Source organism: Camellia sinensis, chromosome 7 (assembly GCF_055761805.1).
Source record: "Camellia sinensis isolate YWXY chromosome 7, ASM5576180v1, whole genome shotgun sequence".
NCBI lineage: Eukaryota > Viridiplantae > Streptophyta > Magnoliopsida > Ericales > Theaceae > Camellia > Camellia sinensis.
In genome coordinates, this window is record NC_138967.1 from 89,674,507 (window position 1) to 89,818,685 (window position 144,179).

The following is a 144,179-nucleotide window of genomic DNA, read 5'->3' on the forward strand; positions in this document are numbered from 1 at the left end:
TTTTCTTCCTCCTCTGGCTGCTGGTACCTTTGCCAGAGGACTTACCACTCATCTGATGAGCTACTTGGTGAGTAGTAGCTTTTTGTATCTCCTTTGCCAACTTGACTTCAGCAATCACTGACTCCATGTGCTCAGCTGTCTGAGGAATAACCAGCTTCGTGATTTCCAGAACATTTTCTGTAAACTTGTCCATTTCTTTAGCCGGGTCCATCACTGCATTAATCTCCTCCGAACCTTCTGAGAGATCCACCACTGCTTGGTAAGGTTGAGGAGCCTCCTCTACCACAGGGTTAGGAGCCAACTCCACTATCATGTTGATAGGATTTGTTTCCTCCTCCAAGATGGGGCTGAGAACTGGTTCTGGTTCTCCCACCTTTCTTTTACCTTTAGCTGTAACAGTTGTCCACTCATCTACCAACTCCGTAGTTTGCTCCTCAGTGTTTTTTTGTAAGGAGATCAAGTGGGCAACCTGGGTTGAAACACACTTAGCAGTCTCATGCCCAAAAATCTGACAGTGTTGGCATATATAGCAGGAAGACCTTGGTATTCTACACGGATTAAGACAGCTTCATCATCACACCAGATCTGGAAATATGTAGGCAATTTGGATGTTGCCTCGATTTCAATACAAACTCTAGCGAAAGCCAATCTGCTACCCCTAGCCGTGAGTTGATCTAGAAAGAGGGGATTACCAATTGCACTTGCTATTCTACTAAACCCATCCGCATAGTCCCAAAAGCATTATAATTGAAGGCCCATCTAGAATTGGGAAAACATGTTGGGCCCGGTCTTTGGGACCACATAATTATTATTCTGGCCACATCGACCTGATGGACCACAAGAACGACGCTTTCTACAACATAATTGATGATGTAGCCCCACAATATTTGAAACATTGGCGCGAGTTTATTGGAGCGCAACGGGACTTTTTTTCAAATTGTAAATATGCCCGCCCAAAGAAAATAACGGGCGGGATTCCAAGTATTATATTATGCAACCCCGGAGAAGACTCCAGCTACAAAGAGTATTTGGAAAAACATGAACACGCCGGGCTCAAAGCGTGGACATACCGGAACGCAGAACTCTATACAGTCAACGAACCCTTGTTCGCCAGAACCAGTCAAGAAGAGGCATCGTAATGCCAAGAAGAAGGCCCAACGCAGGAAGATATTCCACTTCCAATGCGGCTGCTCGATATTCCATACAAACGGATGCGTCGAACCACATACATTGGAGAGAGAGGATGCTGTCAGGGGTCTTTTACGATACTTTGAAGAACCCGATGTGGTTCAAAGCAATAGACCTCTCCAGACCGGGCAGTCAGGGGGTCTACAAGATACAATGCCTATTCAACTACAACCTCCGGAAAGCATTGGGAATCCGGACGTTTACAACAACAATGTATACGTGGCTGACTTTCAGTGGTCGTAGAAGCCTGTCGGAGACTGTATTTACCCAGCTTATTGCACGCAGGATGACGATCAAATTATCCAGCTTTGGGATTATTAGCCCTGTAAACTATTGTCTCGCACTGACCATTGTACTCGACGAGCTTTCATATTATGTAAAATATTGGCGATGGGACAATATTTATGTAAATTTTTATGATTAAATAAAAATGCAGTTTTATATAAATTCGATTTCTGAGCAGGTTTAAGCTGGATAAATGGGCTGTAATTGGTAAACAAACTAACGGCCCAATTACAACAATGAGGCCCATTTAATGTTTATTAGTTATATTAAAATCAACCGCCGAAATTGGCCTATATCTCCGCGATCCATTCGCAAAATAATTCAAACTCCCCCAATTATTTTGGCTTATATAATTTCCCGCCTGCGCTTGCCTTTTTTGATTTTTAATCCTGGCCGCAGATCTGGGCGTGGAGCGGAGACACTAGCTGACAACACGCCACAAAATGCGGAAGGGATGACGATCAAATGGATGACGATCAAATTATCCAGCTTATTGCACGCAGGATTAGGAAACCGGTCCAACAGAACGACAAATTCACATTGGCCATTGTCAAGCATACTAGATGGATCAATGTCCGCCGTTTGTTCCACAGCCTGAGTAGGGGCATCACGCATGTCACTTTCCAGTCCAGGCGTATCAGCAGCAAGTTCGGACAGACCACCAGTCTGACGTAAAACTACACCCTGGATATAGAGTCCTAACAACTTCAATTTTCGGGATTGTCGTTCATCCCTTTCAGTACCCACTTCCGGCAAATCAAAATGGAAAAAATGAGGCTCATCATACGGGAGAAAATCGTCAATCCTCCAGATGGAATCACACAACGATTTAGACGTGAATCGTTTTTTTTTTGTACAAACCATGTTTCCGAAATTTAAAATAACTTCGTCCGGAAACACCAGATCTGCTGGATGTTGTCCAACGGCGACTAAAATTTAATTTAGTTCGCGCAGTATATGGACGCCGTTGTGAAAACCGGAAAGTAGTCGCCATAATCGACGTTCAGGAAACTGACTATTAAAACTTCACGTCGATGTTATTTTATAGACGTAATGTGTTGACCGTGACATGGGTCAACATAAACAGTTAATAGTTGTTAAAAACGGATACTGTATAACGTATGGCACAGACTAACAGCAAACCACAAACGATACAAACAAATAAGGCGTGGGCCATACGTAAGTTAACTGTTTACAACTTCAGCTTGCGCTTCCCTTTAATTTAAATTTCCCGCTTGCGCTTGCCTTTTTAGATTTTTAATCCTGACCGCAGATCTGGGCGCGGAGCGGAGACACTAGCCGACAACACGCCTCAAAATGCGGAAGGGAGCACCAATCGGGGGACGACACGTGGCGCGGGGGGGGAGCGTCCCAGGTAATATTAGTGGGACGCTCCTGGGCACCTATATAACTCATGTGACTCAGCCAGGATCTTTCATGGGATAGATATTTTCCTTCGTCATGGCTTTAGTTGAGTGGCTAGGATGTCACGGCTATGAGAAGCGAGATGCTTATTGGATTCCATGCTTTCATCTGAGGTAGAGACTGGGAGCAAGCGGGGGCAGTTATCATTTTTCGATTGGTCTTGTTGGGTGTTTAGTTAGTTACATCTCTATTGTGTGTTTTCTGTTATGTTTTAAGTATCTGTGGTGTTTTTGTTTATTTGCCCATATATCCATCCCAAGTTTCCATCTATTATCTCTGATGATAGGTTACTTGGGGACAAAAAGGATATATGGGCAAAGTGGGGTTTTGTTTTCTGTTGTTCTTTCGCTTCTGCAAGTGTGGCTTTATGTTGTAGGTTGTCCAGTGGTAGTTTGTGGTGTATTGTTCGTATATTATTTGTTGTTTGGGTGTACCTGGGGTATGCCCCTTGTAAACTTGTACATTTTACTGTCTTTATTTTATGACTTACTTACCCAAAAAAAAAAAAAACTCACTCCCTAACTCTCTTCCACCAGTAAAGTTTTCAGAGAGTGACTTGCGTCATCCGAGAGAGTAAGTGACGTCATCGAGAGTGAGTTATGGCATCAATGCGACGTCGTTTTAGAGACGTCGTGTTACAGCAATTATTCTCCCAACTCTATGAAATTGGATATATAACAACATGTATTAGCCATTGATGCCCATATGAGAATTGTGTGCCTGACAATTCTAACAGATCGCTGCGCTATCATAATGTCTGAAGAAATACAACAACCTGATCTTACAGATAATCTCCACGAAAATGAAGAGGGCGATTTGGAAACCCAAATCATTGACGCGACATCAAACGTACCGGTATCCAATATACCAATCTACAACCCAAAGATAGGCGATACAATGTGGCAGAAACTCACGTTTAAGTCTATGATGATTGACAAATGCAAGCTAAGCTACAGGCCACAGTGTCCGTTTAATTCCACCGGCCGTGTCGAAGTCGAAATATGAGACACACGGCTACGAGCGGATGAACAATTACAGGCTCGCTTTACGTTTCCAGTTACATGCCCAGTAGACATAACATATTTTGAAAACGCCTATGCGGCCGCAGATAAAAAAGGATGTCCATGGACAGGGTCCTACAAATTGCTTCAAACAAACATCAACGATGATGTGAAATATTGCAAAATGAAAGCCACATTGGCTTTCCAAACATCATCGCTCCCAGAGGAAATAACTTATCGGCCGCCATTAATAACTGTTTTGTCCAAGGTATTCAACAACAGCCACGTGGATATTTGGCACGTGTCCGCAAAGTGACGAAGGCAAGACTAACACGCAGCAATTCCGAATCACATTTTCGATCCACAAAGACATTGTCAGCACCGCGGTTCGTCGGCCCAAAGATGGGGAGAATTCCGTAAGAGTAGCCGCTGCGCTAACCAGAATAACAAAGAAAATATATATCGGGATGCACTTGCAGCCGGCACCAAGGACGAAGCACTAGCACTGGTACGAAATGGCGACCCAAAATGTTTCTGGTTAAATTATGACAAATTGTCATCAAATTATGACCGGATTTCATTTAATCCACCATTGCCGTATGTTCATCCATTTACAGACACAGTATGGGTCGTTCCAATAGCAATACAACAATGGGTTGCAGACAATATAAGAGACGAAGCCTAAAGACCGCGTAGGCCCAGAAGCATTATAATTGAAGGCCCATCTAGAATTGGGAAAACATGTTGGGCCCGGTCTTTGGGACCACATAATTATTATTCTGGCCACATTGACCTGAGGGACCACAAGAACGACGCTTTCTACAACATAATTGATGATGTGGCCCCACAATATCGTGGCTACTCATTTGTACCTATCGTGTTGTCAACCTTTAAACTCTTTTGTTTGAGTTTTAGAATGTGTTGGGCTCGGTTGTTTCAGGTTGGTAGAGCTTTAGCTCCCCTTGTTGTTGCCCAGTTTCTGAACGGTCCGCTCAAGCGACCCTGCGCTCGAGCGGGGTTTTCACAGTTTCAGTATTTCGTGCCACTGCAAAACTTCTGCAGATGTGTTTTCTACGCTCGAGCGTGTCTCTTGTGCTCGAGCGGGTCGCGCTCGAGCGGACTTGTTAGCGCTCGAGTGGGTGGTACTTTTTGGTGTAAGTTCTGGGAGGGAGAAATCTACGCTCGAGCGGACTGTTTTTCGTGCTCGAGCGGATGTACTTTACTCTTGTGTCTTGGCGCTCGAGCGGGACTTCTTGCACTCGAGCGTACCTAGCTTTTTGTCCTTGACGCTCGAGCGTTGTGTTCTCCGCTCGAGCGGGAGAGTCGTATATCAGTTGACAGCTAGGCTATTTTAAATCACTTTTTACATCCACACTCTCTCTCTTACTTTTCTAAAACCCATTTTTGAGAGCTCCTCTCTCTAGAATCTCCCTTCTCTCTAGGGTTTGATAGCTAGGGTGTTCTCCTTACCTTTGGTCTTTTTAAAAGTTGGGTTGATTGTCGAGGGCTATCTTTTGATCCAAAAATATTGAGCTTTGGAGCACGTTGAGTTTCTTCGCCTTCTCCGTTGAGTGCCATATTTTGAGGTAGGGATATCCTACTTCTCCTTATGGATTTTGTCTTTAAATTTTAGCATTTTGACATGTTGGGTGTTGTTGGGTAGATTTGGCCTAGTTTTAGTTATATTAAAATCAACCGCCGAAATTGGCCTAGATCTCCGCGATCCATTTGCAAAATAATTCAAACTCCCCCAATTATTTTGGCTTATATAATTTCCCGCCTGCGCTTGCCTTTTTCGATTTTTAATCCTGGCCGCAGATCGGGGAGCGGCGCTTGCCTTTTTTGATTTTTAATCCTGGCCGCAGATCTGGGCGCGGAGCGGAGACACTAGCCGACAACACGCCACAAAATGCGGAAGGGAGCACCAATCGGGGGACGACACGTGGCGCGGGGGGGAGCGTCCCAGGTAATATTAGTGGGACGCTCCTGCGCACCTATATAACTCACTCCCTAACTCTCTTCCACCAGTAAAGTTTTCAGAGAGTGACTTGCATCATCCGAGAGAGTAAGTGACATCATAAAAAAGGGGATTAGGTTGAGAGCTTCTCACTCTAGAATGTAGAGAGAGAAAGCTCCCTCCGTTGTTACCCATGGTGTTTTGAGGGTTCCTTATCAGGTTTTTTTTTGTCTGGTTTGGGTGGTCCTGTGTTGTTCTGAATCTGGTCTTTTTTTGTCCAGTTTAGAAGGGTTTTAAGTGTTGTGGGTCGTTGCCGTTTTGGGTGGTGCACTGTGTGCTGCCCACCGGAATTATTTGGTCCTCTGTTTCGGCTGGGGCTAGTCTTGATCTCGGTTTGGGTGTTCAAGTGTTGCCTGCTAGACTGCTTACGAAGATGGTGCTGGTCTCGGTTTGCTCCGGCGCCGGTTTCAAGCTTTATTCTTCCCCTGGCGGTGTGTGCATGGTTCAAGGAGTATGATGTTCTTTGGTACTGCAGTTGTTGCCTTTTTTGGTAGCCCGTTGTAGGCGATGCTGGTTGTGTGGTCTCATGACAGTTGTGTTCGTGCCCAGGTTATTTTTGATCGGGGTATGTGGTGTTTCTTCCATGTGTCTATACCATGGAGCGATTTATCAAGGTTGCGGAATAGCTGCAGTTTGGTCAGCGAGCTTGACGGTCTGGTTGTTACGATCTGGAGATGATTACAGATTATTAAGGTGGTGGTCTCTCAGAGGTCGCCGGTGATTTCTTCGGAGGTTGCTGTGCAAGTTTCTCTGCTTGGTTTATTTCGTGCTGGGTACTGTCGACGGTGGTTGGTGAATGATAGCAAGCCCCACATCGGAATTACAGTGGGGTGAGGTTTGAAGGAGACGATGTATGCCTCACGTGAGTCATAGCGCGTGGAGGTTTTTGTGGATATTGTGTAACGTGTTATGGCCTGTCTGCTCTTTACAGGCTGTACATGATGTGTGTTGGGGAATGGTAAAAGCTATATCACCTTTACATATATTTATATATATTTTGGTTGATTTGTGCCTTTTGCCGCCCAGTTTTGGATCTGATGGTGTGGTAGGTGGGGCCACTTGTGATTTCAAGTGGGTTGTTTCGCCCACGGTTTTGGAATACCAGGTAATGGTTAGTATTATTTTCAGCTTATTTTATAATGGAGCTATATGTGGTGTATATGGAGTTTGATGGGCCATTATTTCGGTTCAAAGATTTACGGTTTGGCCCACTTTTTGGATATGGAGTCAGCTTGTTTTGGGCCGGCTGTTATTAGTGGGCGGTGGACCCCTTATTTGACCCACGGGTTCACTATTTTGGTTATGAGTGATTTTGTGCTGTTGGTTGCCGCAATTTTGGGCACACTTTTTCAGTCCATATTTTTGTTTAGCCACAATGCAGCGGACCTTGTGTAGTCGGTTATTTCATGATGATTGATCATGTGATCCTCATGTGACTCGATATGAGGGTGGTTTTGAGCCATCTCTGCCAAGAGTGATTGGGGAGTCACTGCTATGGGGAATTGTGGTTCGATAACTAGCCGAGTTAGAGACTGGGAGATGAGCGGGAGGATAGCTACCGGGTTTCTGGTCACTTCTTGTCTTCATGTGACCCATCCTAATTGATTGTATTGCCACGCCTGACATGGAGTGAAGGGGACACTGCCGTGGGGTTTGACCCCAGGTACGCCCAACAACAAATAAAGACGAACAGAAAACACCACAAATTACCACTGGACATCCTACAACATGTAATCACACTCGCAAGAAGCGAAAGAACAACAGAAAAAATAGAACCCCACTTTGCCCATATATCCTAAATTTCCCCAAGTAACCCCTACTATCAGAGATAATAGATGGGAACTTGGGGTGGATATATGGGCAAGTAAACAAAAACACACCACAGACTCAAGAACATAACAGACAAACACACAATACAAATGTAACAAACTAAACACCCAACAAGACCAATCGAGAATGATAACTGTCCCCGCTTGCTCCCAGTCTCTACCTCGGATGAAAGCATGGAATCCAATAAGCATCTCGCTTCTTAGAGCCGTGACATCCTAGCCACTCAACCAAAGCTATGACGAAGGAAAATATCTATCCCATGAAAGATCCTAGCTGAGTCACATGAAGCCTACATAGTCAATCACCATAATCGACTAATTTAATATATTCGTTTTTAGCAAATTTTCCTGATTGGGCATCTATGTAAGCTGTAGCTAATAAAGGTTGGCGGGTAGTCTCACCATTAGGAGCTAACTCAAGTGCTTGAGGAGGCGGATGAATAGCATTGATAGCTTGTCCTTCGGTTGTGGTCCAGGTCTTGTACTGGTCCTCTATAGCATTTAGTTGATGTTGACTAATTGTTTGGTACCATTCTACGAAAGGTAGTAATTTCTGGTGGAACTCAAGGTGTTGGTAATATTGAGTTTTATATTCTTCTAACTGGTCAGGAGTATGGTTGGCAAAATACCAATCTCTAAAATCTTTATATTTTTCTTGATTAAATTCCTGGTTTAATATTTTTCTATTTTCACTTCCTGGTGTAAAATCCATTAAATTTCAAAATTCATATCACTGGCCGTTGGGCTATCTGGTTGAGGTGTTGTATAGACACCATGGGGAATTCTTTTTTTGGGTGAATAAGAGATAAAATAAAACAAGAAAATTTACACAGCTACAAGGGGCATACCCCAGGACCTAACACAGCTATACAGAGGACAGAACAAAAGCCAACAACCTGTTCACCATTCCTATAATCTAGCAATAGGAAGAGTGAACAAGAAATATAAACAATTATAACAACCTAGGCGAAGAGAGCAAACTGAAGTATAGATCCAGGAGGCTATGATCTTGAAGAGAACCTCCTGCTACTGTAGCACCAAGCAAAAGAATCTGGACACTGTATCCACAAAAGGCACAAGCCAAAACAAAAACAACATTCCCTACACATCCCGTAGGGCTAGGGATGAGAAACAAAAACAAAACTAAACTGTTAAAATGTGTGCAAGCCGAAACATGGTTACTAGGACAGTTATTAGGAATACAAAGAAGTACAAAAATACTCCTACACAGCCCGTAGGAATAAGCTAAACACACTACTAAATTACGCAAAAAAAGCAATGAAGAACAACTGATTTTCTCCCTCCTGTAGCACAGCAAGGCGCTGGCAGCAGCCATCACCATGGTACAGACACACCCTTCATACTGCCACCCGAATCTGTGTAGCATGTATCCAGCACCCTTCCACGCCAAAAACCAAGGATGCCAGCAGCACTTCCTTGCAACTGCACTGTACGCAGCACCACACCTCCTCACCAACAAGTGAACCTGTCGTAAATCATAAAGGAGAAGAAATAACAGACACACAATATAGGAGCTCTCCTCACTCGACCCACAACACAGAATGTCTCTCCACTCCATATATGATCTCACAACACTAGGCCCACAACTCACATGATACCTCGAAAGGATCAGAAGGGCATTATACTTGAAAGCTCCAAGAACCTGCACAAACCATATATAAGATATAATAAGAGTTAGCATAAAGTATGTGTATTGTCTCTCATCACTCAACCCACAATGTCTGGAAATATATAGGTAGCTCACAGCACTCAACCCTCCATACGGACCCATCAATGTAGGAGAAGATTTAGGATTCATGATAACCTGCAAAGGAGCACCCAGTTAGTAAACCCCACAGTAGTTGCTCACCATCACTCAACCCTCAATGTATGTAACCTCACATCACTCATTCTCCGGCCAGCTGCAATAGTATGGTGCTGCTGCAAGAGTTTGAGAGGAAGACTCCATTCCTCCAAAAGCCAATTATCACCTGCAGAAATATTAACATTTTCCAAAGAAAGAAGCCTACCCCTAACCATTTGGATAATAGAGTTAGTAACAACCTCTTCAGGCTTTTGGACCTTATTGAAGATCCTACTATTCCTCTCTATCCAGATGTGGTAGACAGTGCACAGAAATGATAGCTTAAGAATCACCATTTTCAAGGAGGTGCCACTGATAGATCTAACAGCAAAATCAACAGTTTCCAACCAAGGCAAAGAAGGCCAGTTAGATTTACTCTTGGCAAGAATACCACCCCAAATCCTAGAAGAAAATATGCATCTAAAGAAAAGATGAGAATGTGTCTCCTCAGGATCTTGACAGAAAGGGCAGCAAGGATTAGTAACAAGACCACAGGTTTTGAGTCTATCACCAGTATTAAGTCTCTCATTGATGGCTAACCAAACAATAAAACTAACCCTAGGGATTGAAGGGGGGCCCCAGATAAGTTTGGACCAAGTGACTTTGGGGCCCTTATCCCTCCAACAATCCCAAGCTGACTGGATAGAGAAGTCACCATCAGCAGCCAAATTCCAAAACGGAGTATCAGAAGAGCCAAGGGAAGGAAGGAAGGATAAAGGGGTAGAAGAGATCCACTCCTTTATCTCCCAAGAATTAGAGATAGGCCACTTCCAAGAACCATTAGAGACTATAGAGCTAACCTTGGTGCTGTCAGGAAGATTAGTGTCATAAAGAATTCTAGGACCAAACCTATGCCACAACGAACCAAGCGGATGCCAATTGTCATACCACAGGAACACATTTTCCCCATTACCAATTTTAAACTTGATGTGAGGATAGATTAGATGCCTAAGAGACAGGATTTTCCTCCAAACCCATGAGGGATCACTAGGAGTTCTAACAGCCCAAAAGCTCCTCCCTTTAAGCAAGTAAGCCTTGACCCATTGGCACCACATGGAACAATCACCCCCAGAAAACAAGTACCAAACATGTTTGGCTATAGCAGCCTTGTTCCAGGTAGCTAAGTCTTTGAAACCAAGGCCACCCTCATTTTTTTCCCTGCAGATATATCTCCAAGCAATCTTAGCACTATGTTTCTTCAACTCAACCCCAGACCAAAGAAAAGATCTAAGGAGGCTCTCAATGTCACCAATGATTTTCTTCGGGAGGATAAAAAGAGAGGACCAGTACACTTGCATAGAAAATAGAATAGACTGGATGAGTTGAGCTCTACCAGCATAAGAAAGCAGTTTATTGGTCCAACTTTTAATCCTCTTAGTAATTCTCTCAACCAGAGTATGACAATCAGATGCTTTAAGCTTGGTAGTGATAAGAGGCACACCAAGGTATTTCACTGGGAGGGAGCCCTCAGTAAAATTGGCTATCCGAAGAATATTCTCTTTAAGCTCACTACTACACCCCGAGAAAAAAATGTTACTCTTACTAGAATTAGGGGTAAGACCAGACAGATTCCTAAATTCATCCAATCCCTGCATGATAAGAGAAACAGTACCAGGGTCCCCTTTACTGAAAATCATCAAATCATCAGCAAAGCAAAGGTTGACAATTTTAGTTTTCTCACACCTCCAGTGGAATTTGAACAAAGGGCTCCTAGATTTCTCAGCAAGAATTCTGGCAAGAATTTCCATGGCCAACACAAAGAGATACGGGGACATAGGATCCCCTTGTCTTAAACCCCTCGCCCCTTTAAAATACCCCTGAAGGCTCCCATTAATACAAATCGAGAAAGAAGGACTCGTAATGCAAGCCTTTATCCAGGTAATCATACAAGGAGGGAAAGCCATAGCTTTGAGGATATCGATGATAAAGTCCCATCTCACAGTATCATAAGCTTTCATGATATCAACTTTCATGGCACACTTAGGGGAGTGGGAACTCCTATGGTAACCTCTCATAATCTCTTGGGACAAGAAAATGTTGTCCGAGATCCTTCTACCTTGAACAAACGCAGACTGCACAGGATCAATCAAATCAGGAAGGGCCAATTTAATTCTATTAGCTATGATCTTGGCAATGCACTTGTAGATGGTATTACAACAAGAGATGGGCCTATAGTCACCAACATGAGTAGGATTAGGAACCTTAGGAATAAGAGCTATAATGGTACTGTTAACCTCAGAAAGAAGTTTACCAGAGTCAAAGAAAGACTTAATAGCTAGAATGACATCCTTACCAACTATATCCCAAGAGCTCTTAAAAAAACCAGCGGAATACCCATCCGGGCCAGGGGCTTTATTGGACTTTAAAGACCAAAAAACCTCTTTGATTTCATTTTCAGACACAGGCTTGGACATTGAAACAGATTGAGAGAGAGAGACTTTCTTATCCACCAAAGATTGAATCCTCTCAAGGCCCTGGTACTGATCCACAGAAGGGGTACCAAACAAGTTGGTATAAAAATTAATAAAGGAGGTGTGAACATCAGTACTATGAGTAGACCTAGAACCATCACTCATGACAACACTCAAAATCTTCCCTCTATTGATATTACTTTTCACAGACCTAAAGAAGAATTTGCTATTTCTATCCCCAAGACCAAGCCACTGCACTCTGGATTTTTGAAGAGCAAGGCTCTCTTCAACTTTGCTAAGCTCAATATACTTATTCAGATCCTCTCTCTCTTGGGCTTGCAAAACACTATTCAAAGGGTCTTTGTCAAGTTTATATTGAATAAGATCCAGATTAGTTTTTGCAATTTGGACACGAGTAGATATGTCACTAAAGTCTAATTCTGTTTTGGGATAGCCTGATTCCTTGGATTTCGGAATTCATTGGATCTTCCTGTGGATCACTAGGTGGTCTACTAGGAGCTCTAGAAGGAATCTATTGTAAAATAGAGTCGACTGACTGTCTACTGGATTCTGGAAGATCGACTCTATACTGAGGCATAGATCGGAAACTATTATTAGAAAAGCTTCTAGGTGCTGTCCTAAAACTAGCATTAGAAGAACTACTACGGGTAAGCAAAGGTTTCTGGAATTGAAGGTAAACATTACCTCCTTGTGTTTGGATAACATCATCGATGTTATGTTGAATAATCGGTTTGGGTGGAACAGCATTTGGAATATGCCATCTTTCGGGAAACGTTATATCCTTCCAGGGGATTAACTTTGGTACAGCTACCTGGCTACTGTAAAGATTGGTTTCAATTAATACTGTTTGTCCTGTTTCAGTTTTCTTCTTCACATAAGGATTTAACGTTGTTAAAGCCTTAATATAAATTCTGGAATGTACGGAAAACGGAGGGGTTCCGGGTTTATACTCATATCCGTGAGTAAGAACTCTTAGTTCTAAGACATCAGAAAGATTAGCATCACACAGAGCTATGCTAAGGTTCGGATAAATATCAAAATATACTGATCCATGAGACAAACTGGTCTCAATAGCTCCCATAAGTGAAGCTCTCCAGTTCAGACATCTACCATCTCGAAGGGTGCATTGAATACTGGTATTTTGATCAAGAAGGGTCAAAGGTTTGAATACAATTTGTACCAATCCTATATGGATGTACTTATATGTTTTTAAAAATGGAATAAAGTCATTTATATGAATTAATTGGATTATTTCATCATTATTCTGTATACAAGATGCAAGTTCAAATGTCTTGATTATAGTTTTACTGAACCTAATCACCTAATCACCTCATTTAGTTGAACCTAATCACCTCATTTAAGGATTTCTAAATCATCTGAGGGTTCAATTCTCAAGCAGAAAACAGACAACTCACAATACAAATGTAACTAACTAAACACCCAACAAGACCAATAAAAAATAATAACTGCCCCCGCTTGCTCCCAGTCTCTACCTCGGATGAAATCATGGAATCCAATAAGCATGTCGCTTCTCATAGCCGCGACATCCTAGCCACTAAACCAAAGCTATGACGAAGGAAAATATCTATCCCATGAAAGACCCTGGCTGAGTCACATGAAACCTGCAAAGTCAATCACCATAATCAACGGACTTGAGAAGTTTAGTGAAAAAACAATTGTCCCGCTGCAACAAACCAATACATAGCCAACAAAAACATGTGAGCAATCATCACATCCCCCAGTCCCTTCCTTGGTAGATCACAAGCCTCAAACCCCACGGCAGTGTCCCCTTCACTCCATGTCAGGCGTGGCAATACAATCAATTAGGATGGGTCACATGAAGACAAGAAGCGACCAGAAAACCGGTAGCAATCCTCCCGCTCATCTCCCAGTCTCTAACTCGGCTAGTTATCGAACCACTATTCCCCATAGCAGTGACTCCCCAATCACTCTTGGTGGAGATGGCTCAAAACCACCCTCGTATCGAGTCACATGAGGATCACACGATCAATCATCATGAAATAACTGACTACAAAAGGTCCGCTGCATTGTGACTAATCAAAATATATGGCTCACCAATAAAATTGAGACCCAGCACAGAAATAAAAACCAATATACGATGAGCCCAAGAGGAAGCCCATAACCCGTGGATAGTAAACCCATAAAATAATATAACCTTAAAGTGCAAAAGGGCCCCACCAATGTCTTCATAACATCCAATTGCCGTGGGCCAAAACTTTCCCACTGCTACAATCCACTTTACGCCCCAAACTTGGAATAAAATAACCACGTGGACCCCAAACAAGCAAGGGGCCCACCGCCCACTAAGAGCAACCAAAATAATGGCCCATCAAACTCCATATACAGCACATATAGCTCCAGTATAAAATAATCTGAATATAATACAAACCATAACTACCAAAACCGTGGGCAAAACCACCCACATGATGCACTTCCCAAAACGACAACGTCAAGCACGTGGGCCACCATGAATTTTCTGAAAGATTTTCAATACAACTTTGAACTCACAAGTGGCCCCACTTACCACACCACCAAATCCAAAACTGGGCGGCTAAAAGCACAAATCAACTAAAATATATATAAATATATGTAAAGGTTATATAGCTTTTACCATTCCCAACACGCATCGTGCACAGCCTGTAAAGACTAGTCAGACCATAACACGCTACACAACACCCATAACAACCTCCACGCGCTATGACTTACGTGAGGCATACACCGTCTCCTTCAAACCTCACCCCACAAAAACCAGTCACGACTACCATGAATGCTAGGGAAGGAGAGCTTGAAAACACCCACCTCCACAGTAAACTAGTTGGCCGCAACAATCCACAAGACTAGGCAGAAACGACACCCGTGGATGACACAGCTACGATCACGATGCTAGTCCCAAAACCTCAGCGATGAACTACATCCACCTTAACACAGACGCAACGACGCCGGAAAGCACCCCAGATCCCGGTAACACAAAACCAGTTATCACCGGTGATATAAATACCACCACCGACAAGCTAGTAAACCACCAAGTCATCTGAACAACAGACAACCGGAAAACAGGGGCAGTGACCACTACCCTTCAAACCGTCCTGGAACAGCAACCACAAAGGTGATGCCAGACCAACTCCTGCGCAGCACCCAAACAAACCGTCGTCACGTAGTCTCTCTGACAGCGTCGGAAATAGAGCACACCATGAACTGTGCGCACGAGACCAAATCCGGAGTAGACTAAACCAGCAAACGTGCCGGAAGCGTGCATGCACCAGAAGCCTACGGCGACCCAACCACCTTATCAACACTGAAACTCCACATCCTTGGGCCCAAGATAGAACTCCAACCGAGAAAAGTGGAGCTTTTGATTACAATCTGAACAATAGTCTCAAGTCAACAACGCAAGATCCCAACAGACTCGGTTTCCCCCATACATCACTCACTAAACACTCACACACTCATACTCAAAGATGAGCCAACAGATTCACCATTGTTACACCCGGGGGGAGCTTTCTACTTTCTTCCCCTCTACTGAAATGTAGGTTAACGGTATTAGTTTAGTACAAGCACCTCATTTAATCTTTTCTAAAGTCCAAATGGTTGAATTTGAATTCCCTTTTACATTCTTCCGATTTCTCTTCCAAAAGCAAACCAAAACAAGCCGAATGTTACTCTCTAACTTTATCCGTGCTTCACCTTCCTTCTCCATTTTGTTGTGGGAACTAATTAGCTCGGACCACTAATTGTTTCATTAGCTTAAGTGGCCAAGTTTAACTAACACTAACCTAGCTTAGCCTCCAAGAAAGAGAATTTCCAGACTGATTGTAGCTTAATATTTTAGTTTAACTTAATCACCTTATTTAAGGTTCTCTAAATCATCTAAGTGTTGAATTCTCAAGTCCAAAACGATGTATTTGAATTTCTTTTGATTTTTTTCCTATTTCTTTTTCTTTTCGCTAACTTTCTATTCTTGCTCTCACGCATAATGTTTCTCTGTAACTTTCTCCATCCTTCTCTATTTTGTCCTGGGAACTATGTGGATTAGGCCACTAATTGTTTCATTCGTTTGAGTGGGCAAGTTTAACTCAAACTAAGCTTACTTAGCCTCCAAGAAAAAGAATTTCCTGATAAATTGTAGCTTAACGATATTATTTGAACATAATCAACTCATTTAATGTTTTCTAAATCATCTAAGTGTTGAATTCTCAAGTCCAAAACGATGAAATTGAATTCCCTTTGATTTTCATCCTATTTCTTCTTCTTCTTTTTTTTCCTAACACTCAAGAATAAGGTTTCCCCGTAACTTTCTCCGTCCCTCTACATCCTTCTCTATTTTCTTTAACGAACTAATTTGCTTAGGCCACTAATTGTGTCATTAGCTTAAGTGGCCAAGTTTAACTCAAATTAACCTTGCTTATTAGCCACCAAGAAAGAGAATTTTATGAGTAATTGTTGCGTAACGATATTAGTTTAACTTATGCACCACGTTTAAGGTTTTCTTAGTCACTTCAGTGTTCAATTGTCGAGTCGAACAGGATGAATATAAGAGTTCCCTTTGATTTTTTTCTTAGTTCTCTTTCTTCTCTCTAACTTTCTCTTCTACCTCTGAAGACGAATGTTTCTATCCAACTTTCTCCGTCCTTCTCCATCCTTCCCTATTTCATTAGCTTAAGTAGCCAAGTTTAACTCAAACTGACCTTGCTTAGCTTTCATGAAAGCGAACTTTCTATGTAAATGTAGGTTAACGGTATTTGTTTAATACAAGCACCTAATTTAATCTTTTCAAAATAACATAAATGCTCAATTAAGTAGCCAAGCTTAACTCAAGATGACCTTGCTTATCCTCCAAAAAAGCAAATTTTCTAAGTAAATATGGAATAGCGGTATTAGCATGACGCAAGCACCACATTTATGCTTTTCTAAACGATGTAAGTGTTCAATTCTAAAGTCCAAATGGTTGAATTTGAATTCCCTTGTACATTCTTCCAATTTCCCCTTCCGTTCTCTAACTTTCTCTTCCAAAAGCAATCCAAACAAGCCCAATGTTTATCCCTAAGTTTCTTCGTTCTTCACCTGCCACCCTTCTCCATTTTGTTGTAGGAACTAATTAGCTTAGGCCACTAGTTGTTTCATTAGCTTAAGTGGCCAAGTTTAACATAGGCTAAGCTTTTTTTGTCTCCAAGAACGATAATTTTATGAGTAATTGTAACTTAACGATATTAGTTTAGCTTAAGGACCTCATTTAAGGTATTCTAAATCATCTAAGTGTTCAATTCTCAAGTCCAAAACGATGAATTTGTATTCCCTTTGATTTTCTTTCGATTTCTTCATCTTTTCTCTAACTTTCTCTTCTAGCTCTCAAGAATAATGTTTCTCTGTAACTTTCTCCGTCCTTCTCTATTTTGTTCTAGGAACTAACTGGATTAGGCCACTAATTGTTTCATTAGTTTAAGTGGCCGACTTTAACCCAAACTAAGTTTGCTCAGTCTCCGAGAAAGAGAATTTTTTGATTAATGGTAACTTAACGATATTAGTTGAACCTAATCACCTCATTTAAGGATTTCTAAATCATCTGAGGGTTCAATTCTCAAGCAGAAAACGATGAATTTAAATTCCCTTTGACTTTAATCATATTTCTCTTCTTCTTTTTTTTTCTTCTTTTTTTTCCTCAAACGTTCTCTTCTGGCACTCACGAATAATGTTTCCCTGCAACTTTCTTCGTCCTTCTACATCCTTCTCTATTTTCATCAACGAACTAATTATATTAGGCCACTAATTGTTTCATTAGCTTAAGTGGCCAAGTTTAACTCAAACCAACCTTGCTTAGCCACCAAGAAAGAGAATTTCCTGAGTAATTGTTGCTTAACGATATTAGGCTAACCGAAGCACCTCGCTTAAGGTTTTCTTAGTCACTTAAGTGTTCAATTCTCGAGACCAAAAGGACGAATATGAATAACCTTCGATTTTTTTTCTTATTTTTCTTTCTTTTCTCTAACTTTCTTTTCTACCTTTGAAGAAGAATGTTTCTATCCAACTTTCTCCGTCCTTCTCCATCCTTCTCTATTTCTTCTACGAACTAATTAGCTGAGGCCAGTAATTGTTTCATTAGCTTAAGTGGCCAAGTTTAACTGAAACTGACCTTGCTTAGCCTCCAAGAGAGCGAACTTTCTAAGTAAATGTAGGTTAACGGTATTAGTTTAGTACAAGCACCTCATTTAATCTTTTCTAAAGTTCAAATGGTTGAATTTGAATTCCTTTTTACATTCTTCCGATTTCTCCTTCTGCTCTCTAACTTTCTCTTCCAAAAGCAAACCAAAACAAGCCGAATGTTACTCTCTAACTTTATCCGTGCTTCACCTTCCTTCTCCATTTTGTTGTGGGAACTAATTAGCTCGGACCACTAATTGTTTCATTAGCTTAAGTGGCCAAGTTTAACTAACACTAACCTAGCTTAGTCTCCAAGAAAGAGAATTTCCGGACTGATTGTAGCTTAATATTTTAGTTTAACTTAATCACCTCATTTAAGGTTCTCTAAATCATCTAAGTGTCGAATTCTCAAGTCCAAAACGATGTATTTGAATTTCTTTTGATTTTCTTCCTATTTCTTTTTCTTTTCGCTAACTTTCTATTCTTGCTCTCACGCATAATGTTTCTCTGTAACTTTCTCCATCTTTCTCTATTTTGTCCTGGGAACTATGTGGATTAGGCCACTAATTGTTTCATTCGTTTGAGTGGGCAAGTTTAACTCAAACTAAGCTTACTTCTTGAACACATTTTGTCATGGTCTTGTCTTTTCACTCAGTCACCTTTTTTAGTAGAGCCAACCAACCATTGCCACGTTTCCGAGCTGAGTGTTAAATTAGCCGGCAGGGAGAGAACTGCATCATTTTTTTGTATCATATCTTGTTCTTGAGGAGAGAGAAGTTCTCAAAGGAGGAATAGATTCCCAAGCTTGAATCTTAGAGTTCAAATCGTTTGATCCGTGTTTTAAGGTTAGAATCTTAATCTACTCTTGTTGTTCTTATTGATCATCTAGCTGCATTGATTTACAAGCCACGCATCGATTTAAAGTTGGGTTTAGAAAGAGAAAGTGGTATTCATGTGTTCTTGAAGAAAAAGCCTTGTTTGATCCGAAAGTTTGCACTAAGATTCATGCTCTTGTGTTTGTTTTCATAAAATCTTCGAGTTTGGGTGCCCAGGTCCATGTTTTGAATTCATAGCATGAAATCTCCGATTTTGTAATAACAGGTTATGCTCTTTGCATTCATGTTTTTCATGATCATGTTCTTCATGTTCTTCAAAGAAAGGGAAACCCAGATTTTCCCGACTTCGTTTCCTTGAATGTGACCATCGGGACCACACCTCAGCAAGGGGGTGTGGGACCTCGGCCAAGACCTGGTTGGTGCCCAGCAAGTTTTTCCTGAGATGTGAAACAGTGTTTTGTTTTGGTCCGACTTAGTTTTGAAGGAATGCCGAGATCATTTGCATTCATGTAAAGTTTGTTTGAAAGTGCATTCAATAGACCTTGCCATGTGTTTGTAGTAGGACTTGGACTCTCGCTTGACCCTGACGTTTGAAGAACTATGTGAGTGGTATTTTTAATAAAGCTATGTTATAACGTTTTGATAAAGCTTTGCCTTGCCTTGTTTTGTAAAAGTATTTGCTAAGCATGAATGAGGGGGGCTTGGGTTTCAAAGATATGGGTATTTGGAATAAGGCTACTGTAGCTAAACATGTTTGGTTCCTCTTCTCTGGTGGAGAGGGCTCTATGTGGTGCCAATGGGTCAAGTCCTACTTACTCAAAGGTAGGAGTTTCTGGTATGTTAAAGTCCCTAGTGACCCCTCTTGGGTCTGGAGGAAAATCCTGAAGCTTAGACATCTCCTTCTCCCCCTTATTAAGCTTAAAATTGGTAATGGGGAGCAAGCTTTTCTATGGTTTGATAACTGGCATCCCCTTGGACCGTTGTGGAGCAGGTTTGGGCCCAGAATTGCCTATGATTCAGGTCTTGACTGTAACTCTAAAGTTAGCTCCATCATCTCTAGTGGTGCTTGGAAGTGGCCTTTCCCTAATTCTTGGGAGATCTGGGAGTGGATTGCATCTACTCCCTCCACTTTTAAACCCTCTGTGAACACTCATGATTGTCCTTGGTGGAGTCTAACTGGTGATGGTCTTTTCACTATTCAGTCTTCTTGGGACTGCTGGGGGGATAAGGGTCCTAAAGTCTCTTGGAGTAAATTGCTCTGGGGGCATCCCTATATTCCTAGGGTTAGCTTCATTGTTTGGTTGGCTATTCATGAGAGATTGAACACTAGGGATAGATTGCAAGTTTTTGGGCTTGTTACTCACCCTAGTTGTCCCCTCTGCAATGATCCTACGGAGAGTCATTCTCATCTTTTCTTTAGGTGTGCCTATTCATCACAGATTTAGGCTGCTATTCAGGGTAAATGTAATGTGAGTTGGCCTAACCTCAACTGGGCTGACAATGTTGAGCTGGCTGTGACTTCTACTAAAGGTAGATCTCTGAAGTCTGCTATTACTAAGTTGTCCTTTATGTGTACGGTGTATCACATCTGGAGGGAGAGGAATAGTAGAGTTTTTAGTCAAACTAGTATTCCTGCTGAGATTGTCACCAAACAAATTATCCAAATGGTGAGGGGTAGGATTATTTCTTTGAGTAATGTGATGTTGTCTACAGGTGATAGCTGGTACTTGTCACAATGGAATCTGCCAACAACAATCATGAGTTTGCCTATTGCTGGAAGAGGCACGAGGGATGTGAGTTCACCTATATTTTGAGGGTTGAGTGAAAGTAGCATATAGTGAGTGTTTCTTAAATGGTTATTATTTTGCAGGTACAGTTGACAATCAGATTCTTTATGTTGTTTAATCTAAGGAATGGACAGGTCAAGACTCACTGTGGGTTGAGTGAAGTGAGCCAGTACATTATACACTCTAAATGTGGGTTGAGAGATGTGAGTAGTACCAAAGCTGGCTTTCTAATGAGTTTGTATATATGTTGTATATTTTCTATTTTGCAGGACAGGGATGCTCTTTCAACTCAGCTACTATTCCAGATGGAGTCTATATCTGCGAGTGGTGGGTTGAGTGATGTGAGACACTATATGGAGAGGAGAGACATATTTTATTGTGGGCCGAGTGTAGTGAGAATTTATATAATTTATGTTCTTTTTCTGCTCCTATTTGATCATAAAAACAGTTTCAACTTCTTTATGTGGCTGTTTTTGGTTCATGATTACAGTTCCATGTACAGAGGGAGTTTCTGTGACATCAAGCTGTGCAAATCTAGAAGATGCAGTTTTGTTCCCAAAATGTTTTACTGGTGGTGGAGAGGTGGCAGCATTTTGCGCCCTTCTTGGTGGCTTCGTGATGATTGGAATTCCTTTTCGGCGATGGCAGCTAAATGCGCCTTGTCTAGAGTCCTCAAAAAGTCAAAGAATTGGTCTACTTATGGCTGTATAAATTATTTTGTGTCCTCTTGGTGTATTGCTTTTGGTTGTAATTTGTACACTTCCTAGTTGTTTGTAGTCCATTTAGCTAGTGTGTGGGCCCCATATTGGGCTGTTTTATTTTATTTTTTTTATGTTGTTTGGACTTGCTCGTTGCCTTTCATGGTGGCCTTGTGCAGGCCCCCTGTTTATCATGGACATGGCGCCTGAGCAGGTTTTATGCGGTCTGTTTATTTGTTTAGGCTGTTCGATTGGGTTCTTGTGAGGTGTTTCTTTGGCCCGTCAAGTGGCTGTTGATGTAGCTTGGTTGCTGCTCCTTTTGGTGTTTTTGTTGTAGTAGTGGTAGGGCCTGGGGGTATGCCCCTTGTAATCGTGTAATTTTTGTTTTGTTTTATTTATTCTTATTCACCCAAAAAAAGTATTAGCCTTGGTTTTGACACAACCTTTTAAAGTCTGTGCGTGGTAGGGAACTATAAGCATTTGTAGCACAACCTTTGAAAGTCCGTACATGTTAGGGGACTATAAGCATTTGTAGCACAACCTTTGAAAGTCCGTACGTGCTAGGGGACTATAAGCATTTGTAGCACAACCTTTGAAAGTCCGTACGTGCTAGGGGACTATAAGCATTTGTAGTACAACCTTTGTTAATGTCATCCCTTGAAACTTGAAAGCCTTGAAGGACTTGTTAGATGAACTTGTTTTGTCCTTGATTTTGTACAAGATATAATGTGTATCGCTTGATAAAGATCTCGGATATTATTCATGCAAACCCTTTATTACTTGTACCATTCACTGAGTATCCAAGCTCACCCTTTCTATATATATGTAGGTGATGAGCAGGATGGCAGCGACGCCTAGATGTGCTTTGCAACTTGTTTTGGATTCGCATTTTGTAGCATCTTGAAGATCATGCTTCTTAGCTTGTAATTCATTGTGTTTTGTATATGATGGCTTGAGAAGCCTTTTGGTCAAGATGTATTTTGTATTTCATTTTATTGTAATCAAGTTGTAAAGCTTTGTAAAGATGTATGCCATTTCATTTGACTTGTGCACAGCTCTTATGGACTAATTAGACTTGTATACATTGCTTCCGCACATGTTAGCCCCATATGTAATACTCTGATTGTGTGTGAATCCTAGTAAGTTGGCCTTCGGTAATCTCGGATTACTGGCCATCACGGCACCATTCTACTAGGGGCGGAATGGGGTTGTGACAGATTGGTATCAGAGCACAAGTTTCTTATAGTACGTTTATTCACACACCTTGGGTCCTAAAGAGCATAGGATGTCCCTTAGAATGATGTTAGGATTGCATCATAATGCTTGCCACTTAACAATGTGTGCATCATCTCGGCGTGACTATTTGTTATTTGCATGCATATTATTCGATCGTTTTGTTTTAAAGTCACATTTTGCATACTCTTAGCATCATGAGAAGGAGTAGACCACTAGTTGGCCGAGATCATCCCGAAGATAGATTGGACAGATTAGAGAGATTGGTCGAAGGGTTGGTTCGTAAGTTGAGACAACCTAGGCCACAAGACACTAGTACTACTTCTACCCAGGGCGAGCAGACAAATGGCCGACATGCTGTTCCACCTCTACCTCCTCCAACGCCGCAAGTGCCTCCATAGCAAGCTTTATATGGAGATGGCACCATAGCCCTGATTCAGGAGTTTAAGAAAATGAAACCGCCGAGATTCTCTGGGGGTATAGAGCCAATGAAAGCCGAAGCATGGGTCTTGGAAATGGAGAAACTGTTTGAGATTTTCCCCAGCACCAACGCCCAGAAGGTGTCATTGGCCACGTTCACATTAGACGACGATGCACGACGATGGTGGATGATGACCCGAGAAAGCAACCGAGGTCTGACTTGGGCCAGATTTTTGGAGTTGTTTTACAACAAACACTTTCCCCTTAGCGTTCGAGACCGCAAGACTATGGAGTTCCAGACTCTAACACAAGGCAGCAGGACCGTGGCAGAATATGACCGTGCTTTTACCGAGTTGGCGAGATATGCGCCTTGCATGGTTGATGGTGAGTATAGAAAAGCCAGGAAGTTTGAAAGTGGGCTTCGTGAGCCGATACAAGATCGAGTTAACATGCTCAACATGCCGACTTATGCCGGAGTATTGGACAAGGCCATCCTTGCAGAAGCTAACTTGAACCGATATCAGAATTCAGGAGAGAGCTAGAGGAAGAGGCAGAACTATGATAATCGTCGAGTTCCGTTTAACGCCAAGAAGAAAGCGAATGTGGGCAGCTCCAGCAACTCGAACCAGGAAGGTAATGCTAAGCCGACGTGTGCAAATTGTGGGAAACCGCATTCCGAAGTTTGCCGTTGGGCATCAGGAGCCTGTTTTGAATGTGGTGAAATGGGTCATCGCGTAAAAGACTGTCCGAAGGCAAGGACTGATGATGGTAAGAAGAATGGGAGTACCTCGGGCTCTACACCGAGAAATAACATCGGGAGGGCCCAGACAAGACAAGACAGAGTTTTTGCATTGGTACCAGGGGACACTCAGAATGCTGGGACTATCGTGTCAGGTATACTCCCAATCTGCTCTCAAGATGCATACATATTGATTGATTCAGGTTCTACACATTCATTTGTATCTGCTAACTTTGCCGAGAAGTTAAATAGAGAGCAAGAACCCCTTGACTATGTGTTACATGTGTCTACTCCATCTGGGAGAACTATGATTGTTTCATCCATTTATAGGGCGTGTGTCATCGTGATTGGGGGTGTAGAATTATTAGTTGATTTAATGCCGTTAAGCATGACTCACTTTGATGTCATACTGGGAATGGACTGGTTAGTAACGAATCATGCATCTATTAATTGTGTTTCAAAGAATGTCACACTGAAACCCCCAAACCAAGCCGAGGTTATTTTTCAGGGTAAAGGAGTAGTACCCCCACCTTACTTAATCTCATCCATGAAAGCCTATAAGTTGATCTAAAAGGGGTGTCAAGGTTATCTATGTAGTATACTAAGTGATTTAAATGGAAATGTTGAGTTAGTCAACATCCCAATGGTTAGAGAATTCCCTGACGTCTTTCCAAATGAATTGCCTGGCCAGTTAGTGGATAGGGAAGTAGAATTTACGGTTGATGTTATGTCAGGAACCCAACCTATCTCCAAAACACCCTATAGAATGGCCCCAGCCGAACTCAAGGAACTAAAACTACAATTACAAGAATTGTTGGACAAGGGATTTATTAGGCCGAGCACTTTACCTTGGGGAGCACTAGTTCTATTTGTCAAGAAAAAGGATGGTACACTTCGCCTTTGTATCGACTACCGAGAACTAAATAAGGTGACCATTAAGAATAAATATCCATTGCCGAGGATTGATGATTTACTCGATCAACTACAAGGGGCACGGGTCTTTTCTAAGATTGATCTGAGGTCGGGCTACCACCAGCTGAAAGTTAAGGCCGAGGATGTCAAGAAGACTGCCTTTCGGACAAGGTATGGCCACTAGACGAGTGACCAACGCTCCTGCAGCATTCATAGATTTTTGGTAATGCCTTTCGGAATGACCAACGCTCCTGCAGCATTCATGGATTTGATGAGTAGAGTTTTTAAGCCGTACTTAGACGAGTTCGTGGTTGTTTTCATCGACGACATACTGATCTATTCCAAGAGTGGCGATGAGCATGAGAAGCACTTGGGACTAGCCTTACAAATCCTAAGAGACAGGAAATTATATGCCAAGCTCAGCAAATGTGAATTTTGGCATTCCAGCATTTCATTTTTGGGCCATGTAATTAATGAAGAAGGAATCTCGGTTGATCCAAGTAAGATTGAAGCCGTCGTGAATTGGCCGACGCCGACTAATGTGTCCGAGGTTCGTAGTTTTCTAGGTTTGGCCGGCTATTACAGGAAGTTTGTGAAGGATTTCTCAAGGATTGCAATACCGCTGACACAACTAACTCAGAAAGGAGTGGCGTATGAATGGACCGAGGATAGAGAATCAGCTTTTCGGGAGTTAAAGACGAGGTTGGTTACAGCACCAATACTTATTGTAACAACCCACATTCATGTCCTAGTCATGATTGCATGCATTTATATGTTTTGTCATGTTAAGTTTGCATTCCTGAATCTTGTCTTGCTTTGTGTTTATGTGATATGCCTAAGTGTTGTGTGCATGTTTTGTTCCTTCCTTGGTGTCTCAAGCCTAAGTTATGTTAAGCCTAGGTCATGCCAAGCCTAGGTTATGTTACGCCTAGATCATTCCAAGCCGAGGTCATCTTCAGTCTAGAATTATCTTGGAACCACTTTGTTTGACCTCCACCTTCGCCTTGACATATTAGCCGAGATGTCATTATCTAGGCCAAGGTGTTCATCACCAAGGCCGAGATGTATATTATCTAGGCTGAGATGTTACCTTTGCACCTAAGTGATCTTGTCCTAGAGTGGTATGACCTAGACCGAGGTGTGGTACATCTAGGCCAAGGTGTGGCACAGCTTAGTCAAGTGTGACTCTGTCCGGATCTCTCATGGGATAGATTTTTTCCTCCGTCATTGCTTTGGTTAAAGTGGCTAGGATGTCACGGCAGTGAGGAGTGGGATGCTTATTGGGTTCCGTGTTTCATCTGTGGTAGAGACTGGGGGCATGTGGGAGAGGTTATCTGTTTATTGGGCTTGTGGGTTGTTGCTGTGTGTGTTTGTTTGTTGTGTTTATAAGTTATGCGGTGTCTGTTTGTATCTTTGCCCATACATCTACCCCAAGTTTCCATCTATTATTTTTGATGGTAGGGGTTACTTGGGAGAAATATGATATATGGGTAAAGTTGGGTTTTTGTTTTGTTTTCTGATTGTTCTCCCACTTTTTCTTGCCCATATATCCATCCCAAGTTTCCATCTATTATCTCTGATAGTAGGGGTTACTTAGGGACAAATAGGATATATGGGCAAAGTGGGGGTTGTTTTATGTGTTAGGGAGTTCAGTGGTTGTTTCTGTTGTTTTGTAGTTGTTTTTTATTTGCTGTAGGGCGTACCTGGGGTATGCCCCTTGTAAACTTGTACATTTTACTGTCTTCATTTTATTACTTACTTACCCAAAAAAAAAAAAAAAAAAAAAAAAAAAAAAAAAAAGCTTAGTCAAGTGTTGTCCTTCCTAGCCGAGGTCATTGTCACCTTAGTTGCCGAAGCCTTGTCCTTAGCCGATGTCATCACTTGCCGGAGTGCCTTACGGAGTAGCCTGTTAGATACACTTTGTCATAGTCTTGTCTTGTCAATCTATCACCTTCTTGAGGAGAACCAACCAGCCGTTGCCACGTGTCCAAGCTGAGTGTTAAGTCAGCCGATAGAGAGAGAAAACCTATCATTTCTATATCTTTGTTTTGAGGAGAGGAGAGAGAAGCTCTAGAAGAGGGAGAGGAGTTCTTGAGGGAGAGTAGATTTCCAAGCTTGATCCCTAGAGATCGAACCGTTAGATCCGTGTTCTAAGATTAGATTCTTGATCTACCCATGTCGTTCTTTATTTCATGTTATTGCATTGCATGATTGAATATGATTTGTAAGCCATTGCATTGCTTTGAAGTTCAGTTTTAGAAAGAGAAAATGGCATTCATGTGTTCTTCAAGAAAAGTCATGTTTTGATCCGAAAGTTCATGCCAAGATCCATGTTTTGTGTTTGTTTTCACATGATCTTCAAGTATGGGTACCCAGGTCCATGTTTTCGAACTCATCGCATGAAATCCTAGATTTTGTAAATAAAGGAGTTATGATTTTAGCATTCATGTTCTTCATGTTCATGTTCTTCATGCTTTTCACGGGTGGAAACCCAGATCTCCAAACCTCACTTCCCTAAGTGTAGTCGCCGAGATCACTCTCACCTAGACCTCACACTTAGGCCAAGCATCGTATCTCACCTTGGACTACCTGGCATGATCACTTACACCTTAGTTTGTCTTGTGCGCACCTCGGCATGCAACCGCACGCCGAAGCCTAGGTAGACACACCTCGACCAGTAGGTGTGGGACCTCGGCTAAGACCTGGTTGGTACCCAGCATGTCTTCCTGACATGTAAAACAGTGTTTTGACTTCCAGCATGTTTTCCCGAGATCATTTGCATGTATGTAAGACTTGTTTTGAGAAGTACGTTCAGTATACTTTGCCATGTGTTTGTAGGACTTGGACCTTTGCTTTGATCCCGACGTCCCAAGAACTATGTGAGTGGTATTTTTAATAAAGCTATGTTATAAGGTTTTGATAAAGCTTTGCCTTGTTTTGATAAAAGTATTTGTTAAGCATGAATGATATCCCTATTTTATGTATCAAGTATAAGCTTTGTTTTGGATGACATTCTTGGAACCGTCCTCTCGTGTTAGGGGACGCTAAGCCTAAGTAACACCGTCCTTTCATGTTAGGGGACGTTAAGCCTAGGTAACATAGTCCGTATGTGCTAGGGGACTTTAAGCATTTGTGGCACAAGTCCTTCCGTGCTAGGGGACTTTAAGCCTAAGTAGCATAGTCCTTCCGTGCTAGGGGACTTTAAGCCTATGTAGCATAGTCCTTCCGTGCTGGGGGACTTTAAGCCTAGGTAGCACCGTCCTTTCGTGCTAGGGGACGTTAAGCCTAAGTTGCACCCTTGTTAGATATCAGCCACTGACGGTGTAGCAACCCTCACCTTACTCTTGTCATACTTGCATGCATTCATGCATGATCTTGTCTTGTTATGTAGTTTTGCAAGTCTTGCCTTGCCTTGTTTTGTTTAAGTATTGCCTGCATGATTTTATTCCTTGCTTGGTGTGTAGCCAAGGTCATCTTGAGCTTAGTTCACCTCTGAACCTTTGTACTTAGAATTGTTTTGGAACCACTTGGTCGACCCCATCTTCACCCCGGGGATGTTGCCGAGATGTTTCGCACTTAGTGATCCTTGTCCTTGGGCAGGTTTGGCCTAGACCGAGGTATGGCACACCCAGGCCAAGGTGTGGCACAGCTTAGTCAAGTGTCGCCCTCCCTAGCCGATGTCTTTGTTACCCTGTTGCCGAAGCTTTGACTTTAGCCGATGTCATTACTTGCCGATGTGCCTTGCCTTAGCTTGCTACATACGCTTTGTCAGAGTCTTGTCTTGTCAATCTATCACCTTTTTGAAGAGAACCAACCTGGTAGCGCCACGTGTCCAAGTTGATTGTTAGGACAGCCGGCAGACCTAAAAAAAATCATTTTTGTCTCAAATCTTTGCCTTTAGAGAGAGAAGCTCTAGAGAAAGGAGGAGAAGTTCTTGAGTGAGAATAGATCTTCCAAGCTTGATCTTCGAGGTTTGAACCATTGGGTTCGAGTTTTGAGGTTAGAATCTTGATCTACTCTAGTTGTTGTTATTGATCATCTAGCTGCATTGCATGATCGGATTTGTTTTGCATGTCATGCATCGATTTGAAGTTGGTTTTGGTAGAGAAAAAGAGTATTCATGTGTTCTTAAAGAACAGTCTCGTTTTGATCCGAAAGTTTGGAACCAGAACCATGTTTTCGTGTTTGTTCTTGCATGATCTTCTTGTATGGGTACCCAGGTCCATATTTTGAACTCATGGCATGAAATCTCAGATTTTTGTAACTAGTTACGATCTTGCATTCATCTTTCTCATGATCATGTTCATCATGTTCTTCCTGTTCTTCAAAGGGAAACCCAGGTTTTCCCGACTTTGCTTTTGAATGAGGCCATCAGGACCACACCTCGGCAAGGAGGTGTAGGGCCTCGGCAAAGACCTGGTTGGTACCCAGTGTGTTTTCATGATACGGGAGCAGTGTTTAAACTCCTAGCATGTTTTGCTTTGCTTTTGACTTGGATCTGGTGAGAATGCCGGGATCATTTGCATGCATATAAAGCTTGTTTTGAGAATGTGATTGCCAAGTGATTGTAGGTCCTTGATCTTTGCTTTGAGCCTACACCCGAGGAGATCTATGTGAGTGGTGCTTTTAATAAAGCTATGTTATACTGTTTTCATAAATCTTGCCTTGCTTTGTTTTGACGAAAGTATTTGCTAAGCATGAATGAATAGCTCTGTTTTGATGTATCAAGTATAACCTTTGTTTTGATGTCATCCTTGAAAAGTCCCTTGTGCTGGAGGACTCTAAACTTTCGCAGCACTAAGTGTAAAAGGATACGATCCTTTCTTGGAAAGACTATCGTGTTAAAGCGGGCTACGGGCCTAAGTAACACAAGACCATCGTGTTAAAAGGAGCTACGGGCTTAAGTAACACAAGTCCCTTGTGCTGGAGGACTATAAACTTTCGCAGTACCTTTGACTAATCGATTACGGATCGTGCAGTCTTTGTTTTGCCACTGACGGTTTACCGCGTGGATTTGTTTGTTCGGAAAGCTCGATTGTGTTTTGCCGATGCCAGTAAGCATCCCTTGAGACTTGTAAGACTTGGTAGATGAATACGGTTCATCTCTTGTTTTGATAAAGTTTTGATGTGTTTTGCTTTGAAAGGATCTCGGCTAATATTGTATGGTTTGGCATGTTTTGTTTTGGAAAGACTTCGGCTATATTCATGCAAAACCTTTATTACTAGTACCATTCACTGAGTATCCAAGCTCACCCTCTCTATATATATGTAGGTGATGAGCAGGACGTCGGTGACGCCTAGAATGTGTTTTTGAAAGACTGTTTTGGATCCTTGATTTTTGTCGGCTTGTTTTGTATTCACGTCGGCGATGTCATTTCTTTTACGTCGGCGAATTTGGAAAATCATGCTTCTTGGCTTGTAATCACTGTATTTTGTATATGCCGGCTCGAGAAGCCTTTTGATCAAGATGTAATACGTATTTTGCTTTGTTATATTCAAGTTGTAAAGATGTATGCCATTTCATTGAACTTATGCACTGCTCTTATGGACCACTTGTATTTGGACTTATTGTTTCCGCATTTGTGAGCCCCGCATACTATACTCTGATTGTGTTAAATTTTTGAAAGTTGGCCTTCAGTAATCTTGGATTACTGGCCATCACGGCACCAAACTACTAGGGGCGGTTTGGGGGCGTGACAGACGGACTATGAACGGGTGTGCTCGATGCCGAGGTTATGCTTTTGGTTTGCTCGGAATGTCATCACCCTATGTTTTAAGATTTGACGCATGCTAAGTATGTAAGTAAGTTTTGAAAGACCAAGTTTCGAATGATGTTTTGTTTCAAGCCATGCTAAGCTATGTTATGTATGGTTTTGACAAGATATATTATGTATTGTTTTGAAAAGATCCCGGGTATCATTCATTTAACCCCTTTATTATTTATACCATTCACTGAGTATCCAAGCTCACCCTCCCTATGTATATATGTAGGTAACAAGCAAGAAGTCGGCTACGCCGAGATGTGTGTTTTGTATGCATGTTATGTCGGCAGTGAGGATGTCGGCAATTTTGAAGATTTTGTTTCTCGACTTGTATTTCATGTATTCTGTTCATGTCGGCTTGAGAAGCCTTTTATCAAGATGCAACGTGTATTTTTGTACTACATTTTATTTGTATTCAAGTTTTAAAGCTATGTAAAGATGTATGCCAATCCATTTGACTTATGCACTGCTCTTATGGACTACTTGTATTTTAAATTATTGCTTCCGCACTTGTGAGCCCCATATATTTATACTCTGATTGTGTGTGAATTTTGAAAGTTGGCCTTCGGTAATCTCAGATTACTGGCCATCATGGCACCAAACTACTAGGGGCGGTTTGGGGTCGTGACAGAATGGTATCAGAGCACAAGTTTCTTATAATACGTTATTCACGCACTTTGCGTCCTAAAGAGCATAGGATGTCCCTTAGAATGATTTTAGGATTGCATCATATTGCTTGCTACTTGACAAGGTGTGCATCATCTCGGTATGAGCATTTGTTACATTTGCATGATCATGTTCACTTGCATACCTGTTCATTTGTTCATTTTGTTCTAAGAGTCACATCCTTCATACTCCTAGCATCATGAGAAGAGGTAGACCCCCAGTTGGCCGAGACCAGTCCGAAGACAGAATAGACAGATTAGAAAGATTGGTTGAAAGTTTGGCCGATAAGTTAAGGCAAGCAAGACAGCAGAACACCGGTACCACCTCCACCTAGGTCAAGCAGATAGATGGCCGACATGCAGTCCCACCACCGCCAGCACCACAAGTGCAGCTGCAGCCAGCTTTGTATGGAGATGAGACTTTGACCCTGATCAGAGAATTCAAAAAGATGAAGCTGCCGACGTTCCATGGAGGTATAGAGCCGATGAAAGCAGAAGCATAGGTTCTGGAAATGGAGAAATTGTTCGAGGTTTTTCCCAGCACCGACGCTCAGAAGGTGTCACTGGCAGCATTTACATTGGAAGACGATGATCCTAGAAGGTAACCCAAACTTGACTTGGGCCAGATTTTTAGAGTTGTTCTATGACAAGCATTTCCCACTCAGTGTCCGAGATCGCAAGACCACAGAATTTCAGATGTTGACACAGGGTAGCAAAACAGTGGCAGAGTATGATCGTGCTTTCACCGAGTTGGCAAGGTACGCACCTCACATGGTCGACAACGAGTACAGAAAAGCTAGGAAGTTTGAGAGTGGACTTAGAGGGCCAATACAAGACCAGGTTAATTTGCTCAACATGCCGACATATGCTGGAGTGTTAGATAAAGCCATCCTTGCAGAGGCCAACCTGAACAGAAGTCAAAGCTCGGGGAAGAATCAGAGGAAGAGGCAGACCTATGACAATCGCGAAGAAGAGGCAGACTCGAATGACGCCGAGGAGATGACAAGGGAGGATAGTCCCAACAACGCGAATCAGAAAGGTGGCACCAGGCCAACATGTACGAGTTGCGGGAAGCTACATTTTGGAGTTTGTCTTCGGGCAACTGGAGCATGTTTCGGATGCGGTGAGATGGGTCATCGCATTAAGGATTGTCCCAAGGTAAAAGCTAAGGAAGATAAGAAGAGATGAGAACTTGACATCAGGAGTCGTTTTAGGAACAAGGTAAGCGAAGTTTGGGGACCAAACTTCTTTAAGGGGGAAAGGATGTAACAACCCAAATTCATGTACTAGTCATGATTGCATGCATTTATATGTTTTGCCATGTTAAGTTTGCATTCCTGAATCTTGTCTTGCTTTGTGTTTATGTGATATGCCTAAGTGTTGTGTGCATGTTTTGTTCCTTCCTTGGTGTCTCAAGCCTAAGTTATGTTAAGCCTAGGTCATGCGAAGCCTAGGTTATGTTATGCCTAGATCATTCCAAGCCGAGGTCATCTTCAGTCTAGAATTATCTTGGAACCACTTTGTTTGACCTCCACCTTCGCCTTGACATATTGGCCGAGATGTCATTATCTAGGCTGAGGTGTTCATCACCAAGGCCGAGATGTATATTATTTAGGCCGAGATGTTACCTTTTCACCTAAGTGATCTTGTCCTGGAGTGGTATGACCTAGACCGAGGTGTGGCACATCTAGGCCAAGGTGTGGCACAGCTTAGTCAAGTGTTGTCCTTCCTAGCCGAGGTCATTGTCACCTTAGTTGCAGAGGCCTTGTCCTTAGCCGATGTCATCACTTGCCGGAGTGCCTTACGGAGTAGCTTGTTAGATACACTTTGTCATAGTCTTGTCTTGTCAATCTATCACCTTCTTGAGGAGAACCAACCAACCGTTGCCACGTGTCCGAGCCGAGTGTTAAGTCAGCCGATAGAGAGAGAAAACCTATCATTTCTATATCTTTGTTTTGAGGAGAGGAGAGAGAAGCTCTAGAAGAGGGAGAGGAGCTCTTGAGAGAGAGTAGATTTCCAAGCTTGATCCCTAGAGATCGAACCGTTAGATCCGTGTTCTAAGGTTAGATTCTTGATCTACTCTTGTCGTTCTTTATGTTCATGTTATTGCATTGCATGATTGAATATGATTTGTAAGCCATTGCATTGCTTTGAAGTTCAGTTTTAGAAAGAGAAAATGGCATTCATGTGTTCTTCAAGAAAAGTCATGTTTTGATCCGAAAGTTCATGCCAAGATCCATGTTTTGTGTTTGTTTTCACATGGTCTTCAAGTATGGGTACCCAGGTCCATGTTTTCGAACTCATCGCATGAAATCCCAGATTTTGTAAATAAAGGAGTTATGATTTTAGCATTCATGTTCTTCATGATCTTCATGTTCATGTTCTTCATGCTCTTCACGGGTGGAAACCCAGATCTCCAGACCTCACTTCCCTAAGTGTAGTCGCCGAGATCACTCTCACCTAGACCTCACACTTAGGCCAAGCATCGTATCTCACCTTGGCCTACCTTGCATGATCACTTACACCTTAGTTTGTCTTGTGCGCACCTCGGCATGCAACCGCACGCCGAAGCCTAGGTAGACACACCTCGGCCAGTAGGTGTGGGACCTCGGCTAAGACCTGGTTGGTACCCAGCATGTCTTCCTGATATGTAAAACAGTGTTTTGACTTCCAGCATGTTTTCCCGAGATCATTTGCATGTATGTAAGACTTGTTTTGAGAAGTACGTTCAGTATACTTTGCCATGTGTTTGTAGGACTTGGACCTTTGCTTTGATCCCGACGTCCCAAGAACTATGTGAGTGGTATTTTTAATAAAACTATGTTATAAGATTTTGATAAAGCTTTGCCTTGTTTTGATAAAAGTATTTGTAAAGCATGAATGATATCCCTATTTTATGTATCAAGTATAAGCTTTGTTTTGGATGACATTCTTGGAACCGTCCTCTCGTGTTAGGGGACGGTAAGCCTAAGTAACACCGTCTTTTCGTGTTAGGGAACGTTAAGCCTAGGTAACATAGTCCGTACGTGCCAGGGGACTTTAAGCATTTGTGACACAAGTCCTTCCGTGCTAGGGGACTTTAAGCCTAAGTAGCATAGTCCTTCCGTGCTAGGGGACTTTAAGCCTATGTAGCATAGTCCTTCCGTGCTAGGGGACTTTAAGCCTAGGTAGCACTGTCCTTTCGTGCTAGGGGACGTTAAGCCTAAGTAGCACCCTTGTTAGATATCGGCCACCGACGGACTATGAACGGGTGTGCTCGATGCCGAGGTTATGCTTTTGGTTTGCCCGGAATGTCATCACCCTATGTTTTAAGATTTGACGCATGCTAATTATGTAAGTAAGTTTTGAAAGACCAAGTTCCGAATGATGTTTTGTTTCAAGCCAAGCTAAGCTATGTTATGTATGGTTTTGACAAGATATATTATGTATTGTTTTGAAAGATCCCGGGTATCATTCATTTAACCCCTTTATTATTTATACCATTCACTGAGTATCCAAGCTCACCCTCCCTATGTATATATGTAGGCAACAAGCAAGAAGTCGGCTACGCCGAGATGTGTGTTTTGTATGCATGTTATGTCGGCAGTGAGGATGTCGGCAATTTTGAAGATTTTGTTTCTCGACTTGTATTTCATGTATTCTGTTCATGTCGGCTTGAGAAGCCTTTTATCAAGATGCAACGTGTATTTTTGTACTACATTTTATTTGTATTCAAGTTTTAAAGCTATGTAAAGATGTATGCCAATCCATTTGACTTATGCACTGCTCTTATGGACCACTTGTATTTTAAATTATTGCTTCCGCACTTGTGAGCCCCATATATTTATACTTTGATTGTGTGTGAATTTTGAAAGTTGGCCTTCGGAAATCTTGGATTACTGGCCATCACGGCACCAAACTACTAGGGGCGGTTTGGGGTCGTGACACTTATACTATCGTCAAACAAAGAAGAATTTCAGATTTATAGTGATGCTTCACATAAGGGATTGGGCTGCGTGTTAATGCAAGGAGGTAAGGTTATCCCGTCAGTTGAAACCTCACGAAAAGAATTATCCTACCCATGATTTAGAGCTAGCAGCCGTGGTGTTTGCTTTGAAGATTTGGCGTCATTACTTGTATGGGGCTTCTTGCCAAGTTTTCACAGATCATCAGAGTTTAAAATACTTATTCTTTTTTTGGGTGAATAAGAGATAAAAAAAACAAGAAAATTTACACAGCTACAAGGGGCAAACCCCAGGACCTAACACAGCTATACAGAGGACAGAACAAAAGCCAACAACCTGTTCACCATTCCTATAATCTAGCAATAGGAAGAGTGAACAAGAAATATAAACAATTATAACAACCTAGGCGAAGAGAGCAAACTGAAGTATAGATCCAGGAGGCTATGATCTTGAAGAGAACCTCCTGCTACTGTAGCACCAAGCAAAAGAATCTGGACACTGTATCCACAAAAGGCACAAGCCAAAACAAAAACAACATTCCCTACACATCCCGTAGGGCTAGGAATGAGAAACAAAAACAAAACTAAACTGTTAAAATGTGTGCAAGCCGAAACATGGTTACTAGGACAGTTATTAGGAATACAAAGAAGTACAAAAATACTCCTACACAGCCCGTAGGAATAAGCTAAACACACTACTAAATTACGCAAAAAAAGCAATGAAGAACAACTGATTTTCTCCCTCCTGTAGCACAGCAAGGCGCTGGCAGCAGCCATCACCATGGTACAGACACACCCTTCATACTGCCACCCGAATCTGTGTAGCATGTATCCAGCACCCTTCCACGCCAAAAACCAAGGATGCCAGCAGCACTTCCCTGCAACTGCACTGTACGCAGCACCACACCTCCTCACCAACAAGTGAACCTGTCGTAAATCATAAAGGAGAAGAAATAACAGACACACAATATAGGAGCTCTCCTCACTCGACCCACAACACAGAATGTCTCTCCACTCCATATATGATCTCACAACACTAGGCCCACAACTCACATGATACCTCGAAAGGATCAGAAGGGCATTATACTTGAAAGCTCCAAGAACCTGCACAAACCATATATAAGATATAATAAAAGTTAGCATAAAGTATGTGTATTGTCTCTCATCACTCAACCCACAATGTCTGGAAATATATAGGTAGCTCACAGCACTCAACCCTCCATACGGACCCATCAATGTAGGAGAAGATTTAGGATTCATGATAACCTGCAAAGGAGCACCCACCATCACTCAACCCTCAATGTATGTAACCTCACATCACTCATTCTCCGGCCAGCTGCAATAGTATGGTGCTGCTGCAAGAGTTTGAGAGGAAGACTCCATTCCTCCAAAAGCCAATTATCACCTGCAGAAATATTAACATTTTCCAAAGAAAGAAGCCTACCCCTAACCATTTGGATAATAGAGTTAGTAACAACCTCTTCAGGCTTTTGGACCTTATTGAAGATCCTACTATTCCTCTCTATCCAGATGTGGTAGACAGTGCACAGAAATGATAGCTTAAGAATCACCATTTTCAAGGAGGTGCCACTGATAGATCTAACAGCAAAATCAACAGTTTCCAACCAAGGCAAAGAAGGCCAGTTAGATTTACTCTTGGCAAGAATACCACCCCAAATCCTAGAAGAAAATATGCATCTAAAGAAAAGATGAGAATGTGTCTCCTCAGGATCTTGACAGAAAGGGCAGCAAGGATTAGTAACAAGACCACAGGTTTTGAGTCTATCACCAGTATTAAGTCTCTCATTGATGGCTAACCAAACAATAAAACTAACCCTAGGGATTGAAGGGGGGCCCCAGATAAGTTTGGACCAAGTGACTTTGGGGCCCTTATCCCTCCAACAATCCCAAGCTGACTGGATAGAGAAGTCACCATCAGCAGCCAAATTCCAAAACGGAGTATCAGAAGAGCCAAGGGAAGGAAGGAAGGATAAAGGGGTAGAAGAGATCCACTCCTTTATCTCCCAAGAATTAGAGATAGGCCACTTCCAAGAACCATTAGAGACTATAGAGCTAACCTTGGTGCTGTCAGGAAGATTAGTGTCATAAAGAATTCTAGGACCAAACCTATGCCACAACGAACCAAGCGGATGCCAATTGTCATACCACAGGAACACATTTTCCCCATTACCAATTTTAAACTTGATGTGAGGATAGATTAGATGCCTAAGAGACAGGATTTTCCTCCAAACCCATGAGGGATCACTAGGAGTTCTAACAGCCCAAAAGCTCCTCCCTTTAAGCAAGTAAGCCTTGACCCATTGGCACCACATGGAACAATCACCCCCAGAAAACAAGTACCAAACATGTTTGGCTATAGCAGCCTTGTTCCAGGTAGCTAAGTCTTTGAAACCAAGGCCACCCTCATTTTTTTCCCTGCAGATATATCTCCAAGCAATCTTAGCACTATGTTTCTTCAACTCAACCCCAGACCAAAGAAAAGATCTAAGGAGGCTCTCAATGTCACCAATGATTTTCTTAGGGAGGATAAAAAGAGAGGACCAGTACACTTGCATAGAAAATAGAATAGACTGGATGAGTTGAGCTCTACCAGCATAAGAAAGCAGTTTATTGGTCCAACTTTTAATCCTCTTAGTAATTCTCTCAACCAGAGTATGACAATCAGATGCTTTAAGCTTGGTAGTGATAAGAGGCACACCAAGGTATTTCACTGGGAGGGAGCCCTCAGTAAAATTGGCTATCCGAAGAATATTCTCTTTAAGCTCACTACTACACCCCGAGAAAAAAATGTTACTCTTACTAGAATTAGGGGTAAGCTCAGAAGGAGTTAAATTTGAGACAGAGAAGATGGCTTGAGTTATTGAAAGACTACGACATGCAAATTTAGTATCACCTAGGTAAAGCAAACTCAGTAGCCGACGTATTGAGCAGAAAATTAGTTGGAAGTCTGGCATGCTTAACCATGATTTCAGTGGAGCCGACCGTTATAGAGGAAGTGAAGGCCAGACAAATGGAAGACGGATTCTTCAAGAAAGTTGCCGATGAGATTATCACTAAGCCGAGGTCAGGGTACACTATTGAAAATCAGGTACTTAAGTTTGAAGGAAGATTGTGCGTGGCCAACATTCCAGAGTTGAAAAGAAAGATTCTGCAGGAATCTCATGGTTCCAGATTTGCTGCTCATCCAGGGAACACTAAGATGTATCAAGATGTGAAACAAACTTTTTGGTGGCCGAATATGAAAAGAGAAATAGACGAGTTCGTATCCCAGTGTTTGCAGTGTCAACAAGTGAAGGCAGAACACCAGAGGCCAGCAGGACTACTTCGACCTTTGCCGATTCCTGAGTGGAAATGGGAACACATCTCCATGGATTTTGTGGTTGGGTTGCCGAGAACACAAAAAGGCAGGGATTCAATTTGGGTTATCGTTGACAGACTAACTAAGTCAGCACACTTCTTGCCTGTTCAGACTACATTCAATGCTGACCGACTTGTTGTACTGTATATGAATGAGATTGTGAGACTTCATGGAGTGCCAATGTCCATTGTGTCAGATCGAGATCCGAAATTTGTTTCTAGACTTTGGCAGAGTTTACAAGGGGCTTTGGGAACCAAGTTGAAGTTTAGCACAACTTTTCATCCCCAGACCGATGGGCAAACAGAACGAATGATTCAGACACTCGAAGATATGCTCAGACTATGTGTGTTAGATTTCAAGGGAAATTGGGAAATACATCTACCGTTAGTAGAATTCGCTTACAACAACAGTTATCAAGCTAGCATTGGCATGGCGCCGTACAAAACTTTGTACGGAAGGAAGTGCAGATCGTCGATATGTTGGATGGAAGTGGAAGATAAAGCTTTGATTGGTCCCGAGCTAGTTCAAGTTACAACCGAGAAGATTAAGCTCATTCGACAAAGGATCAAAATTGCTCAAAGTCGACAACAGAGCTATGCTGACCAGAGGAGATGAGAGTTGGAATTTGAAGTTGGGGATCATGTATTCCTGAAGGTTTCACCAATGAAAGGAATTTCCAGATTTGGGAAGAAAGGTAAGTTAGCACCTCGCTACATCGGGCCGTTTGAAATACTTGAGAAAGTTAACCCAGCTGCCTATAGACTGGCTTTACCACCAAAACTAAGTCAAGTTCACAATGTGTTCCATATTTCGATGTTGAGGAAGTATATTCGGGATCCACTGCATGTAATTGATTATTCCGGGATTGTGGTTAATGAAGATTTAGGCTACGAGGAGAAGCCGATGAGAATTATTGACAGACAAGTGAGACAGTTGAGAAACAAATCGATACCGATGGAAAAGGTTGAATGGAAGGAGCATTATGGCAAGAAGGCTACATGGGAAAAGGAAGAAGAAGTGAAGATCCGTCATCCAGAGTTATTTGTAGAGCAAGGTAACTTAAGTTTGGGGACCAAACTTCTTTAAGGAGGGTAGGATGTAACAACCCCCACCCCATCTTGGTCATGCTCACATACAATTATATGTTTTCCTCTTGTTAACCTTGCATTACGAATCTTGTCTTGTTTTGCTTAAGTGTTGGTTGCTTTGCTTTGTTTGTTGCTTGGTGTGTGTAGCCGAGGTCATCCTAAGCCTAGGTCACCTTTGAGCCTCTTATACCTAGGACCATCTTGGGATCACCTTGACTGACCTTCACCTTCACCCTGGCATATTGGCCGAGATGTCATTATCTAGGCTGAGGTGTTCATCACCAAGGCCGAGATGTGTATTATCTAGGCCGAAATGTTATCCCTGCACCTAGTGGTCTTGTTCCTGGATTGGTGCGATCTAGACGAGGTGTGGCACAGCTAGGCCAAGTTTAATCCGTGTTTGAATCTTAGAGTTCAAACCGTTTGATCCGTGTTTTAAGGTTAGAATCTTAATCTACTCTTGTTGTTCTTATTGATCATCCAACTGCATTGCATGATCGAACCTGATTTACAAGCCATGCATCGATTTAAAGTTGGGTTTAGAAAAAGAAAGCGGTATTCATGTGTTCTTGAAGAAAAAGCCTTGTTTGATCCGAAAGTTTGCATTAAGATTCATGCCCTTGTGTTTGTTTTCATAAAATCTTCGAGTCTGGGTGCCTAGGTCCATGTTTTGAATTCATAGCATGAAATCTCAGATTTTGTAATAACAGGTTATGCTCTTTGCATTCATGTTTTTCATGATCATGTTCTTCAAAGAAAGGGAAACGCAGATTTTCCTGACTTCGTTTCCTTGAATGTGACCATCGGTACCACACCTCGGCAAGGGGGTGTGGGACCTCGGCCAAGACCTGGTTGGTGCCCAGCAAGTTTTTCCCGAGATGTGAAACAGTGTTTTGTTTTGGTCCGACTTAGTTTTGAAGGAATGCTGAGATCATTTGCATTCATGTAAAGTTTGTTTGAAAATGCATTCAATAGACCTTGCCATGTGTTTGTAGGACTTGGACTCTCGCTTGACCCCGATGTTTGAAGAACTATGTGAGTGGTATTTTTAATAAAGCTATGTTATAACGTTTTGAAAAAGCTTTGCCTTGCCTTGTTTTGTAAAAGTATTTGCTAAGCATGAATGACTATCCCTATTTTGTGTGTCAAGTATTAGCCTTGGTTTTGACACAACCTTTGAAAGTCCGTACGTGCTAGGGGAGTATAAGCATTTGTAGCACAACCTTTGTTAATGTCATCCCTTGAAACTTGAAAACCTTGAAGGACTTGTTAGATGAACTTGTTTTGTCCTTGATTTTGTACAAGATATAATGTGTATCGCTTGATAAAGATCTCGGATATTATTCATCCAAACCCTTTATTACTTGTACCATTCATTGAGTATCCAAGCTCACCCTCTCTATATATATGTAGGTGATGAGCAGGACGGCGGCGACGCCTAGATGTGCTTTGCAACTTGTTTTGGATTCGCATTTTGTAGCATCTTGAAGATTATGCTTCTTAGCTTGTAATTCATTGTGTTTTGTATATGATGGCTTGAGAAGCCTTTTGGTCAAGATGTATTTTGTATTTCATTTTATTGTAATCAAGTTGTAAAGTTATATAAAGATGTATGCCATTTCATTTGACTTATGCACAGCTCTTACGGACTAATTAGACTTGTATACATTGCTTCCGCACATGTTAGCCCCATATGTAATACTCTGACTGTGTGTGAATCCTTGTAAATTGGCCTTCGGTAATCTCGGATTACTGGCCATCACGGCACCATTCTACTAGGGGCGGAATGGGGTCGTGACAGAGAATTTACTGGGAATTTACTAAGTAATTTAATTAGAATTTACTCGAAATTTACTCAGTAATTTAATTGGAATCTACTCAGTAATTTACTGAGAACTTAGAATTTATGGAGTAATTTACTTGGAATGTACTAGGAATTTACTGAGTAATTTAATTAGAATTTATTGAGTAATTTACGGAGAATTTACTGGGAATTCACTGGGAATTTACTGGAAATTTATTGGGAATTTACTGAGAATTTAATGGGAATTTACTCAGTAATTTACTGAACAATTTACTCAGAATTTACTTGGAATTTTCTGAGTATTTACTTGTAATTTACTGGGAATTTAATGAGAATCTACTTAGAATTTACTGGAAATTTACTGAGTAATTTAATGAGAATTTACTGAAAAATTACTTAAAATTTATTGGAAATTTACTTGGAATTTACTCAGTAATTTACAGAGAATTTATCAGAAATTTACTGCATAATTTAATGAGAATTTATTGAAAATTTACTGAGAATCTACTGGGAATTTATTGAGTAATTTAATGAGAATTTATTGGGAATTTACTTAGTAATTAAATGAGAATTTACTGGGAATTTACTTAGTAATTTACTAAGAATTTATTGTGAATTTACTAAGTAATTTGCTGGGAATTTACTGAGTAATTTACTGAGAATTTACTCAGTAATTTGCTGAGAATTTCTTTGGAATTTAAGGCGTAATTTACAAATAATTTACTGAGTAATTTACAGAGAATTTACTGGGAATTTACTGAGTAATTTACTATTAATTTACTAATAATTTACTGGGAATTTATTGAGAATTTACTGGGAATTTAATAAGAATTTACTAGGAATTTAATGAGTAATTTTTTGAGAATTTACTGACAATTTACTGAATAATTTACTGAGAATTTATTGAGAATTTAGTACGAAATTACTAAGTAATTTACTCAGAATTTACACAGAAATTTAAAGAAATTTTACTGGGAATTTACTGAGTAATTTACTGAGAATTTACACGGAATTTACAGAATAATTTTTTGAGAATTTTCTGTGAATTTACTGAGAAATTACTGGGAATTTACTTGAGTAATTTACTGTGAATTCACTAGGAATTTACTAAGTAATTTACTGAGAATTTACTGAGTAATTTAATGAGAATTTACAGGAATTTTACTGAGTAATTTAATGAGAATTTTCTGGGAATTTACTCAGTAATTTACTGAGAATTTACTGGGATTTTACAGACTAATTTACTAGGAATTTACTGAAAATTTAATGGGAATTTGCTAAGTAATTTACTGAGAGTTTATTGAGTAATTTAAGTAGAATTTACTGGAAATTTGTTGAGAATTTACTCGGAATTTACTTAGAATTTATTGAGTAATTTATTGAGAATTTATGGTAAATTTACTGAATAACATATTGAGAATTTACTTAGAATTTAATGAGTAATTTACTCAGTAATTCACTGAGAATTTACTAAGTAATTTACTGAGAATTTGTTGGGAATTTATTGAGTAATTTAATGAGAATTTACTGGAAATTTACTGAATAATTTACTAAGAATTTATGTAGTAATTTACTGAGAATTTACTGGGAATTTACTCATTAATTTAATAAGAATTTACTGATTAATTTATGGGGAATTGATGCAGAATTTACTGAGTAATTTACTAAGAATTAACTGGGAATTTACTAAGCAATTCACTATTAATTTACTGAGAATTTACTTGAAATTTATTGAGAATTTACCTGAAATTTACTGAGTAATTTACTGAGAATTAACTGAGAATTTACTGTGAATTTACTGAAAATTTACCGAAAATTTACTGATTAATTTAATGAGAATTTACGAGGAATTTACTGAGAATTTACCGAGTAATTTACTGAGAATTTACTGGGAATTTACTAACAATTTACTAAGAATTTATTGAGTAATTTACTTAGAATTTACAGGGAATTTAATGAATAATTTACTGGAAATTTACTGGGAGTTGACTGAGTAATTTGCCGAGAATTTGCTGGGAATTTAATCCGTAATTTTTTGAGAATTTACAGACTAATTTACTGTGAATTTACTGAGTAATTTAATGAGAATTTATTAGGAATTTACATACTAATTTATTGAGTAATTTAATGAGAATTTACTGGGAATTTACTTAGTAATTTACTTAGAATTTACTGAAAATTTTCTGAGTAATTTAGTTAGAATTTACTGGGAATTTACTGAGTAATTTGATGAGAATTTAATGGGAATTTACTGAGAATTTACTGAGTAATTTACGAAACATTTATGGGGAATTTACTGAGAATTAACTGGGAATTTACTGAGTAATTTAGTGAGAATTTATTGTTATTTTAATGAGTAATTTACTAATAATTTACTTGAATTTTCTAAGAATTTACTGGGAATTTACTGACTAATTTAATGAGAATGTACTTGGAATTTACTAAGAATTTACTAAATAATTTACTGGCAATTTACTGAATAATTTTCTGAGAATTTACTCTGAATTTATTGAGTAATTTATTGGGAGTTAACTGAGAATTTACTCTAAATTTAATGAGTAATTTACTGAGAATTAACTGGGAATTTACTGAGTAATTTACTTGGAATTTGCATGGAATTTACTGGGAATTTACAGAGTAATTTATTGAGTATTTACTAAATAATTTACTGAGAAAATACTAATCATTTTCTGAGAATTTATTGAGTAATTTAATGAGAATTTACTGCGAATTTACAGAGAATTTACTGAGTAATTTACTGGGAATTTACTCAGTAATTTACTGAGAATTTATTAGGAATTTACAGAGTAATTTACTAAGTAATTTAATGAGAATTTACTGAGAATTTGCTGAGTAATTTACTGAGAATTTATTGAGTAATTTACTTAGAATTTACGAGGAATTTACTGAGTAATTTACTGAGAATTAACTGTGAATTTACTGAGAATTTACTGTTAATTTAATAAGTAATTTACTGAAAATTCACTGGGAATTTACTGACTAATTTAATGAGAATTTACTTGGAATTTACTCAATAATTTAAGGAGAATTTTCTAGGAATTTACTGAGTAATTTATTGAGAATTTACTGGGAATTTACTGAGTAATTTACTGAGAATTTACTAGGAATTTACTGGGTAATTTACCTGTTAATTTACAAAGAAATTACTGGGAATTTACGGAGAATTTAGTGGCAATTTTCTGGGAATTTTCTCAGTAATTTAATGGGAATTTACTGATAATTTAATGGGAATTTGCTGAGTAATTTACTAAGAATTTACGTGGAATTTTCTGGGTAATTTATTGAGCAATTTACTGGGAATTTACTGAGTATTTTAATTGGAATTTACTGAGAATTTACTAAGAATTTACTGGGTAATTTATTGAGAATTTACAGGGAATTTACTCGATAATTTTTTGAAAACTATAATCAAGACATTTGAACTTGCATCTTGTATACAGAATAATGATGAAATAATCTGATTAATTCATATAAATGACTTTATTCCATTTTTAAAAACATATAAGTACATCCATATAGGATTGGTACAAATTGTATTCAAACCTTTGACCCTTCTTGATCAAAATACCAGTATTCAATGCACCCTTCGAGATGGTAGATGTCTGAACTGGAGAGCTTCACTTATGGGAGCTATTAAGACCAGTTTGTCTCATGGATCAGTATATTTTGATATTTATCCGAACCTTAGCATAGCTCTGTGTGATGCTAATCTTTCTGATGTCTTAGAACTAAGAGTTCTTACTCACGGATATGAGTATAAACCCGGAACCCCTCCGTTTTCAGTACATTCCAGAATTTAGATTAAGGCTTTAACAACGTTAAATCCTTATGTGAAGAAGAAAACTGAAACAGGACAAACAGTATTAATTGAAACCAATCTTTACAGTAGCCAGGTAGCTGTACCAAAGTTAATCCCCTGGAAGGATATAACGTTTCCCGAAAGATGGCATATTCCAAATGCTGTTCCACCCAAACCGATTATTCAACATTACATCGATGATGTTATCCAAACACAAGGAGGTAATGTTTACCTTCAATTCCAGAAACCTTTGCTTACCCGTAGTAGTTCTTCTAATGCTAGTTTTAGGACAGCACCTAGAAGCTTTTCTAATAATAGTTTCCGATCTATGCCTCAGTATAGAGTCGATCTTCCAGAATCCAGTAGACAGTCAGTCGACTCTATTTTACAACAGATTCCTTCTAGACCTCCTAGTAGACCACCTAGTGATCCACAGGAAGATCCAATGAATTCCGAAATCCAAGGAATCAGGCTATCCCAAAACAGAATTCCCCATGGTGTCTATACAACACCTCAACCAGATAGCCCAACGGCCAGTGATATGAATTTTGAAATTTAATGGATTTTACACCAGGAAGTGAAAATAGAAAAATATTAAACCAGGAATTTAATCAAGAAAAATATAAAGATTTTAGAGATTGGTATTTTGCCAACCATACTCCTGACCAGTTAGAAGAATATAAAACTCAATATTACCAACACCTTGAGTTCCACCAGAAATTACTACCTTTCGTAGAATGGTACCAAACAGTTAGTCAACATCAACTAAATGCTATAGAGGACCAGTACAAGACCTGGACCACAACCGAAGGACAAGCTATCAATGCTATTCATCCGCCTCCTCAAGCACTTGAGTTAGCTCCTAATGGTGAGACTACCCGCCAACCTTTATTAGCTACAGCTTACATAGATGCCCAATCAGGAAAATTTGCTAAAAACGAATATATTAAATTAGTCGATTATGGTGATTGACTATGCAGGCTTCATGTGACTCAGCTAGGATCTTTCATGGGATAGATATTTTCCTTCGTCATAGCTTTGGTTGAGTGGCTAGGATGTCACGGCTCTGAGAAGCGAGATGCTTATTGGATTCCATGCTTTCATCCGAGGTAGAGACTGGGAGCAAGCGGGGACAGTTATCATTCTCGATTGGTCTTGTTGGGTGTTTAGTTTGTTACATTTGTATTGTGTGTTTGTCTGTTATGTTCTTGAGTCTGTGGTGTGTTTTTGTTTACTTGCCCATATATCCATCCCAAGTTCCCATCTATTATCTCTGATAGTAGGGGTTACTTGGGGAAATTTAGGATATATGGGCAAAGTGGGGTTCTATTTTTTCTGTTGTTCTTTCGCTTCTTGCGAGTGTGATTACATGTTGTAGGATGTCCAGTGGTAATTTGTGGTGTTTTCTGTTCGTCTTTATTTGTTGTTGGGCGTACCTGGGGTATGCCCCTTGTAAACTTGTACATTTTACTGTCTTTATTTTATGACTTACTTACCCAAAAAAAAAAAAAAAAAAAAAACAATTAACCAGAATTGAAGAAGCTATTTCCACTTTCAAGGATAGGAACTTAGCTTTACCAGTAACCGGATCTGCTACCCTACACCCAGTATCCATCAAACCACCTTTAGAGGTTACTAACTTTAAGTTAAAAGCCTCTAATACAGAATTTATGGACACCCTTTTATAGAAAATGCAGACATTGAATGTCTGTCCTCCAGAACCCATTCTACCACCACCTGGACAATCTAGTGGCTCAGTCCAGATGCTTCGCACTGAGTCCACACCTGACGACAACCTATCACCAGAACAAATTTATGAGATTCAAATGAATTTCCAAGAACCCTCATCTGTTAATAAACTGCATTCGTATAGTTCCTCTAGACCTGCTATGTTACCACCCAGTAGGAACTATTATGCTCGACCAACTCCTCCTGATGTTCTCTATGAAGAGACTTACATCAATGACCAGGGAAGTTATCATGGCAAGACTATCTATGAATGGAATATAGATGAAGAATCCGAATACGGCATCTATAAGAAATTACATCAGATGATGATGTATGCAACCGTTTGTCGCCAGTATAGTAACCAGGACCAAGCCATTGCTAAATTCATTATTAATGGTTTTACCGGACAACTTAAGGGATGGTGGGATAATATCCTCACTCTAACTCAACAGTTAGAAATTCTTAATTCCGTTAAAGTTGAAGTTGATCCAACTACCCATCAGCCTGTCCAACAGCAGGATGCTGTCTATACTCTTATCCAGACAATCATTCTTCATTTTGTTGGTACCAGTACTAGTTCTCAGGATCGGGGCCGAGAACTACTCCAGAACCTTCGTTGTCCTTCTCTGACCCATTTTCGTTGGTATAAAGATGTTTTCCTCATCAAGGTTGTGCAACGCCCTGATGGTAACAACACCCATTGGAAAGCCAAGTTTATTGATGGCCTTCCTACCCTTTTCGCCGAACGCGTTAGGAAAAAACTTCGGGACCGCCATGACCGGATGTCTATTCCCTATGAACAGTATACATATGGACAACTTTGTTCCATAATTACAGATGAAGGCCTTTCTCTGTGTAACGACCTTAAATTACATCACCAGATGAAACAACAGAATCTTACAGGACGAAAAGAATTAGGCGAATTTTGTGAACAGTTTGCCTATGAACTCGTCATTAAATATCCAGGCAAAACTCGTAAGATTTCCCATAAGAAATCTTCAAAATCTTTCAGAAAAAAGTCACACAAGACTAGCCATCCGCCGCAACCTACTAAGAAGTTTTATCCTAAGAAATCCACCAGTAAAAATAAAGGCAAAAATAAATCCGAAGTAAAGTGCTACAAATGTGGCCAAACAGGACACTATGCAAACCGTTGTAAATCAAAAGCTAAATCTAAGGTTAATGAATTAAATCTTGATTTAGGCATTAAAGAACAGACGTTCAGGAAACTCACTATTAAAACTTCACGTCGATGTTATTTTATAGACGTAATGTGTTGACCGTGACATGGGTCAACATATACAGTTAATATTTGTTAAAATGGATACTGTATAACGTATGGCACAGACTAACAGCAGACCACAAACGATACAAACAAATAAGGCGTGGGCCATACGTAAGTTAACTGTTTACAACTTCAGCTTGCGCTTCCCTTTAATTTAAATTTCCCGCTTGCGCTTGCCTTTTTAGATTTTTAATCCTGACCGCAGATCTGGGCGCGGAGCGGAAGCCCTAGACGATAACACGCCGCGAATTGCGGAAGGGAGCACCAATCCAGGGACGACACGTGGCGCGGGGGAAGCGTCCCAGGTAATATTAGTGGGACGCTCCGGGGCACCTATATAACCCACTCCCTAACTCTCTTCCACCAGTAAGTTTTTCGCTAACTTTCTATTCTTGCACTCACGCTTAATGTTTCTCTGTAACTTTCTCCATCCTTCTCTATTTTGTCCTGGGAACTATGTGGATTAGGCCACTAATTGTTTCACTCGCTTGAGTGGGCAATTTAACTCAAACTAAGCTTACTTAGCCTCCAAGAAAAAGAATTTTCTGATAAATTGTAGCTTAACGATATTATTTGAACTTAATCACCTCATCGTTGTTGTAGGGCCTGGGGTATTCCCCTTGTAATCTTGTATATCCTTTGTCTTTAATTTATGTCTTATTCACCCAAAAAAAAAAACAAAAAAAAAATCACCTCATTTAATGTTTTCTAAATCATCTAAGTGTTGAATTCTCAAGTCCAAAACGATGAAATTGAATTACCTTTGATTTTCATCCTATTTCTTCTTCTTCTTTTTTTCCCTCAAACTTTCTCTTCTAACACTCAAGAATAAAGTTTCCCCGTAACTTTCTCCGTCCCCCTACATCCTTCTCAATTTTCTTTAACGACCAAATTTGCTTAGGCCACTAACTGTGTCATTAGCTTAAGTGGCCAAGTTTAACTCAAATTAACCTTGTTTATTAGCCACCAAGAAAGAGACTTTTACGAGCAATTGTTGCGTAACGATACTAGTTTAACTTATGCACCACGTTTAAGGTTTTCTTAGTCACTTCAGTGTTCAATTGTCGAGTCGAACAGGATGAATATGAGTTCCCTTTGATTTTTTTTTCTTATTTCTCTTTCTTTTCTCTCGCTTTCTCTTCCATCCTTCCCTATTTCATTAGCTTAAGTGGCCAAGTTTAACTCAAACTGACCTTGCTTAGCTTTCAAGAAAACGAACTTTCTATGTAAATGTAGGTTAACGGTATTAGTTTAATATAAGCACCTAATTTAATCTTTTCTAAATGACATAAATGCTCAATTAAGTAGCCAAGCGTAACTTAAGTTGACCTTGGTTATCCTCCAAAAAGGCAAATTTTCTAAGTAAATATGGAATAGCGGTATTAGCATGACGTAAGCACCACATTTATGCTATTCTAAAGTCCAAATGGTTGAATTTGAATTCCCTTGTACATTCTTCCAATTTCCCCTTCCGTTCTCTAACTTTCTCTTCCAAAAGCAATCCAAACAAGCCCAATGTTTATCCCTAAGTTTCTTCGTGCTTCACTTACCTCCCTTCTCCATTTTGTTGTAGGAACTAATTAGCTTAGGCCACTAATTGTTTCATTAGCTTAAGTGGCCAAGTTTAACATAGGCTAAGCTTTTTTTGTCTTCAAGAAAGATAATTTTCCGAGTAATTGTAACTTAACGATATGAGTTTAACTTAAGGAACTCATTTAAGGTATTCTAAATCATCTAAGTGTTCAATTCTCAAGTCCAAAACGATGAATTTGTATTCCCTTTGATTTTCTTTCGATTTCTTCATCTTTTCTCTAACTTTCTCTTCTAGCCCTCAAGAATAATGTTTCTCTGTAACTTTCTCCGTCCTTCTCTATTTTGTTCTAGGAACTAACTAGATTAGGCCACTAATTGTTTCATTAGCTTAAGTGGCCAACTTTAACCCAAACTAAGTTTGCTCAGTCTCCGAGAAAGAGAATTTTTTGATTAATGGTAACTTAACGATATTAGTTGAACCTAATCACCTCATTTAAGGTTTTCTAAATCATTTAAGGGTTCAATTCTCAAGCAGAAAACGATGAATTTAAATTCCCTTTGACTTTAATCATATTTCTCTTCTTTTTTTTTTCTTTTTTTTTTTTCCTCAAACGTTCTCTTCTGGCACTCAAGAATAATGTTTCCCTGCAACTTTCTTCGTCCTTCTACATCCTTCTCTATTTTCATCAACGAACTAATTATATTAGGCCACTAATTGTTTCATTAGCTTAAGTGGCCAAGTTTAACTCAAACAAACCTTACTTAGCCACCAAGAAAGAGAATTTTCTGAGTAATTGTTGCTTAACGATATTAGGCTAACTGAAGCACCTTGCTTAAGGTTTTCTTAGTCAGTTAAGTGTTCATATCTCGAGACCAAAACGATGAATATGAATTTCCTTCGATTTTTTTCTTATTTTTCTTTCTTTTCTCTAACTTTCTTTTCTACATTTGAAGAAGAATGTTTCTATCCAACTTTCTCCGTCCTTCTCCATCCTTCTCTATTTCTTCTACGAACTAATTAGTTGAGGCCAGTAATTGTTTCATTAGCTTAAGTTGGCAAGTTTAACTCAAATTGACCTTGCTTTGCCTCTAAGAAAGCGAACTTTCTACGTAAATGTAGGTTAACGGTATTAGTTTTTTTTTTTTTTTTTTTTTTTTTTTTTTTTTTTTTTTTTTGGGTAAGTAAGTCATAAAATAAAGATAGTAAAATGTACAAGTTTACAAGGGGCATACCCCAGGTACGCCCTGCAACAAATAATAGACGAACAAAAACATCACAAAACTACCACTGGACATCGTACAACACGTCATTTAATACAAGCACCTCATTTAATCTTTTCTAAAGTCCAAATGGTTGAATTTGAATTCCCTTTTACATTCTTCCGATTTCTCCTTCTATTCTCTAACTTTCTCTTCCAAAAGCAAACCAAAACAAGCCGAATGTTACTCTCTAACTTTATCCGTGCTTCACCTTCCTTCTCCATTTTGTTGTGGGAACTAATTAGCTCGAACCACTAATTGTTTCATTAGCTTAAGTGGCCAAGTTTAACTAACACTAACCTAGCTTAGCCGCCAAGAAAGAGAATTTTCGGACTAATTGTAGCTTAATATTTTAGTTTAACTTCATCACCTCATTTAAGGTTCTCTAAATCATCTAAATGTTGAATTCTCAAGTCCAAAACGATGTATTTGAATTTCTTTTGATTTTCTTCCTATTTCTTTTTCTTTTCGCTAACTTTCTATTCTTGCACTCACGCATAATGTTTCTCTGTAACTTTCTCCATCCTTCTCTATTTTGTCCTGGGAACTATGTGGATTAGGCCACTAATTGTTTCATTCGCTTGAGTGGGCAAGCTTAACTCAAACTAAGCTTACTTAGCCTCCAAGAAAAAGAATTTTCTGATAAATTGTAGCTTAACGATATTATTTGAACTTAATCACCTCATTTAATGTTTTCTAAATCATCCAAGTCTTGAATTCTCAAGTCCAAAACGATACAATTCAATTCCCTTTGATTTTCATCCTATTTCTTCTTCTTCTTTTTTTCCCTCAAACTTTCTCTTCTAACACTCAATAATAAGGTTTCCTCGTAACTTTCTCCGTCCCTCTACATCCTTCTCTATTTTCTTTAATGAACTAATTTGCTTAGGCCACTAATTGTGTCATTAGCTTAAGTGGCCAAGTTTAACTCAAATTAACCTTGCTTATTAGCCACCAAGAAAGAGAATTTAATGAGTAATTGTTGCGTAACGATATTAGTTTAACTTATGCACCACGTTTAAGGTTTTCTTAGTCACTTCAATGTTCAATTGTCGAGTCGAACATGATGAATATGAGTTCCCTTTGATTTTTTTCTTATTTCTCTTTCTTTTCTCTAACTTTCTCTTCTACCTCCGAAGAAGAATGTTTCTATCCAACTTTCTCCGTCCTTCTCCATCCTTCCCTATTTCATTAGCTTAAGTGGCCAAGTTTAACTCAAACTGAACTTGCTTAGCTTTCAAGAAAATGAACTTTCTATGTAAATGTAGGTTAACGATATTAGTTTAATATAAGCATCTAATTTAATCTTTTCAAAATGACATAAATGCTCAATTAAGCAGCCAAGCTTAACTCAAGCTGACCTTGCTTATCCTCCAAAAAAGTAAATTTTCTAAGTAAATATGGAATAGCGGTATTAGCATGACGTAAGCCCCACATTTATGCTTTTCTAAACAATGTAAGTGTTCAATTCTAAAGTCCAAATGGTTGAATTTGAATTCCCTTGTACATTCTTCCAATTTCCCTTTCCGTTTTCTAACTTTCTCTTCCAAAAGCAATCCAAACAAGCCCAATGTTTATCCCTAAGTTTCTTCGTGGTTCACCTACCTCCCTTCTCCATTTTGTTGTAGGAACTAATTAGCTTAGGCCACTAATTTTTTCATTAGCTTAAGTGGCCAAGTTTAACATAGGTTAAGCTTTTTTTGTCTTCAAGAAAGATAATTTTCTGAGTAATTGTAACTTAACGATATTAGTTTAACTTAAGGACCTCATTTAAGGTATTCTAAATCATATAAGTGTTCAATTCTCAAGTCCGTTAACACTCTGAATTGCTCTCCTTAGAAAAAGATTATTTGAATTGTGTGTGCTCCTAAAAATGAGGGGGGTCTTGGATTTAAATCTCTTGATATTTGGAATAGAGCTGCTATAGCCAAGCATGTCTGGTTCCTTTTTTCTGGTGGCGAGATGTCTATGTGGTGCCAGTGGGTTAAATCCTATTTACTCAAGGGTAGAAGCTTTTGGAGGGTTAAAATTCCCCCTGACCCTTCTTGGGTTTGGAGGAAAATATTGTCTCTTGGGGACTGGATGTCTCCTCTAATTAATCACCAAGTTGGTTGTGGAGATTCTACATTCCTTTGGTACGACAATTGGCACCCTCTTGGTCCTCTATGGAATAAGTTTGGGGATAGGATTATGTATGATTCTTGCCTCAACAGTGAGACAAAAGTCAGTCAGATCATCAATGGTCATTCTTGGAAGTGGCCTATTTCTAATTCTTGGGAAATTCAGGAGTTGATCTCATCTACTCCTGACTGCTGCAAACCTAACCCTTCCAAGTGTGACCAAGTTATCTGGAAACTTACTACTACTGATGGTCAGTTCTCCATTCACTCAGCTTGGAATCATTGGAGACATAGTTTTGGTAGAGTGGTTTGGCATAAACTCCTTTGGGGCCCTCATAGGATTCCTAAAGTCAGTTTCATTGTCTGGGTAGCTATCCATAACAGATTGTACACTGGTGATAGGCTAATGCTGTTTGGTTTAGCTCCTCATTCACAGTGCCCTTTCTGTCTTGATCCTGGAGAAAGTCATTCTCATCTCTTTTTTAAGTGCAGTTTTACCAATAGAGTTTGGGGTGCTATTGAAGGCAAATGCAACATGAAGTGGCCTGTTTTGGATTGGCTTGATATTGTTACATATGCTACGAAGGAGACTAAGGGAAATTCTCTTAGGGCTAATATTCTTAGCAATGCTTTCTTGTGCTCTATTTACCACATCTGGATTGAGAGAAATAATCGTGTTTTTAACAAAGAATTTAAGCCTGAAGAGGTGGTTATTAAATCTGTAATCCAGATGGTAAGAAGTAGAATGCTGTCCATTAAGAATTTGCCTGGCTCTGCTAGTGATGGCTAGTTTCTTGCCCAATGGAACCTGCCAACAACAATATTGAAGCCCCATATTATCAGATATGGGAGGGCTGCTGAGTGATGTGAGTTCCCTATATGTGGGTTGAGTGTTGGTAAGCAACATTGTGTGTTTTGCGTAATGGTTTGGTTTTGTGCAGGATCTGTTCAGAGTTCACTGTGGATGCATCTATGTATTTGAGGGTTGAGTGATGAGAGGAGTTAAAATTATTCACTTCACATGAGGGTTGAGTGTATTCAGCCACCATATTTTGCTAATGTTAATATATATTATATTTCTTTATTTGCAGGGTAAGGAAGCACAAGTCGAGTGGTGTGAGCCCCTAAATTGTGGGTCGAGTGGTGTGAGATCCTATATAGAGGGCACTGTTTCTGTTTTAATTCCTAGTAGATTGCATCTTATCTACTGGAGGTACTTACTTATGGCTATTCTTACAGGGTCTATTATAATGTATGAGCAGGTCTTGGGTTGTATGGGTCGGCAGTGGTGTCCAGGTTTTGGGGACTGCAGACTTGTTGTTTCGAAAGCTCCTGGCTTCTCAGATTTTGGGTTTACTGCAATGATTAAGGTCTGTTGCAGTTGCATGGAGAGGACGATCTTTACTTCTCTTGATGGCTGCTGGTTTGTTGACACTCAGTTGTTTGGCAGATTGCGTGACAGAGGTTACTGGTTTGTGTTGATGGCTGCTTGTAGCGCCTTTGTGGGCACTTGTCTTTTCTTAATTTATATTCCTGTATTGAATTTCTGTGTTTGGATGTTAGACGGTATTAATGTGATGATATTTTTTTGGCCTACCCGTGCGGGATGTGCCGGGTTATTAGTTCGGTGTTTGCTTCTGGTTGTGTCGTATGTGTGTGTGGACTGATTTTTTTTTTTTTTGATTCAGCTTTGGGTTATCGATTGGATGTGTTCATGGACCTCATTCGTATGTATGCGGCTTATGCACATATCCTTTTGGGGTTTCCTTTCTTCTATGTATTGTTTTTTTCTTTTTTAATTTTGGCAGCCGGTTTTGATCCTTGTTAGTTGGCTGGTTTTTCGTGTTCTCTCTTCGGTTGTATAGTTTTCTGTTAGGTCCTGGGGTATGCCCCTTGTAGCTGTGTAGTTCTTTGTCTTTTTTATATTATGTCTTATTCACCCAAAAAAAAAAGATTGTTTGAACAGGGATTAGGTTGAGAGTTTCTCTCTCTAGAATCTAGAGAGAGAAAGCTCCCACCGTTGTTACCCATGGAGGTTTTTTAGTTTCCTTAAGATTCTTCGTCTGGTTTTGGGTGGTGCTATGTAGTGTTACTGAATTTGGTCCTCTTTTTGTCCAGATTTAGGTGGGTTTGAAATGGTTGTTGGTCGTTGCTATCGTGAATGTGGAGTTTCATTTTTTGGCTCCATTTCTTGTGACTTATGCTGCGAAGAGCCTCTCTCTCAAGATTTTCTAGAGAGAGAATTGGTGATTATGGGACTGAAGTTGGGTCGGTGGTCCGGGTGTCGGTGGGGCTTCGCTGGCGACGTTCTACGATGCTGGTGGGGTTGTTTCCAACTCCTAGGTTGTACTACCAGCCTGTATATAGTGTCTGCCGCTAGTGTCTCAGACCGCGATAGTCGCAGGTGTGCTTTACGGGTGACTTTTTTGGCGTTTGCTCGAAGTTTCTGGTTTCAGTTTCTTCTTCGGCGCTAGTTGGCTGTCTAGTAGGTCTCTAGCATTGACTGCTGCCGGAGATGTGTTTTGTGTTGGCCGCTGGTCGCTAGTCTCTATATCGGTTTTTTATCGTCCATGGTTGCACTGGATGCCACTGGTTTGCTTCTAGTAGTCAGGTGGTGGGGCCTAAGTGTATAGTTTACTCAGGCAAAGAGCTAACAATGGTCATGGAGCGTTTGTCTTCTCCGGCATCGGCTTGCCCAATGTTCAAAAGAATAATGTTTGAGAGCCACAATTTGTGTGGCTCAAATGGCTCAAAACTGCCAAAACGACGTCGTTTTGGCATGTTTTGTGCTCAAAACGACGTCGTTTTGAGCGTTTTGAGCCATTTGAGCCACAAAAATTGTGGCCCTCTACCATTGCCCTGTTCAGAAATGGGTGAGTTCGCCAAGGGTGGTTAGGCTTGCGAGCTTTGGGTGTTACTTTTACAAGTTGTTCTGGTGATGGTGTTTCTGTGGACTGCTTCGCTTCGTCGGAGGTGTCTTCATACACCGGCGTTGACGGGTCAGTAGTGAGGCGGTGCTGTAACTGGCGCGTATGCCTCACGGTCTGGAATACGCGTAGGGGCAGCTTTGGCGTCCTGCACAGCTGAGATCATCAGCATAGGTAATCACAGGCCACGTGCAAGGTGACAGTGGAGGTTGGTTCAAAATTGTTTCCAATTTCCCGCCGGTTTGGTAGGAGCCCATGGTTTTCAAAATACAATGGTGGTTTGTGTATCTATGGAGGTGTAGTACCCACGTGCTACGGAATAGCAGTTTGTTAGTGCGTGTGGATTTTTTAAAGTGAAATATCTTAGGGCATGGGGCCCACGTTTTCTCTCAGTGGGCATTGATATATAATGGAGCTGTTGTATGCTATCAATGGCGTTCCATGGGCTATTAACTTGGTTTATATGTCAACTGTTCGACCCACTTTTATGGGATGGTTTTTATTTTATGGGCCCACTATCTTATTTGTTATTAGGCTGTAATTGGGTTCATTTTGGAAATTTGTTTTTGTTTAGCCTCTTTGCAGCGAATCAATTTATAGTTGATTATTTCATGATGATTGATCGTGTGATTCTCATGGGACTCGATATGAGGATGGTTTTGAGCCATCTCCGCCACGAGTGATTAGGGAGTCACTGCTATTGTCACGCCCTCAAAAAATAACCCATTATATATATCAATGACATGCATTATTTAAAGAAAACACTTCAATAATTCATTATAATATTCATCAGAGTCTTACTAAACAAAAACATTACATGTAACATCAAATTAAATGCCCTAACGGCTTACATCTTTCCAAGCCAACACTTGGACACCAAAAGTGTGAGTTCTAACTCAAATATAAATAAAGCCCTAGGCTTGAGTGTTTACATGTACTAACAATGAAAAAAAAACAAATAACTAGAAATAGTCTTCAAAGTCCAAGTCAACCTGAAAATGATGTTCCCATAAAGGGTGAGCCACAGCCCAGTAGAAATATACTAAACCACATATAAGCAATGAATAAAGCAATAGCATTCAACAAATGGTTAACCAAGATAATCAATTACTTCATTTTACAGTCTCATGACACTATTGTCTAAGACACGTTTTACTTTCCAACTTTATCAACATGGCTCAGAACCTGGCCAAACTTACAAAAGTGAATTATATATATATCATATTCACATCCTTCCAATATCAACAAACAAATGAGACTCAAGCTCAAATCAAAACACTTCATACTTCCAGATTGATACACATTTTAGTGCTGTATCAATAAAAACACTTCTATATAAATAAGCACACATAAAAGTGATGCTAATGGAGTCCATCCCCTATCTCCTCCCAAACAAAATCCGGTTTAGAGGTCCATCCCCTATCTTCCCCTAAACCGTGGAGTACATCCCCTATCTCCTCCCACACAAAACAATGTATGCAAATGCAATGCTCAATCAATACACGTATTTTCTGTATCATTGCAATAATCAAAATTAATGACTTAACCAATGTGATTAGTTTCAGTTATTCCTAATCCACATGCAATGTCTACAACAATCACGACTATCCTCCACCGATATCCCAAAACAGTTATTTCTAGACTGGAAATAAATATATCAACAATTCAATGGGCGAGTGATTTACATTATCCAACTACACCATTTAATCAATAAATTTCCCAATTTCATGAATTTAACCAAATTTCCCAATTCCCTTAAATTAATTATACAAATTAATTAATTTAAACAACTAGGGTTTTTCCCAAAATTATCAAAGTAACCCCAATTTATCAAAATACCAAAACTTAGAACAAAACTTATAAAATAGAGTAGGAAATCCCTACCTCGAAGAAAACAACCCAAATGGAGAAGACAGAGATGAATACCCAAATACCAATGTGCTCCAAATCGCCAAATGTTCAGATTAAATGAAAGCCCTCGACTCCCTCTATCTTTTTAATAAAGCAACTAGGGTAGAAACACACTCTAAATAGATCAAACCTAAGAGAAAAGGTGAGTAGGGAGAGAGAGAAGTCGGACCTAGGGTTTGGAATAAAAAAGAAGATGAAAAAGACTGATCAAAACCCGCTGCTACGTATATAAACTGGACAGGCTCGCTCGAGCGAAGACTTGGTCGCTCGAGCGACCAGACACAAAAAATCTACGCTCGAGCCAAGGAGGCCTTGCTCGAGCCAACAACCCAAAAGCTCGCTCGAGCGAAAGAAATCTCGCTCGAGCGAAGAACTCAAACCCTCAGGTCTGTAACCAGACACACGCTCGAGCGAAGGAAATCTCGCTCGAGCGAAGAACGAACTAACTCGCTCGAGCGAAGAAAAGCTCGCTCGAGCCAAAAACCTCTGCTCTCAGGTCTTACTTCAAAACGCAATCCTCGTTCGATCGAAGAAGCCCTGGCTCGAGCGACGGACCAAAACAAAGAGCTCGCTCGAGCGAACAACTGCTCGCTCGAGCGAAGGGTCAAAAAATCTGGGCAGCAACTCTTTGCTCCCAAGCTCAACCAACCTGCTACAAACCTGCCCATTGCATCCTATAACTCCAAACGAGAAAATAAAGGACGACAACAACAAATATACAATGACAGAATAGACGGAACCCAAGTCTGGATACAATGATCAAATGGGAAAAGACCGGGGTCGCTATAGCTATGGGGAATAGTGGTTTGATAACTAGCCGAGTTAAAGACTGGGAGATAAGCGAGAGGTTAGCTACCGGTTTTCTGGTCGCTTCTTGTTTTCATGCATCCTAATTAATCGTATTGCCATGCTTGACATGGAGTGAAAGGCACACTGTCGTGGGGTTTGAGGGGGATGTGATGATTGATCTCATGATTTTATTGGCTATGTATTGGTTTGTGGTTGTGGGACTATTGTTTTCACTACAATTCCCTATACCGTGGCTTATGGTTACTGGTCGTGCGAGCTTCATGTGACTTTGTTGGGATATCTCGTGGGATTGATTTTTTCCTCCGTCATGGCTGTGGTTAAGTGGCTTGGATGTCACAACTATGAGGAGTGGGACGCTTATTAGATTCCATGTATTTATCTCAATAGAGACTGGGGGCATGTGGGGTTGGTTATCATCTTTGACTCGGCTTGGGGGTGTTGTTTTGTGAGTGTGTCTGTTGTGTTTATAAGCTTTGTGATGTTTTGTTTTGTATCTTTGCCCATATATCCACCTCGAGTTCCCATCTATTTTCTTTGATGGTAGGGGTTACTTGGAGACAAAAAGGATATATGGGCAGAGTTGGGTTTTTGTATCTTCAGTTGTTCTTGTTTATCCCCCCCTTTCTTAGGGGGGCAGTGGTAGTTTATGTTGGTTTTGTTCGTTTTTATTTGTTGTTGGGCGTGCCTGGGGTATGCCCCTTGTAAACTTGTAAATTTCATTGTTTTATTTTATGACTTACTTACCCAAAAAAAAAAAAAAAAAAAAAAAAAAAAAAAAAAAAAAAAAAATCTCAAGTCCAAAACGATGAATTTGTATTCCCTTTGATTTTCTATCGATTTCTTCATCTTTTCTCTAACTTTCTCTTCTAGCTCTCAAGAATAATGTTTCTCTGTAACTTTCTTCGTCCTTCTCTATTTTGTTCTAGGAACTAACTAGATTAGGCCACTAATTGTTTCATTAGCTTAAGTGGCCGACTTTAACCCAAACTAAGTTTGCTCAGTCTCTGAGAAAGAGAATTTTTTGATTAATGGTAACTTAACGATATTAGTTGAACCTAATCACCTCATTTAAGGTTTTCTAAATCATCTAAGGGTTCAATTCTCAATCATATTTCTCTTCTTTTTTTTTTTCTTTTTTTTTTCTCAAACGTTCTCTTTTGACACTCAAGAATAATGTTTCCCTGCAACTTTCTTCGTCCTTCTACATCCTTCTCTATTTTCATCAATGAACTAATTATATTAGGCCACTAATTGTTTCATTAGCTTAAGTGGCCAAGTTTAACTCAAACCAACCTTGCTTAGTCACCAAAAAAGAGAATTTTCTGACTAATTATTGCTTAACGATATTAGGCTAACTGAAGCACCTCGCTTAAGGTTTTCTTAGTCACTTAAGTGTTCAATTCTCGAGACCAAAAGGATGAATATGAATTCCCTTCGATTTTTTTTCTTATTTTTCATTCTTTTCTCTAACTTTCTTTTCTACCTTTGAAGAAAAATATTACTATCCAACTTTCTCCGTCCTTCTCCATCCTTCTCTATTTCTTCTACGAACTAATTAGCTGAGGCCAGTAATTGTTTCATTAGTTTAAGTGGCCAAGTTTAACTCAAACTGACCTTGCTTAGCCTCCAAGAAAGTGAACTTTCTAAGTAAATGTAGGTTAACGGTATTAGTTTAATACAAGCACCTCATTTAATCTTTTCTAAAGTCCAAATGGTTGAATTTGAATTCCCTTTTACATTCTTCCGATTTCTCCTCCTGTTCTCTAACTTTCTCTTCCAAAAGCAAACCAAAACAAGCCGAATGTTACTCTCTAACTTTATCCGTGCTTCACCTTCCTTCTCCATTTCGTTGTGGGAACTAATTAGCTCGGACCACTAATTGTTTCATTAGCTTAAGTGGCCAAGTTTAACTAACACTAACCTAGCTTAGCCTCCAAGAAAGAGAATTTCCGGACTAATTGTAGCTTAATATTTTAGTTTAACTTAATCACCTCATTTAAGGTTCTCTAAATCGTCTAAGTGTTGAATTCTCAAGTCCAAAACGATGTATTTGAATTTCTTTTGATTTTCTTCCTATTTCTTTTTCTTTTCGCTAACTTTCTATTCTTGCTTTCACGCATAATGTTTCTCTGTAACTTTCTCCATCCTTCTCTATTTTGTCCTGGGAACTATTTGGATTAGGCCACTAATTGTTTCATTCGCTTGAGTGGGGAAGTTTAACTCAAACTAAGCTTACTTAGCTTCCAAGAAAAAGAATTTTCTGATAAATTGTAGCTTAACGATATTATTTGAACTTAATCACCTCATTTAATGTTTTCTAAATCATCTAAGTCTTGAATTCTCAAGTCCAAAACGATGAAATTGAATTCCCTTTGATTTTCATCCTATTTCTTCTTCTTCTTTTTTTTCCTCAAACTTTCTCTTCTAACACTCAAGAATAAGGTTTCCCCGTAACTTTCTTCGTCCCTCTACATCTGTAACGCCCTCAAAAAAATACATAAGGCCCATCACTTTAAACATGCATTGATATAAAAGAAACCAACCATTTCTATTCATCAGAGTAATTCTTACACTATATTACCTGTTAACAACAAAAGCAAATGCCCTATGGGCTTACAGCTTTCCAAGTTAACACTTGGTTACAAAAAGAAAAGTGCTAACTCAATACATATTAAGCCCTTGGCTTGAATTTACTTGTAATATATCAAAATAAACAAAAAGAGTCTTCAACTCTCATCATCATCCAAGCTATGTCCTTGGAGGTGGCATACTACCTGCACCTGAAAATAATGTCCCATAAAGGGTGAGCCAACGCCCAGTAGAGATATGTTAAACATAGTATGAGTAATAACTAAGACATTAGCAATTGATAAATGTTCAATTCCCATAGACCAATTCATAACCACCATGTTCATGTTTCATTTCAATTTCCGTTTCTTATCAATTTCTCAATTTACATCAATGGCTCAGAACCTGGCCAACCACTTATATGAGACAATGACTCATATTAAACACTTCCCATTTTACAATAGATAAACATATAAGTTGTATCAACATCTCAATAGATAAGCATACAAGCTGTATCCACATTTCACAGATATGCATATTAGCTATATCAACACTTCCAATGATAAGCATATAAGTTGTATCAACACTTCCAAGATAAGCATATGAGCTATATCAACACATAATCTGACAAGCATATGAGCTGTATCAATGGAGTCCATCTCCTATCTCCTCCCAAACAACATCTGGTTTAGAGGTCCATCCCCTATCTTTCCCTAAACCGTGGAGTACATCCCCTATCTCCTCCCACACACATAACGTATATACACAAAGGTCATATACACAATCAATCAATACATAATGTTAATGTATTCTATCAACCGTCATACTCTATGACATATCCAATTGATTAGTTTTTGTTTGCCTAATCATCATGCATTGTTTACAACAATCAAAACTACCCTCCACCGGTAGCCCAAGCAATTATTTCTAAACAGATAATAAAAGCTCCAACAGATAAAATATCAATGTTTTCAAAAGTGAGCGATTAATAAATCTAACTCCACTATTCAACCATGTAATGAACCAATTTCATTATTTTCAACTCAATTCCATATAACCACAATTTTTCCAAATTAATCATACCAATTAATTTATACAACCAATTAGGGTTTTCTACCCCATTTCCCAATATTGACCCAATGGTCTATATATCAACAACCAACATCAATAACACCATTTTGAAATCCAAAATACATATTATGAGCCCAAAATCACAAAACCCTCTTTAACACATTTTAAAACCCAAAGTCCCAAAATCAACCATTTAAACAATAAGCTCAAAATCTAGGTTAAAACCCATAAGAGTGAGTAGGAATCCCTACCTCAAATTCGGAGCTCAAGGAAAGAAGGTGAAAAAACTCAACGTGCTCCAAAACTCAATATACTCGGATCAAAACGTAGCCCTTGACGATCAACCCAACTCTTACAAAGGTCGAAGGGAAAGGAAACACTCTAACTAGATCAAACCCTAGAGAGAAAGGAGTTTCTAGAGAGAGGAACTCTCAAAAAGTCTTTTTAGAAAGTAAGAGAGAGAGAGAATGTAAAAAGTGATTTTAAAATGCCCAGCTGCCAACTGATATACGACATTCCCGCTTGAGCGGAGAACACAACGCTCGAGCGTCAAGAACAAAAAACTAGGTCCGCTCGAGCGCAATAAGGCCTGCTCGAGTGCCAAGACACAAGAATAAAGTACATCCGCTAGAGCGCGAAAACCAGTCTGCTCGAGCGTAGATTTTTCCCTCCCAGAACTTACACCCAAAGGTGCTACCCGCTCAACCGCCAAAGTACCCGCTCGAGCGCAACTGCTCGAGCGCAAAGAAACCCGCTCGAGCGCGAAAAACATGCCTGCAGAAGTTCTGCAGAGCACCAAAATACTGGAAGCGTGCAATCTCCGCTAGAGCGCAAGAAGACCCGCTCGAGCGGATCTCCTAAAAACTGGGCAACAAAGAATTGAAACCAAAGCCTAACCAACTTGTAACAACTCTGCCCAATACATCCTAAAACTCAATCAAGTGAAATTAAAGGATGACAACAAGGTATACCACCACCAACATCACGGAACCGAGTCCGGAATATAACAGAACAGTAAAGGGACAATCGGGATCGCTATAACATCCTTCTCTATTTTCTTTAACGAACTAATTTGCTTAGGCCACTAATTGTGTCATTAGCTTAAGTGGCCAAGTTTAACTCAAATTAACCTTGCTTATTAGCCACCAAGAAAGAGAATTTTATGAGTAATTGTTGCGTAACGATATTAGTTTAACTTATGCACCACGTTTAAGGTTTTCTTAGTCACTTCAATGTTCAATTGTCGAGTCGAACAGGATGAATATGAGTTCCCTTTGATTTTTTTCTTATTTCTCTTTCTTTTCTCTAACTTTCTCTTCTACCTCTGAAGAAGAATGTTTCTATCCAACATTCTCCGTCCTTCTCCATCCTTCCCTATTTCATTAGCTTAAGTGGCCAAGTTTAACTCAAACTGACCTTGCTTTGCTTTCAAGAAAGCGAACTTTCTATATAAATGTAGGTTAACGGTATTAGTTTAATACAAGTACCTAATTTAATCTTTTCTAAATGACATAAATGCTCAATTAAGTAGCCAAGCTTAACTCAAGCTTTTTTTTTTTTGGGTGAATAAGTCATAAAATAAAAACACAGAAAATTACACATATACAAGGGGCATGCCCCAGGCCCTAACCAAAGAAACAAAGAAAACAAAGGAACAAAACCAACCTAGATCAACAAGCTAAGAAACTGAAAGCGATCCAAAATACCCAAAAAACAAACAAGCCTAATGAACAGTCCACACACAACGACACAGACCCGAACATACAAAAACGTTCATGTGTCCCATAATAAACATATGGGAAAGATGAACACAATCAGACAGGTTCGGGACCATACAGACCAGCTTAAACATGCACATCCCGCAGTTAAAGCATAAGACCAAAAAATACAACATGCAATCATCAGGCTTTGACAACCAAATAATAAAATAAATAAAAAACAAAAGGTTCATCACGTCCTGGGCATTTCCAGCAGCCATAGTTAACAAAAAAACTGAAGTCCATCCCTTGGCTGTCCCATTTAGCAGAGAACCTAGTATGCTATTCACAGATATTGCTCCTATGCAAAAGAGGAACATGTCGAAAGAAGACCAAGCACAGCTCACAAGCGTACCATAATCCACAGTACGAAACCCAAAAAACAACAAAACAGAAATGCCGTGCACATCCCGCACGGATAGGCCAAAAAGAATTAAACACAGCAAACCATCTATAATGTCCAACCGTAAGAAGTTAAAATAAACGAAAAGAAAGACAACTTAAGGAACACCACAGCTCCTCACCAACAAGAATACCAGCAGCAAACCCCTGTAACTGAATTTCCTGTTATTCCTCTCAAGCCAAAGATTGTAAACAGTGCACATCAAAGCCAACTTAAGGACATGAGCTCTGAGAGATTTACCCTTAGTTTCTCCTGTAGCATGAGTAATGATCCCAGGCCAATGAAGATCTGGCCAGTTAACATTACATTTACCTTGAATAGCTTGCCAAACATTAGAAGAGAATATGCAATCAAAAAAGAGATGAGAGTGACTTTCATTGGGATCCTGGCAAAAGGAGCAGGTTGTGATCACACCAAAAGCAGACACTCTATCACCAGTATTAAGCCTCTCCTGAATAGCAAGCCAGACAATAAAGCTAACCTTAGGTATTTTATGGGAACCCCAGACAAAATCATGCCAAGCTACCTTGGCAAACTTACTTCTCCAGTGGTGCCAAGTAGACTTGATGGTGAATACCCCATCAGAAGTGAGGGTCCAACTAATAAGGTCATTTTTAGAGGAATCAGGTCTACAACTCTCAGGAGTAGACGAGATCCACTCTTGAATTTCCCATGAATTAGGGAAAGGCCAATGCCAAGAGTTACCACGAACAATTTGACTAACTTTGGTCTCACTATTAAAGCCAGAATCATACTGAATTCTATCCCCATATCTATCCCAGAGGGGCCCAAGAGGATGCCAATTATCATACCAAAGGAATGTGGAGTCACCCTTACCTATCTTGTGGAGAATAAGAGGGAAGACAATATTCCTAAGAGACAAAAGCTTCCTCCAAACCCAAGAAGGGTCACTAGGAGTTTTGACTAGGAGCTTAACTCAAGCTGACCTTGCTTATCCTCCAAAAAAGCAAATTTTCTAAGTAAATATGGAATAGCGGTATTAGCATGACGTAAGCATCACATTTATGCTTTTCTAAACGATGTAAGTGTTCAATTCTAAAGTCCAAATGGTTGAATTTGAATTCCCTTGTACATTCTTCCAATTTCCCCTTCCGTTCTCTAACTTTCTCTTCCAAAAGCAATCCAAACAAGCCCAATGTTTATCCCTAAGTTTCTTCGTGCTTCACCTACCTCCCTTCTCCATTTTGTTGTAGGAAACTAATTAGCTTAGGCCACTAATTGTTTCATTAGCTTAAGTGGCCAAGTTTAACATAGGCTAAGCTTTTTTTGTATTCAAGAAAGATAATTTTCTGAGTAATTGTAACTTAACGATATTAGTTTAACTTAAGGACCTCATTTAAAGTATTCTAAATCATCTAAGTGTTCAATTCTCAAGTCCAAAACGATGAATTTGTATTCCCTTTGATTTTCTTTCGATTTCTTCATCTTTTCTCTAACTTTCTCTTCTAGCTCTCAAGAATAATGTGTCTCTGTAACTTTCTCTGTCCTTCTCTATTTTTTTCTAGGAACTAACTAGATTAGGCCACTAATTGTTTCATTAGCTTAAGTGGCCGACTTTAACCCAAACTAAGTTTGCTCAGTCTCCGAGAAGGAAATTTTTTTGATTAATGGTAACTTAACGATATTAGTTGAACCTAATCACCTCATTTAAGGTTTTCTAAATCATCTAAGGGTTCAATTCTCAAGCAGAAAATGATGAATTTAAATTCCCTTTGACTTTAATCATATTTCTCTCTTTTTTTTTTCTTCTTTTTTTTCCTCAAACGTTCTCTTATGGCACTCAAGAATAATGTTTCGCTGCAACTTTCTTCGTTCTTCTACATCCTTCTCTATTTTCATCAACGAACTAATTTTTTTTTTTTTTTGGGTAAGTTAGTCATAAAATAAAGACAATGAAATTTACACGTTTACAAGGGGCATACCCCAGGCACGCCCAACAACAAATAAAAAAAAACAAATATAACCGACATAAACTACCACTGCAACCCCTAAAAATAGGGGGGACAAGCAAGAACAATAGAAATACAGAAAAACCCCAACTCTGCCCATATATCCTCTTTGTCCTCAAGTAACCCCTACCATCAGAGATAATAGATGGGAACTTGAGGTGGATATATGGGCAGAGATACACACAAAATAACACCACTAAGCTAATAAACAAAAATAGACACAGACCAAACAACAACCCTCAAGCCGAGTCAAAGATAATAATCAACCCCACAAGCCCCCAGTCTCTACTGCAGATGAAACATGTAATCCAATAAGCAACCCACTCCTCACAGCCGTGACATCCAAGCCACTTAACCCAAGCCATGACGAAGGATAAGATCTACCCCATGAGAAAGACAGTAGCCCCTCAGCAACAAACCAATACACAACCAACAAAATCATGAGATCAATCATCACATCCCCCAGTCCCATCCTTGGTAGATCACCAAGCAAGACAGCCCAAAAAAATAACCCACGTGCCTACACTATAGGCAATAACATATATAACTAACTACATTAAAATATAGTAAAACACTTACCAGCCCACATTATTGAAAACCACTCCAATAAACTTCAAAGATTCACCAAAAAATGGGCCCCACAGTCCACTCTTCACAATGACACTAATATAATTAGCAACATCTTTAATAAAAGCAAACATGTGGGCCCCAAAACCAATCACTAGCCGAAATACACCCAATCAACCATATACACCCAAATTGATTAGCCAAAAATTTCCTCTTCCCAAAAAACGCTAGGAAGAACACGGGCCCACAAAAAATTGGGCCCAAAAAATGGGCAAAAAGTTTGCAAGACAACCGCGTGTGCCCAAACCCCACAAAGATACGTGGGCCCCATAACCCCAAGATATTTCCTTGAACACATTTGAATTTCACGGCTAGCAGCCAACAATCACGTGGATGAAACAAACCCTTTTCCAAATTGAAGTTCTTCCAACCTGTACACGGCCTCCCACGTGAGGATTGATCCATACAAGCTAACCCACTATTTGTCTTCCCCATAAACAGAAACCCACTGATTGTAGCTAGCAAGGTCTAGACAGCCCCGTGCAACACGCTTCACACACTACACATCACGATCCTCTCAACGTCCCACCAAACTGTGTAAGCATGAATTTGAAAACACGCCACTACAGCTTAGCAGCGCGTGACTAGCAAACATCTTCTCCAAATACCATTGACGACGGCACTGGAGAAATTTCAGCACCCTCACTGTAACATTGGCCAAAGATTACAAGCAACAACCACCGAAGCACCATCAACAGCGTCGAAATGTGCAGTCATATAGCACCTGAACCATCGCCGGAGAAACTTTGAACGAACCAGCACCCAGAACCCATGAAAAGCATGACGTTACCGGCAACAACCACCACACGGAATCTATAGAGACCCACCGGGCGGCCAGCCACACTAACGCCGCCGAAAGCAGTACAACCATTGTAACTTGTGCAATTGTCACACGCATCACACCCATCCAGAAATCACCAATCTTCCACATATTTCCGGCGAACATGCTAGAAAATATGCATGTCAAAATGGATGGACTCCAGCCAAGTACACACGCAGACTTCGTAGAAGACGGGTTACAACAACTTCACAACATGATCGGAACTTCCCATCTTAACAATCAAGCTGGAAAGAACAGACATTATTAGAATATAACTCTAGCCAATGAAAGAAATATGGCCATAACAAAAGAGGCACTGAAACAGCACCTCAACTCAAACTCAGAAAACTCACTCAATGGATAACAAACCAGCTGAAAAGATTTCACCGGACTGGTAACTCACACAGTTAGAATCTAGAGAGAGAAGCTCTCAACCTAATTCCCGGGAGTATTTTTTCAACGAACTAATTATATTAGGCCACTAATCATTTCATTAGCTTAAGTGGTCAAGTTTAACTTAAACCAACCTTGCTTAGCCACCAAGAAAGAAAATTTTCTGAGTAATTGTTGCTTAACGATATTAGGCTAACTGAAGCACCTCGCTTAAGGTTTTCTTAGTCACTTAAGTGTTCAATTCTCGAGACCAAAATTTTCTGTCTTCTAGAATATCTGATCACTCTCCAGTTGTGGTTCATATCTCTGATAAGGTGACTTCTTTTAAGAAACCTTTCAAATATTTTGACTTCTGGGCTGACCATGAGGATTTCTGCTCTGTGGTTTCTACAATTTGGAACCAGTACATTCAAGGTGTCCCTATGTTTAGAGTGTGTCAGAAATTGAAAAATCTGAAACCAGCTCTAAAGGCTTTGAATAAGAAAGACTTTAGTGACATTACTACTAGAGTCCACACTTCTAGGTCTGAGCTCCTCTCTGCTCAGTGTAAATTGGATAAGGATCCTAGTAATACTTCCTTGCAACAACTTGAGAGAACCTTTTATAAACAGTATGTTGATCTTCTGGTTGTTGAAGAGAGTCTGGCTCACCAGAAATTTGAGAGAACCTTTTATAAACAGTATGTTGCTCAGTGTAAATTACTTAGTAAATTCCTAGTGAATTCACAGTAAATTACTCAGTAAATTCCCAGTAATTTCTCAGTAAATTCACAGAAAATTCTCAAAAAATTATTCTGTAAATTACGAGTAAATTCTCAGTAAATTACTCAGTAAATTCCCAGTAAAATTTCTTTAAATTTCTGTGTAAATTCTGAGTAAATTCTCGATAAATTACTTAGTAATTTCGTACTAAATTCTCAGTAAATTATTCAGTAAATTGTCAGTAAATTCTCAAAAAATTACTCATTAAATTCCCAGTAAATTCTTATAAATTCCCAGTAAATTCTCAATAAATTCCCAGTAAATTATTAGTAAATTAATAGTAAATTACTCAGTCAATTCCCAGTAAATTCTCTGTAAATTACTCAGTAAATTACTTGTAAATTACGCCTTAAATTCCAAAGAAATTCTCAGCAAATTACTGAATAAATTCTCAGTAAGTTACTCAGTAAATTCACAATAAATTCTTAGTAAATTACTAAGTAAATTCCCAATAAATTCTCATTTAATTACTAAGTAAATTCCCAATAAATTCTCATTAAATTACTCAATAAATTCCCAGTAGATTCTCAGTAAATTTTCAATAAATTCTCATTAAATTATGCAGTAAATTTATGATAAATTCTCTGTAAATTACTGAGTAAATTCCAAGTAAATTTCCAATAAATTCTAAGTAATTTTTCAGTAAATTCTCATTAAATTACTCAGTAAATTCTCAGTAAATTCTAAGTAGATTCTCAGTAAATTCCTGATTAAATTCCCAGTAAATTACAAGTAAATACTTAGAAAATTCCAAGTAAATTCTGAGTAAATTGTTCAGTAAATTATTGAGTAAATTCCCATTAAATTCTCAGTAAATTCCCAGTAAATTCCCAGTGAATTCCCAGTAAATTCTCCGTAAATTACTCAATAAATTCTAATTAAATTACTCAGTAAATTCCTAGTACATTCCAAGTAAATTACTCCACAAATTCTAAGTAAATTCTCAGTAAATTACTGAGTAGATTCCAATTAAATTACTGAGTAAATTTCGAGTAAATTCTAATTACTCAGTAAATTCCCAGTAAATTCTCTGTCACGACCCCATTCCGCCCCTAGTAGAATGGTGCCGTGATGGCCAGTAATCCGAGATTACCGAAGGCCAATTTACAAGGATTCACACACAATCAGAGTATTACATATGGGGCTAACATGTGCGGAAGCAATGTATACAAGTCTAATTAGTCCGTAAGAGCTATGCATAAGTCAAATGAAATGGCATACATCTTTATATAGCTTTACAACTTGATTACAATAAAATGAAATACAAAATACATCTTGACCAAAAGGCTTCTCAAGCCATCATATACAAAACACAATGAATTACAAGCTAAGAAGCATGATCTTCAAGATGCTACAAAATGCGAATCCAAAACAAGTTGCAAAGCACATCTAGGCGTCGCCGCCGTCCTGCTCATCACCTACATATATATAGAGAGGGTGAGCTTGGATACTCAGTGAATGGTACAAGTAATAAAGGGTTTGGATGAATAATATCCGAGATCTTTATCAAGCGATACACATATCTTGTACAAAATCAAGGACAAAACAAGTTCATCTAACAAGTCCTTCAAGGTTTTCAAGTTTCAAGGGATGACATTAACAAAGGTTGTGCTACAAATGCTTATACTCCCCTAGCACGTACGGACTTTCAAAGGTTGTGTCAAAACCAAGGCTAATACTTGACACACAAAATAGGGATAGTCATTCATGCTTAGCAAATACTTTTACAAAACAAGGCAAAGCAAAGCTTTTTCAAAACGTTATAACATAGCTTTATTAAAAATACCACTCACATAGTTCTTCAAACATCGGGGTCAAGCGAGAGTCCAAGTCCTACAAACACATGGCAAGGTCTATTGAATGCACTTTCAAACAAACTTTACATGAATGCAAATGATCTCAGCATTCCTTCAAAACTAAGTCGGACCAAAACAAAACACTGTTTCACATCTCGGGAAAAACTTGCTGGGCACCAACCAGGTCTTGGCCGAGGTCCCACACCCCCTTGCCGAGGTGTGGTACCGATGGTCACATTCAAGGAAACGAAGTCAGGAAAATCTGGGTTTCCCTTTCTTTGAAGAACATGATCATGAAAAACATGAATGCAAAGAGCATAACCTGTTATTACAAAATCTGAGATTTCATGCTATGAATTCAAAACATGGACCTGGGCACCCAGACTCGAAGATTTTATGAAAACAAACACAAGAGCATGAATCTTAATGCAAACTTTCGGATCAAACAAGGCTTTTTCTTCAAGAACACATGAATACCGCTTTCTTTTTCTAAACCCAACTTTAAATCGATGCATGGCTTGTAAATCAGGTTCGATCATGCAATGCAGTTGGATGATCAATAAGAACAACAAGAGTAGATTAAGATTCTAACCTTAAAACACGGATCAAACAGTTTGAACTCTAAGATTCAAACACGGATTAAACTTGGCCTAGCTGTGCCACACCTCGTCTAGATCGTACCAATCCAGGAACAAGACCACTAGGTGCAGGGATAACATTTCGGCCTAGATAATACACATCTCGGCCTTGGTGATGAACACCTCGGCCTAGATAATGACATCTCGGCCAATATGCTAGGGTGAAGGTGAAGGTCAGTCAAGGTGATCCCAAGATGGTCCTAGGTATAAGAGGCTCAAAGGTGACCTAGGCTTAGGTTGACCTCGGCTACACACACCAAGCAACAAACAAAGCAAAGCAACCAACACTTAAGCAAAACAAGACAAGATTCGTAATGCAAGGTTAACAAGAGGAAAACATATAATTGTATGTGAGCATGACCAAGATGGGGTGGGGGTTGTTACATCCTACCCTCCTTAAAGAAGTTTGGTCCCCAAACTTAAGTTACCTTGCTCTACAAATAACTCTAGATGACGGATCTTCACTTCTTCTTCCTTTTCCCATGTAGCCTTCTTGCCATAATGCTCCTTCCATTCAACCTTTTCCATCGGTATCGATTTGTTTCTCAACTGTCTCACTTGTCTGTCAATAATTCTTATCGGCTTCTCCTCGTAGCCTAAATCTTCATTAACCACAATCCCGGAATAATCAATTACATGCAGTGGATCCCGAATATACTTCCTCAACATCGAAATATGGAACACATTGTGAACTTGACTTAGTTTTGGTGGTAAAGCCAGTCTATAGGCAGCTGGGTTAACTTTCTCAAGTATTTCAAACGGCCCAATGTAGCGAGGTGCTAACTTACCTTTCTTCCCAAATCTGGAAATTCCTTTCATTGGTGAAACCTTCAGGAATACATGATCCCCAACTTCAAATTCCAACTCTCTTCTCCTCTAGTCGGCATAGCTCTTTTGTCGACTTTGAGCAATTTTGATCCTTTGTCGAATGAGCTTAATCTTCTCGGTTGTAACTTGAACTAGCTTGGGACCAATCAAAGCTTTATCTTCCACTTCCATCCAACATATCGACGATCTGCACTAAGTTTTGTACGGCGCCATGCCAATGCTAGCTTGATAACTGTTGTTGTAAGCGAATTCTACTAACGGTAGATGTATTTCCCAATTTCCCTTGAAATCTAACACACATAGTCTGAGCATATCTTCGAGTGTCTGAATCATTCTTTCTGTTTGCCCATCGGTCTGGGGATGAAAAGTTGTGCTAAACTTCAACTTGGTTCCCAAAGCTCCTTGTAAACTCTGCCAAAGTCTAGAAACAAATTTCGGATCTCGATCTGACACAATGGACATTGGCACTCCATGAAGTCTCACAATCTCATTCATATACAGTACAGCAAGTCGGTCAGCATTGAATGTAGTCTGAACAGGCAAGAAGTGTGCTGACTTAGTTAGTCTGTCAACGATAACCCAAATTGAATCCCTGCCTTTTTGTGTTCTCGGCAACCCAACCACAAAATCCATGGAGATGTGTTCCCGTTTCCACTCAGGAATCGGCAAAGGTCGAAGTAGTCCTGCTGGCCTCTGGTGTTCTGCCTTCACTTGTTGACACTGCAAACACTGGGATACGAACTCGGCTATTTCTCTTTTCATATTCGGCCACCAAAAAGTTTGTTTCACATCTTGATACATCTTAGTGTTCCCTGGATGAGCAGCAAATCTGGAACCATGAGATTCCTGCAGAATCTTTCTTTTCAACTCTAGAATGTCGGCCACGCACAATCTTCCTTCAAACTTAAGTACCTGATTTTCAATAGTGTACCCTGACCTCGGCTTAGTGATAATCTCATCGACAACTTTCTTGAAGAATCCGTCTTCCATTTGTCTGGCCTTCACTTCCTCTATAACGGTCGGCTCCACTGAAATCATGGTTAAGCATGCCAGACTTCCAACTAATTTTCTGCTCAATACGTCGGCTACTGAGTTTGCTTTACCTAGGTGATACTGAATTTGCATGTCGTAGTCTTTCAATAACTCAAGCCATCTTCTCTGTCTCAAATTTAACTCCTTCTGAGTGAATAAGTATTTTAAGCTCTGATGATCTGTGAAAACTTGGCAAGAAGCCCCATACAAGTAATGATGCCAAATCTTCAAAGCAAACACCACGGCTGCTAGCTCTAAATCATGGGTAGGATAATTCTTTTCGTGAGGTTTCAACTGACGGGATGCATACGCTATAACCTTACCTCCTTGCATTAACACGCAGCCCAATCCCATATGTGAAGCATCACTATAAATCTGAAATTCTTCTTTGTTTGACGATAGTATAAGTGTCACGACCCCAAACCGCCCCTAGTAGTTTGGTGCCGTGATGGCCAGTACTCCGAGATTTCCGAAGGCCAACTTTCAAAATTCACACACAATCAGAGTATAAATATATGGGGCTCACAAGTGCAGAAGCAATAATTTAAAATACAAGTGGTCCATAAGAGCAGTGCATAAGTCAAATGGATTGGCATACATCTTTATATAGCTTTAAAACTTGAATACAAATAAAATGTAGTACAAAAATACACGTTGCATCTTGATAAAAGGCTTCTCAAGCCGACATGAACAGAATACATGAAATACAAGTCGAGAAACAAAATCTTCAAAATTGCCGACATCCTCACTGCCGACATAACATGCATACAAAACACACATCTCGGCGTAGCCGACTTCTTGCTTGTTACCTACATATATACATAGGGAGGGTGAGTTTGGATACTCAGTGAATGGTATAAATAATAAAGGGGTTAAATGAATGATACCCGGGATCTTTTCAAAACAATACATAATATATCTTGTCAAAATCATACATAACATAGCTTAGCTTGGTATGAAACCAAACATCATTCGGAACTTGGTCTTTCAAAACCTACTTACATACTTAGCATGCGTCAAATCTTAAAACATAGGGTGATGACATTCCGGGCAAACCAAAAGCATAACCTCGGCATCGAGCACACCCGTTCATAGTCCGTCGGTGGCCGATATCTAACAAGGGTGCTACTTAGGCTTAACGTCCCCTAGCACGAAAGGACGGTGCTACCTAGGCTTAAAGTCCCCTAGCACGGAAGGACTATGCTACATAGGCTTAAAGTCCCCTAGCACGGAAGGACTATGCTACTTAGGCTTAAAGTCCCCTAGCACGGAAGGACTTGTGCCGCAAATGCTTAAAGTCCCCTGGCACGTACGGACTATGTTACCTAGGCTTAACGTCCCCTAACACGAAAGGACGGTGTTACTTAGGCTTAACGTCCCCTAACACGAGAGGACGGTTCCAAGAATGTCATCCAAAACAAAGCTTATACTTGATACATAAAATAGGGATATCATTCATGCTTTACAAATACTTTTATCAAAACAAGGCAAAGCTTTATCAAAATCTTATAACATAGTTTTATTAAAAATACCACTCACATAGTTCTTGGGACGTCGGGATCAAAGCAAAGGTCCAAGTCCTACAAACACATGGCAAAGTATACTGAACGTACTTCTCAAAACAAGTCTTACATACATGCAAATGATCTCGAGAAAACATGCTGGAAGTCAAAACACTGTTTTACATGTCAGGAAGACATGCTGGGTACCAACCAGGTCATAGCCGAGGTCCCACACCTACTGGCCGAGGTGTGTCTACCTAGGCTTCGGCGTGCGTTTGCATGCCGACGTGCGCACAAGACAAACTAAGGTGTAAGTGATCATGCAAGGTAGGCCAAGGTGAGATACGATGCTTGGCCTAAGTGTGAGGTCTAGGTGAGAGTGATCTCGGCGACTACACTTAGGGAAGTGAGGTCTGGAGATCTGGGTTTCCACCCGTGAAGAGCATGAAGAACATGAACATGAAGATCATGAAGAACATGAATGCTAAAATCATAACTCCTTTATTTACAAAATCTGGGATTTCATGCGATGAGTTCGAAAACATGGACCTGGGTACCCATACTTGAAGATCATGTGAAAACAAACACAAAACATGGATCTTGGCATGAACTTTCGGATCAAAACATGACTTTTCTTGAACAACACATGAATGCCATTTTCTCTTTCTAAAACTGAACTTCAAAGCAATGCAATGGCTTACAAATCATATTCAATCATGCAATGCAATAACATGAACATAAAGAATGACAAGAGTAGATCAAGAATCTAACCTTAGAACATGGATCTAACGGTTCGATCTCTAGGGATCAAGCTTGGAAATCTACTCTCCCTCAAGAACTCCTCTCCCTCTTCTAGAGCTTCTCTCTCCTCTCCTCAAAACAAAGATATAGAAATGATAGGTTTTCTCTCTCTATCGGCTGACTTAACACTCAGCTCGGACACGTGGCAACGGTTGGTTGGTTCTCTCCTCAAGAAGGTGATAGATTGACAAGACAAGACTATGACAAAGTGTATCTAACAAGCTACTCCGTAAGGCACTCCGGCAAGTGATGACATCGGCTAAGGACAAGGCCTCGGCAACTAAGGTGACAATGACCTCGGCTAGGAAGGACAACACTTGACTAAGCTGTGCCACACCTTGGCCTAGATGTACCACACCTCGGTCTAGGTCATACCACTCCAGGACAAGATCACTTAGGTGAAAAGGTAACATCTCGGCCTAGATAATATACATCTCGGCCTTGGTGATGAACACCTCGGCCTAGATAATGACATCTCGGCCAATATGTCAAGGCGAAGGTGGAGGTCAAACAAAGTGGTTCCAAGATAATTCTAGACTGAAGATGACCTCGGCTTGGAATGATCTAGGCATAACATAACCTAGGCTTGGCATGACCTAGGCTTAACATAACTTAGGCTTGAGACACCAAGGAAGGAACAAAACATGCACACAACACTTAGGCATATCACATAAACACAAAGCAAGACAAGATTTAGGAATGCAAACTTAACATGGCAAAACATATAAATGCATGCAATCATGACTAGGACATGAATTTGGGTTGTTACATCCTTCCCCCCTTAAAGAAGTTTGGTCCCCAAACTTCGCCTACCTTGTTCCTAAAACGACTCCTGATGTCAAGTTCTCATCTCTTCTTATCTTCCTTAGCTTTTACCTTGGGACAATCCTTAATGCGATGACCCATCTCACCGCATCCGAAACATGCTCCAGTTGCCCGAAGACAAACTCCAAAATGTAGCTTCCAGCAACTCGTACATGTTGGCCTGGTGCCACCTTTCTGATTCGCGTTGTTGGGACTATCCTCTCTTGTCATCTCCTCGGCGTCATTCGAGTCTGCCTCTTCTTCGCGATTGTCATAGGTCTGCCTCTTCCTCTGATTCTTCCCCGAACTTTGACTTCTGTTCAGGTTGGCCTCTACAAGGATGGCTTTATCTAACACTCCAGCATACGTCGGCATGTTGAGCAAATTAACCTGGTCTTGTATTGGCCCTCTAAGTCCACTCTCAAACTTCCTAGCTTTTCTGTACTCGTTGTCGACCATGTGAGGTGCGTACCTTGCCAACTCGGTGAAAGCACGATCATACTCTGCCACTGTTTTGCTACCCTGTGTCAACATCTGAAATTCTGTGGTCTTGTGATCTCGGACACTGAGTGGGAAATGCTTGTCATAGAACAACTCTAAAAATCTGGCCAAGTCAAGTCTGGGTTACCTTCTCGGATCATCATCCACCATCTACGAGCATCGTCTTCCAATGTAAATGCTGCCAGTGACACCTTCTGAGCGTCGGCGCTGGGAAAAACCTCGAACAATTTCTCCATTTCCAGAACCCATGCTTCTGCTTTCATCGGCTCTATACCTCCATGGAACGTCAGCAGCTTCATCTTTTTGAATTCTCTGATCAGGGTCAAAGTCTCATCTCCATACAAAGCTGGCTGCAGCTGCACTTGTGGTGCTGGCGGTGGTGGGACTGTATGTCGGCTATCTATCTGCTTGACCTAGGTAGAGGTGGTACCGATGTTCTGCTGTCTTGCTTGCCTTAACTCATCGGCCAAACTTTCAACCAATCTTTCTAATCTGTCTATTCTGTCTTCGGACTGGTCTCGGCCAACTGGGGGTCTACCTCTTCTCATGATGCTAGGAGTATGAAGGATGTGACTCTTAGAACAAAATGAACAAATGAACAGGTATGCAAGTGAACATGATCATGCAAATGTAACAAATGCTCATACCGAGATTATGCACACCTTGTCAAGTAGCAAGCAATATGATGCAATCCTAAAATCATTCTAATGGACATCCTATGCTCTTTAGGACTCAAAGTGCGTGAATAACGTACTATAAGAAACTTGTGCTCTGATATCATTCTGTCACGACCCTAAACCGCCCCTAGTAGTTTGGTGCCATGATGGCCAGTAATCTGAGATTACCGAAGGCCAACTTTCAAAATTCACACACAATCAGAGTATAAATATATGGGGCTCACAAGTGCGGAAGCAATAATTTAAAATACAAGTGGTCCATAAGAGCAGTGCATAAGTCAAATGGATTGGCATACATCTTTACATAGCTTTAAAACTTGAATACAAATAAAATGTAGTACAAAAATACACGTTGCATCTTGATAAAAGGCTTCTCAAGCCGACATGAACAGAATACATGAAAGTCGAGAAACAAAATCTTCAAAATTGCCGACATCCTCACTGCCGACATAACATGCATACAAAACACACATCTCGGCGTAGCCGACTTCTTGCTTGTTACCTACATATATACATAGGGAGGGTGAGCTTGGATACTCAGTGAATGGTATAAATAATAAAGGGGTTAAATGAATGATACCCGGGATCTTTTCAAAACAATACATAATATATCTTGTCAAAACCATACATAACATAGCTTAGCATGGCTTGAAACAAAACATCATTCGAAACTTGGTCTTTCAAAACTTACTTACATACTTAGCATGCGTCAAATCTTAAAACATAGGGTGATGACATTCCGAGCAAACCAAAAGCATAACCTCGGCATCGAGCACACCCGTTCATAGTCCGTTTGTCCCACCCCCAAACCGCCCCTAGTAGTTTGGTGCCGTGATGGCCAGGCCAGTAATCCAAGATTACTGAAGGCCAACTTTCAAAAATTTAACACAATCAGAGTATAGTATGCGGGGCTCACAAATGCGGAAACAATAAGTCCAAATACAAGTGGTCCATAAGAGCAGTGCATAAGTTCAATGAAATGGCATACATCTTTACAACTTGAATATAACAAAGCAAAATACGTATTACATCTTGATCAAAAGGCTTCTCGAGCCGGCATATACAAAATACAGTGATTACAAGCCAAGAAGCATGATTTTCCAAATTCACCGACGTAAAAGAAATGACATCGCTGACGTGAATACAAAACAAGCCGACAAAAATCAAGGATCCAAAACAGTCTTTCAAAAACACATTCTAGGCGTCACCGACGTCCTGCTCATCACCTACATATATATAGAGAGGATGAGCTTGGACACTCAGTGAATGGTACTAGTAATAAAGGTTTTGCATGAATATAGCCGAAGTCTTTCCAAAACAAAACATGCCAAACCATACAATATTAGCCGAGATCCTTTCAAAGCAAAACACATCAAAACTTTATCAAAACAAGAGATGAACCGTATTCATCTACCAAGTCTTACAAGTCTCAAGGGATGCTTACTGGCATCGGCAAAACACAATCGAGCTTTCCGAACAAACAAATCCACGCGGTAAACCGTCAGTGGCAAAACAAAGACTGCACGATCCGTAATCGATTAGTCAAAGGTACTGCGAAAGTTTATAGTCCTCCAGCACAAGGGACTTGTGTTACTTAAGCCCGTAGCTCCTTTTAACACGATGGTCTTGTGTTACTTAGGCCCGTAGCCCGCTTTAACACGATAGTCTTTCCAAGAAAGGATCGTATCCTTTTACACTTAGTGCTGCGAAAGTTTAGAGTCCTCCAGCACAAGGGACTTTTCAAGGATGACATCAAAACAAAGGTTATACTTGATACATCAAAACAGAGCTATTCATTCATGCTTAGCAAATACTTTCGTCAAAACAAAGCAAGGCAAGATTTATGAAAACAAGCACCACTCACATAGATCTCCTCGGGTGTAGGCTCAAAGCAAAGATCAAGGACCTACAATCACATGGCAATCACATTCTCAAAACAAGCTTTATATGCATGCAAATGATCCCGGCATTCTCACCAGATCCAAGTCAAAAGCAAAGCAAAACATGCTAGGAGTTTAAACACTGCTCCCGTCTCATGAAAACACACTGGGTACCAACCAGGTCTTTGCCGAGGCCCTACACCTCCTTGCCGAGGTGTGGTCCTGATGGCCTCATTCAAAAGCAAAGTCGGGAAAACCTGGGTTTCCCTTTGAAGAACAGGAAGAACATGATGAACATGATCATGAGAAAGATGAATGCAAGATCGTAACTAGTTACAAAAATCTGAGATTTCATGCCATGAGTTCAAAATATGGACCTGGGTACCCATACAAGAAGATCATGCAAGAACAAACACGAAAACATGGTTCTGGTTCCAAACTTTCGGATCAAAACGAGACTGTTCTTTAAGAACACATGAATACTCTTTTTCTCTACCAAAACCAACTTCAAATCGATGCATGACATGCAAAACAAATCCGATCATGCAATGCAGCTAGATGTTCAATAACAACAACTAGAGTAGATCAAGATTCTAACCTCAAAACTCGAACCCAACGGTTCAAACCTCGAAGATCAAGCTTGGAAGATCTATTCTCACTCAAGAACTTCTCCTCCTTTCTCTAGAGCTTCTCTCTCTAAAGGCAAAGATTTGAGACAAAAATGATTTGTTTTTAGGTCTGCCGGCTGTCCTAACAATCAGCTCGGACACGTGGCGCCACCAGGTTGGTTCTCTTCAAAAAGGTGATAGATTGACAAGACAAGACTCTGACAAAGCGTATGTAGCAAGCTAAGGCAAGACACATCGGCAAGTAATGACATCGGCTAAAGTCAAAGCTTCGGCAACAGGGTAACAAAGACATCGGCTAGGGAGGGCGACACTTGACTAAGCTGTGCCACACCTTGGCCTGGGTGTGCCACACCTCGGTCTAGGCCAAACCTGCCCAAGGACAAGGATCACTAAGTGCGAAACATCTCGGCAACATCCCCGGGGTGAAGATGGGGTCGACCAAGTGGTTCCAAAACAATTCTAAGTACAAAGGTTCAGAGGTGAACTAAGCTCAAGATGACCTTGGCTACACACCAAGCAAGGAATAAAATCATGCAGGCAATACTTAAACAAAACAAGGCAAGGCAAGACTTGCAAAACTACATAACAAGACAAGATCATGCATGAATGTATGCAAGTATGACAAGAGTAAGGTGAGGGTTGCTACACCGTCAGTGGCTGATATCTAACAAGGGTGCTACTTAGGCTTAACGTCCCCTAGCACGAAAGGACGGTGCTACCTAGGCTTAAAGTCCCCTAGCACGGAAGGACTATGCTACATAGGCTTAAAGTCCCCTAGCACGGAAGGACTATGCTACTTAGGCTTAAAGTCCCCTAGCACGGAAGGACTTGTGCCACAAATGCTTAAAGTCCCCTGGCACATACGGACTATGTTACCTAGGCTTAACGTCCCCTAACATGAAAGGACGGTGTTACTTAGGCTTAGCGTCCCCTAACACGAGAGGACGGTTCCAAAAATGTCATCCAAAACAAAGCTTATACTTGATACATAAAATAGGGATATCATTCATGCTTAACAAATACTTTTATCAAAACAAGGCAAAGCTTTATCAAAACCTTATAACATAGCTTTATTAAAAATACCACTCACATAGTTCTTGGGACGTCGGGATCAAAGCAAAGGTCCAAGTCCTACAAACACATGGCAAAGTATACTGAACGTACTTCTCAAAGCAAGTCTTACATACATGCAAATGATCTCGGGAAAACATGCTGGAAGTCAAAACACTGTTTTACATGTCAGGAAGACATGCTGGGTACCAACCAGGTCTTAGCCGAGGTCCCACACCTACTGGTCGAGGTGTGTCTACCTAGGCTTCGGCGTGCGGTTGCATGCCGAGGTGCGCACAAGACAAACTAAGGTGTAAGTGATCATGCAAGGTAGTCCAAGGTGAGATACGATGCTTGGCCTAAGTGTGAGGTCTAGGTGAGAGTGATCTCGGCGACTACACTTAGGGAAGTGAGGTCTGGAGATCTGGGTTTCCACCCGTGAAAAGCATGAAGAACATGAACATGAAGAACATGAATGCTAAAATCATAACTCCTTTATTTACAAAATCTAGGATTTCATGCGATGAGTTCGAAAACATGGACCTGGGTACCCATACTTGAAGATCATGTGAAAACAAACACAAAACATGGATCTTGGCATGAACTTTCGGATCAAAACATGACTTTTCTTGAAGAACACATGAATGCCATTTTCTCTTTCTAAAACTGAACTTCAAAGCAATGCAATGGCTTACAAATCATATTCAATCATGCAATGCAATAACATGAAATAAAGAACGACAAGAGTAGATCAAGAATCTAATCTTAGAACACGGATCTAACGGTTCGATCTCTAGGGATCAAGCTTGGAAATCTACTCTCCCTCAAGAACTCCTCTCCCTCTTCTAGAGCTTCTCTCTCCTCTCCTCAAAACAAAGATATAGAAATGATAGGTTTTCTCTCTCTATCGGCTGACTTAACACTCAGCTCGGACACGTGGCAACGGCTGGTTGGTTCTCCTCAAGAAGGTGATAGATTGACAAGACAAGACTATGACAAAGTGTATCTAACAGGCTACTCCGTAAGGCACTCCGGCAAGTGATGACATCGGCTAAGGACAAGGCTTCGGCAACTAAGGTGACAATGACCTCGGCTAGGAAGGACAACACTTGACTAAGCTGTGCCACACCTTGGCCTAGATGTACCACACCTCGGTCTAGGTCATACCACTCTAGGACAAGATCACTTAGGTTCAAAGGTAACATCTCAGCCTAGATAATATACATCTCAGCCTTGGTGATGAACACCTCGGCCTAGATAATGACATCTCGGCTAATATGTCAAGGCGAAAGTGGAGGTCAAACAAAGTGGTTCCAAGATAATTCTAGACTGAAGATGACCTCGGCTTGGAATGATCTAGGCGTAACATAACCTAGGCTTGGCATGACCTAGGCTTAACATAACTTAGGCTTGAGACACCAAGGAAGGAACAAAACAGGCACACAACACTTAGGCATATCACATAAACACAAAGCAAGACAAGATTCAGGAATGCAAACTTAACATGACAAAACATATAAATGCATGCAATCATGACTAGGACATGAATGTGGGTTGTTACAATAAGTATTGGTGCTGTAACCAACCTCGTCTTTAACTCCCGAAAAGCTGATTCTCTATCCTCGGTCCATTCATACGCCACTCCTTTCTGAGTTAGTTGTGTCAGCGGTATTGCAATCCTTGAGAAATCCTTCACAAACTTCCTGTAATAGCCGGCCAAACCTAGAAAACTACGAACCTCGGACACATTAGTCGGCGTCGGCCAATTCACGACGGCTTCAATCTTACTTGGATCAACCGAGATTCCTTCTTCATTAATTACATGGCCCAAAAATGAAATGCTGGAATGCCAAAATTCACATTTGCTGAGCTTGGCATATAATTTCCTGTCTCTTAGGATTTGTAAGGCTAGTCCCAAGTGCTTCTCATGCTCATTGCCACTCTTGGAATAGATCAGTATGTCGTCGATGAAAACAACCACGAACTCGTCTAAGTACGGCTTAAAAACTCTATTCATCAAATCCATGAATGCTGCAGGAGCGTTGGTCATTCCGAAAGGCATTATCAAAAATCTATGAATGCTGCAGGAGCGTTGGTCACTCGTCTAGTGGCCATACCTTGTCCGAAAGGCAGTCTTCTCGACATCCTCGGCCTTAACTTTCAGCTGGTGGTAGCCCGACCTCAGATCAATCTTAGAAAAGACCCGTGCCCCTTGTAGTTGATCGAGTAAATCATCAATCCTCGGCAATGGATATTTATTCTTAATGGTCACCTTATTTAGTTCTCGGTAGTCGATACAAAGGTGAAGTGTACCATCCTTTTTCTTGACAAATAGAACTAGTGCTCCCCAAGGTAAAGTGCTCGGCCTAATAAATCCCTTATCCAACAATTCTTGTAATTGTAGTTTCAGTTCCTTGAGTTCGGCTGGGGCCATTCTATAGGGTGTTTTGGAGATAGGTTGGGTTCCTGACATAACATCAACCGTAAATTCTACTTCCCTATCCACTAACTGGCCAGGCAATTCATTTGGAAAGACGTCGGGGAATTCTCTAACCATTGGGATGTTGACTAAATCAACATTTCCATTTAAATCACTTAGTATACTACATAAATAACCTTGACACCCCTTTTAGATCAACTTATAGGCTTTCATGGATGAGATTAAGTAAGGTGGGGGTACTACTCCTTTACCCTGAAAAATAACCTCGGCATGGTTTGGGGGTTTCAGTGTGACATTCTTTGAAACACAATTAATAGATGCATGATTCGTTACTAACCAGTCCATTCCTAGTATGACATCAAAGTGAGTCATGCTTAACGGCATTAAATCAACTAATAATTCTACACCCCCAATCACGATGACACACGCCCTATAAATGGATGAAACAATCATAGTTCTCCCAGATGGAGTAGACACATGTAACACATAGTCAAGGGGTTCTTGCTCTCTATTTAACTTCTCGGCAAAGTTAGCAGATACAAATGAATGTGTAGAACCCGAATCAATCAATATGTATGCGTCTTGAGAGCAGATTGGGAGTATACCTGACACGACAGTCTCAGCATTCTGAGTGTCCCCTGGTACCAATGCAAAAACTCTGTCTTGTCTTGTCTGGGCCCTCCTGATGTTATTTCTCGGTGTAGAGCCCGAGGTACTCCCATTCTTCTTACCATCATCAGTCCTTGCCTTCGGACAGTCTTTTACGCGATGACCCATTTCACCACATTCAAAACAGGCTCCCGATGCCCAACGGCAAACTCCGGAATGCGGTTTCCCATAATTTGCACACGTCGGCTTAGCATTACCTTCCTGGTTCGAGTTTCTGGAGCTGCCCACATTTGCTTTCTTCTTGGCGTTAAACGGAACTCGACGATTATCATAGTTCTGCCTCTTCCTCTAGCTCTCTCCCGAATTCTGATATCGGTTCAAGTTAGCTTCTGCAAGGATGGCCTTGTCCAATACTCCGGCATAAGTCGGCATGTTGAGCATGTTAACTCGATCTTGTATCGGCTCACGAAGCCCACTTTCAAACTTCCTGGCTTTTCTATACTCATCATCAACCATGTAAGGCGCATATCTCGCCAACTCGGTAAAAGCACGGTCATATTCTGCCACGGTCCTGCTGCCTTGTGTTAGAGTCTGGAACTCCATAGTCTTGCGGTCTCGAACGCTAAGGGGAAAGTGTTTGTTGTAAAACAACTCCAAAAATCTGGCCCAAGTCAGACCTCGGTTGCTTTCTCGGGTCATCATCCACCATCTTCGTGCATCGTCGTCTAATGTGAACGTGGCCAATGACACCTTCTGGGCGTCGGTGCTGGGGAAAATCTCAAACAGTTTCTCCATTTCCAAGACCCATGCTTCGGCTTTCATTGGCTCTATACCCCCAGAGAATCTCGGCGGTTTCATTTTCTTAAACTCCTGAATCAGGGCTATGGTGCCATCTCCATATAAAGCGTGCTATGGAGGCACTTGCGGTGTTGGAGGAGGTAGAGGTGGAACAGCATGTCGGCCATTTGTCTGCTCGCCCTGGGTAGAAGTAGTACTAGTGTCTTGTGGCCTAGGTTGTCTCAACTTACGAACCAACCCTTCGACCAATCTCTCCAATCTGTCCAATCTATCTTCGGGATGATCTCGGCCAACTGGTGGTCTACTCCTTCTCATGATGCTAAGAGTATGCAAAATGTGACTTTAAAACAAAACGATCGAATAATATGCATGCAAATAACAAATAGTCACGCCGAGATGATGCACACATTGTCAAGTGGCAAGCATTATGATGCAATCCTAACATCATTCTAAGGGACATCCTATGCTCTTTAGGACCCAAGGTGTGTGAATAAACGTACTATAAGAAACTTGTGCTCTGATACCAATCTGTCACGACCCCATTCCGCCCCTAGTAGAATGGTGCCGTGATGGCCAGTAATCCGAGATTACCGAAGGCCAACTTACTAGGATTCACACACAATCAGAGTATTACATATGGGGCTAACATGTGCGGAAGCAACGTATACAAGTCTAATTAGTCCATAAGAGCTGTGCACAAGTCAAATGAAATGGCATACATCTTTACAAAGCTTTACAACTTGATTACAATAAAATGAAATACAAAATACATCTTGACCAAAAGGCTTCTCAAGCCATCATATACAAAACACAATGAATTACAAGCTAAGAAGCATGATCTTCAAGATGCTACAAAATGCGAATCCAAAACAAGTTGCAAAGCACATCTAGGCGTCGCCGCCATCCTGCTCATCACCTACATATATATAGAAAGGGTGAGCTTGGATACTCAGTGAATGGTACAAGTAATAAAGGGTTTGCATGAATAATATCCGAGATCTTTTATCAAGCGATACACATTATATCTTGTACAAAATCAAGGACAAAACAAGTTCATCTAACAAGTCCTTCAAGGCTTTCAAGTTTCAAGGGATGACATTAACAAAGGTTGTGCTACAAATGCTTATAGTCCCCTAGCACGTACGGACTTTCAAAGGTTGTGCTACGGACTTTCAAAGGTTGTGCTACAAATGCTTATACTCCCCTAGCACGTACGGACTTTCAAAGGTTGTGCTACAAATGCTTATAGTCCCCTACCACGCACAGACTTTCAAAGGTTGTGTCAAAACCAAGGCTAATACTTGACACACAAAATAGGGATAGTCATTCATGCTTAGCAAATACTTTTACAAAACAAGGCAAGGCAAAGCTTTATCAAAACGTTATAACATAGCTTTATTAAAAATACCACTCACATAGTTCTTCAAACGTCAGGGTCAAGCGAGAGTCCAAGTCCTACAAACACATGGCAAGGTCTATTGAATGCACTTTCAAACAAACTTTACATGAATGCATCGGCACTCCTTCAAAACTAAGTCGGACCAAAACAAAACACTGTTTCACATCTCAGGAAAAACTTGCTGGGCACCAACCAGGTCTTGGCCGAGGTCCCACACCCCCTTGCCGAGGTGTGGTCCCGATGGTCACATTCAAGGAAACGAAGTCGGGAAAATCTGGGTTTCCCTTTCTTTGAAGAACATGAAGAACATGATCATGAAAAACATGAATGCAAAGAGCATAACCTGTTATTACAAAATCTGAGATTTCATGCTATGAATTCAAAACATAGACCTGGGCACCCATACTCGAAGATTTTATGAAAATAAACACAAGAGCATGAATCTTAGTGCAAACTTTCGGATCAAACAAGGCTTTTTCTTCAAGAACACATGAATACCACTTTCTCTTTCTAAACCCAACTTTAAATCGATGCGTGGCGTGTAAATCAATGCAGCTAGATGATCAATAAGAACAACAAGAGTAGATTAAGATTCTAACCTTAAAACACGGATCAAACGGTTTGAACTCTAAGATTCAAGCTTGGGAATCTATTCCTCCTTTGAGAACTTCTCTCTCCTCAAGAACAAGATATGATACAAAAAAATGATGCAGTTCTCTCTCTGCCGGCTAATTTAACACTCAGCTCGGAAACGTGGCAATGGTTGGTTGGCTCTACTGAAAAAGGTGACTGAGTGAAAAGACAAGACCATGACAAAGTGTGTTCAACAAGTAAGCTTAGTTTGAGTTAAAATTGCCCACTCAAACGAACGAAACAATTAGTGGCCTAATCCACATAGTTCCCTGGACAAAATAGAGAAGGATGGAGAAAGTTACAGAGAAACATTATGCGTGAGAGCAAGAATAGAAAGTTAGCGAAAAGAAAAAGAAATAGGAAGAAAATCAAAAGAAATTCAAATACATCGTTTTGGACTTGAGAATTCAACACTTAGATGATTTAGAGAACCTTAAATGAGGTGATTAAGTTAAACTAAAATATTAAGCTACAATCAGTCCGGAAATTCTCTTTCTTGGAGGCTAAGCTAGGTTAGTGTTAGTTAAACTTGGCCACTTAAGCTAATGAAACAATTAGTGGTCCGAGCTAATTAGTTCCCACAACAAAATGGAGAAGGAAGGTGAAGCACGGATAAAGTTAGAGAGTAACATTCGGCTTGTTTTGGTTTGCTTTTGGAAGAGAAAGTTAGAGAGCAGAAGGAGAAATCGGAAGAATGTAAAAGGGAATTCAAATTCAACCATTTGGACTTTAGAAAAGATTAAATGAGGTGCTTGTACTAAACTAATACCGTTAACCTACATTTACTTAGAAAGTTCGCTTTCTTGGAGGCTAAGCAAGGTCAGTTTCTGTTAAACTTGGCCACTTAAGCTAATGAAACAATTACTGGCCTCAGCTAATTAGTTCGTAGAAGAAATAGAGAAGGATGGAGAAGGACGGAGAAAGTTGGATAGAAACATTCTTCTTCAAAGGTAGAAAAGAAAGTTAGAGAAAAGAAAGAAAAATAAGAAAAAAAATCGAAGGTTATTCATATTCGTCCTTTTGGTCTCGAGAATTGAACACTTAAGTAACTAAGAAAACCTTAAGCGAGGTGCTTCGGTTAGCCTAATATCGTTAAGCAACAATTACTCAGGAAATTCTCTTTCTTGGTGGCTAAGCAAGGTTGGTTTGAGTTAAACTTGGCCACTTAAGCTAATGAAACAATTAGTGGCCTAATATAATTAGTTCGTTGATGAAAATAGAGAAGGATGTAGAAGGACGAAGAAAGTTGCAGGGAAACATTGTTCTTGAGTGCCAAAAGAGAACGTTTGAGGAAAAAAAAGAAGAAGAAGAGAAATATAATTAAAGTCAAAGGGAATTTAAATTCATCGTTTTCTGCTTGAGAATTGAACCCTCAGATGATTTAGAAATCCTTAAATGAGGTGATTAGGTTCAACTAATATCGTTCAGTTACCATTAATCAAAAAATTCTCTTTCTCGGAGACTGAGCAAACTTAGTTTGGGTTAAAGTCGGCCACTTAAGCTAATGAAACAATTAGTGGCCTAATCTAGTTAGTTCCTAGAACAAAATAGAGAAGGACGGAGAAAATTACAGAGAAACATTATTCTTGAGAGCTAGAAGAGAAAGTTAGAGAAAAGATGAAGAAATCGAAAGAAAATCAAAGGGAATACAAATTCATCGTTTTGGACTTGAGAATTGAACACTTAGATGATTTAGAATACCTTAAATGAGGTCCTTAAGCTAAACTAATATCGTTAAGTTACAATTACTCATAAAATTATCTTTCTTGAAGACAAAAAAAGCTTAGCCTATGTTAAACTTGGCCACTTAAGCTAATGAAACAACTAGTGGCCTAAGCTAATTAGTTCCTACAGCAAAATGGAGAAGGGTGGCAGGTGAAGCACGAAGAAACTTAGGGATAAACATTGGGCTTGTTTGGATTGCTTTTGGAAGAGAAAGTTAGAGAACGGAAGGGGAAATTGGAAGAATGTACAAGGGAATTCAAATTCAACCATTTGGACTTTAGAATTGAACACTTACATCGTTTAGAAAAGCATAAATGTGGTGCTTGCGTCATGCCAATACCGCTATTCCATATTTACTTAGAAAATTTGCTTTTTTGGAGGATAAGCAAGGTCATCTTGAGTTAAGCTTGGCTACTTAATTGAGCATTTATGTCATTTTGAAAAGATTAAATTAGGTGCTTGTATTAAACTAATACCGTTAACCTACATTTACATAGAAAGTTCACTTTCATGAAAGCTAAGCAAGGTCAGTTTGAGTTAAACTTGGCCACTTAAGCTAATGAAATAGGGAAGGATGGAGAAGGACGGAGAAAGTTGGATAGAAACATTCGTCTTCAGAGGTAGAAGAGAAAGTTAGAGAGAAGAAAGAGAACTAAGAAAAAAATCAAAGGGAACTCTTATATTCATCCTGTTTGACTCGACAATTGAACACTGAAGTGACTAAGAAAACCTTAAACATGGTGCATAAGTTAAACTAATATCGTTACGCAACAATTACTCATAAAATTCTCTTTCTTGGTGGCTAATAAGCAAGGTTAATTTGAGTGAAACTTGGCCACTTAAGCTAATGACACAATTAGTGGCCTAAGCAAATTAGTTCGTTAAAGAAAATAGAGAAGGATGTAGAGGGATGGAGAAAGTTACGGGGAAACCTTATTCTTGAGTGTTAGGAAAAAAAAGAAGAAGAAGAAATAGGATGAAAATCAAAGGGAATTCAATTTCATCGTTTTGGACTTGAGAATTCAACACTTAGATGATTTAGAAAACATTAAATGAGGTGATTATGTTCAAATAATATCGTTAAGCTACAATTTATCAGGAAATTCTTTTTCTTGGAGGCTAAGTAAGCTTAGTTTGAGTTAAACTTGCCCACTCAAACGAATGAAACAATTAGTGGCCTAATCCACATAGTTCCTAGGACAAAATAGAGAAGGATGGAGAAAGTTACAGAGAAACATTATGCGTGAGAGCAAGAATAGAAAGTTAGCGAAAAGAAAAAGAAATAGGAAGAAAATCAAAAGAAATTCAAATACATCGTTTTGGACTTGAGAATTCAACACTTAGATGATTTAGAGAACCTTAAATGAGGTGATTAAGTTAAACTAAAATATTAAGCTACAATCAGTCCGGAAATTCTCTTTCTTGGAGGCTAAGCTAGGTTAGTGTTAGTTAAACTTGGCCACTTAAGCTAATGAAACAATTAGTGGTCCGAGCTAATTAGTTCCCACAACAAAATGGAGAAGGAAGGTGAAGCACGGATAAAGTTAGAGAGTAACATTCGGCTTGTTTTGGTTTGCTTTTGGAAGAGAAATCGGAAGAATGTAAAAGGGAATTCAAATTCAACCATTTGGACTTTAGAAAAGATTAAATGAGGTGCTTGTACTAAACTAATACCGTTAACCTACATTTCAGTAGAGGGGAAGAAAGTAGAAAGCTCCCCCCAGGTGTAACAATGGTGAATCTGTTAGCTCATCTTTGAGTATGAGTGTGTGAGTGTTTAGTGAGTGATGTATGGGGGAAATCGAGTCTGTTGGGATCCTGCGTTGTTGACTTGAGACTATTGTTCAGATTGTAATCAAAAGCTCCACTTTTCTGGGTTGGAGTTCTATCTTGGGCCCAAGGATGTGGAGTTTCAGTGTTGATAAGGTGGTTGGGTCGCCGTAGGCTTCTGGTGCATGCACGCTTCCGGCACGTTTGCTGGTTTAGTCTACTCCGGATTTGGTCTCGTGCGCACAGTTCATGGTGTGCTCTATTTCCGACGTTGTCGGAGAGACTACGTGACGACGGTTTGTTTGGGTGCTGCGCAGGAGTTGGTCTGGCATCACCTTTGTGGTTGCTGTTCCAGGACGGTTTGAAGGGTAGTGGTCACTGCCCCTGTTTTCCGGTTGTCTGTTGTTCAGATGACTTGGTGGTTTACTAGCTTGTCGGTGGTGGTATTTATATCACCGGTGATAACTGGTTTTGTGTTACCGGGATCTGGGGTGCTTTCCGGCGTCGTTGCGTCTGTGTTAAGGTGGATGTAGTTCATCGCTGAGGTTTTGGGACTAGCATCGTGATCGTAGCTGTGTCATCCACGGGTGTCGTTTCTGCCTAGTCTTGTGGATTGTTGCGGCCAACTAGTTTACTGTGGAGGTGGGTGTTTTCAAGCTCTCCTTCCCTAGCATTCATGGTAGTCGTGACTGGTTTTTGTGGGGTGAGGTTTGAAGGAGACGGTGTATGCCTCACGTAAGTCATAGCGCGTGGAGGTTGTTATGGGTGTTGTGTAGCGTGTTATGGCCTGACTAGTCTTTACAGGCTGTGCACGATGCGTGTTGGGAATGGTAAAAGCTATATAACCTTTACATATATTTATATATATTTTAGTTGATTTGTGCTTTTAGCCGCCCAGTTTTGGATTTGGTGGTGTGGTAAGTGGGGCCACTTGTGAGTTCAAAGTTGTATTGAAAATCTTTCAGAAAATTCATGGTGGCCCACGTGCTTGACGTTGTCGTTTTGGGAAGTGCATCATGTGGGTGGTTTTGCCCACGGTTTTGGTAGTTATGGTTTGTATTATATTCAGATTATTTTATACTGGAGCTATATGTGCTGTATATGGAGTTTGATGGGCCATTATTTTGGTTGCTCTTAGTGGGCGGTGGGCCCCTTGTTTGTTTGGGGTCCACTTGGTTATTTTATTCCAAGTTTGGGGCGTAAAGTGGATTGTAGCAGTGGGAAAGTTTTGGCCCACGGCAATTGGATGTTATGAAGATATTGGTGGGGCCCTTTTGCACTTTAAGGTTATATTATTTTATGGGTTTACTATCCACGGGTTATGGGCTTCCTCTTGGGCTCATCGTATATTGGTTTTTATTTCTGTGCTGGGTCTCAATTTTATTGGTGAGCCATATATTTTGATTAGTCACAATGCAGCGGACCTTTTGTAGTCAGTTATTTCATGATGATTGATCGTGTGATCCTCATGTGACTCGATACGAGGGTGGTTTTGAGCCATCTCCACCAAGAGTGATTGGGGAGTCACTGCTATGGGGAATAGTGGTTCGATAACTAGCCAAGTTAGAGACTGGGAGATGAGCGGGAGGATAGCTACCGGTTTTCTGGTCGCTTCTTGTCTTCATGTGACCCATCCTAATTGATTGTTTTGCCACGCCTGACATGGAGTGAAGGGGACACTGCCGTGGGGTTTGAGGCTTGTGATCTACCAAGGAAGGGACTGGGGGATGTGATGATTGCTCACATGTTTTTGTTGGCTATGTATTGGTTTGTTGCAGCGGGACTATTGTTTTTTCACTTCTCAAGTCCGTTGATTATGGTGATTGACTTTGCAGGTTTCATGTGACTCAGCCAGGGTCTTTCATGGGATAGATATTTTCCTTCGTCATAGCTTTGGTTTAGTGGCTAGGATGTCGCGACTATGAGAAGCGACATGCTTATTGGATTCCATGATTTCATCCGAGGTAGAGACTGGGAGCAAGCGGGGGCAGTTATTATTTTTTATTGGTCTTGTTGGGTGTTTAGTTAGTTACATTTGTATTGTGAGTTGTCTGTTATGTTTTCATGTGCAACCCTCACATAATTTGGACCCCTGGTGGTGAACAGCGCTCTAATTTTCTCTAACAATCTCTCTTTAGGAATAGAACATTGGGCATACGTGAGGAAAATGTTCTTGTTTTCGATTCTAAAACGACGTCGCATTGATGCCATAACTCACTCTCGATGACGCCAGAATAACAAAGACAATATATACCGGGATGCACTTGCAGCCGGCACTAAGGACGAAGCACTAGCAGTGGTACGAAATGGCGACCCAAAATGTTTTTGGTTAAATTATGACAAATTGTCATCAAATTATGACCGGATTTCATTTAATCCACCATTGCCGTATGTTCATCCATTTACAGACACAGTATGGGTCGTTCCAGCAGCAATACAGCAATGGGTTGCAGACAATATAACAGACGAAGCCCAAAGACCGCGTAGGCCCAAAAGCATTATAATTGAAGGCCCATCTAGAATTGGGAAAACATGTTGGGCCCCTTGTAAACTTGTACATTTTACTATCTTTATTTTATGACTTACTTACCCAAAACAAAAAAAAGCAAACTAATACCGTTAACCTACATTTACTTAGAAAGTTCGCTTTCTTAGAGGCAAAGCAAGGTCAGTTTGAGTTAAACTTGGCCACTTAAGCTAATGAAACAATTACTGCAACAAATAATAGACGAACAAAAAATCACAAAACTACCACTGGACATCGTACAACACCTCATATAATACAAGCACCTCATTTAATCTTTTCTAAAGTCCAAATGGTTGAATTTGAATTTCCTTCTATATTCTTCCGATTTCTCCTTCTGTTCTCTAACTTTCTCTTCCAAAAGCAAACCAAAACAAGCCGAATGTTACTCTCTAACTTTATCCGTGCATCACCTTCCTTCTCCATTTTGTTGTGGGAACTAATTAGCTCAGACCACTAATTGTTTCATTAGCTTAAGTGGCCAAGTTTAACTAACACTAACCTAGCTTAGCCTCCAAGAAAGAGAATTTTTGTACTAATTGTAGCTTAATATTTTAGTTTTTTTTTTTTTTTGGGTGAATAAGAGATAAAATAATAATAATAATAATAATAATATTTTAGTTTAACTTCATCACCTCATTTAAGGTTCTCTAAATCATCTAAGTGCTGAATTCTCAAGTCCAAAACGATGTATTTGAATTTCTATTGATTTTCTTCCTATTTCTTTTTCTTTTCGCTAACTTTCTATTCTTGCACTCACGCATAATGTTTCTCTGTAACTTTCTCCATCCTTCTCTATTTTGTCCTGGGAACTATGTGGATTAGGCCACCAATTGTTTCACTCGCTTGAGTGGGCAAGTTTAACTCAAACTAAGCTTACTTAGCCTCCAAGAAAAAGAATTTTCTGATAAATTGTAGCTTAACGATATTATTTGAACTTAATCACCTCATTTAATGTTTTCTAAATCATCTAAGTGTTGAATTCTCAAGTCCAAAACGATGAAATTGAATTACCTTTGATTTTCATCCTATTTCTTCTTCTTCTTTTTTTTCCTCAAACTTTCTCTTCTAATACTCAAGAATAAAGTTTTCCCGTAACTTTCTCCGTCCCCCTACATCCTTCTCAATTTTCTTTAACGACCAAATTTGCTTAGGCCACTAACTGTGTCATTAGCTTAAGTGGCCAAGTTTAACTCAAATTAACCTTGTTTATTAGCCACCAAGAAAGAGACTTTTACGAGCAATTGTTGCGTAACGATACTAGTTTAACTTATGCACCACGTTTAAGGTTTTCTTAGTCACTTCAGTGTTCAATTGTCGAGTCGAACAGGATGAATATGAGTTCCCTTTGATTTTTTTTTCTTATTTCTCTTTCTTTTCTCTCGCTTTCTCTTCCATCCTTCCCTATTTCATTAGCTTAAGTGGCCAAGTTTAACTCAAACTGACCTTGCTTAGCTTTCAAGAAAATGAACTTTCTATGTAAATGTAGGTTAACGGTATTAGTTTAATATAAGCACCTAATTTAATCTTTTCTAAATGACATAAATGCTCAATTAAGTAGCCAAGCTTAACTTAAGTTGACCTTGCTTATCCTCCAAAAAGGCAAATTTTCTAAGTAAATATGGAATAGCGGTATTAGCATGACGTAAGCACCACATTTATGCTATTCTAAAGTCCAAATGGTTGAATTTGAATTCCCTTGTACATTCTTCCAATTTCCCCTTCCGTTCTCTAACTTTCTCTTCCAAAAGCAATCCAAACAAGCCCAATGTTTATCCCTAAGTTTCTTCGTGCTTCACTTACCTCCCTTCTCCATTTTGTTGTAGGAACTAATTAGCTTAGGCCACTAATTGTTTCATTAGCTTAAGTGGCCAAGTTTAACATAGGCTAAGCTTTTTTTGTCTTCAAAAAAGATAATTTTCCGAGTAATTGTAACTTAACGATATTAGTTTAACTTAAGGAACTCATTTAAGGTATTCTAAATCATCTAAGTGTTCAATTCTCAAGTCCAAAAAGATGAATTTGTATTCCCTTTGATTTTCTTTCGATTTCTTCATCTTTTCTCTAACTTTCTCTTCTAGCTCTCAAGAATAATGTTTCTCTGTAACTTTCTCCGTCCTTCTCTATTTTGTTCTAGGAACTAACTAGATTAGGCCACTAATTGTTTCATTAGCTTAAGTGGCCAACTTTAACCCAAACTAAGTTTGCTCAGTCTCCGAAAAAGAGAATTTTTTGATTAATGGTAACTTAACGATATTAGTTGAACCTAATCACCTCATTTAAGGTTTTCTAAATCATTTAAGGGTTCAATTCTCAAGCAGAAAACGATGAATTTAAATTCCCTTTGACTTTAATCATATTTCTCTTCTTTTTTTTTTTCTTCTTTTTTTTCCTCAAACGTTCTCTTCTGGCACTCAAGAATAATGTTTCCCTGCAACTTTCTTCGTCCTTCTACATCCTTCTCTATTTTCATCAACGAACTAATTATATTAGGCCACTAATTGTTTCATTAAACAAACCTTACTTAGCCACCAAGAAAGAGAATTTTCTGAGTAATTGTTGCTTAACGATATTAGGCTAACTGAAGCACCTTGCTTAAGGTTTTCTTAGTCAGTTAAGTGTTCATATCTCGAGACCAAAACGATGAATATGAATTTCCTTCGTTTTTTTTCTTATTTTTCTTTCTTTTCTCTAACTTTCTTTTCTACCTTTGAAGAAGAATGTTTCTATCCAACTTTCTCCGTCCTTCTCCATCCTTCTCTATTTCTTCTACGAACTAATTAGTTGAGGCCAATAATTGTTTCATTAGCTTAAGTGGCCAAGTTTAACTCAAACTGACCTTGCTTTGCCTCTAAGAAAGCGAACTTTCTACGTAAATGTAGGTTAACGGTATTAGTTTTTTTTTTTTTTTTTTTTTTTTTTGGGTAAGTAAGTCATAAAATAAAGATAGTAAAATTTACAAGTTTACAAGGGGCATACCCCAGGTACGCCCTGCAACAAATAATAGACGAACAAAAACATCACAAAACTACCACTGGACATCGTACAACACCTCATTTAATACAAGCACCTCATTTAATCTTTTCTAAAGTCCAAATGGTTGAATTTGAATTCCCTTTTACATTCTTCCGATTTCTCCTTCTATTCTCTAACTTTCTCTTCCAAAAGCAAACCAAAACAAGCCGAATGTTACTCTCTAAATTTATCCGTGTTTCACCTTCCTTCTCCATTTTGTTGTGGGAACTAATTAGCTCGAACCACTAATTGTTTCATTAGCTTAAGTGGCCAAGTTTAACTAACACTAACCTAGCTTAGCCGCCAAGAAAGAGAATTTTCGGACTAATTGAAGCTTAATATTTTAGTTTAACTTCATCACCTCATTTAAGGTTCTCTAAATCATCTAAATGTTGAATTCTCAAGTCCAAAACGATGTATTTGAATTTCTTTTGATTTTCTTCCTATTTCTTTTTCTTTTCGCTAACTTTCTATTCTTGCACTCACTCATAATGTTTTTTTTTTTTTTTTGGGTGGGTAAGTCATAAATTAAAGACAAAGTTTACACATTTACAAGGGGCATACCCCAGGTAAAACAAATCTGCACACCCCCAAAAAAGGGAAAGCTAAAACAAATAACTAATTTAAAACCAAATAAAGCCTAAATAAACTCAAATTTGTCCACATATCAAACCCCAAATATCCAAAAACTATCATACAAGACAATAGATGAATACTTGAGAAAGATATATAGACAAATATACAAAAATAAAGAAACCAAAATAACAAAACACGGAGTCAAACACAAACCAAACAAAATAAATGCTGGTTGTGAACAAATCGTGGCTGACAAAATTCGAAGATCACGACTAGCAGCAATTTCAAAAAGCATCCCACGTGAGAAGTTGTCCCACACACGCAAAAGTCTTCCCCATGTATCAATCTGCTAGTAGACTACAGTTAGCCCAAAAGGGTAATCATGTCGGCCCCACTTGCAGACCAAATACATGCATCACCAAACCCACAAAAAGAACAAACCCACGAGAAGCAAAGCTTAGTGGGCCACAACCAACTATATTTATATGTATATATATATATAATATAAAGTTGACAACCTTCAACTATTTCGGCCCAAAAAACACGCTACAGCACAACATGCTGCATCATCAACTGACAACCTCTATAGCAGCTACCATTTACAGCACAAAAACAGCTGTATGCAGAGAACCTGCCATCACCATCAACCCATGCCAAAAGAAGCGTGACTCCACGCATCACCATAACCAAGAACAACCCGCGCATGGACGTGCACCACACGGTGAGTTTCAGCAACCATCACCGGTGTAGCAACGGCGCCAAAAAACACCACATCTGCGTGGACCGTGGGCCACCATCCACGTGATTGGCATAGCGCGTGGACTATACACATCTGCACCAGATTATTTCCAAAGAGGACGGCACCGACGGAGCTTGAAGAACCCAGCACCGGTGACATACCACTGACGATAAAATCGAAAAAAGTCCATCAGACTAACTGTCACGCCCAGCTTACACCGCAGCCCCAACGACGGCGGCTAAACTGAAACTGGACAACAGATGTAGCTGGGAAACAAAAATCAACAACAACCAGACCTGTAGCATCACCTCCTCAGAAAAGTAAACAGTTATCGCCGGAGAAGAAAACACACCACAGATTCACCGGAAAACCCGTCGCCTGGTGAAGAACAGCCAGGCCATCTCTGAAACAGACCCAGCACACTAGGATAGACACCCAGCGCTGGTGACACCCCAAAAGAAAAAAACGGTGCCGGAAACCACTTGACCATGGCCGAAATGCATGACCACGGGCCAAGAACACACTCACCGCCAAAGGTGATAAATCCAAAGCCACGAGGCTGGAACATTTCTCCGTAGCAACGATACTAGCAAACCGAACCAACAAGAGCTGGAACAGAGCCCATACCAACGCCGGAGAAGAGCCCAAACCACCTACAAACTTCACGTGAAGCATATAAACAAATCTCAATATGACCTGTCACCCATCGGAGAGACAGTCCAACCCAAACATGGACTGAAACAGAAACCAGCACATGGACAGAGGTCACCTGAGCTTACTGAAAAAAAACAGAGCATCACTCGGACATGGAAACCCCAACATCTCCAGCGACCCAAAACCATGGATAACACCAGTGAAATAAGTAGAGACCCAGCCTTGCTGAACTGTTAGCCAACTCACCTAGCCGAACCATAGACGACCACATTGGTGGTGACCTAACCCAGAACATAATGCACCGACATGGACACCCACAAGTCACCTGAGTATAACACCAGGCTTAAGGAAACACCCCAAACCAGCCATGAAAATAGCCGATCTAGGAATCCAGAAATGTTGAAACTTCCATGAAAACCGAACATTGATACAAAAGTGTAGAGCAAGAAAACTGCGCACCTCACAGCCGGGGATAACACACCTTGAACCATGCTCACTCACACTCAAAAAGTTGAGTATCAGGAGCTAAACAACTGGCCAGAACAGCACCAGGAAACCACAACCACCGGGGGGAGCTTTCTCTCTCTAGAATCTAGAGAGAGAGGCTCTACTTTCTACCCCTTTACTTTCTTCCTCACAACCACCGGGGGGAGCTTTCTCACGCATAATGTTTCTCTGTAACTTTTTCCATCCTTCTCTATTTTGTCCTGGGAACAATGTGGATTAGGCCACTAATTGTTTCATTCGCTTGAGTGGGCAAGTTTAACTCAAACTAAGCTTACTTAGCCTCCAAGAAAAAGAATTTTCTGATAAATTGTAGCTTAACGATATTATTTGAACTTAATCACCTCATTTAATGTTTTCGAAATCATCCAAGTCTTGAATTCTCAAGTCCAAAACGATAAAATTCAATTCCCTTTGATTTTCATCCTATTTCTTCTTCTTCTTTTTTTTCCTCAAACTTTCTCTTCTAACACTCAATAATAAGGTTTCCTCGTAACTTTCTCCGTCCCCCTACATCCTTCTCTATTTTCTTTAACGAACTAATTTGCTTAGGCCACTAATTGTGTCATTAGCTTAAGTGGCCGAGTTTAACTCAAATTAACCTTGCTTATTAGCCACCAAGAAAGAGAATTTAATGAGTAATTGTTGCGTAACGATATTAGTTTAACTTATGCACCACGTTTAAGGTTTTCTTAGTCACTTCAATGTTCAATTGTCGAGTCGAACATGATGAATATGAGTTCCCTTTGATTTTTTTCTTATTTCTCTTTCTTTTCTCTAACTTTCTCTTCTACCTCCGAAGAAGAATGTTTCTATCCAACTTTCTCCGTCCTTCTCCATCCTTCCCTATTTCATTAGCTTAAGTGGCCAAGTTTAACTCGAACTTGCTTAGCTTTCAAGAAAATGAACTTTCTATGTAAATGTAGGTTAACGGTATTAGTTTAATATAAGCATCTAATTTAATCTTTTCAAAATGACATAAATGCTCAATTAAGCAGCCAAGCTTAACTCAAGCTGACCTTGCTTATCCTCCAAAAAAGTAAATTTTCTAAGTAAATATGGAATAGCGGTATTAGCATGACGTAAGCACCACATTTATGCTTTTCTAAACAATGTAAGTGTTCAATTCTAAAGTCCAAATGGTTGAATTTGAATTCCCTTGTACATTCTTCCAATTTCCCTTTCCGTTTTCTAACTTTCTCTTCCAAAAGCAATCCAAACAAGCCCAATGTTTATCCCTAAGTTTCTTCGTGCTTCACCTACCTCCCTTCTCCATTTTGTTGTAGGAACTAATTAGCTTAGGCCACTAATTTTTTCATTAGCTTAAGTGGCCAAGTTTAACATAGGCTAAGCTTTTTTTGTCTTCAAGAAAGATAATTTTCTGAGTAATTGTAACTTAACGATATTAGTTTAACTTAAGGACCTCATTTAAGGTATTCTAAATCATATAAGTGTTCAATTCTCAAGTCCGTTAACACTCTGAATTGCTCTCCTTAGAAAAAGATTGTTTGAATTGTTTGTGCTCCTAAAAATGAGGGGGGTCTTGGATTTAAATCTCTTGATATCTGGAATAGAGCTGCTATAGCCAAGCATGTCTGGTTCCTTTTTTCTGGTGGCGAGATGTCTATGTGGTGCCAGTGGGTTAAATCCTATTTACTCAAGGGTAGAAGCTTTTGGAGGGTTAAAATCCCCCTCTGACCCTTCTTGGGTTTGGAGGAAAATATTGTCTCTTAGGGACTGGATGTCTCCTCTAATTAATCACCAAGTTGGTTGTGGAGATTCTACATTCCTTTGGTGCGACAATTGGCACCCTCTTGGTCCTCTATGGAATAAGTTTGGGGATAGGATTATGTATGATTCTTGCCTCAACAGTGAGACAAAAGTCAGTCAGATCATCAATGGTCATTCTTGGAAGTGGCCTATTCCTAATTCTTGGGAAATTCAGGAGTTGATCTCATCTACTCCTGACTGCTGCAAACCTAACCCTTCCAAGTGTGACCAAGTTATCTGGAAACTTACTACTACTGATGGTCAGTTCTCCATTCACTCAGCTTGGAATCATTGGAGACATAGTTTTGGTAGAGTGGTTTGGCATAAACTCCTTTGGGGCCCTCATAGGATTCCTAAAGTCAGTTTCATTGTCTGGGTAGCTATCCATAACAGATTGTACACTGGTGATAGGCTAATGCTGTTTAGTTTAGCTCCTCATTCACAGTGCCCTTTCTGTCTTGATCCTGGAGAAAGTCATTCCCATCTCTTTTTTAAGTGCAGTTTTACCAATAGAGTTTGGGGTGCTATTGAAGGCAAATGCAACATGAAGTGGCCTGTTTTGGATTGGCCTGATATTGTTACATATGCTACGAAGGAGACTAAGGGAAATTCTCTTAGGGCTAATATTCTTAGCAATGCTTTCTTGTGCTCTATTTACCACATCTGGATTGAGAGAAATAATCGTGTTTTTAAAAAACAATTTAAGCCTGAAGAGGTGGTTATTAAATCTGTAATCCAGATGGTAAGAAGTAGAATGCTGTCCATTAAGAATTTTCCTGGCTCTGCTAGTGATGGCTGGTTTCTTGCCCAATGGAACCTGCCAACAACAATATTGAAGCCCCATATTATCAGATATGGGAGGGCTGCTGAGTGATGTGAGTTCCCTATATGTGGGTTGAGTGTTGGTGAGCAACATTGTGTGTTTTGAGTAATGGTTTGGTTTTGTGCAGGATCTGTTCAGAGTTCACTGTGGATGCATCTATGTATTTGAGGGTTGAGTGATGAGAGGAGTTAAAATTATTCACTTCACATGAGGGTTGAGTGTATTCAGCCACCATATTTTGCTAATGTTAATATATATTATATTTCTTTATTTGCAGGGTAAGGAAGCACAAGTCGAGTGGTGTGAGCCCCTAAATTGTGGGTTGAGTGGTGTGAGATCCTATATAGAGGGCACTGTTTCTGTTTTAATTCCTAGTAGATTGCATCTTATCTACTGGAGGTACTTACTTATGGCTATTCTTACAGGGTCTATTATAATGTATGAGCAGGTCTTGGGTTGTATGGGTCGGCAGTGGTGTCCAGGTTTTGGGGACTGCAGACTTGTTGTTTCGAAAGCTCCTGGCTTCTCAGATTTTGGGTTTACTGCAATGATTAAGGTCTGTTGCAGTTGCATGGAGAGGACGATCTTTACTTCTCTTGATGGCTGCTGGTTTGTTGACACTCAGTTGTTTGGCAGATTGCGTGATAGAGGTTACTGGTTTGTGTTGATGGCTGCTTGTAGCGCCTTTGTGGACACTTGTCTTTTCTTAATTTATATTCCTGTATTGAATTTCTGTGTTTGGATGTTAGACGGTATTAATGTGATGATATTTTTTTGGCCTACCCGTGCGGGATGTGCCGGGTTATTAGTTCGGTGTTTGCTTCTGGTTGCGTCGTATGTGTGTGTGGACTGATTTTTTATTTATTTATTTATTTATTTTTTTTATTCAGCTTTGGGTTATCGATTGTATGTGTTCATGGACCTCATTCGTATGTATGCGGCTTATGCACATATCCTTTTGGGGTTTCCTTTCTTCTATGTATTGTTTTTTTCTTTTTTAATTTTGGCAGCCGGTTTTGATCCTTGTTAGTTGGCTGGTTTTTCGTGTTCTCTCTTCGGTTGTATAGTTTTCTGTTAGGTCCTGGGGTATGCCCCTTGTAGCTGTGTAGTTCTCTGTCTTTTTTATATTATGACTTATTCACCCAAAAAAAAAAAAGATTGTTTGAACAGGGATTAGGTTGAGAGTTTCTCTCTCTAGAATCTAGAGAGAGTTCTAGAGAGAGAAAGCTCCCACCGTTGTTACCCATGGAGGTTTTTTAGTTTCCTTAAGATTCTTCGTCTGGTTTTGGGTGGTGTTATGTAGTGTTACTGAATTTGGTCCTCTTTTTGTCCAGATTTAGGTGGGTTTGAAATGGTTGTTGGTCGTTGCTATCGTGAATGTGGAGTTTCATTTTTTGGCTCCATTTCTTGTGACTTATGCTGCGAAGAGCCTCTCTCTCAAGATTTTCTAGAGAGAGAATTGGTGATTATGGGACTGAAGTTGGGTCGGTGGTCCGGGTGTGGGTGGCGCTTCGCTGGCGACGTTCTACGATGCTGGTGGGGTTGTTTCCAACTCATAGGTTGTACTACCAGCCTGTATATAGTGTCTGCCGCTAGTGTCTCAGACCGCGGTAGTCGCGGGTGTGCTTTACGGGTGACTTTTTTGGCGTTTGCTCAAAGTTTCTGGTTTCAGTTTCTTCTTCGGCGCTAGTTGGCTATCTAGTAGGTCTCCAGCATTGACTGCTGCCGGAGATGTGTTTTGTGTTGGCCGCTGGTCGCTAGTCTCTATGTCGGTTTTTTATCGTCCATGGTTGCACTGGATGCCACTGGTTTGCTTCTAGTAGTCAGGTGGTGGGGCCTAAGTGTATAGTTTACTCAGGCAAAGAGCTAACAATGGTCATGGAGCGTTTGTCTTCTCCGGCATCGGCTTGCCCAATGTTCAGAAATGGGTGAGTTTGCCAAGGGTGGTTATTAGGCTTGCGAGCTTCGGGTGTTACTTTTACAAGTTGTTCTGGTGATGGTGTTTCTGTGGACTGCTTCGCTTCGTCGGAGGTGTCTTCATACACCGGCGTTGACGGGTCAGTAGTGAGGCGGTGCTGTAACTGGCGCGTATGCCTCACGGTCTGGAATACGCGTAGGGGCAGCTTTGGCGTCCTGCACAGCTGAGATCATCAGCATAGGTAATCACAGACCACGTGCAAGGTGACAGTGGAGGTTGGTTCAAAATTGTTTCCAATTTCCCGCCGGTTTGGTAGGAGCCCATGGTTTTCAAAATACAATGGTGGTTTGTGTATCTATGGAGGTGTAGTACCCACGTGCCATAGCAGTTTGTTAGTGCGTGTAGATTTTTTAAAGTGAAATATCTTAGGGCATGGGGCCCACGTTTTCTCTCAGTGGGCATTGATATATAATGGAGCTGTTGTATGCTATCAATGGCGTTCCATGGGCTATTAACTTGGTTTATATGTCAACTGTTCGACCAACTTTTATGGGATGGTTTTTATTTTATGGGCCCACTATCTTATTTGTTATTAGGCTGTAATTGGGTTCATTTTGGAAATTTGTTTTTGTTTAGCCTCTTTGCAGCGAATCAATTTATAGTTGATTATTTCATGATGATTGATCGTGTGATTCTCATGGGACTCGATATGAGGATGGTTTTGAGCCATCTCCGCCATGAGTGATTAGGGAGTCACTACTATAGGGAATAGTGGTTTGATAACTAGCCGAGTTAGAGACTGGGAGATAAGCGGGAGGTTAGCTACCGGTTTTCTGGTCGCTTCTTGTTTTCATGCATCCTAATTAATCGTATTGCCACGCCTGACATGGAGTGAAAGGCACACTGTCGTGGGGTTTGAGGGGGATGTGATGATTGATCTCATGATTTATACCGTGGCTTATGGTTACTGGTCGTGCGAGCTTCATGTGACTTTGTTGGGATATCTCGTGGGATTGATTTTTTCCTCCGTCATGGCTGTGGTTAAGTGGCTTGGATGTCACAACTATGAGGAGTGGGACGCTTATTGGATTCCATGTATTTATCTCAATAGAGACTGGGGGCATGTGGGGTTGGTTATAATCTTTGACTCGGCTTGGGGGTGTTGTTTTGTGAGTGTGTCTGTTGTGTTTATAAGCTTTGTGATGTTTTGTTTTGTATCTTTGCCCATATATCCACCTCGAGTTCCCATCTATTTTCTTTGATGGTAGGGGTTACTTGGAGACAAAAAGGATATATGGGCAGAGTTGGGTTTTTGTATCTTCAGTTGTTCTTGTTTATCCCCCCCTTTCTTAGGGGGGCAGTGGTAGTTTATGTTGGTTTTGTTCGTTTTTATTTGTTGTTGGGCGTGCCTGGGGTATGCCCCTTGTAAACTTGTAAATTTCATTGTTTTATTTTATGACTTACTTACCCAAAAAAAAAAAAAAAAAAAAAAAAAAAAAAAAAAAAAAAAAAAAAATCTCAAGTCCAAAACGATGAATTTGTATTCCCTTTGATTTTCTATCGATTTCTTCATCTTTTCTCTAACTTTCTCTTCTAGCTCTCAAGAATAATGTTTCTCTGTAACTTTCTTCGTCCTTCTCTATTTTGTTCTAGGAACTAACTAGATTAGGCCACTAATTGTTTCATTAGCTTAAGTGGCCGACTTTAACCCAAACTAAGTTTGCTCAGTCTCCGAGAATGAGAATTTTTTGATTAATGGTAACTTAACGATATTAGTTGAACCTAATCACCTCATTTAAGGTTTTCTAAATCATCTAAGGGTTCAATTCTCAAGCAGAAAACGATAAATTTAAATTCCCTTTGACTTTAATCATATTTCTACCCACCCAAAAAAAATTAATCATATTTCTCTTCTTTTTTTTTTTCTTCTTTTTTTTCTCAAACGTTCTCTTTTGACACTCAAGAATAATGTTTCCCTGCAACTTTCTTCGTCCTTCTACATCCTTCTCTATTTTCATCAATGAACTAATTATATTAGGCCACTAATTGTTTCATTAGCTTAAGTGGCCAAGTTTAACTCAAACCAACCTTGCTTAGCCACCAAGAAAGAGAATTTTTCCTCTCTGGTGCCAGTTGTTTGTTTGATTGTTGCCGTTGTAGTTTGGGGTAGGGCCTGGGGTATGCCCCTTGTAATCGTGTAAATTTTCTTGTTTTATTTATTTCTTACTTACCCAAAAAAAAGAAAGAGAATTTTCTGACTAATTATTGCTTAACGATATTAGGCTAACTGAAGCACCTCGCTTAAGGTTTTCTTAGTCACTTAAGTGTTCAATTCTCGAGACCAAAAGGATGAATATGAATTCCCTTCGATTTTTTTCTTATTTTTCATTCTTTTCTCTAACTTTCTTTTCTACCTTTGAAGAAAAATATTACTATCCAACTTTCTCCGTCCTTCTCCATCCTTCTCTATTTCTTCTACGAACTAATTAGCTGAGGCCAGTAATTGTTTCATTAGTTTAAGTGGCCAAGTTTAACTCAAACTGACCGTGCTTAGCCTCCAAGAAAGTGAACTTTCTAAGTAAATGTAGGTTAACGGTATTAGTTTAATACAAGCACCTCATTTAATCTTTTCTAAAGTCCAAATGGTTGAATTTGAATTCCCTTTTACATTCTTCCGATTTCTCCTCCTGTTCTCTAACTTTCTCTTCCAAAAGCAAACCAAAACAAGCCGAATGTTACTCTCTAACTTTATCCGTGCTTCACCTTCCTTCTCCATTTCGTTGTGGGAACTAATTAGCTCGGACCACTAATTGTTTCATTAGCTTAAGTGGTCAAGTTTAACTAACACCAACCTAGCTTAGCCTCCAAGAAAGAGAATTTCCGGACTAATTGTAGCTTAATATTTTAGTTTAACTTAATCACCTCATTTAAGGTTCTCTAAATCGTCTAAGTGTTGAATTCTCAAGTCCAAAACGATGTATTTGAATTTCTTTTGATTTTCTTCCTATTTCTTTTTCTTTTCGCTAACTTTCTATTCTTGCTTTCACGCATACTGTTTCTCTGTAACTTTCTCCATCCTTCTCTATTTTGTCCTGGGAACTATGTGGATTAGGCCACTAATTGTTTCATTCGCTTGAGTGGGCAAGTTTAACTCAAACTAAGCTTACTTAGCTTCCAAGAAAAAGAATTTTCTGATAAATTGTAGCTTAACGATATTATTTGAACTTAATCACCTCATTTAATGTTTTCTAAATCATCTAAGTCTTGAATTCTCAAGTCCAAAACGATGAAATTGAATTCCCTTTGATTTTCATCCTATTTCTTCTTCTTCTTTTTTTTCCTCAAACTTTCTCTTCTAACACTCAAGAATAAGGTTTCCCCGTAACTTTCTCCGTCCCTCTACATCTGTAACGCCCTCAAAAAAATACATAAGGCCCATCACTTTAAACATGCATTGATATAAAAGAAACCAACCATTTCTATTCATCAGAGTAATTCTTACACTATATTACCTGTTAACAACAAAAGCAAATGCCCTATGGGCTTACAGCTTTCCAAGTTAACACTTGGTTACAAAAAGAAGAGTGCTAACTCAATACATATTAAGCCCTTGGCTTGAATTTACTTGTAATATATCAAAATAAACAAAAAGAGTCTTCAACTCTCATCATCATCCAAGCTATGTCCTTGGAGGTGGCATACTACCTGCACCTGAAAAAAATGTCCCATAAAGGGTGAGCCAACGCCCAGTCGAGATATGTTAAACACAGTATGAGTAATAACTAAGACATTAGCTATTGATAAATGTTCAATTCCCATAGACCAATTCATAACCACCATGTTCATGTTTCATTTCAATTTCCGTTTCTTATCAATTTCTCAATTTACATCAATGGCTCAGAACCTGGCCAACCACTTATATGAGACAATGACTCATATTAAACACTTCCCATTTTACAATAGATAAACATATAAGTTGTATCAACATCTCAATAGACAAGCATACAAGCTGTATCCACATTTCACAGATATGCATATTAGCTATATCAACACTTCCAATGATAAGCATATAAGTTGTATCAACACTTCCAAGATAAGCATATGAGTTATGTCAACACATAATCTGACAAGCATATGAGCTGTATCAGTGGAGTCCATCCCCTATCTCCTCCCAAACAACATCCGGTTTAGAGGTCCATCCCCTATCTTTCCCTAAACCGTGGAGTACATCCCCTATCTCCTCCACACACATAACGTATATACACAAAGGTCATATACACAATCAATCAATACATAATGTTAATGTATTCTATCAACCGTCATACTCTATGACATATCCAATTGATTAGTTTTTGTTTGCCTAATCATCATGCATTGTTTACAACAATCAAAACTACCCTCCACCGGTAGCCCAAGCAATTATTTCTAAACAGATAATAAAAGCTCCAACAGATAAAATATCAATGTTTTCAAAAGTTAGCGATTAATAAATCTAACTCCACTATTCAACCATGTAATGAACCAATTTCATTATTTTCAACTCAATTCCATATAACCACAATTTTTCCAAATTAATCATACCAATTAATTTATACAACCAATTAGGGTTTTCTACCCCATTTCCCAATATTGACCCAATGGTCTATATATCAACAACCAACATCAATAACACCATTTTGAAATCCAAAATACATATTATGAGCCCAAAATCACAAAACCCTCTTTAACACATTTTAAAACCCAAAGTCCCAAAATCAACCATTTAAACAATAAGCTCAAAATCTAGGTTAAAACCCATAAGAGTGAGTAGGAATCCCTACCTCAAATTCGGAGCTCAAGGAAAGAAGGTGAAAAAACTCAACGTGCTCCAAAACTCAATATACTCGGATCAAAACGTAGCCCTTGACGATCAACCCAACTCTTACAAAGGTCGAAGGGAAAGGAAACACTCTAACTAGATCAAACCCTAGAGAGAAAGGAGTTTCTAAAGAGAGGAACTCTCAAAAAGTCTTTTTAGAAAGTAAGAGAGAGAGAGAGAGAATGTAAAAAGTGATTTTAAAATGCCCAGCTGCCAACTGATATACGACATTCCCGCTTGAGCGGAGAACACAACGCTCGAGCGTCAAGAACAAAAAACTAGGTCCACTCGAGCGCAATAAGGCCTGCTCGAGTGCCAAGACACAAGAATAAAGTACATCCGCTAGAGCGCGAAAACCAGTCCGCTCGAGCATAGATTTTTCCCTCCCAGAACTTACACCCAAAGGTGCTACCCGCTCAACCGCCAAAGTACCCGCTCGAGCGCCACTGCTCGAGCGCAAAAAACCCGCTCGAGCGCGAAAAACATGCCTGCAGAAGTTCTGCAGAGCACCAAAATACTGGAAGCGTGCAATCTCCGCTAGAGCGCAAGAAGACCCGCTCGAGCGGATCTCCTAAAAACTGGGCAACAAAGAATTGAAACCAAAGCCTAACCAACTTGTAACAACTCTACCCAATACATCCTAAAACTCAATCAAGTGAAATTAAAGGATGACAACAAGGTATACCACCACCAACATCACGGAACCGAGTCCGGAATATAACAGAACAGTAAAGGGACAATCGGGATCGCTATAACATCCTTCTCTATTTTCTTTAACGAACTAATTTGCTTAGGCCACTAATTGTGTCATTAGCTTAAGTGGCCAAGTTTAACTCAAATTAACCTTGCTTATTAGCCACCAAGAAAGAGAATTTTATGAGTAATTGTTGCGTAACGATATTAGTTTAACTTATGCACCACGTTTAAGGTTTTCTTAGTCACTTCAATGATCAATTGTCGAGTCGAACAGGATGAATATGAGTTCCCTTTGATTTTTTTCTTATTTCTCTTTCTTTTCTCTAACTTTCTCTTCTACCTCTGAAGAAGAATGTTTCTATCCAACATTCTCCGTCCTTCTCCATCCTTCCCTATTTCATTAGCTTAAGTGGCCAAGTTTAACTCAAACTGACCTTGCTTTGCTTTCAAGAAAGCGAACTTTCTTTTTTTTGGGTGAATAAGAGATAAAATAAAACAAGAAAATTTACACAACTACAAGGGGCATACCCCAGGACCTAACACAGCTATACAAGAAAACAAACCAAAAGCCCAACAACCTGTTCACCATCCCTATAATCTAGCAATAGAAAGAGTGAACAACAAATATAAACAATTATAGCAGCCTAGACGAAAAGAGAAAACAAAATGAAGCATTGATCCAGGAGGCTACGGCCTTGACAAAGAACCTCCAGCAACTGTAGCACCAAGCAAGATGGATGACCCTGGACACTGTATCCGCAGGGGCACGAGCCAAAACAAAACAAAATTCCCTACACAGCTCGTAGGGATAGGAATTAGAATCCAAAACAAAAACTAACCTGTTAAGATATGTGCAACCCGAAACATGGTTGCTAGGAAAACGTAGATGGACGAAGAAAGTTACGGGGAACCTTATTCTTGAGTGTTAGAAGAGAAAGTTTGAGGAAAAAAAAGAAGAAGAAGAAATAGGATGAAAATCAAAGGGAATTCAATTTCATCGTTTTGGACTTGAGAATTCTTTTTTTTTTTGGGTGGGTAAGTCATAAATTAAAGACAAAAAACTTACACATTTACAAGGGGCATACCCCAGGTAATACAATAAAACCTCACGCCCCCCAAAAGTGGGGGGACTAAAGCAAATAAAAAACTAATTATAAACAATAGTACAAAAAAATAATCCTGCGGGTCAAACAAGGGGCCCACCGCCCACTACCAAACAATACCTAGCCCAAGCAAAAAAATAATCCTGAGAATTCAACACTTAGATGATTTAGAAAACCTTAAATGAGGTGATTAAGTTCAAATAATATCGTTAAGCTACAATTTATTAGAAAATTCTTTTTCTTAGAGGCCAAGTAAGCTTAGTTTGAGTTAAACTTGCCCACTTAAGCGAATGAAACAATTAGTGGCCTAATCCACATAGTTCCCAGGACAAAATAGAGAAGGATGGAGAAAGTTACAGAGAAACATTATGCGTGAGTGCAAGAATAGAAAGTTAGAGAAAAGAAAAAGAAATAGGAAGAAAATCAAAAGAAATTCAAATACATCATTTTGGATTGGAGAATTCAACACTTAGATGATTTAGAGAACCTTAAATGAGGTGATTAAGTTAAACTAAAATATTAAGCTACAATTAGTCCGGAAATTCTCTTTCTTGGATGCTAAGCTAGGTTAGTGTTAGTTAAACTTGGCCACTTAAGCTAATGAAACAATTAGTGGTCTGAGCTAATTAGTTCCCACAACGAAATGGAGAAGGAAGGTGAAGCACGGATAAAGTTAGAGAGTAACATTCGGCTTGTTTTGGTTTGCTTTTGGAAGAGAAAGTTAGAGAACAGAAGGAGAAATCGGAAGAATGTAAAAGGGAATTCAAATTCAACCATTTGGACTTTAGAAAAGATTAAACGAGGTGCTTGTATTAAACTAATACCGTTAACCTACATTTACTTAGAAAGTTCGCTTTCTTGGAGGCTAAGCAAGGTCAATTTGAGTTAAACTTGGCCACTTAAGCTAATGAAACAATTACTGGCCTCAGCTAATTAGTTCATAGAAGAAATAGAGAAGGATGGAGAAGGACGGAGAAAGTTGGATAGAAACATTCTTCTTCAAAGGTAGAAAAGAAAGTCAGAGAAAAGAAAGAAAAATAAGAAAAAAATCGAAGGGAATTCATATTCATCCTTTTGGTCTCGAGAATTGAACACTTAAGTGACTAAGAAAACCTTAAGCGAGGTGCCAGTTAGCCTAAAACAAGCCTGCTGATTGCTTGTTTTACTTTGGGTTTCATGCCTTCACCTGCGGGCTGTGCATGGTTAAGTTGGTCAGTATGGTCCCGAACCCATTCGATTGTGTTCATAATTCCTATATGTTTATTATTGGATATATGAACATTTTTGTATGCTCGAGTTTGTCTCGGTTTTTTCTATCTTCTTTTAGCGTCCTATTTTCCGTGTTTTTTGTGTGGATAGTTCATTAGGCTTTGTATGTTTTTGGGAGTTTTTGTTCGGTGTCAGTTTCTTATCTTGTTGATCTAGGTGGTTTTTTTGTATTTATCGGTTAGGGCCTGGGGCATGCCCCTTGTATATGTGTAATTTTCTGTGTTTTATTTTATGACTTATCCACCCAAAAAAATAGTTACAGAGAAACATTATTCTTGAGAGCTAGAAGAGAAAGTTAGAGAAAAGATGAAGAAATCGAAAGAAAATCAAAGGGAATACAAATTCATCGTTTTGGACTTGAGAATTGAACACTAAGATGATTTAAAACACCTTAAATGAGATCCTTAAGTTAAACTAATATCGTTAAGTTACAATTACTCAGAAAATTATCTTTCTTGAAGACAAAAAAAGCTTAGCCTATGTTAAACTTGGCCACTTAAGCTAATGAAACAATTAGTGGCCTAAGCTAATTAGTTCCTACAACAAAATGGAGAAGGAAGGTAGGTGAAGCACGAAGAAACTTAGGAATAAACATTGGGCTTGTTTGGATTGCTTTTGGAAGAGAAAGTTAGAGAACGGAAGAGGAAATTGGAAGAATGTACAAGGGAATTCAAATTCAACCATTTGGACTTTAGAATTGAACACTTACATCGTTTAGAAAAGCATAAATGTGGTGCTTACGTCATGCTAATACTGCTATTCCATATTTACTTAGAAAATTTGCTTTTTTGGAGGATAAGCAAGGTCAGCTTGAGTTAAGCTTGGCTACTTAATTGAGCATTTATGTCATTTAGAAAAGATTAAATTAGGTGCTTATATTAAACTAATACCGTTAACCTACATCTACATAGAAAGTTCACTTTCTTGAAAGCCAAGCAAGGTCAGTTTGAGTTAAACTTGGCCACTTAAGCTAATGAAATAGGGAAGGATGGAGAAGGACGGAGAAAGTTGGATAGAAACATTCTTCTTCAGAGGTAGAAGAGAAAGTTACAGAAAAGAAAGAGAAATAAGAAAAAAATAAAGGGAACTCATATTCATCCTGTTCGACTCGACAATTGAACGCTGAAGTGACTAAGAAAATCTTAAACGTGGTGCATAAGTTAAACTAATTTCATTACGCAACAATTACTCATAAAATTCTCTTTCTTGGTGGCTAATAAGCAATGTTAATTTGAGTTAAACTTGATCACTTAAGCTAATGACACAATTAGTGGCCTAAGCAAATTAGTTCCTAAAAGAAAATAGAGAAGGATGTAAAGAGACGTAGAAAGTTACGGGGAAACCTTATTCTTGAGTGTTAGAAGAGAAAGTTTGAGGAAAAAAAAGAAGAAGAAGAAATAGGATGAAAATCAAAGGGAATTCAATTTTGTCGTTTTGGACTTGAGAATTCTAACACTTAGATGATTTAGAAAATCTTAAATGAGGTGATTAAGTTCAAATAATACCGGAAAACTAGGTCCATTGGTGGGGAAGAAAGCAGAGCCACTCTCTCTAGATTCTAAAGAGAGAAAGCTCCCCCGGTGGTTGTGGCTTCCTGGTGCTGTTCTGGCCAGTTGTTTCGCTCTTTGTACTCAACTTCATGAGTGTGAGTCAGCATGTTTCCAGTTGTATTATCCCTGGCTGTGAGGTGTTCAGTGTTCTTGCTCTGCACTTTTGTATCATTGTTTTGATTTTCATGGAAGTTCAACATATCCGAGTCCCCAGTCCGGCTATTCTCATGGCTGGTTTGGGGTGTTGCCTTAAGCCTGGTATTATACTCGGGTGACCTGTTGGGTGTCCATGTTGTTGCATCATGTTCTGGGTTGGGTCACCACCAGTGTGGTCGTCATGGTTCGGCTAGGTGGATTGGCCCACAGTTTAGCAAGGCTGGGTCTCTACTTGATTTCACTGGTGTCATCTACGGTTTTGGGTCGCTGGAGATGTTGGGGCTACCATGTTCGGGTGTTGCTTTGTTTTTCTAGCACCGTAGCTACAGTGATCATCCGGTGATCTGTAAGTTACGGTCTAGTATGGTGTTATTCTGGGTGTTCTCTGGTTTGTGTTTATCCAGTGGTGCTTGGTCTCTACTGGTGGTGTTTGTTTTCTATCGAAGGTCGCTGGTCTTCTCTTCTAGCGGACCTGTGCTACGTTTTTGTTTTTCTCTAGACTGGTTTTGAACGTTGCTCTCTATGTCCAGGAGTTGTTCGGTGAAGATTGGGATTGTGAAGGTTGTTGGTCTTCTCCGGCATGGTGTTTCAGGCTGGTTTAGCTACGGATGACCATGCCAAAATCAAGTTCTGGTGCGCCGCTTGTGGTCACCATTATTATTCGGCAACGGCAAGTTTTGATTTTCGTGGTCAAGTGGTTCCGGCACCGCTGATATGCGTGTGTAAAGTGAAGATGAGTGCGGTTCACACAAGTCCAGCGCGTAGATGAGTTTTCTACCCACTCGTGTTGGGTTGTATTTGTTTTTAGGGTGGTGTTGCTGGCAGATGGTTTTTTTGTCCGTCATTACATATATGGGCTTTTCTACGTACTGGTTTTTTGCTCCAGTGCCATTAGCTCTGTAAATTGAAATTTGAAGGAGGTGAGTGGGGTCCACGCGCAGCATTGTTGTGTAGTGAATCGCGTTGTATCTGATTATTTGTTGATTTCAACTTTCCCGCCAATGTATGACAAGAAGGTGGCTATCTGAGTTGATTTGATGGTATCACATGGAAGAGCGCCCACGGTTTTGTTAAAAATCAGTACATGGTTTTACTTGATGGTTTTGAGGCCAGCCAATTGATAGGTGATCATGCTATTTGATTTGGATATTATATATATGCTTTATATATCAGCAATGCTAGAGGGCCACAAAATCAGTGGCTCAAATAGTTCAAAACTGCCAAAATAACGTCGTTTTGGGCACAAAACGACGCAAAACGACGTCATTTTGACAATTTTAAGCCATTTGAGCCACTGATTTTGTGGCCCTCAAACATTTTCCTTTATATATATTCATTTGGGTAGTTGTTGGCTTTGGGGCCCACAAGTTTTGCTTTGCTGAAGAAACTACTGATTATATTGGTGGTATTGTGAAAAGTGGACTGTGGGTCCCATTTGCTTTGATTTTTGAGGGACTCACGTGGGTGCACATCGGCTATTATTAGGTGTAAGTGTGTTTGACCCACACGTGGTGTGTGTAATTTCATTAGTGGCCAAAATTTTGGCTTGGGCCACGTGTTATTTGTTAATGGGTTGGTGAAATTATGGGCCAAGGGAATTACGTTCGGCTGTGGATTGTTCTTCTGCCAGTCCGTGGGCTATCTTTTTATGTGGGTTTTTATTTAGCCTCACTTATTTTTGGTTTGATAATTTGTTTTGATGGGTTTTCTACCACTCCTATAAAATTGTTCATATATCTTCCCCACTACCCATCTATTATTTTTGGATGGTAGAGGGTACTTGGAATAAAAATGATATATGGACAGTTTTTGTTTATTATTGTTTTGTTGGGGACCCGACTGTTGCGGGTGTGTTTTTTAATTAGTTATTTTTTATATTTGTTATTAGTTTTTCCCTTTTGGTGGGTTTGTATTTTCATTGTATTATCTGGGATATGCCCCTTGTAAACGTGTAAGTTTTTTGTCTTTAATTTATGACTTACCCACCAAAAAAAAATAATATCGTTAAGTTACAATTTATCAGAAAATTCGTTTTCTTGGAGGCTAAATAAGCTTAGTTTGAGTTAAACTTGCCCACTCAAGCGAATGAAACAATTAGTGGCCTAATCAACATAGTTCCCAGGACAAAATAGAGAAGGATGGAGAAAGTTACAGAGAAACATTATGCGTGAGTGCAAGAATAGAAAGCTAGCGAAAAGAAAAAGAAATAGGAAGAAAATCAAAAGAAATTCAAATACATCGTTTTGGACTTGAGAATTCAACACTTAGATGATTTAGAGAACATTAAATGAGGTGATTAAGTTAAACTAAAATATTAAGCTACAATTAGTTCGAAAATTCTCTTTCTTGGAGGCTAAGCTAGGTTAGTGTTAGTTAAACTTGGCCACTTAAGCTAATGAAACAATCAGTGGTCCGAGCAAATTAGTTCCCACAACAAAATGGAGAAGGAAGGTGAAGCACGGATAAAGTTAGAGAGTAACATTCGGCTTGTTTTGGTTTGCTTTTGGAAGAGAAAGTTAGAGAACAGAAGGAGAAATCAGAAGAATGTAAAAGGGAATTGAAATTCAACCATTTGGACTTTAGAAAAGATTAAACGAGGTGCTTGTATTAAACTAATACTGTTAACCTACATTTACTTAGAAAGTTTGCTTTCTTGGAGGCTAAGCAAGGTCAGTTTGAGTTAAACTTGGCCAATTAAGCTAATGAAACAATTACTGGCCTCAGCTAATTAGTTCGTAGAAGAAATAGAGAAGGATGGAGAAGGACGGAGAAAGTTGGATAGAAACATTCTTCTTCAAAGGTAGAAAAGAAAGTTAGAGAAAAGAAAGAAAAATAAGAAAAAAATCGAAGGGAATTCATATTCATCCTTTTGGTCTCGAGAATTGAACACTTAAGTGACTATGAAAACCTTAAGCGAGGTGCTTCAGTTAGCCTAATATCTTTAAGCAACAATTACTCAGAAAATTCTCTTTCTTGGTGGCTAAGCAAGGTTGGTTTGAGTTAAACTTGGCCACTTAAGCTAATGAAACAATTAGTGGCTTAATATAATTAGTTCGTTGATGAAAATAGAGAAGGATGTAGAAGGATGAAGAAAGTTGCAGGGAAACATTATTCTTGAGTGCCAGAAGAGAACGTTTGAGGGAAAAAAAGAAGAAAAAAAAAAGAAGAGAAATATGAATAAAGTCAAAGGGAATTTAAATTTATCGTTTTCTGCTTGAGAATTGAACCCTTAGATGATTTAGAAAACCTTAAATGAGGTGATTAGGTTCAACTAATATCGTTAAGTTACCATTAATCAAAAAATTCTCTTTCTCGGAGACTGAGCAAACTTAGTTTGGGTTAAAGTCGGCCACTAAAGTTGATTTGTTCAGTCATGGTTGTCTTATGATCATATATGCCTAATTTATTTCCATTATACTTATATTATGTCAATTATTAAACTTGGCTCTGATACCAAGAAAGGTGCTCACTAAAGGTTGAGGCTAGCACGTCTGTCAACGACTTACAGGTATAAACGGTCAAACCGCAATCTCTGCTAAACGACCTAACCTTACGCGACTTGGGTGACGTCCCACTAACCCTAACAATTAATTAACCTTACCAAGGTACAAACCCAAGAATAATCATTCACATAATATATGTATAAAGAAAATAAATTACGACATATATGATCTCATAAATTTACTGTTGGGGAGGTGGAGGCCTGCTGGCCGCCCACGCCACAATCTGTTCGTTAATCAGAACCTGCAAATCGGCTATACGCCGATCACACTCTGATATACGATCAGATATATACTGCTGTGTATACCTGTTTACGGGTGTATGAATATAATAATTTTTCTGATTTTGCCAAAATTCTAATAAAGCAACATACTGTTCCAAAGCATTAACAGAAGGCATTCATACTTACAAACATGAAGGATGCACATGAAACTTCAAACTTTTATTGAGGAAGTAAAATTATTTTACAAGAGGGGGGTTGGAGAGATATTATAAGGAGAAGGGAAATACAAGCCTAAGGCTGGTTCTAAGTCTACTTCAACAAGGGTGAAGCATTCCCTTTTATAATACAAAAACGGATAAAGGTGAGGACAGATGTCCTAGACTGAGAGGACCGGCGGATTACATCTTATCCTTATCTGTTTGCTTTCTGGTAGTGGAGACGACATTATCTGTAACTGATAGTGGATATCTTCTTTTGCCAAAGTTGTTTGACTGTTAAGCCTAAATCGACTAATTTAATATAATCTGTTTTAGCAAATTTTCCTGATTGGGCATCTATATGCTGTAGCCAATAAGGGTTGTCGGGTAGTCTCGCCATTAGGGGCTAACTCTAATGCTTGAGGAGGCGGATGGATAGCATTGATAGCTTGTCCTTCGGTTGTGGTCTAGGTTTTATACTGATCTTCAATAGCATTTAGATGTGGTTGACTAACTGTTTGGTACCATTCTACGAAGGGTATTAACTTCTGGTGTAACTCAAGGTGTTGGTAATATTGAGTTTTGTATTCGTCTAACTGGTCAGGAGTATGGTTATCAAAGTACCACTTTCTAAAGTCTTTATATTTTTCCTGATTAAATTCCTGGTTTAAATTTTTTCTATTTTCACTGGCCGTTGGGCTACCTGGTGGTGGTGTTGTATAAACACCATGAGGAATTCTATTCTGAGATAATCTGATTCCTTGGATTTCGGAATTCATCGGATCTTCCTGTGGATCACTAGGTGGTCGACTAGGAGGTCTAGAAGGTATCTGTTGTAGAATTGAGTCAACAGACTGTCGACTTGATTCTGGAAGATCTACTCGATAAGGTGGAACAGATCGGAAACTGTTATTGGAAAAACTTCGAGGTGCTGTCCTAAAACTAGCATTAGAAGAACTACTACGGGTAAGTAGAGGTTTCTGGAATTGAAGGTATACATTACCTCCTTGTGTTTGGATAGCATCATCAATGTTATGCTGAATAATCGGTTTTGGAGGAACAGCATTTGGAATATGCCATCTTTCGGGAAATGTTATATCCTTCCAGGGGATTAACTTAGGTACGGCTACCTGACTACTGTAAAGGTTGGTGGGATAATATCCTCACCCTAACCCAACAGTTAGAAATTCTTAATTCCGTTAAAGTTGAAGTTGATCCCACTACCCATCAACCTGTCCAACAGCAGGATGCCGTTTACACTCTCATCCAGACCATCATTCTCCATTTTGTTGGTACCAGTACGAGTTCTCAAGATCGTGGCCGCGAATTACTCCAAAACCTTCGTTGCCCTTCTCTTACCCATTTCCGTTGGTATAAGGATGTTTTTCTCATCAAGGTTATGCAACGCCCTGATGGTAACAGCACTTATTGGAAAGTCAAGTTCATTGATGGCCTTCCGACCCTTTTTTTTTTTTTTGGGTGAATAAGAGATAAAATAAAACAAGAAAATTTACACAGCTACAAGGGGCATACCCCAGGACCTAACACAGCTATACAGAGGACAGAACAAAAGCCAACAACCTGTTCACCATTCCTATAATCTAGCAATAGGAAGAGTGAACAAGAAATATAAACAATTATAACAACCTAGGCGAAGAGAGCAAACTGAAGTATAGATCCAGGAGGCTATGATCTTGAAGAGAACCTCCTGCTACTGTAGCACCAAGCAAAAGAATCTGGACACTGTATCCACAAAAGGCACAAGCCAAAACAAAAACAACATTCCCTACACATCCCGTAGGGCTAGGGATGAGAAACAAAAACAAAACTAAACTGTTAAAATGTGTGCAAGCCGAAACATGGTTACTAGGACAGTTATTAGGAATACAAAGAAGTACAAAAATACTCCTACACAGCCCGTAGGAATAAGCTAAACACACTACTAAATTACGCAAAAAAAGCAATGAAGAACAACTGATTTTCTCCCTCCTGTAGCACAGCAAGGCGCTGGCAGCAGCCATCACCATGGTACAGACACACCCTTCATACTGCCACCCGAATCTGTGTAGCATGTATCCAGCACCCTTCCACGCCAAAAACCAAGGATGCCAGCAGCACTTCCTTGCAACTGCACTGTACGCAGCACCACACCTCCTCACCAACAAGTGAACCTGTCGTAAATCATAAAGGAGAAGAAATAACAGACACACAATATAGGAGCTCTCCTCACTCGACCCACAACACAGAATGTCTCTCCACTCCATATATGATCTCACAACACTAGGCCCACAACTCACATGATACCTCGAAAGGATCAGAAGGGCATTATACTTGAAAGCTCCAAGAACCTGCACAAACCATATATAAGATATAATAAGAGTTAGCATAAAGTATGTGTATTGTCTCTCATCACTCAACCCACAATGTCTGGAAATATATAGGTAGCTCACAGCACTCAACCCTCCATACGGACCCATCAATGTAGGAGAAGATTTAGGATTCATGATAACCTGCAAAGGAGCACCCAGTTAGTAAACCCCACAGTAGTTGCTCACCATCACTCAACCCTCAATGTATGTAACCTCACATCACTCATTCTCCGGCCAGCTGCAATAGTATGGTGCTGCTGCAAGAGTTTGAGAGGAAGACTCCATTCCTCCAAAAGCCAATTATCACCTGCAGAAATATTAACATTTTCCAAAGAAAGAAGCCTACCCCTAACCATTTGGATAATAGAGTTAGTAACAACCTCTTCAGGCTTTTGGACCTTATTGAAGATCCTACTATTCCTCTCTATCCAGATGTGGTAGACAGTGCACAGAAATGATAGCTTAAGAATCACCATTTTCAAGGAGGTGCCACTGATAGATCTAACAGCAAAATCAACAGTTTCCAACCAAGGCAAAGAAGGCCAGTTAGATTTACTCTTGGCAAGAATACCACCCCAAATCCTAGAAGAAAATATGCATCTAAAGAAAAGATGAGAATGTGTCTCCTCAGGATCTTGACAGAAAGGGCAGCAAGGATTAGTAACAAGACCACAGGTTTTGAGTCTATCACCAGTATTAAGTCTCTCATTGATGGCTAACCAAACAATAAAACTAACCCTAGGGATTGAAGGGGGGCCCCAGATAAGTTTGGACCAAGTGACTTTGGGGCCCTTATCCCTCCAACAATCCCAAGCTGACTGGATAGAGAAGTCACCATCAGCAGCCAAATTCCAAAACGGAGTATCAGAAGAGCCAAGGGAAGGAAGGAAGGATAAAGGGGTAGAAGAGATCCACTCCTTTATCTCCCAAGAATTAGAGATAGGCCACTTCCAAGAACCATTAGAGACTATAGAGCTAACCTTGGTGCTGTCAGGAAGATTAGTGTCATAAAGAATTCTAGGACCAAACCTATGCCACAACGAACCAAGCGGATGCCAATTGTCATACCACAGGAACACATTTTCCCCATTACCAATTTTAAACTTGATGTGAGGATAGATTAGATGCCTAAGAGACAGGATTTTCCTCCAAACCCATGAGGGATCACTAGGAGTTCTAACAGCCCAAAAGCTCCTCCCTTTAAGCAAGTAAGCCTTGACCCATTGGCACCACATGGAACAATCACCCCCAGAAAACAAGTACCAAACATGTTTGGCTATAGCAGCCTTGTTCCAGGTAGCTAAGTCTTTGAAACCAAGGCCACCCTCATTTTTTTCCCTGCAGATATATCTCCAAGCAATCTTAGCACTATGTTTCTTCAACTCAACCCCAGACCAAAGAAAAGATCTAAGGAGGCTCTCAATGTCACCAATGATTTTCTTAGGGAGGATAAAAAGAGAGGACCAGTACACTTGCATAGAAAATAGAATAGACTGGATGAGTTGAGCTCTACCAGCATAAGAAAGCAGTTTATTGGTCCAACTTTTAATCCTCTTAGTAATTCTCTCAACCAGAGTATGACAATCAGATGCTTTAAGCTTGGTAGTGATAAGAGGCACACCAAGGTATTTCACTGGGAGGGAGCCCTCAGTAAAATTGGCTATCCGAAGAATATTCTCTTTAAGCTCACTACTACACCCCGAGAAAAAAATGTTACTCTTACTAGAATTAGGGGTAAGACCAGACAGATTCCTAAATTCATCCAATCCCTGCATGATAAGAGAAACAGTACCAGGGTCCCCTTTACTGAAAATCATCAAATCATCAGCAAAGCAAAGGTTGACAATTTTAGTTTTCTCACACCTCCAGTGGAATTTGAACAAAGGGCTCCTAGATTTCTCAGCAAGAATTCTGGCAAGAATTTCCATGGCCAACACAAAGAGATACGGGGACATAGGATCCCCTTGTCTTAAACCCCTCGCCCCTTTAAAATACCCCTGAAGGCTCCCATTAATACAAATCGAGAAAGAAGGACTCGTAATGCAAGCCTTTATCCAGGTAATCATACAAGGAGGGAAAGCCATAGCTTTGAGGATATCGATGATAAAGTCCCATCTCACAGTATCATAAGCTTTCATGATATCAACTTTCATGGCACACTTAGGGGAGTGGGAACTCCTATGGTAACCTCTCATAATCTCTTGGGACAAGAAAATGTTGTCCGAGATCCTTCTACCTTGAACAAACGCAGACTGCACAGGATCAATCAAATCAGGAAGGGCCAATTTAATTCTATTAGCTATGATCTTGGCAATGCACTTGTAGATGGTATTACAACAAGAGATGGGCCTATAGTCACCAACATGAGTAGGATTAGGAACCTTAGGAATAAGAGCTATAATGGTACTGTTAACCTCAGAAAGAAGTTTACCAGAGTCAAAGAAAGACTTAATAGCTAGAATGACATCCTTACCAACTATATCCCAAGAGCTCTTAAAAAAACCAGCGGAATACCCATCCGGGCCAGGGGCTTTATTGGACTTTAAAGACCAAAAAACCTCTTTGATTTCATTTTCAGACACAGGCTTGGACATTGAAACAGATTGAGAGAGAGAGACTTTCTTATCCACCAAAGATTGAATCCTCTCAAGGCCCTGGTACTGATCCACAGAAGGGGTACCAAACAAGTTGGTATAAAAATTAATAAAGGAGGTGTGAACATCAGTACTATGAGTAGACCTAGAACCATCACTCATGACAACACTCAAAATCTTCCCTCTATTGATATTACTTTTCACAGACCTAAAGAAGAATTTGCTATTTCTATCCCCAAGACCAAGCCACTGCACTCTGGATTTTTGAAGAGCAAGGCTCTCTTCAACTTTGCTAAGCTCAATATACTTATTCAGATCCTCTCTCTCTTGGGCTTGCAAAACACTATTCAAAGGGTCTTTGTCAAGTTTATATTGAATAAGATCCAGATTAGTTTTTGCAATTTGGACACGAGTAGATATGTCACTAAAGTCTTTCTTATTCAGAAGCTTGAGACTAGCTTTAAGCTTTCTGAGTTTTTGACAGACCCTGAACATAGGAACCCCTTGAATGTACTGCCCCCAGGTGTTAGAAACAGTACCCAGAAAATCTGGATGTTGAGACCAGAAATCAAAGTATTTGAAAGGTTTTTTGAAAGAGCACTTGGTGGCACTGATATTGACCACTGCAGGGGAGTGGTCAGAAATACCAGAGGGGAGAAACTGGGCAGTAGCCTCAGGAAATTTGTCCAACCAAGCCTCATTAACCAGAACTCTATCAATTTTGGTAGCTATATAGGTCCCCTCCCTCCTATTGTTAGCCCAGGTAAATTGGCAACCACCGTAAGACAAATCAGCCAGCTCAGAAGCATTAATATAAGAATTAAATTCCTCATTATCATTAGTCCAATTTGAACTCCCCTCAATTTTTTCCTGCTGGTATCTAATAGCATTAAAATCACCCAGAAAAACACAAGGAACTTTGGATTTAACACGGGAGATATCAAGCATAGATTCAAAAAAAACCTTTCTCAATGTGTGCTTATTTTCAGCATAAACAAAAGTTGCATAAAAGATTTCATTGGAAGCCAATTCAATAATTTTACACAAAATATGCTGATTAGACATAGAAATCATTTGAACATCACAAAAAACATTGTTCCAGCACACCCAGACTCTACCAGTTTCAGTTGGTTGTGAGTTAGAGAGCATAGACCATTGATCAAAACATTTAACGCAGATACTACTCTCTTTAGACTGTTTTATTTTGGTTTCGAAAACCCCCATGACATGAATATTCTCTTTAAGCACAAACTTTTTAACTTCTTTATGTTTAGAGGGATCATTCAAACCTCTAACATTCCATGAAGCAATTTTTACATTCATAGGGACACAAAAAAGGGGGTAAAGACAAAACCCACAAAAAAGACAAACCCACAACCAACTGAAACTTTGATTACCTCTTTTTCTTCCTCTAGCTGCTGCTGCCTTTGCCAGAGGGTCTGTTCTTCACCTGCTGGGATGGGGTAGCAGAACTATGGATCGCCTTTCCAGCCTTAACTTCTTTAATCGCAGTGTCCAACATTGCAGCAGCATTGGGGACCACCAGCTTTGCAATCTCGAACACCTTCTTTTGGAACCTATCCACATCACTGCTTTCAGAGCTTTGCTCCTCCCCGGATAAGCTCTTGGTCACTGAAGTCTCCTGAGTGTCAAAGGATTGATCAGATGAGTCCACCTCAGTGGGAGCAGTTTCAGGATCTGGAGCTGGAACTGGTTCTGCTGTAGAAGCTGGAGCTGGGATTTCCACCACTTCTGGGATAGTTTCCAGCACAGGATCACCCACCTTCCTCTTCCCCTTAGCTGCGATAGTGGTCCAACCCTCATCTAGAGCACTTACATTTTCCTCAGATGTCTTCTGCATAGAAATCAACTTAGCCACCTGTTGAGACACACACTTTTGAGTACTATGTCCAAATATTTGGCAATGTTGACACCTTGACGGCAGCCCCTGATATTCAACTCGGATTAGAACAGCTTCATCATCATGTCTAATTTGAAAATAAGTGGGCAGTTTTGAGGTAGCCTCAATTTCCACACAGATTCTAGCAAAAGCCACCCTACTACCCCGAGCCGTAAGCTGGTCCATAAAGAGGGGATGTCCAATTGCACTTGCAACCCTACTTAATCCATCAGGATCCCAATATTCCAAGGGGATGTTAAAGAACTTCACCCATACTGGAATTTTTGTGGATTTATCTTTAGATAGCTTCATCATCCTTTTCCATTGTTTTAGAATAAGAAGATAACCTCCTATGTACCATGGACCTCCTTCAAGAACTTCTCTGCAACTATCAGGGGTGTCAAATATAAAGAACATAAACCCATCCCCATTAGTAAGAACCTCCTTGAGCCCCTGAGTTCTCCACATCCCAAAAGCACTGTTACGCAAATAATTGTATCCCACTCCCTTATCCACAAAATAGCCCACTAGGCAGGAGTCCCATTTCTCTAGCGGATCAGTCCTTGGGGGCATATTTACCACAACACTATCCTCAAAAGAAGAAGGAGGGATATACCTGAGTTTGATGTTTGACCGGGTTGATGCAGCAGTGATGTTTGCCCACGAGCGATGTTCTTGGCCCTCAGACTCGTTAGATCTCCTACCACCTGCATCCCCTCGACCTCCTCTTCCCCCACGATAACTTCCACCCCCCCTGACGCCTCCTCGTTGGAAGGATGGAGCATCCCTAATCGGAATCTGTATATCAGAATCAGAAGCCCTAACTGGAACTGAGGCTTCAACGATATTCTTGTGTTCCCCTCTATTACGCGCTAAAACTACACTATCTGGTAGATTTAGGAAGCTATTGTACTCTTCCTCCACCATATCAGACCAACTCGTACTGATAGCATTCTCAGTTGGTGTCGATGGCTCGTCAATCGTAGCTGGAAACATCGGACCTTTGAGTTTCTCCGATGTTGACTCAGATCTCTTGCCCAGAACGTTACTTGAATCTCTTGGAGGATCTGAATCAAAACCCTCTGTTACCGAAACAACCTCGATTCCCAAACACTCTGCCTCATAATCGGCAACCTGCGATTGAAACTCCACACCAGAAGGATCCACGATCTGAATATCCACACCTCGGTTACCCTCCATGATGGAAGGATTAGCCATAGAGAGACTCTCGCCATTAGGGTTTGTAACATCTGCTTCAGAAGCCATCGATCTTCCAGTCAGAATCGAAAAACTATTTTTGGTGAACCCTAAGTCACCACCTGATGACTTTACTTTCTCGACCGTAGCATTTACTCCCTCAATACGCTCAGTAATGGTAGCATTAACTCCAGACATCGGCAATCAATGAGATATTGAACCCTGAGAGATGTCAGAGCTTCTGAAGCAGGCACTACGCTCAGTAATGGTAGCATTAACTCCGACCCTTTTTGCCGAATGTGTTAGGAAAAAACTTCGGGAGCGCCATGACCGGATGTCTATTCCTTACGAACAGTATACATATGGACAACTGTGTTCCATCATTACCGATGAAGGCCTTTCTTTGTGTAATGACCTTAAACTGCATTACCAAATGAAACAACAGAATCTTACAGGAAGAAAAGAATTAGGCGAATTTTGTGAACAATTTGCCTATGAACCCGTTATTAAATATCCAGGAAATACTCAGAAAATTTCTCATAAGAAATCATCCAAACCCTTTTGGAAAAAATCACATAAGACTAGCCATCCGAAAACTATTAAAAAGTTTTATCCCAAAAAATCAACCAGTAAGGAAGTAAATCTGAATATCGTTAAGAAGACTCGATGGGTTAGAGTGAGAAGCTCTGCCATCTCTTTAGGAAACCTCTGGTTTCTAGGTTATCAATATCTCATTGACGACAAGATGCCAGAAGCTATTACTTGCAACAAACCATTAAATGAGGTGCTGTTGCGATCGGGAACGGCGAGTAGTGTGGAAGTGGAAAGACCCCAAGCTTTGGCAACACGCTTAGGGTTAGATCGAGTTTGTGAAACACAGAGTGAATCTTCTATGAGTATGGCGGAACCACCGCATCGTCTGTCTGGAGATATGGGGGGAAAGTTTAGGGAGATTGTTGAAGGCGCTTCGAAATACGAGTCTTCACGACCTCAGGGTGATGGAGATCGTGGGTTAGCGGGTTCGGGAATGGTAAATCAAAGTAGATCTGTGGAAACGAAAGGGGTTATACCAGATTCTGGGGGGGTCGTCCTATCCCTTCTCAGCAAGGAGCGAGTCTTATCACTGAGTCAACTCAGTTGATCACGAGTTCAACGACTCCTCTGTCCGGAGCAACGATCGATGAGGGTAGTGCCTTCTTGACTCCGGTGGGTCAAGGTACTAACCCTAGATGGTCTGAGGAAGTGGAAGAGGAACATAATAGGTTTCGGGATCTCCCTAACAGTCTCGATGTAGCCAGGAATCGAGGAGAGGGTAAACAAAAGGTGAATCCAAGGGAGGCAGAGAAGATTACAGATACTGAAGTCCCTTTGGTGGACCATGGTTACAACCCTAACCCCCAAGGAGGGCGGGGGAGGGGAGGAGGTAGTTATCGAGGTGTGAGAGGAGGGCGTGGTGGAGCGGGGAGCAGCAGATTTATGGAGGAAGGGAGACCTGCACAACAACGGACATGGGCTAATGTAGCTGCATCGTCAAGGTCGAGTGTTAAACTCAGGTATATCCCTCCTTCATCTGTTGATGATGCGATAGTCGTGCATATGCCTCCTAGATCAGAGCCACTTGACAAATGGGACTCTTCCCTTATTGGTTACTTTGTTGATAAGGGAGTGGGGTATAACTATCTGTGTAATGGTGCCTTTGGGCTTTGGAAGTCTAAAGGATTAAAGGAAGTTCAAACAAATGGGGATGGGTTTATGTTTTTTATTTTTGATTCCCCAAAAAGCTGTAGAGAAGTGCTTGAAGGGGGGCCTTGGTACATTGGAGGCTACCTTCTTATTCTCAAGCAGTGGAAGAGAATGATGAAGTTGGCAAAAGAGAAGTTTACCAAAATTCCTATTTGGGTAAAATTCTTCAACATTCCAATAGAGTATTGGGACCCCGATGGGTTTAGTAGAATAGCAAGTGCAATTGGTAATCCCCTCTTTCTAGATCAACTCACGGCTAGGGGTAGCAGATTGGCTTTCGCTAGAGTTTGTATTGAAATCGAGGCAACATCCAAATTGCCTACATATTTCCAGATCTGGTGTGATGATGAAGCTGTCTTAATCCGTGTAGAATACCAAGGTCTTCCTGCTATATGCCAACACTGTCAGATTTTTGGGCATGAGACTGCTAAGTGTGTTTCAACCCAGGTTGCCCACTTGATCTCCTTACAAAAAAACAGTGAGGAGCAAACTACGGAGTTGGTAGATGAGTGGACAACTGTTACAGCTAAAGGTGGGAGAACCAGAACCAGTTCTCAGCCCCATCTTGGAGGAGGAAACAAATCCTATCAACATGATAGTGGAGTTGGCTCCTAACCCTGTGATAGAGGAGGCTCCTCAACCTTACCAAGCAGTGGTGGATCTCTCAGAAGGTTCGGAGGAGATTAATGCAGTGATGGCTAAAGAAATGGACAAGTTTACAGAAAATGTTCTGGAAATCACTGTAATACCCCTGTTCCGTAATATGCCAATTGGTCCTTAAACTGAGTATGATTATGTGTTTACCATGATTTTATGTGCCATTATGTGAATATATGTGATTTTGAAGTTTTATCTGTTCACCGTAGGAATATCTGTTTGAATAATCAGCTTTGGAAATTTAATTGAGGGCCTTATCGGCCATAGAACCCGAAATTGATTACGCCATTGTGATTGGCATAATTTTTAGAGCCTACGGTGAAATTTAATCGAAAAATTGATTCGGGCCAGATTAAATTGAATTATTTAATGGCATTGGGCTCAAATTGTTTAATATCTTAAATGTGGCTAGTGGGGCTTCTTGTATTTGAGCACTACACTCCTCATTCTCTCATATACCTTCATTTTTGGCTGATCAAACTCTAAGAAAGGGGGGAGGTCGGCTGTTAGAGAGAGTGAGGGAGAAAGTTGTGTAATTTTGGCCCAAGGCTACGAATTTGAAGTCCAACTCAAGAACTGACCATAGATTGAGCTTCTAGGTAAGTGATTGTTTATGAATTCTTGAGTTTGAACTTGTGATTTTGTGAATTAAAGGTTAATTGGTGATCAAGAACAAGAGTTGTACTCTAGTTGATGGAATTGAAGTTAAAATGCACATGCATGTATAGAATCACCATGGTTTTGCATAATCAAGCATGTATATGAGTGTTAAATCCTACATGCAAGCATGTTTTTGTTGTGTTCCATGAGAATGAACACCATTTGCATTGATTGGAATAGAAATGGAGTCAAGAATTGACATGCATGCATGATTGATGAAGATATGAAACTTAAATGCATGAATTTAATGTATTGGAAGTAAGTTTGGTATAAGTTGGGTTTGCATGTGATTGATTCATGGGAATTGAGTTTCAATATGTGGTAATTTAGTGTCTATATCATGTTAGTACACATATATATGAAGTTTGAGCCGAAATCATGCATTTGGGGCCCTTGAATTCGATGTTGGAACTCAAGAACACAGTTCTGGGTTTTCCAGAATTTCGATGTCCGCTCGAGCGGGGTAATGGCCGCTCGAGCGGGAAAACCGTGCTCCCAGCATTTTTGCAGAGTTGGATGTCCGCTCGAGCGGGGCATATCACGCTCGAGCGTGGAATTTTGTAGACAGGCCTTCCGCTCGAGCGCCCTATTTAACGCTCGAGCGTAATTTTCATGCAACCAGTACTTTTGCAGGCCTTAAGGGTCCGCTCGAGCGGATAAGTCGACGCTCGAGCGGGGACCCTATTTTCTGAAATTTTGTTTATGCGTTCTGTGTTTCGTTTTCCGTTCTCTTTCACTTGTAAGTACTCTTAGGCATATGTTAAACCTTGTAAATGAGTTATTGAGATAAAAATAAAGCCTAAAGAGGAATATGTGAATTAAAGAACGGATTGAACTGTTAGTGACCCTTTTGTACTCATGAAATGTGTAGGATCAAGCTCAAGGGCGCATCCACAAACCGATCACTGTGAGTAATATCAATATTTGAAAGCTTGTCAAATGTCCAATTGTTATTCCCCTATAAACTCTATAAGTTGTTAATTGGGATTGTGGACAAAAGTCCGACAGGAGTAAATGAATGGACCGAAGGTCGTTTTGATAGGAATGGACCGAAGGTCGTTTTGGTATAAATGGACCGAAGGTCGTTTGATAAGAACGAATGGACCGAAGGTCGTTTTGATGTAAATGAATGGACCAAGGGTCATTTCGATAAGAATGAATGGACCAAAGGTCGTTTTGATGGAAATGAATGGACCAAAGGTCGTTTTGACATGAATGAGTGGGCCGAAGGCCGTTTTGGTATGAAAGAGTGGGCCAAAGGCCGTTTTGACATAAAAGAGTGGGCCAAAGGCCGTTTCGACATAAGTGAATGGGCCGAAGGCCGTTTCGCTATGAATGGAAATCCGAATGGGCCGAAGGCCAGAATGTTTAGAACTACAGTTACTTGTTTTGAATTTCGTATAGTTATATATATTCGTTAAATAGAAGTAAGAATTGGGCCCAAGGCCGTTTAGAGCATGTTGTTCTACATATTGTTATGTAACTGCTATATTTGATATTATTCACTGGGCTATCGCTCACGCTCATTCATGTGTTTGTAGGTGAGCCAAGGGAAGTCCAAACCCAGCCCCAGTGAAGTCTGCTAGGATAAATCCGAGTTTTGAGGAAGTCAGCCTTGCGTCTCACTCTTGAGACCTACCCTTGCCTTTAGCTATGTATTTATGTTTTGTCTAGCCGGTAGGGACTTTATGTAATTATGTAAATGGTCTGTCATAGGTTGACTCGTTTTGGATGATCCTGTGTGTAATGAATTCTGTGAAACTGTACTTTTGAACTGTGGGTTATTAACGTAACTAAATGTGGTCTGTTATGTGCATATAAGCACGGCTCTATGGACAAAGTTTTTATTTATTGCTTCCGTTTGGCCCCTTTTCTCTGACAAGATATGTCTGTTTTGGTCTGAGGCCGTAGGTAATCCCAGGATTACTGGCCGGTTATGTCCTTAACCCATAGGGGCGGGTTCGGGCCATGACAGAGTGGTATCAGAGCACGAGTTAATAACTCACACACTTGTCCAAAAGAGCAATAAGCGTCTAGATAAGATCTAGGATGCATTCATGTGATAAGTACGAGTTTGGAAGCATTGATTATATGCTTAAATGTTTTGTTATGAATAATTATATGCGTAAGTTGTGAACTACTTGCATTGCAAATCATCTGGAAATATGTGCTCCTTAGTGTATGCGTACTTGTGTACCTTTTGTATGAAATATAATGCAAGTTTAATCAGATGGTGAGGACCAGAGGTGATGAGTTAGAGGAATCCTCTACTGCCAGACTGGACAGAATGGAAAGACTGATCCAGGAAATGGCAGAAGCTTTGAGACAGCAACAGGAGTGGCAACAACAGTGGCAGCAACCACACCCGCCACCTCCACCTCCGGCACCACCTGTGCCAGATAATCAAAATGATGATCGGATAATCGCTCTCACCAAGGAATTCAAGAAAATGAAACCACCACAGTTCCATGGTGGACTAGATCCCTTAAAAGCCGAAGCTTGGGTACTTGGGATTGAAAAACTGTTTGAGGTGTTTCCGTGCTCGGATACACAGAAAGTGCTTCTAGCCACCTTTATGCTAGAAGATGAAGCGAGAAGATGGTGGATGTTGATGAGGGAAAACCACAGAGATATTGATTGGGCGAAATTTTTGGAAATCTTCTATGACAAGTACTTCCCGCAATGTGTCCGGGATAGGAAAGTGGCAGAGTTCATGGAACTCAAACAAGACAGTATGACTGTAGCTGAGTATGAGGCCAAATTTACTGAGTTGGCCAGGTTTGCACCACACGTAATTGACACTGATTATAAGAAGGCAAGGCATTTTGAAGGTGGGCTCCGAAGTGACATCCTAGAGCGAGTGAATGTCCTGAAGTTGGAAACCTACATCGGGGTGCTTGACCGGGCCATCATATCAGAGGCTAATATAGCTAGACAAGCTAAGCCAACAACCGAATGGAGAGGCAACAAAAGACAAGGCTTCTTTTCGAAGAAGAAATTTCTGAAAAAGCAAAACACGGGCTCCTCAACTACCTCAAGTTCTTCCCGAGACACGGCTCCCATGTGCAACACTTGTAGCAAAAGGCACCGTGGAGTCTGTTACCGTGCATCGGGAGCCTGTTTTAAGTGTGGGAAACAAGGGCATATAGCTCGAGATTGTAATCAGAATAGTGGGAAGGTAGCTGCTAGCTCCACTGCATCGATCCCAAAGCCGGGAAACACTTTGAGATCTGCTACTACTGGGGATACAGTGAGACAAGGGAGAGTTTTTGCACTCGTTCCGGGCGATACGCGGAATGCCAATACCGTTGTCTCAGGTACTATTTCAATATGTAATCAGGATGCCTTTGTATTAATTGATTCCGGATCGACGCACTCATTTGTGACATATGCATTTGCATCTAGACTGAAAAGACCCCTAGAATTGTTGCCATATTTGTTATGTGTGTCTGCTCCATCGGGGGAATCTGTGTTATGTGACTATATATATCGGTTTTGTGATATGCATATTGAGGATGCTACCCTATATGTAGATTTGTTGCCCTTAAACTTTAGACACTTCGATGTAATTTTGGGCATGGATTGGTTGACCAAATATTGTGCCACTATAGATTGTGTGACAAAGAGGGTTGTGTTTAGACCCCCAGAACAGAAAGAGATAGTGTTTGTAGGAAATGGGGTAGTGCCTCCACCATATTTGATATCTGCAATGAAAGCATGCAAATTGATCAGGAAGGGGTGCCAGGGTTATTTGAGTTATGTATTGACTGAACAATCCGTGAATGTTGAATTGAATAAAATTCCTATTGTTAGAGAATTTCCAGACGTGTTTCCGAATGAACTACCAGGGGAAGTGGTAGACAGAGAAATAGAGTTTACTATTGAGACTGTACCAGGCACCCAGCCTATTTCTAAAACTCCCTACAGAATGGCTACTGCCGAAATGAAAGAATTAAAGGAACAGTTGCAAGACCTTCTTGATAAAGGGTTTATCCGGCCTAGCGCTTCGCCTTGGGGTGCACCAGTGTTATTTGTAAAGAAGAAGGATGGTACTCTGCGCCTGTGTATTGATTACCGGGAATTGAACAAGGTAACGGTAAAGAACAAATATCCCTCACCCCGTATTGATGACTTATTTGACCAGTTGCAGGGATCACAGGTGTTTTCTAAGATTGATTTGAGATCCGGGTATCATCAGCTGAAGGTTAAAGCAGAGGATGTTGAGAAAACCGCATTCAGAACGAGGTATGGTCATTTTGAGTTTCTTGTTATGCCATTTGGAGTGACTAATGCTCCGGCAGCATTTATGGACCTAATGAATAGAACTTTTAAAACCTACCTTGATGAGTTTGTTGTAGTCTTCATCGATGATATTTTGATATACTCTAAAGATAGACTTGAACATGAACATCATTTGAGGACTGTTTTACAAATACTTCGGGAAAGGAAATTATTTGCTAAACTAAAGAAATGTGAGTTTTGGTTGGATGAGGTTGTTTTCTTAGGGCATGTGATCAACAAGGAAGGAATTTCAGTGGACCCGCAGAAAATAGAAGCAATTGTGAATTGGCCTACACCAACTAATGTGACAGAAGTTCGCAGTTTCATGGGTTTGGCAGGATACTACAGGAGGTTTGTAAAGGACTTTTCGAAATTAGCCGTGCCTCTTACCCAATTGACACGTAAAGGACAACCATTTGAGTGGAATAGTGAAAGAGAATCAGCCTTTCATGAATTGAAGACAAGATTGACCACTGCACCAATTTTGACACTACCTTCAGGTACGGAAAATTTTGTGATTTTCAGTGACGCATCTTATAAGGGTTTGGGTTGTGTGTTAATGCAGAACGGAAAGGTTATTGCTTACGCCTCCCGACAGTTGAAGCCACATGAGAAGAATTATCCAACACATGACCTAGAATTGGCCGCGGTTGTTTTTGCTTTGAAAATCTGGCGGCATTACTTGTATGGGGCAAAGTGTGAAGTCTACACGGATCATAAGAGCCTGAAATACTTCTTCACGCAGAAAGAGTTGAATATGCGTCAGAGAAGATGGCTAGAGCTGATAAAAGACTATGATCTGGAGATTCAGTATCATCCCGGGAAAGCTAATACAGTGGCGGATGCCTTGAGCAGAAAATCAACAGGGAGTATGGCTTGTTTGCTTACTGAACAAAGGGAGATTTTGCAAGACTTTGAAAAGTCTGAAATTGAAGTGGTGGTATGTGAACAGGGCGGATTGATAGCCGTTATTACAGCCGAACCGGCAATTGTTGATGAGATCAAGCAGAAACAGAAAGAAGATGAGTTCCTCAGAAAGGTGATTGATGAATTTGAAGTAAGCCCAAAGGCAGAGTTCAGTGTCGAGAATGGAATGTTGAAATTTCGGAACCGAATATGTGTCCCAGATATCCCGGAGCTAAGGAAAAGGGTTTTAGATGAAGCCCACAGATCTGTATTTGCTATGCATCCGGGTAATAATAAAATGTATCGGGATTTGAAACAAACCTACTGGTGGCCTAAAATGAAGAAAGAGATTGCAGAATATGTGTCCAAGTGCCTCCAGTGTCAGCAAGTTAAGGCTGAACATCAGAAACCAGGCGGTCTACTTCAACCTCTCCCTATTCCTGAATGGAAGTGGGAACATGTGACTATGGATTTCGTTGTTGGCCTACCTCGGACTTCCCGAGGTATGGACTCTGTTTGGGTTGTGGTTGACAGACTGACCAAATCTGCACATTTTCTGCCTGTCAAAACTACATTTACTGCTTATAGATTGGCTACTATTTATGTTGATGAAATTGTCCGGTTACACGGAGTTCCGGTGTCCATTGTGTCAGATAGGGACCCGAAATTTGTATCTAGATTGTGGAAGAGTTTGCAGGAAGCTATGGGAACAGAACTAAGGTTCAGTACTGCATTCCACCCGCAGACAGATGGGCAGTCAGAACGAACGATACGAACTTTGGAAGATATGCTTCGCATGTGTGCTTTGGATTTTCAGGGGAGTTGGGAAGACTATTTGCCGCTTGCAGAGTTTGCTTATAATAACAGCTTCCACTCCAGCATCGGTATGGCACCATACGAGGCTTTGTATGGTAGGAGGTGTAGATCACCTATTTGTTGGACAGAGGTCGGGGACAGAGCTTTACTTGGGCCTGAAATTGTACAAGACACCTCCGAAAAGATCAAAACTATTCGACAAAGGCTCAAAACAGCTCAAGACCGACAAAAGAGTTACGCAGACGTTCGGAGAAGACCTCTTGAGTATGAGGTCGGCGACCATGTGTTCGTTCGTGTTTCTCCAATGAAAGGTCAAGTCAGGTTTGGGAAAAAGGGCAAGTTGTCGCCCCGATACATTGGGCCGTTCCAGATTTTGGAAAGACTTGGTCCAGTTGCCTACAGGGTTGCTTTGCCACCGGGATTTGAGCAAATCCACAATGTGTTTCATGTGTCAATGTTGAGGGGTTACCTCCGAGACCCGTTGCATGTGATTGACTTTCACCGGGTCGCTATTGATGAAAATATGGAATATGCTGAATGGCCGGAAAGAGTTGTTGACCGACAAGTGAGAGAATTGAGAAACAAATCCATTCCAATGGTGAAAGTGGAATGGAAGGAACACTACGGGACAGATGCTACATGGGAAAAAGAGGAGGAAATGCGTCTACGCTATCCACACTTGTTTTCCGACGAAGGTAAATTAAGTTTGGAGGACCAAACTTCCTAAAGGGGGGAAGACTGTAATACCCCTGTTCCGTAATATGCCAATTGGTCCTTAAACTGAGTATGATTATGTGTTTACCATGATTTTATGTGCCATTATGTGAATATATGTGATTTTGAAGTTTTATCTGTTCACCGTAGGAATATCTGTTTGAATAATCAGCTTTGGAAATTTAATTGAGGGCCTTATCGGCCATAGAACCCGAAATTGATTACGCCATTGTGATTGGCATAATTTTTAGAGCCTACGGTGAAATTTAATCGAAAAATTGATTCGGGCCAGATTAAATTGAATTATTTAATGGCATTGGGCTCAAATTGTTTAATATCTTAAATGTGGCTAGTGGGGCTTCTTGTATTTGAGCACTACACTCCTCATTCTCTCATATACCTTCATTTTTGGCTGATCAAACTCTAAGAAAGGGGGGAGGTCGGCTGTTAGAGAGAGTGAGGGAGAAAGTTGTGTAATTTTGGCCCAAGGCTACGAATTTGAAGTCCAACTCAAGAACTGACCATAGATTGAGCTTCTAGGTAAGTGATTGTTTATGAATTCTTGAGTTTGAACTTGTGATTTTGTGAATTAAAGGTTAATTGGTGATCAAGAACAAGAGTTGTACTCTAGTTGATGGAATTGAAGTTAAAATGCACATGCATGTATAGAATCACCATGGTTTTGCATAATCAAGCATGTATATGAGTGTTAAATCCTACATGCAAGCATGTTTTTGTTGTGTTCCATGAGAATGAACACCATTTGCATTGATTGGAATAGAAATGGAGTCAAGAATTGACATGCATGCATGATTGATGAAGATATGAAACTTAAATGCATGAATTTAATGTATTGGAAGTAAGTTTGGTATAAGTTGGGTTTGCATGTGATTGATTCATGGGAATTGAGTTTCAATATGTGGTAATTTAGTGTCTATATCATGTTAGTACACATATATATGAAGTTTGAGCCGAAATCATGCATTTGGGGCCCTTGAATTCGATGTTGGAACTCAAGAACACAGTTCTGGGTTTTCCAGAATTTCGATGTCCGCTCGAGCGGGGTAATGGCCGCTCGAGCGGGAAAACCGTGCTCCCAGCATTTTTGCAGAGTTGGATGTCCGCTCGAGCGGGGCATATCACGCTCGAGCGTGGAATTTTGTAGACAGGCCTTCCGCTCGAGCGCCCTATTTAACGCTCGAGCGTAATTTTCATGCAACCAGTACTTTTGCAGGCCTTAAGGGTCCGCTCGAGCGGATAAGTCGACGCTCGAGCGGGGACCCTATTTTCTGAAATTTTGTTTATGCGTTCTGTGTTTCGTTTTCCGTTCTCTTTCACTTGTAAGTACTCTTAGGCATATGTTAAACCTTGTAAATGAGTTATTGAGATAAAAATAAAGCCTAAAGAGGAATATGTGAATTAAAGAACGGATTGAACTGTTAGTGACCCTTTTGTACTCATGAAATGTGTAGGATCAAGCTCAAGGGCGCATCCACAAACCGATCACTGTGAGTAATATCAATATTTGAAAGCTTGTCAAATGTCCAATTGTTATTCCCCTATAAACTCTATAAGTTGTTAATTGGGATTGTGGACAAAAGTCCGACAGGAGTAAATGAATGGACCGAAGGTCGTTTTGATAGGAATGGACCGAAGGTCGTTTTGGTATAAATGGACCGAAGGTCGTTTGATAAGAACGAATGGACCGAAGGTCGTTTTGATGTAAATGAATGGACTAAGGGTCATTTCGATAAGAATGAATGGACCAAAGGTCGTTTTGATGGAAATGAATGGACCAAAGGTCGTTTTGACATGAATGAGTGGGCCGAAGGCCGTTTTGGTATGAAAGAGTGGGCCAAAGGCCGTTTTGACATAAAAGAGTGGGCCAAAGGCCGTTTCGACATAAGTGAATGGGCCGAAGGCCGTTTCGCTATGAATGGAAATCCGAATGGGCCGAAGGCCAGAATGTTTAGAACTACAGTTACTTGTTTTGAATTTCGTATAGTTATATATATTCGTTAAATAGAAGTAAGAATTGGGCCCAAGGCCGTTTAGAGCATGTTGTTCTACATATTGTTATGTAACTGCTATATTTGATATTATTCACTGGGCTATCGCTCACGCTCATTCATGTGTTTGTAGGTGAGCCAAGGGAAGTCCAAACCCAGCCCCAGTGAAGTCTGCTAGGATAAATCCGAGTTTTGAGGAAGTCAGCCTTGCGTCTCACTCTTGAGACCTACCCTTGCCTTTAGCTATGTATTTATGTTTTGTCTAGCCGGTAGGGACTTTATGTAATTATGTAAATGGTCTGTCATAGGTTGACTCGTTTTGGATGATCCTGTGTGTAATGAATTCTGTGAAACTGTACTTTTGAACTGTGGGTTATTAACGTAACTAAATGTGGTCTGTTATGTGCATATAAGCACGGCTCTATGGACAAAGTTTTTATTTATTGCTTCCGTTTGGCCCCTTTTCTCTGACAAGATATGTCTGTTTTGGTCTGAGGCCGTAGGTAATCCCAGGATTACTGGCCGGTTATGTCCTTAACCCATAGGGGCGGGTTCGGGCCATGACAGAGTGGTATCAGAGCACGAGTTAATAACTCACACACTTGTCCAAAAGAGCAATAAGCGTCTAGATAAGATCTAGGATGCATTCATGTGATAAGTACGAGTTTGGAAGCATTGATTATATGCTTAAATGTTTTGTTATGAATAATTATATGCGTAAGTTGTGAACTACTTGCATTGCAAATCATCTGGAAATATGTGCTCCTTAGTGTATGCGTACTTGTGTACCTTTTGTATGAAATATAATGCAAGTTTAATCAGATGGTGAGGACCAGAGGTGATGAGTTAGAGGAATCCTCTACTGCCAGACTGGACAGAATGGAAAGACTGATCCAGGAAATGGCAGAAGCTTTGAGACAGCAACAGGAGTGGCAACAACAGTGGCAGCAACCACACCCGCCACCTCCACCTCCGGCACCACCTGTGCCAGATAATCAAAATGATGATCGGATAATCGCTCTCACCAAGGAATTCAAGAAAATGAAACCACCACAGTTCCATGGTGGACTAGATCCCTTAAAAGCCGAAGCTTGGGTACTTGGGATTGAAAAACTGTTTGAGGTGTTTCCGTGCTCGGATACACAGAAAGTGCTTCTAGCCACCTTTATGCTAGAAGATGAAGCGAGAAGATGGTGGATGTTGATGAGGGAAAACCACAGAGATATTGATTGGGCGAAATTTTTGGAAATCTTCTATGACAAGTACTTCCCGCAATGTGTCCGGGATAGGAAAGTGGCAGAGTTCATGGAACTCAAACAAGACAGTATGACTGTAGCTGAGTATGAGGCCAAATTTACTGAGTTGGCCAGGTTTGCACCACACGTAATTGACACTGATTATAAGAAGGCAAGGCATTTTGAAGGTGGGCTCCGAAGTGACATCCTAGAGCGAGTGAATGTCCTGAAGTTGGAAACCTACATCGGGGTGCTTGACCGGGCCATCATATCAGAGGCTAATATAGCTAGACAAGCTAAGCCAACAACCGAATGGAGAGGCAACAAAAGACAAGGCTTCTTTTCGAAGAAGAAATTTCTGAAAAAGCAAAACACGGGCTCCTCAACTACCTCAAGTTCTTCCCGAGACACGGCTCCCATGTGCAACACTTGTAGCAAAAGGCACCGTGGAGTCTGTTACCGTGCATCGGGAGCCTGTTTTAAGTGTGGGAAACAAGGGCATATAGCTCGAGATTGTAATCAGAATAGTGGGAAGGTAGCTGCTAGCTCCACTGCATCGATCCCAAAGCCGGGAAACACTTTGAGATCTGCTACTACTGGGGATACAGTGAGACAAGGGAGAGTTTTTGCACTCGTTCCGGGCGATACGCGGAATGCCAATACCGTTGTCTCAGGTACTATTTCAATATGTAATCAGGATGCCTTTGTATTAATTGATTCCGGATCGACGCACTCATTTGTGACATATGCATTTGCATCTAGACTGAAAAGACCCCTAGAATTGTTGCCATATTTGTTATGTGTGTCTGCTCCATCGGGGGAATCTGTGTTATGTGACTATATATATCGGTTTTGTGATATGCATATTGAGGATGCTACCCTATATGTAGATTTGTTGCCCTTAAACTTTAGACACTTCGATGTAATTTTGGGCATGGATTGGTTGACCAAATATTGTGCCACTATAGATTGTGTGACAAAGAGGGTTGTGTTTAGACCCCCAGAACAGAAAGAGATAGTGTTTGTAGGAAATGGGGTAGTGCCTCCACCATATTTGATATCTGCAATGAAAGCATGCAAATTGATCAGGAAGGGGTGCCAGGGTTATTTGAGTTATGTATTGACTGAACAATCCGTGAATGTTGAATTGAATAAAATTCCTATTGTTAGAGAATTTCCAGACGTGTTTCCGAATGAACTACCAGGGGAAGTGGTAGACAGAGAAATAGAGTTTACTATTGAGACTGTACCAGGCACCCAGCCTATTTCTAAAACTCCCTACAGAATGGCTACTGCCGAAATGAAAGAATTAAAGGAACAGTTGCAAGACCTTCTTGATAAAGGGTTTATCCGGCCTAGCGCTTCGCCTTGGGGTGCACCAGTGTTATTTGTAAAGAAGAAGGATGGTACTCTGCGCCTGTGTATTGATTACCGGGAATTGAACAAGGTAACGGTAAAGAACAAATATCCCTCACCCCGTATTGATGACTTATTTGACCAGTTGCAGGGATCACAGGTGTTTTCTAAGATTGATTTGAGATCCGGGTATCATCAGCTGAAGGTTAAAGCAGAGGATGTTGAGAAAACCGCATTCAGAACGAGGTATGGTCATTTTGAGTTTCTTGTTATGCCATTTGGAGTGACTAATGCTCCGGCAGCATTTATGGACCTAATGAATAGAACTTTTAAAACCTACCTTGATGAGTTTGTTGTAGTCTTCATCGATGATATTTTGATATACTCTAAAGATAGACTTGAACATGAACATCATTTGAGGACTGTTTTACAAATACTTCGGGAAAGGAAATTATTTGCTAAACTAAAGAAATGTGAGTTTTGGTTGGATGAGGTTGTTTTCTTAGGGCATGTGATCAACAAGGAAGGAATTTCAGTGGACCCGCAGAAAATAGAAGCAATTGTGAATTGGCCTACACCAACTAATGTGACAGAAGTTCGCAGTTTCATGGGTTTGGCAGGATACTACAGGAGGTTTGTAAAGGACTTTTCGAAATTAGCCGTGCCTCTTACCCAATTGACACGTAAAGGACAACCATTTGAGTGGAATAGTGAAAGAGAATCAGCCTTTCATGAATTGAAGACAAGATTGACCACTGCACCAATTTTGACACTACCTTCAGGTACGGAAAATTTTGTGATTTTCAGTGACGCATCTTATAAGGGTTTGGGTTGTGTGTTAATGCAGAACGGAAAGGTTATTGCTTACGCCTCCCGACAGTTGAAGCCACATGAGAAGAATTATCCAACACATGACCTAGAATTGGCCGCGGTTGTTTTTGCTTTGAAAATCTGGCGGCATTACTTGTATGGGGCAAAGTGTGAAGTCTACACGGATCATAAGAGCCTGAAATACTTCTTCACGCAGAAAGAGTTGAATATGCGTCAGAGAAGATGGCTAGAGCTGATAAAAGACTATGATCTGGAGATTCAGTATCATCCCGGGAAAGCTAATACAGTGGCGGATGCCTTGAGCAGAAAATCAACAGGGAGTATGGCTTGTTTGCTTACTGAACAAAGGGAGATTTTGCAAGACTTTGAAAAGTCTGAAATTGAAGTGGTGGTATGTGAACAGGGCGGATTGATAGCCGTTATTACAGCCGAACCGGCAATTGTTGATGAGATCAAGCAGAAACAGAAAGAAGATGAGTTCCTCAGAAAGGTGATTGATGAATTTGAAGTAAGCCCAAAGGCAGAGTTCAGTGTCGAGAATGGAATGTTGAAATTTCGGAACCGAATATGTGTCCCAGATATCCCGGAGCTAAGGAAAAGGGTTTTAGATGAAGCCCACAGATCTGTATTTGCTATGCATCCGGGTAATAATAAAATGTATCGGGATTTGAAACAAACCTACTGGTGGCCTAAAATGAAGAAAGAGATTGCAGAATATGTGTCCAAGTGCCTCCAGTGTCAGCAAGTTAAGGCTGAACATCAGAAACCAGGCGGTCTACTTCAACCTCTCCCTATTCCTGAATGGAAGTGGGAACATGTGACTATGGATTTCGTTGTTGGCCTACCTCGGACTTCCCGAGGTATGGACTCTGTTTGGGTTGTGGTTGACAGACTGACCAAATCTGCACATTTTCTGCCTGTCAAAACTACATTTACTGCTTATAGATTGGCTACTATTTATGTTGATGAAATTGTCCGGTTACACGGAGTTCCGGTGTCCATTGTGTCAGATAGGGACCCGAAATTTGTATCTAGATTGTGGAAGAGTTTGCAGGAAGCTATGGGAACAGAACTAAGGTTCAGTACTGCATTCCACCCGCAGACAGATGGGCAGTCAGAACGAACGATACGAACTTTGGAAGATATGCTTCGCATGTGTGCTTTGGATTTTCAGGGGAGTTGGGAAGACTATTTGCCGCTTGCAGAGTTTGCTTATAATAACAGCTTCCACTCCAGCATCGGTATGGCACCATACGAGGCTTTGTATGGTAGGAGGTGTAGATCACCTATTTGTTGGACAGAGGTCGGGGACAGAGCTTTACTTGGGCCTGAAATTGTACAAGACACCTCCGAAAAGATCAAAACTATTCGACAAAGGCTCAAAACAGCTCAAGACCGACAAAAGAGTTACGCAGACGTTCGGAGAAGACCTCTTGAGTATGAGGTCGGCGACCATGTGTTCGTTCGTGTTTCTCCAATGAAAGGTCAAGTCAGGTTTGGGAAAAAGGGCAAGTTGTCGCCCCGATACATTGGGCCGTTCCAGATTTTGGAAAGACTTGGTCCAGTTGCCTACAGGGTTGCTTTGCCACCGGGATTTGAGCAAATCCACAATGTGTTTCATGTGTCAATGTTGAGGGGTTACCTCCGAGACCCGTTGCATGTGATTGACTTTCACCGGGTCGCTATTGATGAAAATATGGAATATGCTAAATGGCCGGAAAGAGTTGTTGACCGACAAGTGAGAGAATTGAGAAACAAATCCATTCCAATGGTGAAAGTGGAATGGAAGGAAACACTACGGGACAGATGCTACATGGGAAAAAGAGGAGGAAATGCGTCTACGCTATCCACACTTGTTTTCCGACGAAGGTAAATTAAGTTTGGAGGACCAAACTTCCTAAAGGGGGGAAGACTGTAATACCCCTGTTCCGTAATATGCCAATTGGTCCTTAAACTGAGTATGATTATGTGTTTACCATGATTTTATGTGCCATTATGTGAATATATGTGATTTTGAAGTTTTATCTGTTCACCGTAGGAATATCTGTTTGAATAATCAGCTTTGGAAATTTAATTGAGGGCCTTATCGGCCATAGAACCCGAAATTGATTACGCCATTGTGATTGGCATAATTTTTAGAGCCTACGGTGAAATTTAATCGAAAAATTGATTCGGGCCAGATTAAATTGAATTATTTAATGGCATTGGGCTCAAATTGTTTAATATCTTAAATGTGGCTAGTGGGGCTTCTTGTATTTGAGCACTACACTCCTCATTCTCTCATATACCTTCATTTTTGGCTGATCAAACTCTAAGAAAGGGGGGAGGTCGGCTGTTAGAGAGAGTGAGGGAGAAAGTTGTGTAATTTTGGCCCAAGGCTACGAATTTGAAGTCCAACTCAAGAACTGACCATAGATTGAGCTTCTAGGTAAGTGATTGTTTATGAATTCTTGAGTTTGAACTTGTGATTTTGTGAATTAAAGGTTAATTGGTGATCAAGAACAAGAGTTGTACTCTAGTTGATGGAATTGAAGTTAAAATGCACATGCATGTATAGAATCACCATGGTTTTGCATAATCAAGCATGTATATGAGTGTTAAATCCTACATGCAAGCATGTTTTTGTTGTGTTCCATGAGAATGAACACCATTTGCATTGATTGGAATAGAAATGGAGTCAAGAATTGACATGCATGCATGATTGATGAAGATATGAAACTTAAATGCATGAATTTAATGTATTGGAAGTAAGTTTGGTATAAGTTGGGTTTGCATGTGATTGATTCATGGGAATTGAGTTTCAATATGTGGTAATTTAGTGTCTATATCATGTTAGTACACATATATATGAAGTTTGAGCCGAAATCATGCATTTGGGGCCCTTGAATTCGATGTTGGAACTCAAGAACACAGTTCTGGGTTTTCCAGAATTTCGATGTCCGCTCGAGCGGGGTAATGGCCGCTCGAGCGGGAAAACCGTGCTCCCAGCATTTTTGCAGAGTTGGATGTCCGCTCGAGCGGGGCATATCACGCTCGAGCGTGGAATTTTGTAGACAGGCCTTCCGCTCGAGCGCCCTATTTAACGCTCGAGCGTAATTTTCATGCAACCAGTACTTTTGCAGGCCTTAAGGGTCCGCTCGAGCGGATAAGTCGACGCTCGAGCGGGGACCCTATTTTCTGAAATTTTGTTTATGCGTTCTGTGTTTCGTTTTCCGTTCTCTTTCACTTGTAAGTACTCTTAGGCATATGTTAAACCTTGTAAATGAGTTATTGAGATAAAAATAAAGCCTAAAGAGGAATATGTGAATTAAAGAACGGATTGAACTGTTAGTGACCCTTTTGTACTCATGAAATGTGTAGGATCAAGCTCAAGGGCGCATCCACAAACCGATCACTGTGAGTAATATCAATATTTGAAAGCTTGTCAAATGTCCAATTGTTATTCCCCTATAAACTCTATAAGTTGTTAATTGGGATTGTGGACAAAAGTCCGACAGGAGTAAATGAATGGACTGAAGGTCGTTTTGATAGGAATGGACCGAAGGTCGTTTTGGTATAAATGGACCGAAGGTCGTTTGATAAGAACGAATGGACCGAAGGTCGTTTTGATGTAAATGAATGGACCAAGGGTCATTTCGATAAGAATGAATGGACCAAAGGTCGTTTTGATGGAAATGAATGGACCAAAGGTCGTTTTGACATGAATGAGTGGGCCGAAGGCCGTTTTGGTATGAAAGAGTGGGCCAAAGGCCGTTTTGACATAAAAGAGTGGGCCAAAGGCCGTTTCGACATAAGTGAATGGGCCGAAGGCCGTTTCGCTATGAATGGAAATCCGAATGGGCCGAAGGCCAGAATGTTTAGAACTACAGTTACTTGTTTTGAATTTCGTATAGTTATATATATTCGTTAAATAGAAGTAAGAATTGGGCCCAAGGCCGTTTAGAGCATGTTGTTCTACATATTGTTATGTAACTGCTATATTTGATATTATTCACTGGGCTATCGCTCACGCTCATTCATGTGTTTGTAGGTGAGCCAAGGGAAGTCCAAACCCAGCCCCAGTGAAGTCTGCTAGGATAAATCCGAGTTTTGAGGA